General features: G+C 38.0%; 2 protein-coding genes across 4 annotated transcripts; one reads left to right on the forward strand and one right to left on the reverse strand.

The window, feature by feature from the left end:
* The first annotated feature begins 60,909 nt into the window (after positions 1–60,909).
* On the forward strand, positions 60,910–62,359 carry LOC140861185 (uncharacterized). Its single transcript, XM_073264194.1, has 4 exons — positions 60,910–61,033; positions 61,087–61,434; positions 61,711–61,946; positions 62,291–62,359. The coding sequence occupies exons 1-4, from the start codon at positions 60,910–60,912 to the stop codon at positions 62,357–62,359; spliced, it is 777 nt and encodes a 258-aa protein (XP_073120295.1).
* Positions 62,360–65,593: 3,234 nt separating this feature from the next.
* LOC140860315 (protein SUPPRESSOR OF QUENCHING 1, chloroplastic-like) lies at positions 65,594–109,850 on the reverse strand. 3 transcript variants are annotated; one of them, XM_073263272.1, is made up of 28 exons: positions 109,372–109,849; positions 108,536–108,636; positions 108,108–108,164; positions 107,936–108,030; positions 100,195–100,294; positions 99,519–99,577; positions 98,610–98,734; positions 98,183–98,306; positions 96,893–96,980; positions 96,707–96,782; positions 96,444–96,504; positions 96,189–96,264; positions 95,671–95,781; positions 92,167–92,262; positions 80,433–80,555; positions 78,904–79,101; positions 78,186–78,290; positions 78,011–78,075; positions 77,084–77,177; positions 74,725–74,882; positions 73,893–73,942; positions 73,675–73,796; positions 73,484–73,588; positions 67,868–67,960; positions 67,175–67,211; positions 66,368–66,615; positions 65,995–66,144; positions 65,594–65,832 (listed from the first exon to the last, which is right to left on the reverse strand). In XM_073263272.1, exons 1-28 carry the CDS (start codon positions 109,730–109,732, stop codon positions 65,668–65,670), a joined length of 3,243 nt encoding a protein of 1,080 aa, XP_073119373.1. In that variant the 5' UTR covers positions 109,733–109,849; the 3' UTR covers positions 65,594–65,667. The 3 variants fall into 3 exon arrangements, with proteins under 3 accessions (XP_073119373.1, XP_073119372.1, XP_073119374.1); XM_073263271.1 differs by having other exon boundaries at positions 96,444–96,513; XM_073263273.1 differs by lacking the exon at positions 65,594–65,832 and having other exon boundaries at positions 66,117–66,244; positions 96,444–96,513; positions 109,372–109,850.
* Positions 109,851–144,179: the final 34,329 nt, after the last annotated feature.

A 144,179-nucleotide genomic window follows, 5' to 3' on the forward strand; every position in this document is an offset into this window, starting at 1 on the left:
GGGAGGCCAAGATTTCTCTTAACCCCACACATACACGTCTACATTTGGTAAGGTAGGCCAAGACGTCTCTCAACCCCACACATACACATCCTTTGGTAAGGTAGGTTAGAACGTCTCCCAACCCCACACATACATGTCATTTCTATAGTCACAATCATCTCACTTCGTTCATAAAAATATTTTCTTTCATACTTTCTTTCTTGCCTTGATATAAAAACTCAGCATGCATATGTAGATGTAATGTACTTGAAAATGTTTACTCAATGATCAAGCAAGAGACTCAAACATACAAGTATGAAACTTTAGGAGATGAGAATCAACACAAATTTGTGGAAATAGGGTGGGAGAGTGGCTGCCCCTAGGTGCTAAGACCCATTCTTAACTCTATTGCTCACAACCAAGGCATAACCCGAGCAATCGCACCCAAAATCCCATATCTCATTCTTACCTTAACCGAATTCGACCCCGCTTGAACCGACACTTTTCATACACTACAAAAAACCCCTAGGACTAGATTGTATCCTCATTTGACAGCTCAAGCAATGCATACACAACTCAACTTTGGACAGCCCCTTATTTCTTCCAAAAATTCTGCACCGACACCTCAACTTCAAAGACCCATAACTCATTGAATACTTAACCGAAACGATCCCATTTTATACCGACGGGACCAAAACATCATAACTATACCTAGGACCAGCCCTAACCACGCCCAGACCTCGTTCAGTTCCTCCCCTGCCCAGAAAACAGAACTGCCCTGCCCATGGAGATCACACCTTACAACCCTTCTACTTGGAGGAAACCATCCCAAGCCCTTTTCCCTTGCCTTTAACTTCTTCCAAACCAGCAAACACACCCATAGACATGTCTTATGACTTTCCACAAACACTTAGGCAGCCCTCAACCACAATCTAATTTCGAAAATCACATGATCATGCACATCAAGACCAATGCAAATCATTAAAATGCTTCAAACTCACTTCAATTCCAGCCCTTACACATGCAAACTTTCGAATTCGAGGGCACATAACTTCTGGAAAAATCGAAATTACATCAAACATTCAAAATACCTCATGCCTCCAATCACAAATCACCATACAACAACTTAAAACCCAAGATAAAGCATAAATTCAAAAATCACACATACAAATCTGAATTTTAAGAGGTAAAATCGAGCCCTACATGTTGAAAAATCATAATCAATTTGAAATTTAAGAAAAAGCTAGGAGCAAGAACATAATAGCTAGCTTGAATGCCCAAGGAATGCTCATACTTGCCTTGCCTACCAAAAACCCAAGAAAAACGAAATGAGAGGGATGAAGGCTGGAAACACTTGACTAACTTCAAGAACAACCTCCCTAGGTGATCCTCCGGCGACGCCGGTGGCAGAAGGAGGCGGCGGCGGCGGCGGCGGCGGCTGGAGCTTGGAGAATGGGGCGGCCGATCAAAATAGAGAATGGGAGAGGAGAGAAGAATGGGGCGGCTCTTTGATTTGTTTGGAAGACTAGAGTTTTCCAAAAATGTTTTATTGTGTTTAAAATTGAAGTGTGTAGTGTGTACATGTGTGTGTAAGCATAGATGTAAGTAAGTAAATGTAGGTGTGAGTGTTGCTTTAAAAGTACAACTTTAAAGTACTACAACTTTGCCTACTAACTTACACTAATAAAATTCCTAAGTTTAAAAACCCCAAATTAAAAAATTAAATTGCGTTTTACTAATCCGGGTTTATGAAAATTCTAACTTTTGAAAAAGTTAAAGAATAAGCCCAATATTGCAATAATAAGAAAAATGATTTCTGATACCCAGAAACTTCTAATTTCCGAACTCTCATCTAATTTCCTCATACCCTACTAAACTTTTAAAATAACAAATCTTGAAATTTACCGCCGAAATCCGTCATCGCCAAGCACTGGAACCGGAAGTCACTGTCTCAAAAATTTCAATAATAATAACTTAAAATATTTGAGTACTTAAACTTTAAAGGAAACTTAAGAAATTAAAAAAATCCAAGCAATTAAAATCATAAATATTGAAAATGAATTTAGGCACTATCTTAGGAATTAAAATCAACACTTTAAATATTTTGATGTCACTGCAATAAATGGAATATTTAAAAAAAATAGCAGAGCGATTAAAATAATTTAAACAACTAGACAAACGTTTAAAATTAATTTAAATAAATACACAAGCAGTATAAAAACCTTTAAAATGATTTGGATAGATAAAATAATTTAACTAAATAAGCTAGGCATTTAAAATCATTTAAATGAATAAACTAAATAATTAATTAAAATCATTTAATAAGCAAGCTTATACCTTTAAAATATTTAAAATAAATAAGTTGCAACAAAATCATTTGAATAAATAAATGATATTCTATTAACACATAATTCAAATAAAAAATTTAAATCAATTAAACTTAAAAATAATAACCATAATATTTATTTAATTTAATATATGCGAATTAGTAGATTTGGATTTTAGGTACTACAAGAGGTGAGTGAGATATTATTTCATTTTCATAAGGGTCCAACAGGAGGTCATTTTGATGCAATCAGAACTGCATCTAAGGTTGATAAGTGCATTTTGTGTGAATTATTTTGTGTTATTTTTAGGTTATTTGGCATGAATTCATTTGATTTCATGTGTGTTTTTATATGTTTTATTTATAATTTATCTCATGCATTTGCATTTCACTCTCCGGGTTTATTTTTTAATTATTGTTTTCAATTATTGATTAGTTTTCTTTCAACCAAGGCCACGTGATTGGGCCGGACAAATCTATGTAGAAAATTTGGATGCTTGTTTGGGATTTTTTAGATTTGGTTTTATGTTATTGATTATTAGATTTATATCTGTCTTGTGAATGATCTGGCCAATTATTTGCTTGCATGTTAATTGATTCCAAGTCGAAATAGGAGAAATTGATTTTGATCACTATAATAATTAACACGAGGTAAAATTGACTAGAAATATTATTCGATTTCATCGTGCGGTTTTAGGTACAAACTGAATTCTCATAGTTCCTAATGCATTTGAGTTTGATTAAAATTATGAAAATTAATCCATCAATATTTGAATAGGTTTAATTGTTCTAGAAATAGACTTTTAAACAAGTTAGGAGAATTCACCGTAATTTAAGATTAAATCTGAGTCCTAAATTGGCTACATTTATATGATTTGTTCGGTATCTACTTGTGTCTTGATTGTCTTATTTTAATTAGATTTATTTATTATTGAGTTATAGTTTTTAGTTATTTTCATAATTATTTATAATTTTAAATTCTTATTTTATTCAGTTCATACTCTTTTTTATTATTTTGTCTAGATTAAGTAAAATAATCAAATCTTGAGAATTGACAACAGTCCATGTGAGATCGATAATTGAACTTTCTATCCATTTACTATTACTTGACCTAGCATACTTGCTAGTAGACACCAAAATAAGCGGTCAAAGGTCCTTCAATCTTGTTTTTATTGGCCCACTTTGTTTAAGAATGCTCATGAGAATGTGACAAAATGTGATGAGTGTCAGTGTACTGGTAATATTTCTAGGAGACATGAGAAGTAACTTAATAATATCTTGGTCTGTGAACTTTTTGATGTGTGGGGTATAGACTTCATGGGTCCGTTTCCGGTTTCTTTTGGGAACAAATATATTATGGTTGCTGTAGATTATGTGTTTAAATGGGTGGAGGCAATTGCTTGCAAAAGTAATGATTCTAGGGTTGTCATTCAATTTCTCAAGAAGAATATTTTTTCACGTTTTGGCACACCTAGAGCCATTATTAGTGATTGGGGTACTCATTTTTGTAACCGTCAGTTTGACGGTCTTTTGGTCAAGTATGGGGTCAGACATAAGATGGCAACACCTTATCACCCACAAACTAGTGGCCAAGTTGAGGTGTCAAACAAAGAAATTAAATGCATTCTGGAGAAGACCGTTGGTGCTTCAAGGAAAGATTGGTCCAGTAAACTCGATGATGCATTGTAGGCTTACCGCACTTCTTTTAAAACTCCAATTGGAATGCCTCCATTTCGATTAGTGTATGGCAAGTCGTGTCACTTTCCAGTTGAACTCAAACATAAGGCTTATTGGGCTACTAAATTTTAAAATTTTGATGTCAAAGCCACAGATGAAGAGCGGTTACTGTAGTTGAATGAACTTGATGAATTTTGACTCGATGCTTATGGAAATGCCAAGCTTTACAAGGAAAATACCAAACGTTGGCATGATCAAAACATTGTGAATCGAGAATTCGAGGTGGGACAACAGGTATTACTCTACAATTCTCGATTGAATTTGATACCAGGTAAATTGCGATCACGCTGGTTAGGACCTTATACCATCACTCAAGTATTCCCCTATGGAACCGTGGAAATCACTAGTGAAGCGACTGGGAAATTCCAATGTGAACGGACATAGTCTTAAATTTTATCGAGGTGGCGCGGTGGTCCATAAGCAGATCACCATGAATTTGCAGGATCCAAATTAAAAGGAAAGCAAAGTCGGGCTATGGACTATAAATTTAGCGCTAGCTAGGAGGCAATCCAATTTTATTTACTTTTGTTCTTTTATTTTATGTTATTTCATTTTTTATCTGTTCTTTTAGTTAATTCCAGCGATTTGTTATGGGTGCAGATAATTTACTAAAGTTGATACATCAATGATTGAGGAGTAGAGCGCGTGCATTGTTGAGCATCGTATCCATAAGAGAAGTCTCTTTAAAATTTTTCATCTTGTGTGCTTGATTGTTTTGTCTGAAAAAATTTTAGATGCATGTTAATTTGTAATACTAATGTTGAGTTCCAATTGTGAGGATTCTTGGGTGTTTTGGGCATTTATTTCATGCGTTTTTTGAAATAAAAATGTTGAAATGGACACGGACCATACACAGACCCCGTGCAGGGTCCGGATATTTAAAGGTTCAAAGTATGGTTAAAATTCACGCACCTCGGAAAAATGTCCGTACATGGGTCCGTGCACACTTTTCCTCGCAAATTTTGAGACAAAGAGCACTTGGAGGCATGCACGGACCTGTGCATGGGGTCCGTGCACATATTAAATTAGTTTTTTTAAAATACAAGGAGGAAGGCACGGGGGGTGCACAGGGTCCATGCACTATGATCTTGAGTTTAAAATCTTCAGTCGAGGGTCTTTCTTCCCTCAAATCCCTAATTTCCCAAATCTCTCGTCTCTCCTTCTCCACTCCTCCAGACCCTGTCCGCCCTCCTCCGACCATCACCTCTGTGTCTTTCACCCACAACACCTCCGTGCCGCCACCAACCACCTGTCAACCATCCGCGCCACCTCTGTTATGTCCGCACCGCCTCTGTTCGTCTTGCTGTCTGCCCCTTCTATTCGGCCGTCGTCTCTGTTCCCTTCCGCCGCTGCTAGTCCATGTTATTATTTCTTTTTGGGCTTCGTTTAGTTTAATCTTTGGTAAACGTGGCTTTCCCTCATGATGGTATCTAGTTGTTTTTAGGTTATATTAGCTTCGTGATTGTTTTTGTGTAGTAAGTTGGATGCATTATGTTGGGGATTTTGTTGAGTTTATTGTTTGGAGTTGATTAGTGGTGTAGTTGTGAAGGAGTCGATTATAGGTGATTTTGTTGTTGTGGTTGATTGGTTTGTGAGATTGGTTTATCTGTCTGGTTTGATTTGGTGGTGTTGAAGTTGCTATTGTTGTCTATTTTTTATATCTTGTGATGTCTCCAAGACGAATTGCTAGTAAGTGTACGAGGTCCAGGGTTTCCTCATCTCGTAATGTCCCACAAGTTGAGTTTGATGCATTTCGGTTTACTAGTTTGGAGAATAACCAGTGGTATGAAAAGATGAAGGGGAATAACATGATTGTTGATAAATCTATCCACCTCACAATTGATCCCAAGTGCCGATTCGGGGAGAGTTTGATAAGTTTGGATGGGGTCCGATTTTAGACATCCATGGGGATTATTATCCGGAGTTAGTCTGGCAATTTTTTGCCAATGTGGAGGAGAAGGATAAAACAGGAATGCAGGTGCTCCGTACTTTTGTGAAGGGTGTCCGCATTGAGTTGACGAGTGATTTCCTAGCCCAACTTCTGCATATTCCTAATGTTGGTCCTCCAGTGGTTTATAACCAATATGATGCTATTGGTTCTGATCCCGACTACAATTTTACCTTTGCCATGCACCGTCTCTCCTACTCCAGGGTCAAGACTGGTTCTCGTTATAGAATCCTTCCTACCTATCTCCCTCTAATGGATAGGCTCATTTGATACTTTATTAGAGGAAACATAATTCCACGGAAGGCAGAGAATAATGAGCTCCGCAATTTTGACATGTACTTGATTGACGAAATGGTGAAGGGCTTGGGACGCATTGAGGCCATACCACTGGCGAGCATCATATTCACACATGCGCACTGTTGCCTACTTTACTTGTGCCTCGAATGCGAAGCAGCATGCCCCTTTTGCCATTACGGTCTCGCGAATTTTGTCAGCTTCTGGAGTGGATTTCTCTGGCAAGACTTCCTTCTCCTCTTCCATCAGGCATATTCTCACTGCCCACGCCATGATAGGTATGCACTTTATTTTCCGACAGGGTGAGTGGTAAAAAATATCCTACCAGCCGTCACCTGAATTGGCATGAACGCGATCCTCTGGTCCCACTACCTACAGCTACAGAAGCAGCCCGGGAAGCTCGAGTGCAAGAAGAGTGTAAGGCCCGGGATTATTTAATCCGAGATTATTTAATTTTAAGCCGAGTATATTTAATTTGGGAATATTTAGAGTTTCGATTTAAATTCTAATATTCTTAAATTATTTAGGATTGAAATTGAATTAAAATAAGGGCCGAGGACTGAATTGCAATTTATGAAGTGTAGTACCCCGTAACCGAAATTGGTAATTAAGAGATTAATTATGTTAATTAAACCAATTTGGTATCTGAAGGATCGGAAGCTCCGAAGGTGAGATCGGAAGCTCCGATCGATATTACGTCATGCATGACGTGTGGCAGGATCGGAAACTCCGATCGGGATCGGAAGCTCCGATCGGGATCGGAAGCTCCGATCGCCCTATCCGAAGTCAACCAGTGAGATTTTGACATGTGGCAGATAAGGATGTTCGGAAGCTCCGATGGCAGGATCGGACGTTCCGATCAAGGATCGGAAGTTCCGATCGAGGATCGGAGGTTCCAATCGATGCCTATAAATATAAGGTCCGAGGCATTCATTTCTTGCCAATTCCGAATTATCTCCTTCGCCCTCGTGGTCCTATTTTAAGGCTTTGGGTACTCTTATTCTAGAGTTGGAGTAGGATATTTGTTTTAGTATAGTCAGACAGTGTCTGACATAGTAGCGGAGCAGTGCTCGTGTTGTAGAGCCGTGTTTGAGGCTGTGGATTCGCAGCAGGGGAGTGCCCTAGTTGCGGGATAGTCGCCATCAGTGGGCTGACGACGGACGCAGGTATAGCTATGGTCTCCTTAAATTATTTAGGAGTATGCAATAGCTTAGTTAAGGCTTTTAGCACTTATTGAATGATGCATGGGTATTTGCATTGTAGACTTGATGATAGGCTTGGAACCTAGAGTGGGACTACTAGGACTGCCTTAGAAACGTACGTAAGTACTGACTGAGATTGCCAACGGATATGCATGCTTATATGTTGCATTTATGTGTTTGCATGTTATTATTGTTATGCGGCATGTGCATATCATCTTGTGCCTGTACATCTGTATATCTTTCGAAATGAGCCAGTTAGGGTTGCTCAGCCCTGTTAGGACGTTTGATATCGAGTACCCTTAGGTACTGATACCTCAAGGACTCCGCGGTCCGCATCCGGGATTTGGGAATGAGTGGTCGCACACAGTGGTTAGCTACCCCGATGTGACGAGCTTATATCCCAGGTGCCAGTTTGAGCAGTTTGTATACAGTTATCCCAAATATGGATACCCTATCATTTGCATGCATCATATTAGTATGTTTATCCGTGCTTTCGTATTGAGCTTAGAGCTCACGTCCAGTATTTTCTGTGTATCTGGATACCCTATTCGATGGGGCAGGTGTAGGTGCAGGATTGAGCACCAGGAGCCTGGAGTAGCCAGTAACCTTGAAGACAGCAGGATTAGCTGTAGGTTTTATTTAAAGTAATTCGATTGGGTTGTATAAATCCAGTTTGATTAGCCGGTTGTATTCTGCAGGTCTACTTGTATTTAGTCTTCCGTAGCGATTTTATTTAATGCATGCTTAATTATGCTCTTAACTCTGATTAGGTAGTGGATCCGGGTCGGGTCGCTACATTTATGGTATTAGAGCACTGCATGCAAGGGACTTAGGAAATTGATAATAAGACTTCTTGATTATCCTTGTAGGATTGATTGAGGCTAGCGAAAGAAGATTTGGTTCTTCATTGCCAAGGTTTGCGGCAGAAGTTTTTACTATAAGGAATGCAACAGTGAACACCAGTAGTAGCATATCGATAGATAGACTGACTGCTGTGGACGGTTCATCATTCGATGCATTGGGATGTTGATCGAAGAACATATGGATTCCAGCCAGGGAAGACTGGAAGAGAAGATCAGTTATATCGCGTCAGATACCTCTGAGGGCTTTTTGGAACGAATGGTGTTTAGTAATCCATTTGGTTCCAGTCCTTGAAGATTCTCCACTCGTAGTTGGAGAGATTGTCAGATAGACCTTCACCAGAGAATGCCTCGAGTGCCTAAAACATGACAGGTTTCGAGAGTGAGGTCTTTAACCTCGTGCAGAACATGGTTTTACCGGTATGCTTGTATCGATGCTTTTGGTAGGCATACGGAAAACTTCATGTTCAAAAGCATGATTTAGATACAAGAAGAACGCTGATGGTAAATCGTGAGCAGAAGAAGTCGACTAACATGCATTGACGCAGAGCATAGCTGGTTAGCTATCACGTTCCATTTCTCCGGAGTTCTTCACTGGAGGACATGTAGAGAGACTTGGACGAAAGTATGCTTGTATCGATGCGTGTGTCGATTGGAAGCTTCATGCTCAAGGAGTGAAGACAAGTTCGACGATTTTAAATACTTTATTGATGTATTTGTAAACAGTATTTCAGTTGTAATGAATCATCAGAATTTGGTGGTATCAGTTCAAGTTATTGGATGTACATTTTGTTGTATTTTGAATACTGTACGTATTACATAGGATTGTAATAAAGGAAATTGTACATAACTTGAAGTAATGATACATGTTTTACTTATTCAAAGATTCGTGTTTGATTACAAGTAATTTTACTAAGTTTGGCTTGGAATTAGTTGACTAATCAACTAGGATAGCTCATGGATTTTGAGTAAGTCAACGGTAACGGATTGACATGGGGTTAGTCTAGGTGTCTTCCTAGGGCTGACCTAATTAGTCGTTTGACTGAGTTAGTGCCACTGATGAGGTAATTCATCTGGGAGCATGGAAATATCGATCTTGTTTGGAATTTTGAGTTTTTGTTCTAAGTTGTTTTCTTAGGACAGTAGTCTGATTGACCTTCATAGGTTGAGACTTCGTGATGATGGGATTTCATCGGGATACCAAGGCGAGTATATGCCGAGAGTTGTGGACTATGACCATGACTAGACATGATGGAGCGCGACCCTATGCTAGTGTTACTCTGGGAGTCTTTCGTACTTCGGAGAATGCCTGGAAGCCTTCGTGCTTCAGGATTTGGCGGTGGGAAGGCTACTTAGTCTAGAGTTTTGGTAATAGTCACGACGGGGCATGACATTGGATTGGATGCCTGGTTAGGTATCGGCGGTTTAGATATCGTCTGACTGTCGTCAGAGATATTGGTTTGAATTTTTGTCATAAGGACCAGTCTTGGAGGGATCTTCCTTGACGAGTACGTACTCTGAACAGATAGTTTTAGTCTATTGGATACTGCTAGACTACTGGATCTAGTCGGGGTTTGGATTCTCTTGTGATAGGGGCTATCCAGGAGTTTTTGGTTTGTGAAATTCCTGAAACATTTGACTCGGAGATGAGTAGTTTTCAGCATTAATGGTTTCCTTCAGTGATAGATTATATCCGATGCTAAGGATTGTACATGACTATTTGAGGTGTGAGGATAGCGTGATTTATGCCAGTGTACACTTGGTGGTGATTTCAGGTGGGACACCGCGGCAAGTAACCTCAGTCTCGATTTGTTGCAGTCTTAGAAAGAGATATAGTTATCAGGAGCAAGTTTAGCGATAGTTGGTAGTGAGTCAGTATCGATACGAGATTGGTACTGGTGACTACTAATAGCTATTGTCTGACCTTGTCAGAGATAGGTGAGTTGAATCAGCTGTGATTCTTTTGATTCCAAGTATTTGGGATATGCGGACATATGGCCGTGAGATCATGATTATTGATCGAGCCATGTGAGATTTCAAAGGACCAAGACCTGGCGGATGGTTGCCATATTTTGGTTGGTACTGACAAGTTGTGTGATAGTCACAACTTATCGACGAGGTCGATTGGTTGAGCAGATCAGTAATTAAGATATCATGAACCGAGAGATACTTGGGACGATACTATAAGCCGTCGTGCTTATGAGTTTGGATCCTTTAAGTAAATGTCTCGGAACAGTAAGAGAATTATTTGCATTCAGGATTCTCGGGTGGTTGAGATTTTCGGAGTGCAGTCATTTGGACTTTCAAGTTCGATAGATCACGGGAGGTGATTGCATGTTTTGACTTTGGTAAGTCATGGCTAGTTCGATAACTCGGGTAAAAGTTATCAGTGGTAAGAGAAGACATAATTGATCTGAACATTGCTTGGTATTAGCAATGGTTGACCCAGTTTTGGAAATAGAATTGTTCCATGCTATTGGATTATAGTTTTGGGAACTGTTAGCCGAATACTTGTTTAGGCATTTCCAGCAGTTTTCTCGGAGGATTTTCGTTAAATTGTGATTCGACGAGTGTTGCGGAATTCAATGAGCATTAGCAGGACGATATCAGTTGTTTGTTCGTGGGATGATACGACAGCTGAGACTGTGTTCAGAGTCTACTGACATTCTTGTCGATGATTTCCCAGTACGTTCTGATGTGCTATGCCATTGAGGTGTTGGGATCGACCGAGATCTATCGGGTAAATTCGTTGGTTTACCGCATGTGTCATAGATTGCGCGAAGGGTTGAGGTGAACTAGTTTTGTTCATCTTGGTAGCAAGTCAAGTGTGACTTGGGATTGTTATCTATGGTTGGATAACCAGTGTTCCGAATTCAATTGATATCTCGAGTGACGAGATAGTGGTGATCTTTAATCTAGACTACTAATGTTGTAGATGTTGCGGTCCCATCTATGTGTTCAGCAATATAGCGGTGATATTCTTTGAGAATATTAGTCAGCATCGAAGAAAATAAGTACGGAATGTAAGTCTGTCGATGCTAGGAACTTTCGGGATTGGTTGTTATCCGTGGCAGGACGTCAAGTGAGAATCGATTGGTTAACACTTGCGGTTACCTCTGGGATTCGATGTCAGTGTTAGACCAGTGGAGATACAGGTTGGTTGTATCTGGCTTTCTCGTTAGTACGAACTGATTCTAGCAAGAGGGATAGTCGGTATCAAGTGGTATACTTGACGAGGAACTATCACTACTAAGGTTCGCAGGAACAGTGGGTATTCGAAGAGCAGTCGAGAGCACTCTATTGATCGTAGGGCTCGGTTATACATCCAGAAGATCGTTCTACTTCATGGATGCCGGTGGGCATTGTCAGCGATCGAGACCCAGGTTTACTTCCATATTCTGGGGGAGTGTCCAGCGTGTTACGAACACTGCTTTCAGTTTAAATACTGAATATCATCTAGAGGAAGATGGTCAGATGGAGAGCGCTATCCATACCTTGGAGGACATGTTTTGGGCGTGTACTATGGATTTTTGGTTCAGTTTGACCAGATCAGTTGTCATTGATTAAGTTCGCGTACAACAATAGGTACCATCGTAGCATTGGGAGGACACCTGTTGAGGCGTTGTACGGGCGACTTGTCATACTCCATTCTTCTAGAAAGAAGTGGGGGAGACAGTATTTCTGAGAATGTCATTTTTTCGTAAGATTCTCAGATTTGGTATTAAAGGCAAGTTGTCTCCCAGGTTTATCGGTCCGTTTGAGATCTTGGAGAACATTGGCGATTTCGCTTATCGACTAGCTTTGCCACCGCATCTTTCCAGTATTCACGACGTGTTTCACGTATCACTGTTGCGACGGTATGTGGTGGATGAGTCTCATATTCGGCAGCGGTCTGAGGTTTAAGTGAGTAAGGATTTGACCTATGCTGAGAAACCTATTCATATCCTGGATTATAAGGATAAGGTTTTACGAAACAAAGTCATTCCTTTGGTTTTAGTTCAGTGGCAGCGCCGAGGCACTGAGGAAGCTACTTGGGAGCTTGAAGAAAGGATGCGTAAAGACCATCCTGAGTTGTTTTGATTTCAGTTTTGAGTTGTATTCGGTTGTAACGTTTGATTTGAATAAGGAATGTTTCTGTACCTTGTATTGCATTCGGTACTTAAGATCTATTTTCGAGGACGAAATATCTTAAGTGGGGGAGAATGTAGTACCCCGTAACCGAAATTGGTAATTAAGAGATTAATTATGTTAATTAAACCAATTTGGTATCTGAAGGATCGGAAGCTCCGATCGATATTACGTCATGCATGACATGTGGCAGGATCGAAAACTCCGATCGGGATCGAAAGCTCCGATTGGGATCGGAAGCTCCGATCGCCCTATCCGAAGTCAACCAGTGAGATTTTGACATGTGGCAGATAAGGATGTTTGGAAGCTCCGATGGTAGGATCGGACGTTCCGATCAAGGATCGGAAGTTCCGATCGAGGATCGGAGGTTCCGATCGATGCCTATAAATATAAGGTCCGAGGCATTCATTTCTTGCCAATTCCGAATTATCTCCTTCGCCCTCGTGGTCCTATTTTAAGGCTTTGGGTACTCTTATTCTAGAGTTGGAGTAGGATATTTGTTTTAGTATAGTCAGACAGTGTCTGACATAGTAGCGGAGCAGTGCTCGTGTTGTAGAGCCGTGTTTGAGGCTGTGGATTCGCAGCAGGGGAGTGCCCTAGTTGCGGGATAGTCGCCATCAGTGGGCTGACGACGGACGCAGGTATAGCTATGGTCTCCTTAAATTATTTAGGAGTATGCAATAGCTTATTTAAGGCTTTTAGCACTTATTGAATGATGCATGGGTATTTGCATTGTAGACTTGATGATAGGCTTGGAACCTAGAGTGGGACTACTAGGACTGCCTTAGAAACGTACGTAAGTACTGACTGAGATTGCCAACGGATATGCATGCTTATATGTTGCATTTATGTGTTTGCATGTTATTATTGTTATGCGGCATGTGCATATTATCTTGTGCCTGTACATCTGTATATCTTTCGAGATGAGCCAGTTAGGGTTGCTCAGCCCTGTTAGGACGTTTGATATCGAGTACCCTTAGGTACTGATACCTCGAGGACTCCGCGGTCCGCATCCGGGATTCGGGAATGAGTGGTCGCACACAGTGGTTAGCTACCCCGATGTGACGAGCTTATATCCCAGGCGCCAGTTTGAGCAGTTTGTATATAGTTATCCCAGATATGGATACCCTGTCATTTGCATGCATCATATTAGTATGTTTATCCGTGCTTTCGTATTGAGCTTAGAGCTCACGTCCAGTATTTTCTGTGTATCTGGATACCCTATTCGATGGGGCAGGTGTAGGTGCAGGATTGAGCACCAGGAGCCTGGAGTAGCCAGTAACCTTGAAGACAGCAGGATTAGCTGTAGGTTTTATTTAAAGTAATTCGATTGGGTTGTATAAATCCAGTTTGATTAGCCGGTTGTATTCTGCCGGTCTACTTGTATTTAGTCTTCCGCAGCGATTTTATTTAATGCATGCTTAATTATGCTCTTAACTCTGATTAGGTAGTGGATCCGGGTCGGGTCGCTACATGAAGTTTCTAGGGACTAAAGTGCAATATTATTTGAAGATATCCGATTTTACTATCTTTAGTCGGTTGAATACGTGTATCTTGGATATCGAATTCAGAAAGTTTGAACAGAGAGCCGAGGTTCTTCAATTTTATTTGATTTCATGATTTTCGATTTGCCGTAACTTTTGCTCCGGTTATCCGATTTTGATTCTGAAAAGTGTTCTGGAATTCTTACACCGAGGGCTTCGATTTGATGTAAGTGTTTATGTTTTTCAGCATGGTTTGAAGATTGAAATATTCCAGAGATCAGATTTTTATTGTGTGTTCATGTTCTTGAGCTTGTATGTGACTCGATATCGAAACCGGATTGAGGATTGATTGTTATATGAACTTATAATTATTCCAGAATGTACTCAACTTGTCAAGCATATGATTATGATGGTTTTTGGTTGGTTTATGAATGATATGAAGTGATTAGAAGTTGTATATGAAGTTAGAAATGTTTCGATGTTTTGTCGGTTACCGATTTTCAATCGCTACGCCGCCGGTTTAGGTTGTGAAGTTGTTTTGATAGCCTATGATTGAGCTGAGGATCTTGTGGTTGTATACTGATACTTCTTGATAATAATCGTTACATTTCAGATTAGTTTCAAGCTCGATCAACTCAGGAAGTCCGACTCTGAACCGAGGAAGTTTGCTGGAGGTTTGAAGTGATTGTATTGACGTTATATTGATGAGTTTGATCCGATTTTGGATTGATCATCTTGAATGAAGTTTGATATGATTGTTCTGATTGCTATATTTCAGATTGGAAGTGTTCAGAACCAAGATATACGAAGGTATAATGACGAAATCAAGAGTTAGGGAGTTTGAAACTCAAGATCGATTATTCTAGAGTTGTCCCGCCAAAACCACATACTTGTTTATGTTTTGATTTGATTTTGATGTTGTCGATACATCCCAGGTAGTGGATCTTTGATTTGAGTCGATATGATTATGATACGAGATGTTATTGAATTGGTTCTATGCCGAGGTCGGAGGTTGACCTTATTTTCGAATCCGGAATGATTTTGATAGATGGATATCCATGTCAAGATCGTTTACGAATCTTGATGACAATAACGTAATATGAATCAATTCTTAATCGATATATGTGTTATTTACTCTATTGTTGATTCGATTATGAATAGAGTCGATATGATTTATTTAACTCTTTATATATGTGGATTATACTGGGAATGATTTCTTACCGGAGTTTATCCGGCTGTTGCTTTGTTTTGTACACGCATGGCAACAGAGGGGGCAGGAGCTAGTCAACGACGACATTGATAGCTTGGGAACGAGAATTAGCAAGTGAGGACTCGAGTCTTAGGCGATGTATGATAGTTGAACAAGCGTCAAACTTGTAAAGGATTGATAACTTGAAGTACACTTTATGTAGTGTATGGTTTTAATGCCTTTGATACTATTAGTTTGATGTAATAAAGACATGGATTTATGCTTGATGTTTGGTACTACCATTATATGCATGTTCCTTAATATATTCAACCATGTTTTGTATTGATTGGAGGCGATTGGGATTGAGTATTCATGCTTTGACAGCAAAACAAAATTCTGCTATTTTTCTGGGCAGAGAGGCCGCTCGATCGGTAGGATTTGACCAATCGAGCGAGGCCTGTTTTTCTTGAACAGAAACTTTATTTTTCTTGCTCGCTCGATCGGTAAGATTTGACCGATCGAGCGAGGCCAAGATTTGCTCAGACTCGAGGGATGAGATCCCTTGCCCGCTCGATCGGTAGGATTTTACCGATCGAGCGAGGTGCAACATTTAAAAAAAAAAATTTATTTGGTTTGAGTATTCTTTTAACTAATTGATTAATTGTTTTTTAATCGTTAATTGCCCTAAGATGAGATTAGCAACCCGAGGTCCCCACAACAGGTGGTATCAGAGCGTTAAGTTTCTCGGACTGAGAATAGATGAGCGGGGTAGATCGAGTCTTTTATTCTGATTTATATATTCGTGAAGCATGTGTATTATCTGAATTGATTTACAGCTTTAAGAATTTCATGATGTGATTGGAAGCATGATAGACTGCAATTGAATCAGAACTCGATCTCTTGAGAAGGCATTGTGTGATTATCAGAGGAGGGACTGAAACAGAATTGTGTTATGATGTGATGATGAATTGTACACTAATCTGTTTGATTATCAGATATGCCTCCCCGACCAGCACCGATTACTAGACAGACTTTGGCAATGAATCAGCCAGAGCAGACTAATGCTGCAGAGATACCAGTGACAACACCTGAACATGGACAGAGTAGTACTTCTGCTGATGTGTTTGGAGATGCTAATCCGATGGAAAAACTTTTGAAACGATTCCAGTCATTCAAACCACCAACGTTGCAAGGAACTTAAAATTCTATTGATTGTGAGAATTGGCTTGAGGATATCGAGCAGTTATTTGAATCCCTCGACTATACAGATGATCGTCGTGTGAGACTGGTGATTCATCAACTACATGGCCTTGCAAAAATTTGGTTGATAGCGACGAAGAGAGTGTTTGAAAATCAAGGTACTGTTATTACCTGGTTAGTATTTCGAACTGCTTTCTATCAACGATTCTTTCCTGTTTCTTATCGAAAGGACAAAGGAGCAGAGTTGGCAAGTTTGCAACAGGAACAATTAAATATCAAAGAATATGTTGCAAAGTTAACTAGCTTGTTGAAGTTTGCTCCACATATTGCTGTTAGTGATGAAGCTCAAGCCGATCAACGCATCAATGGCTTGAATCTCGATGTGTTCACTCTTGTTAATTCGGGAAGACTAAATACCTTTGTCGATGCTCTGAATCGTGCAAAGGGGGCTGAAGCAGGAATACTGAGGCAACGAGGAGCACAGTTTGTACCACAGCCGATGAGACAACCGCAAGAACAGCCACAAATTCCACCACCACCTCGATTTGATGCTGGAGGTTGTAGTAGTGGTAAGAAAAATTTCTTTAAAGGCAAAAGCAAACAGTTTAAGCGTCCAGGTGGTAGCTCTTCGAGTTCAAGTGGAACTAAATAGTTCAGAGGTGGACAGAAATCCGATACTTCTGATGTTTACTGTTCCAAGTGTGGGGGACGTCATACCAATGAGCAATGCAAAAGAGTGTTTTGCAGTTCTCACATTTGCCAACAACCAGGTCATTTTGCGAGAGTATGCCCACAGCGAGGTTCTAGAGGTGCACAGGGTGCAAGTAGATCTCGAACAGTGACACAACTAGAGAGGCAAGCATCCTCAGTGCATTCATTCCAACCTCAGCCATCAGCACAGAGCCGTACTGGAGGAAATCAAGCTGGGAGCCAGCAACAGAGGCAACAAGCTCGAGTGTTTGCACTGACTGAAGAGCAAGCACAAGCTGCACCAGATGATGTGATTGCAGGTAACTGTTTCCTTTATGGTTATCCTGCCTATGTCTTATTTGATACTGGTGCATCACACACATTTATTTTTGAGTAATTTGTTGCATTACACGAGTTGCATGTTGAACCTTTAGCTACTGTAGTATCTATTTCATCTCCGTTGGGAAGAGGTATCATATCAGTGAAGTTTGTACGAAATAGTATATTACAGTCTGAGGGTCATGAGATTGAGGTTGATTGTGTTGTACTCGGTTTTTCTGATTTTGATTGTATTATCGATATGTTAACCAAGTACAGAGCTACAGTTGACTGTTTCCAGAAGATTGTAAGATTCAGACCTGATATGGCTGATGAATGGAAATTTTATGGTAAGGGATCACGAGCCAGAATTCCTTTGATATCTGTTCTTTCTATGACTGACTTATTACAGAAAGGGGCGGGGCAGAAGTATTTCTTATCTATGCAGTTGATGTACTGAAGACTAGCCCGAAATTGGCTGACTTGCCAGTGGTTAGTGAATTCGCTGATGTTTTCCCTGACGAGATACCGGGATTGCCTCCGTTTCGAGAGGTAGATTTGAGCATAGAATTGATGCCAGGTACACAACCGATATCAAAAGCACCTTATCGTATGACACCAATCGAATTGAACGAGTTTAAAGAACAGCTTGAAGATCTGCTATCCAAAGGTTATATCAGACCAAGTGTTTTGCGCTGGGGAGCTCCGGTTTTGTTTGTTAGAAAGAAAGATGGATCGATGAGGCTATGTATTGACTACCGGCAATTGAACAAAGCAACGGTAAAGAATCGTTATCCTTTACCTCGTATCGATGATTTATTTGATCAATTGCAGGGTTCGTCAGTATATTCGAAGATTGATTTACGATCTGGCTATCATCAATTGAGGGTAAGAGATGAAGATATCACTAAGACTGCATTTAGAACCAGGTATGGTCATTACAAATTTATAGTAATGCCTTTTGGTCTAACTAATGCACCAGCAGTATTTATTTGATGAATAGAGTATTTCAAAAGTATCTAGATGATTTCGTAATCATATTTATCGATGATATTTTGATATACTCTAAGAATTTGTGTGATCATGCTAATCACTTGAGAACAGTTTTGAAGACGTTGAGGGAAGAAAAACTGTATGCTAAGCTATCCAAATGTGAGTTTTGGTTGAAACAGGTGGTATTTCTAGGTCATATTATATCAGGAGATGGTATTTCAGTTGATCCAAGCAAAGTTGAAGTTGTTATTAGTTGGCAGAGACCGACATCTGTGCCGGAAATTCGAAGTTTTATGGGTTTGACAGGATATTATCGTCGATTTATCCGAGACTTCTCGTCTATTGCAAAGCCTATTACACAGCTTACACAAAAAAATGCACCGTTTGTGTGGTCTGAAGCATGTGAAACCAGTTTTCTTGAGCTGAAGAAGAGGTTGACTACAGCACCAGTTTTGATAATCCCTTCAGGTACTGGTGATTTTGTTGTTTATTGTGATGCTTCTCACCGAGGTTTGGGATGTATTTTGATGCAGAAAGGACATGTGGTTGCTTATGCCTCATGAAAACTGAAACCACATGAAGTCAGATATCCAATTCATGATCTTGAATTGGCAGCTATTGTTTTTGCATTGAAGATCTGGCGACATTATTTGTATGCTGAGAAATTCGAAATCTTTTCTGATCACAAAAGTCTGAAGTATCTGTTTTCACAATCTGAACTGACCATGAGACAACGAATATGGCTCGATTTACTGAAGGATTTCGACTGTGAAATCAAATATTATCCAGGGAAGTCAAATGCAGCAGCTGATGCCCTAAGTAGGAAGGTATGTGCCTTATCCTTATCTACTATATGTGTATCTAATTTGATTGAAGATTACTGTATTTCTGGATATATATTTGAGACAGATAGAAGACCGATGAGAATTTGTGCTATCAGTGTTAAGCCTGAGTTGTTGATTCGAATCAAAGAAGCACAGAAATCTGATTTGAGTGTACAGAAGTCGATTGAAATGATCAGATCAGGACATCAGTCTGAGTACAAGGTTAGTAATGATGATATTCTGTATGTGAATAATCGAGTTGTTGTTCCTGATCTTTCAGATTTGAGACAGAATATTTTGACAGAAGCCCATTGTAGTCGATTTAGTATTCATCCTTGTAACACCCGGTATTTTTAAATAAGTAAATCTGCATGCATAATTAGGGAATTTAATTATTTAAATTTGTGATTTATGGGTTAAATAATTATGTGAATTATTTGTGCATGATTTAATTTATTTTTTTTAAGCATTTAACCCATAATTAGTGATTTTACGATTTTTAGTATTTTAATTGTTTTGATCGCGTAGACGGGACCGTGGACGGACGAGATGAAAACTTTCTAGCCAATTTATTCCATGAGCATTTTTAGAGCCCAAAAATATTATTTTGAGTTTTATTACCTCAAAATTTTTAGTATTTAATTTTATATAATTTTAGGAGTCCATTTTTATCCAAGTTTAGCCATTTTAATGACTTTTAATTATTTTTAAAATTCCCTTAAATTGTAATTTCGGGATTTTTATATTTTTAATTTAAGTTATCAGATTTTAACTTTTATTTGGAGTTTTAAAATTTTATATTTTATATTTAAAACTCTTAATTATCCTAAAACCTATTTTAATTAAATTAAAAACCTAAACCTAATCTACCCAAACCCCACGTTATTTTCCCATCAGCCGCCTCCCTCCCTACTATTCATCATCTTCTTCCTCGAACCACAGCCAAGGAGGTTCCATAGCCGAATTTCTTCGAAGTTTCAAGGTTGCTCGTCGTCCCAGAATCGTCCCACGCGCCGTTAACTCTTCAAACTCTGGTGCAAGGCATGATTCTTTTTATTTTTACGTACTATATCATTGTTTATACGTGTGTGTGTGCGTGAGAATCATTTTTCTTCAAGAATTTTTCAGAAAAAAAATCGAGAAGGGTTGAAGGTATGCACTTGTTCACGTTTTGGACATTCATGTTCATGTTTTTGGTTAATGGTGCGTCTCGCTGCTGGCCAGGGGTCTTGAGGTCGTGTAGGGGTGGTCTGGACTCGAGTGGCTCGAGTGGCTCGAGCCAAACGAGCCCAGACTTGGAGTCAAGAGTGATCGGCCAAGAAGAGAGCGCAGCTAGGGTTTTGGGGAAGGGGGTTCGGCTGAGGGCCTGTGTGGTGCATGGGCCGGGGTCAAGGGTTAGGTTCGAACCGCCCAGACATGGGCTACGTCTAGGCGGCGGAGCTCCGGCCAGGGGTGGCCGGAGTAGGGCGGCAGCAGCCCTAGAAGGGCTGCTGCTCGCGGCGGCCGAGAGGAACGAGGGAGGGGGCGTCGGGTTTAGGGCTAGGGTTTGGTTCCGGGTCGGGTTTGTGGTCCGGGTCGGGTCAGTATAGTAGTGGGTCGGGTTTAGTTGGTCCGGGTCTGGGTTGGTGGGCCGGGCTCGAGTCTTTTTAATTTTAAAGTATTTTATGATTTAATGGGTTTTTGGGCCAATTAATTAGAAATAAAATGATTTGGGTTCCATTTAATTATTTGGGTTAAGTTTAATTATTATTGGGCTTAATTAAATTAATTAAGTGAGTCTACTAATTTTTATGGGCTTTAGGGCCCATGAAGGTTATTGGGCCAGTATTTGGGCTTTTGGGCCCATTGGGCCAGAATTAGTTTTTAATGGGCTTGAATTATTTCATTGGGCTTAGAATAATTTTATTGGGCTTAAGTATGTTAATGGGCCAGTCTCAGTGTTAATGGGCCAGATTTATGTAATTGTACTTGAGTGTTAGGGCCAGCAGTCCAGTACAATCCATGAGAAATTGCATGTGTCCTGATTATATATTTAATTATTTTTATGCATTGAAGTTATTTTAATATGTATATGTTAGTATGAAATTAAATTAAATATATATGAAGGACACACATTTTATTTAAGTACATGCATTCATGAAATAATTTTATGTATGATTAAATGTTTAAGGTTGAGCAATAAGAAAATATTTTATGTTGGAAGTTGAAGTAGTGTGACAATTTGAGATTTGAGGGGGATTCGTCCCCATATGTGAACTATTGAAGGGCAGTTTACTGCCAATTTAAGAGGTGGTTCGTCACCGCCACGTACGTTGGTTTTCACGCTGATCAGTATTTAATGTATGATTTAAGGTTACACTACGGATACAACCATGCGATGTTAGAAAATAATTTGCTCAACCATATTTATGTATTATGCTATTTAAGTTAATTTAAGTTATGATATGTTATGATATTTTTAAGCATGCTCATTCATGTATATGTTATGTATTAGTAGTAAATTGATTTAAATTATTTTAAACCCTTGTTATGTTAGCATGTTGGGCCTCTAGGCTCACTACACTGGTATGGTGCAGGTGAGTACGTAGAGGAGGATGTAGCTCCTACCGGCGGCGAGGACGTATGAGCAGACTGGCAGTGATCCCCGTGACCATGATAGATGTCTGAGTCGTGATGCATGTTTTGAATATTTTTAGTATGTTACATTTTTAAGTATTTTTCAGTGGTTGGGTTTTGGAATGTTATTTTTTAATATTTTTAGTGCATGCAGTTTTTAATTATTTTCTCATGACAGTATTTTAATTAAAGGTAGACTCAGATATTTATTTTATTAAAGAATGTATTTTTATTTAAGTTATTTATTTATTTATTTTTAAATCTTTTTATTCTGTGCATATATGTATGGGCATATATGTACATATTTTATTTAGTAAGTAATAAAAAAAAAAAAATTCCGCATATTTATTTATTAATTTTAGAGTTAGGGTCGTTTCAGTTGGTATCAGAGCACGGTCCTTGGAGGGGTCATTACTGCTATGCGAGCTCAAAAATCCACGCTACCGGTCTGTAAGTTTTAAGTGTTTATAGCATGATTTAAATTTTTTTTAGAATTTAAGTTAGCATTAATTTTAAACAACTTAGTTATGCATGACGATTTACGTAAAGAAATATGTGGTGATGCAGAATGCCTCCCAGACCGATGAACAGGCATGGGGGATCTCCACCTACACCTACACCTCCACCTCCACCTCCACCTCCACCTCCACCTCCGCAGAACCCACTAGCAGCATTGGAGCAGGCCAATGCGACCTTGATGGCGGGGATTACTGCTTTGCTAGAGCAGCAGGCTTCACGTCCGAGGATGTCCCATGAGGAGGACGTAGCAGAGCGGTTCCAGAAGAAGGGACCCAAGGAGTTTGCTGGTACCACCGATCCTTTGGTGGCTGAGGGGTGGATTCGCTCTTTGGAGTCCATCTTTGCGTACATGGGGATCACAGACGCCGACAAGGTGAACTGTGCGACGTATATGCTGAGAGGAGACGTAGCTCTATGGTGGGAGGGTGCTGCCAGGGGAGTTCACATTCCTACACTGACGTGGACAGAGTTTAGGCGTATCTTCTACGCCAAGTATTTCACTGAGGATGTGCGCAGCCGCATGATCTGGGAGTTCATGAGTCTCCGGCAAGGGGACAAGTCAGTGGTGGAGTATGTGCGACAATTCGAGAGGGGCTGTGACTTTGTGCCCTTGATTTCAGATAGTCCGCAGGAGAAGTTGAGGCAGTTTGTGGAGGGCCTGAAGGCAGATATCAGACATGACGTTCGCATGGCGGATGTCCCTACTTATGAGACTGCAGTCAGTAGAGCCTTGCGTTCCGAAGAGGGTCGGAGAGAGATCCAGAGGGAGCAGCAGGGGAAGAGGCAGTTTCAGGCTGGGTATCAGCAACCATCTTTGCAGCCTCCTGCGAAGAAGCAGTTTACAGGGCCGGCTAAGGGCCCGAATCCGCAGCAGAGGCCGCAGCAGCAGAGGCCACAGCAGCAGAGGGGCGGGGCCCCTAATGCCATAGGTTTTCCTACTTGCCCGAAGTGTCAGAAGATGCATTCGGGACCGTGTTTGTTGGGAGCAGGGGTTTGCTATCACTGTAGGGAGCCAGGGCATCAGATAGCTAACTACCCGAGGAAGAAGAACACTGCTGGTAGAGTGTTCGTCATGCAGGCCGAGGAGGTAGATCCAGACACCTCCTTGATCACCGGGAGAATTCTAGTTGGAGGCAACTCCACGTTTGCGTTGCTAGATTTAGGGGCTACGCATTCGTTTATCTCCCTGGAGTTTATCAGGTGGGTAGGCATCACACCTGCGATTATTGACAGTGGGTATGATGTTACTATGCCGTCAGGGCAGATTATTTCTACCTCGAAGGTTATTCGAGGACTGGAGTTGGAGCTGCAGGGACACTCCATTCGAGCAGATGTGGTGGTTTTGCCATTGAGCGGTTTCGATTTGATTTTGGGTATGGACTGGTTGACAGTCAATGGAGCTTCGATTGATTTTCGTCGGAGATCAGTGTCAGTGAGACCTACAGTAGGCGACCCGTTCACTTTTCATGCATCTCAGAGCAGTGGTATTCCTCAGGTGATATCTCTTATTCAGGCAAGGAAGTTGTTGAGACGGGGTTTCCAGGGGTTTCTAGCGAGTATCGTCACGACTTCAGAGCCATCTAGCAGATCATTATCAGAGATAGAGGTGGTTCATGACTTTCCGGATGTCTTTCCGAAGGATGTTGCAGGAATTCCACCAGTGAGAGATGTGGAGTTCAGCATCGACTTGGTGCCAGACACCGTGCCTATCTCTAAGGCACCGTACAGACTTGCTCCTACCGAGATGAAAGAGTTGAAGGAGCAGATTCAGGAGCTATTAGAGAAAGGCTTTGTTCGTCCTAGATTTTCTCCATGGGGAGCTCCGGTGTTATTTGTGAAGAAGAAGGATGGCAGTATGAGATTGTGCATCGATTACCGAGAGCTCAACAGGGTCACAGTGAAGAACAAGTATCCACTGCCGAGGATAGAGGATTTATTTGACCAGTTGCAGGGAGCTTCAGTGTTCTCCAAGATCGACCTGCAATCTGGTTATCATCAGTTGCGTGTTAGAGATGCAGATGTGTCCAAGACTGCTTTGAGGACACGATATGGGCATTACGAGTTCTTAGTGATGCCATTTGGGATGACCAATGCTCCAGCGGTTTTCATGGATCTCATGAACCGAGTCTTTCAGCCGTATCTAGATCAGTTCATCATAGTCTTCATTGATGATATCTTGATCTATTCTAGGAGCATAGACAGCATCTTCAGACAGCCTTGCAGACTTTGAGGGAGCATCGTTTGTATGCCAAGTTCAGCAAGTGCGAGTTTTGGCTCGAGCAGGTGGAATTTCTTGGCCATATTATTTCGAGAGATGGGATTGCAGTTGATCAATCGAAGGTTGAGGCAGTGTAGAATTGGGGTATTCCGAAGAATGCTTCGGAGATTCGCAGTTTCTTGGGTTTGGCTGGATATTATAGGAAGTTCATCAAGGGTTTTTTCTCTATTGCAGTACCCTTGACTTCCTTAACCAAGAAGAATGCAAAGTTTATCTGGAGTTCAGACTGTCAGAGGAGCTTTGATCAGCTGAAGAAAGCACTCACTACTGCACCGGTGTTAGCAGTGACAGTACCACACGAGGAGTTAGTGGTGTACACCGACGCGTCTAAGCTGGGTTTAGGCGTAGTACTTATGCAGTGTGGCAAGGTTATTGCGTATGCGTCGAGGCAGCTGAAGGTTCATGAGCAGAATTACCCGACGCATGACTTGGAGTTAGCAGCAGTGGTTTTCGTTTTGAAAATCTGGAGGCACTATCTGTATGGCGAGAAGTGCAAGATTTTCACAGACCACAAGAGTCTCAAGTACTTCTTCACACAGAAGGAGTTGAACATGAGACAGCGCCGATGGTTGGAGTTGGTGAAGGATTATGACTGTGACATTAGCTACCATCCGGGTAAAGCTAATGTAGTAGCAGATGCTTTGAGTCGGAAGTCGTCAGTGGTCTCATGTTTGACCGTACAGTTACCACTACAGAGCGAGATTCAGATATTTGACTTGGAGTGTTATCCGAGTGGTCATGCACTGAGCTTGTCAGTGTTGACGGTGCAGCCAGTTCTGCGAGATCGGATCAGGGATGGACAGTCTACTGATGAGGAGTTGCAGCGATGGAGACAGAGAGATGAGGCTAGGGGTAACCTCTTGTATACAGTGGTGGATGGTATCGTTCAGTACCGTGGTAGGATGTGGGTACCGAACGTCGTTCAGTTGAGAGCTGAGATTTTAGCAGAGGCTCACACATCTCCGTACTCCATTCACCCCGGAAGTACGAAGATGTACAAAGATTTGCAGCTATTGTATTGGTGGCCCGGGATGAAGAGTGACATCGGGAGGGTGGTGTCAGAGTGCTTGACTTGTCAGCAAGTCAAGGCAGAGCATCAGCGTCCAGCAGGACTTCTTAGACCTCTTCCTATTCCGGAATGGAAATGGGAGAATATTACGATGGACTTTGTGGTTGGCTTACCGAGGAGTGCCAGAGGTTGCACAGCGATTTGGGTGATTGTGGATAGACTCACCAAGTCAGCTCATTTCTTGCCGGTGAGGACTACCTACTCATTGACACAGTATGCAGAGCTTTACATCAAGGAGATTGTTAGACTGCACGGCATACCAGTGTCGATTGTGTCAGACAGAGATCCGAGATTCACATATGCGTTTTGGAAGAGTCTGCACACAGCATTAGGGACTAGGCTTTTATTCAGCACAGCATTCCATCCCCAGACAGATGGTCAGTCTGAGAGAGTGATCCAGGTTCTCGAGGATCTTCTGAGAGCTTGTGTCATTGATTTTCGGGGCTCGTGGGAGACTAGACTGCCATTAGTGGAGTTTACCTATAACAACAGTTTTCAGTCGTCTATAGGTATGGCTCCTTATGCAGCATTGTATGGGAGGAGATGCAGATCTCCTGTGCATTGGGATGAGGTTGGTGAGCGGATTTTACTGGATCCTGAGATTGTGCAGCAGACAGCTGACATTGTGACTCAGATTCGAGATCGGATGAGGACTGCTCAGAGTCGGCAGAAGAGTTATGCAGATGCCAGACGACGAGATTTGGAGTTCGCTGTAGGTGATCATGTATTCCTGAAGGTGTCACCTATGAAGGGAGTAGTGCGTTTTGGCCGGAGAGGCAAGCTTAATCCGAGGTATATAGGGCCATTCAAGATCTTGGAGAAAGTTGGCACGTTGGCCTACCGTTTAGCTCTACCACCAGGGCTAGCGGCAGTGCACAACGTTTTCCATGTATCCATGCTTCGGAGATATGTCTCTGACCCGTCGCATGTGTTGGATTTCGAGCCCTTGCAGTTGCCACCAGATCTAGTGTATGAGGAGAGGCCAGTGCGGATCTTGGCTAGGGAGGAGCGGAGGCTTAGGACGCGGGTCATACCGATGGTCAGAGTCCAGTGGCTGAATCACTCAGAGGAGGAAGCTACTTGGGAGACCGAGGCAGACATGAGGACTCGCTACCCGGATTTGTTCGGGTAAGTACTTTAATTTCGAGGACGAAATTCAAATTAAGGGGGGGAGAATTGTAACACCCGGTATTTTTAAATAAGTAAATCTGCATGCATAATTAGGGAATTTAATTATTTAAATTTGTGATTTATGGGTTAAATAACTATGTGAATTATTTGTGCATGATTTAATTTATTTTTTTTAAGCATTTAACCCATAATTAGTGATTTTACGATTTTTAGTATTTTAATTGTTTTGATCGCGTAGACGGGACCGTGGACGGACGAGATGACAACTTTTTAGCCAATTTATTCCATGAGCATTTTTAGAGCCCAAAAATATTATTTTGAGTTTTATTACCTCAAAATTTTTAGTATTTAATTTTATATAATTTTAGGAGTCCATTTTTATCCAAATTTAGCCATTTTAATGACTTTTAATTATTTTTAAAATTCCCTTAAATTGTAATTTCGGGATTTTTATATTTTTAATTTAAGTTATCAGATTTAACTTTTATTTGGAGTTTTAAAATTTTATATTTTATATTTAAAACTCTTAATTATCCTAAAACCTATTTTAATTAAATTAAAAACCTAAACCTAATCTACCCAAACCCCACGTTATTTTCCCATCAGCCGCCTCCCTCCCTACTATTCATCATCTTCTTCCTCGAACCACAGCCAAGGAGGTTCCATAGCCGAATTTCTTCGAAGTTTCAAGGTTGCTCGTCGTCCCGGAATCGTCCCACGCGCCGTTAACTCTTCAAACTCCGGTGCAAGGCATGATTATTTTTATTTTTACGTACTATATCAGTGTTTATACGTGTGTGTGTGCGTGAGCATCATTTTTCTTCAAGAATTTTTCAGAAAAAAAATCGAGAATGGTTGAAGGTATGCACTTGTTCACGTTTTGGACATTCATGTTCATGTTTTTAATTAATGGTGCGTCTCGCTGCTGGCCAGGGGTCTTGAGGTCGTGTAGGGGTGGTCTGGACTCGAGTGGCTCGAGCCAAACGAGCCCAGACTTGGAGTCAAGAGTGATCGGCCAAGAAGAGAGCGCAGCTAGGGTTTCGGGGAAGGGGGTTCGGCTGAGGGCCTGTGGGGTGCATGGGCCGGGGTCAGGGGTTAGGTTCGAACCGCCCAGACGTGGGCTACGTCTGGGCGGCGGGGCTCCGGCCAGGGGTGGCCGAAGTAGGGCGGCAGCAGCCCTAGAAGGGCTGCTGCTCGCGGCGGCCGAGAGGAACGAGGGAGGGGGCGTCGGGTTTAGGGCTAGGGTTTGGTTCCGGGTCGGGTTTGTGGTCCGGGTCGGGTCAGTAGAGTAGTGGGTCGGGTTTAGTTGGTCCGGGTCCGGGTTGGTGGGCCGGGCTCGAGTATTTTTAATTTTAAAGTATTTTATGATTTAATGGGTTTTTGGGCCAATTAATTAGAAATAAAATGATTTGGGTTCCATTTAATTATTTGGGTTAAGTTTAATTATTATTGGGCTTAATTAAATTAATTAAGTGAGTCTACTAATTTTTATGGGCTTTAGGGCCCATGAAGGTTATTGGGCCAGTCTTTGGGCTTTTGGGCCCATTGGGCCAGAATTAGTTGTTAATGAGCTTGAATTATTTCATTGGGCTTAGAATAATTTTATTGGGCTTAAGTATGTTAATGGGCCAGTCTCAGTGTTAATGTGCCAGATTTAAGTAATTGGGCTTGAGTGTTAGGGCCAGCAGTCCAGTACAATCCATGAGAAATTGCATGTGTCCTGATTATATATTTAATTATTTTTATGCATTGAAGTTATTTTAATATGTATATGTTAGTATGAAATTAAATTAAATATATATGAAGGACACACATTTTATTTAAGTACATGCATTCATGAAATAATTTTATGTATGATTAAATGTTTAAGGTTGAGCAATAAGAAAATATTTTATGTTGGAAGTTGAAGTAGTGTGACAATTTGAGATTTGAGGGGGATTCGTCCCCATATGTGAACTATTGAAGGGCAGTTTACTGCCAATTTAAGAGGTGATTCGTCACCGCCACGTACGTTGGTTTCCACGCTGATCAGTATTTAATGTATGATTTAAGGTTACACTACGGATACAACCATGCGATGTTAGAAAATAATTTGCTCAACAATATTTAAGTATTATGCTATTTAAGTTAATTTAAGTTATGATATGTTATGATATTTTTAAGCATGCTCATTCATGTATATGTTATGTATTAGTAGTAAATTGATTTAAATTATTTTAAACCCTTGTTATGTTAGCATGTTGGGCCTCTAGGCTCACTACACTGGTATGGTGCAGGTGAGTACGTAGAGGAGGATGTAGCTCCTACCGGCGGCGAGGACGTATGAGCAGACTGGCAGTGATCCCCGTGACCGTGATAGATGTCTGAGTCGTGATGCATGTTTTGAATATTTTTAGTATGTTACATTTTTAAGTATTTTTCAGTGGTTGAGTTTTGGAATGTTATTTTTAAATATTTTTAGTGCATGCAGTTTTTAATTATTTTCTCATGACAGTATTTTAATTAAAGATAGACTCAGATATTTATTTTATTAAAGAATGTATTTTTATTTAAGTTATTATTTATTTATTTATTTATTTTTAAATCTTTTTATTCTGTGCATATATGTATGGGCATATATGTACATATTTTATTTAGTAAGTAATAAAAAAAAAATTCCGCATATTTATTTATTAATTTTAGAGTTAGGGTCGTTTCAATCCTGGAGGCAGAAAAATGTACAACGATTTGAAGAATCAGTACTGGTGGAAACAAATGAAGTCTGATGTAAGGCCCGAAAATATTAAGTTCTTAATTATGGGATTTAAGATTTAAATTCCGAATAAAAGTGAAAAGATGAATTGAAGAATTTATGGAAATTAGAGATTTCAATTTCGGGTCAGAAATATTTAATTTGAGGATTTTCGGATTTTAAGATTTTAATATCCGGCATTCTTAAATTAAAAGATTAAAAAATATTTGAATTGATATTTATGGAATTTAAGATGTGAATTCCAAGATGATAAATATCAAAGATTGAATTTGAGGATGAAATCCGAGCAAGGAACCATTTGCAAATATTGAGTAGTTCAAGGACTAAAATGCGATAAGTTCCGAAATGATTTAATTTTAATCTGAGAATATTTAATTTGAGAATTTTTAGAGTTTAGAATTAAATTCTAATATTCTTAAATTATTTAGGATTGAAATTGAATTAAATCGCTTGTTCGGGGACTTAAATGCAAGTAGGCCAAAGTTGGAGGACCAAAGTGAAATTCTATTGCAAGTGGCCCTTTATACGTGTGTTTTGTATGAAAATGGATCAGATTATCAGCCCAAAAACAGAACCAAATGAGAGAGAAAAGGGAAGAGAATGGTTAAGCTATTTTTGACACTTCAAGCACCAATAACTTTCGATCCGCCCGGTAGAATTTCCGATTGAACATATATTTGTGATCACAGCTCCGAGTGCTACGTTTTGACATAAGTTTTATCAAGTTCTACCATGTTTGAATTTTATGATGTTGTTAGAATTAAGATTTGATTGTATAAACATGTTTTAACATATACGACGATAGCATATTTAAGACGGATCGTGAAAAGATCGTCGTTTGAACATGTTTTAGAATTTAGAAAGATTTTTCAGAAATCTGATTTTTAGGGGATGACATTCACGTGTTATGCTGCTGGAATTGATGTTGTTTTGTTGTTAAGATGATGATCATATTGATGTTTAAGCTTTTGGAAAGATCAAAATCGTACCGTTACACCGCCGGTTCAAGATTTTGACTTGTTATGCATTCTAAATGTCTAGAGCTCATATTCAAGTTGATTGTGGAGGAATTGAATATGAGATTATGTTTAGATTGAAGATATAATGATATTTGAATCGAAAGATTTATCGGACTCGAATAGTTGCGACGTTGGTTTGAATTCCGATTGTATTAGCAAGATTTGAACTATATAAGCTTTAAAGAAACATCGATTCAGATTAGATATTGATGTTTAACGATGTTATAAACCATTTTAGATTTGAATTGAAGATTAGCGAAGTCGAATCAACGAGTTCGAGTTCGAATGACTTGAAGTGTTGAAGTTGAAGCAAGACTACCTTCAAGTAGCACTGATTGAAATGAGCAGATTTTGATGACCGATTTGGCTAGCGTTAAGATTGATCAGCATTTGAAGCAGATTCAAGATGTTTGAATCGCAATGAAAGGTATGAGTTGACATTATTCTTGCCAGGTAGAACAACTCGAGAACGTGGTGGTTTTCGAGTTATCCTGAAATCACATACTTAGTTGTTTAAGTGCTCTTATGTGATTTACTTGCTTTTGTTGCTATGAATATTGACTTATGTGTTCAAGATGTTTATCAGTATTTATTTGATTAATGCATACAGATTATGTTGCATTCATCTTGAACCCTACCTTGAATAGCACAGAGGGCAGAATGGCCTAGAGTGCATATGACGTTTGGAGAACTGTAGTTGAGTGGCATGGAATGTAGATTTACTTCCAGAGTCAGATGACTCATGGCACGGAATATAGATTTATATCCAGAGCTAGATGACTCACTATAGTTGAACCAAAGTCAGGGGAATTGAGATATTTAACACCACCTCGATTGGGAGAGTCGGTGGTTAGTTAAAGATTTTATTCCCCGGGATCCCAAAAACTAAGCTTATTGGTATCATATTTGATAGCCTATTCCTTGGCACATGCATTGCATTTATGCATTAACCTAGAGTTTTCTATGGTTTAGATTATGCAGTTATAAATGCTAGCATGTTGTAATATGCTATTCTAGATATGAATGTGTGCTATTGCTGTAGATGAATCGTTATGCTTTAAGAATTTAAGAATAGATGATGATTCTATGATCTACATGTTATTACATGTTTTATGATTTTAGATTAGTATGGCATATAGATTCCATATGCTTTCATGATGTATATGCATGTCTTTCATACTGAAATTTATTCTCACCGGAGTTATCCGGTTGTTGTTTTGTTTGTATGTGTGCATTGCATCAGGTTGGGGCATGATCAAGTTAGAGTTGGCTTGGATAGCTTGAGAAGAGAGATAGCATGTGGTGATTTAGGTTTTAAGCAGATGACATGTATTTATGATTTGGTAAACATGTTAGAAAGCAAGAACCTTTGTATAGGTTGTTTTTGTCAAGTATTGATTTATACTTGAGTGTTCATGTATTCTAGATCACTTGGTATTAGTTTGAATGCATGTAAATTATTTAGAATTATGTTGAAAAGATTATATGCATGTTTGAGATTTTATACACCATGATTTGTAGTTGGAAATTGTTTTTAACAGCAAATGAACTCTGCAAAATTTTGAAGCAGAGTAGCCCGCTCGATCGGGTGAACTCCACCGATCGAGCGAGGCCTGTGATTGCAAAAACAGAGTATTGAGCTTTTGGGATCGCTCGATCGGGTGAGTTCCACCGATCGAGCAAGACCAAAAGTGTTGCAGACCCGAGAGCGTAGAATTTTAGCTCGCTCGATCGGCTGTGTTTGCCCGATCGAGCGAGGGGCCTTCTTTAAAAAAAAAAAATTTTGTTAGCTCTTGGTTTGATTATTCTTTTATTGTTCGATTAATTTTCTATTAATCGTTAATTACCCTAAGATGAGATTAGCAATCCGGGTCCCCATTACAGGTGGTATCAGAGCGTAAAGTCTTGGAGCATAAAGTCTTGGACTAAGATAAAAGTTAAGCGGGGTAGATTGAGTCGCATGCATTTATAGTATTGCATGAGTATGCTTTACTTGCTTTACATCATTGTATGCGATGATGAGTATTGATTACCACTGCTTGCTTTACTAATAAAATTACATGCTTATATGCTGATATGTATGTCTGAGTTAGTGAATTCATTAGAATAAGTGAATTCGTTTTAAGCATATAATATGTGAAAACGCATGAGAATTTGCAAGCATGTGTTCTATTCAGAAGCATGAGATTATATGTATGTTATACTGACATTATATGTTATAATCTCTGCCATATATATTGCTTCTGTTATTGAATAAGACAGATTATGCAGAGAGCATGAGAACTTTAGACAGAACAGAATCGCAGATAGAACAGAACAGTGTTAAGGTATGTTTTTGAGCCGATTACACTAAGGACTATGTTAGTTGAACAACTCCAAAGCTATTAATCATCAACTCAGAAAGATACAGAATATGCTATGTCTAGAAAGGGGTTGATTTGCAGAGCTGGATCAGTTGTTCAAGAGAAGAGTATTCAGATGAACATAGAACCAGCCTGATTTTATATCAACTCCAGGACTTAGCAAGAAGTTGGTGAAGTTGCCAGAAGAAGTACTGAAATTGTTTGGCAGGTAAGTAAACAGAATTGTTTCTTTCCGTATATGCTAAAGATGATAGAACAATAGAGACACATAAGTTGATTTCAAGCCAGTAAGAGAAGAACGAAATCATGAACCGGTAGTACGAGGCAGAGTTGAATTTGTATTCATGCCTCTGTAATTGTGGAAACACTATGATCATCACCTCCACTACAACTTTCATAGCAGTATAGCTATGAAGCAAGAGATAGTGGCAACAGCAGCAAAGATTGAAAGGCTCAAGTTGTATCAGATAAGAATATTACAGGTAAGTGAGTTAATTCTAGTTAACCGCTTATATATTGATTGCATAGTATACAGTCATAGATTAGTGATTTGTTATGCTATAATCCGTATCTGATGAGACTTTATTCAATATATTTGCTGAGATTTTTGCCTTTGAGTAGAAGAAATGCATTTGAATGATTAGACAGAGAAGATGAAATGCAGACTTGAGAAAATAAGATTGAATATGCATTATAGATATTAATGCAATAACTGAGTATCAGATAAAAATTGATTGATTCTGTGCAGTGATTACGTTAGATCAGCAATATCAATAAGTAGAGATCTATTTGATATGAGTTGCAGAAATAAATTTCTATTATGTCGGTACTGTTTATATCACGATGACCGTGGAAGAATGTCAGTAGAAGTCTAGTCGATATATTGAACTAGTACAGAATTAACCTAGAATTGACAGATATGTCAGTGGTTAGAATGTACAGAAATAGTTCAATGCCATATTTCGATCTTTCTACGACATGAATGAAGTTCTATATAGAGTGGTGTCTAGTACGAAAGTATTATGGCAACTCGTATAGAAGAGCATTATGTGAACTAAAGAACGTCAGAAACATCTAGCAGATTGAGTAGAAAAGAGTTATGTAGTACCGAAATGATGATTAATTCTATGACAATAAGTTACGTCGAAAAGATTATATTCGACTATTTTCAGCTAAGAATTAATAAATGAACTCATGTCTATAGAGAATAAGAAAAATCAGTTACAGTTGAGCTTTCTCTTCAATTTTGCTAAAGCTAGTACATCATAGAAATCATGATTCTTAAATCTCTTGCTATCGATTCTGAGGTTTTTGTATTCGACCTCGATCGAGTTTGATGGACTCTTATTTTTTTTACTAGAGTCTGATTTGATTCCTTCTTCTTGATTTTTATGATGCAAGTGATATGGTATCACTTAGCAGATTTTATCATTCAGAATATGTAATTTTGGATGATCTTGATTTGAGCAAGTTCCTTTGAGCTGAGATTTGAGAATTTTGATGATTTGATGTATTTATTCAGTGTATCTTGAAGTATTTGGCTTGTAACTGATAGAAATTCAGATTCAGAATACTAGCAAGATTTTTGGGTTTTAGCTAATTGCTGGATTTATTGGGTACAGATCTGTATGTGTTGAATGTTTATGCTTGGCAGATACTTAAACAATCAGAATTGTTGTGATCCAAGCTAAACTCGAATTAGTTTGGACAGATAAAAGCAACACATTGATTGAGAACGCTAGATTAAGATAAGAGATAAGACAACAGAGCAGAACAGATGAATGTTTGTGGTGATTAATTGTTTGATTATGCCAGATATTCTAGATATGGAATATCAGATTCTGAAAGAGGCATATGACAATAGATTTAATATCCATTCAGTTGTCTAAACATGTATGACTTACATGTAGTCATTACTTGGAAATCAGTATTGGAAGAAGAACTGAAAGCAGATACGACATAATTAACAGTACTAATACGAAAATTCCAGTAAAAGAAGCAGAAAAGAAGAACTCAAGTGATTTCTGTAACAGATTAGTTACATAAGATTTGAAATCAGATCAACTTTTTGAACGACTTTGGTTCGAATCTACTCGAATCGTCATGATTTTGCAATTTAGTGTGTAGTAGATTTCGACAGATTCATGAATATGTTGTATTAGATATGATACAAACATAAAAGATATTTGTCATGCATTTAGCAAGATGATCAGATTACAGGAATTTTTGAAATCTATTGTCGAGATAGAGACTTTAGATTTGTTTTTTAGATTGTGGCATTGATTGTCAGATGTTCTGAGTGTTTGGTTGTATGAGATTTCATTATACCATCCTCTGATTAGTGGATTATCAGATGTGATTATCCAGATTTCCGAGGATATTCTCAGAACGATAGTACTAGATTCGGTACTAATTGATTGATTATTTGCCACTTGATTACTATAATTCCTGCGACAGCTATTTGATAGATATAAAGACGGTATTTTGATGATTGATTGATCAGAAACACAGAATTGTCTTTATATTGAAATAAAATTTCAGAAATATCAGCTATCAGACCAGCTATGAGTCAGGAAATGATAGCGAATGTGAAGATGTCTTTGAACAGAATAAGAACAGAACAGCATAGACAGAATGAGCAAATGAGTAACAGATAGAAATGTGAAGCCTGAACAGAATGATCAGTTAAGAATTTCTTTTCCGAGCATCATTAGGTTCAGAAAGAGGTTTCAGAATTGATTCCTATGAGTATTTGATCTAGCTTATGGATTAATACTCGAATTGTCAGATAGATGAATTGTTATCCATTAGCATTGGCTGAAGAATATCAGCTAGAATATGTATGTGCATTCAATTCAGATACAACAGAAGTAGATAAGATGTTAAGCAAGACAGATTAACTGATGTAGAGTTAGATCACGAGAAAGAGCAACTTAGATATAAGTTGACTCAGTGATTATATGTGAATAAGCATTGATATGATTGCAGAAGCAATCAGAAAGAAGATTAAGATACGATAGAAGATAAGATATCAGAATAGATATCGAAAGCTCATAGAATTGACGTCAGTATTACTTCAGTCAGCTATACAGATTACGAGAATCAGCAGTAAGATCAAATGCGATTTCGAGGACGAAATCATTCCTTAGAGGGGAGGAATTGTAAGGCCCGAAAATATTAAATTCTTAATTACGGGATTTAAGATTTAAATTCCAAATAAAAGTGAAAATATGAATTGAAGAATTTATGGAAATTAGAGATTTCAATTTCAGGTCAGAAATATTTAATTTGAGAATTTTCGGATTTTAAGATTTTAATATCCGGCATTCTTAAATTAAAAGATTAAAAAATATTTGAATTGATATTTATGAAATTTAAGATGTGAATTCCAAGATGATAAATATCAAAGATTGAATTTGAGGATGAAATCCGAGCAAGGAACCATTTGCAAATATGAGTAGTTCAAGGACTAAAATGCGATAAGTTCCGAAATGATTTAATTTTAATCTGAGAATATTTAATTTGAGAATTTTTAGAGTTTAGAATTAAATTATAATATTCATAAATTATTTAGGATTGAAATTGAATTAAATCGCTTGTTCGGGGACTTAAATGCAAGTAGGCCAAAGTTGGAGGACCAAAGTGCAATTCCATTGCAAGTGGCCCTTTATATGTGTGTTTTGTATGAAAAGGGATCAGATTATCAGCCCAAAAACAGAACCAAACGAGAGAGAAAATGGAAGAGAATGGTTAAGATATTTTTGACACTTCAAGCTCCAATAACTTTCGATCCGCCCGGTAAAATTTCCGATTGAACATATATTTGTGATCACAGCTCCGAGTGCTACGTTTTGACGTAAGTTTTATCAAGTTCTACCATGTTTGAATTTTATGATGTTGTTAGAATTAAGATTTGATTGTATAAACATGTTTTAACATATACGACGATAGCATATTTAAGACGGATCATGAAAAGATCGTCGTTTGAACATGTTTTAGAATTTAGAAAGATATTTCAGAAATCTGATTTTTAGGGGATGACATTCACGTGTTATGCTGTTGGAATTGATGATGTTTTGTTGTTAAGATGATGATCATATTGATGTTTAAGCTTTTGGAAAGATCGAAATCGTACCGTTACACCGCCGGTTCAAGATTTTGACTTGTTATGCATTCTAAATGTCTAGAGCTCATATTCAAGTTGATTGTGGAGGAATTGAATATGAGATTATGTTTAGAATGAATATATAATGATATTTGAATCGAAAGATTTATCGGACTCGAATAGTTGCGACGTTGGTTTGAATTTCGATTGTATTAGAAAGATTTGAACTATATAAGCTTTAAAGAAACATCGATTCAGATTGGATATTGATGTTTAGCTATGTTATAAACCATTTCAGATTTGAATTGAATATTAGCGAAGTCGAATCGACGAGTTTGAGTTCTAATGACTTGTAGTGTTAAAGTTGAAGCAAGACTACCTTCAAGTAGCACTGATTGAAATGAGCAGATTTTGATGACCGATTTGGCTAGCGTTAAGATTGATCAGCATTTGAAGCAGATTCAAGATGTTTGAATCGCGATGAAAGGTATGAGTTGACATTATTCTTGCCAGGTAGAACAACTCGAGAACGTGGTGGTTTTCGAGTTATCCTGAAATCACATACTTAGTTGTTTAAGTGCTCTTATGTGATTTACTTGCTTTTGTTGCTATGAATATTGACTTATGTGTTCAAGATGTTTATCAGTATTTATTTGATTAATGCATACATATTATGTTACATTCATCTTGAACCCTACCTTGAATAGCACAGAGGGCAGAATGACCTAGAGTGCATATGACATTTGGAGAACTGTAGTTGAGTGGCATTGAATGTAGATTTACTTCCAGAGTCAGATGACTCGTGGCACGGAATATAGATTTATATCCAGAGCTAGATGACTCACTATAGTTGCACCAAAGTCAGGGGAATTGAGATATTTAACACCACCTCGATTGGGAGAGTCGGTGGTTAGTTAAAGATTTTATTCCCCGGGATCCCAAGAACTAAGCTTATTGGTATCAGATTTGATAGCCTATTCCTTGGCACATGCATTGCATTTATGCATTAACCTAGATTTTTTTATGGTTTAGATTATGCAGTTATAAATGCTAGCATGTTGTAATACGCTATTCTAGATATGAATGTGTGCTATTGCTGTAGATGAATAGTTATGCTTTAAGAATTTAAGAATAGATGATGATTCTATGATATACATGTTATTACATGTTTTATGATTTTAGATTAGTATGGCATATAGATTCCATATGCTTTCATGATGTATATGCATGTCTTTCATACTGAAATTTATTCTCACCGGAGTTATCCGGCTATTGTTTTGTTTGTATGTGTGCATTGCATCAGGTTGGGGCATGATCAAGCTAGAGTTGGCTTGGATAGCTTGAGAAGAGAGATAGCATGTGGTGATTCGGGTTTTAAGCAGATGACATGTATTTATGATTTGGTAAACATGTTAGAAAGCAAGAACCTTTGTATAGGTTGTTTTTGTCAAGTATTGATTTATACTTGAGAGTTCATGTATTCTAGATCACTTGGTATTAGTTTGAATGCATGTAAATTATTTAGAATTATGTTGAAAAGATTATATGCATGTTTGAGATTTTATACACCATGATTTGTAGTTGGAAATTGTTTTTAACAGCAAATGAACTCTGCAAAATTCTGAAGCAGAGTAGCCCGCTCGATCGGGTGAACTCCACCGATCGAGCGAGGCCTGTGATTGCAAAAACAGAGTATTGAGCTTTTGGGCTCGCTCGATCGGGTGAGTTCCACCGATCGAGCGAGACCAAAAGTGTTGCAGACCCGAGAGCGTAGAATTTTAGCTCACTCGATCGGCTGTGTTTGCCCAATCGAGCGAGGGGCCTTCTTTAAAAAAAATTTTTTTTGTTAGCTCTTGGTTTGATTATTTTTTTATTGTTCGATTAATTGTCTATTAATCGTTAATTTCTCTAAGATGAGATTAGCAACCCGGGTCCCCATTACATCTGATGTGACTGAATTTGTATCAAAATGCTTGAACTGCCAACAGGTGAAGGCTGAGAGAAAGAAACCAGGTGGCTTATTACAGATTCTATCTATTCCTGAATAGAAATGTGATCACATTTCTATGGACTTTGTGACAAAATTGCCACGATCATCCCGAGGTTGCGACTCTATTTGGGTGATCATAGACAGATTGACGAAATCTGCGTTCTTTATTCCTTATCGAATGACTTATCGTCATGATCAAATGGCAGATATCTATATTCGAGAAGTGGTAAGACCACACGGTGTGCCAAAGTCGATTGTATCTGATCGAGATCCTAGATTTACTTTGCATTTTTGGCATAGCTTACAGGAAGCTCTAGGTACGCGTTTACATTTGAGTACTGCTTATCATCCTCAAACTGACGGACAATCTGAACGAACCATTCAAACTCTTGAGGATATTCTTAGAGCTGTGATACTTGATTTTGGTGTTACATGGCAAGATTCTATAACACTTGTGGAATTCTCTTATAACAGTTATCAGACGAGTATAAAGATGGCTCCATTTGAAGCGTTGTATGGGAAGAAGTATCGATCGCCGTTATATTGGGATGATGTGTCAGAGGTGCCTGAGTTAGGACCGGATATGATCAGACAGATGACTGAGAAGGTGAAGTTGATTCAGCAGAGAATGAGAACAGCGCAGCACAGACAGACTAGATATGCAAATGTGCGACGACGACCGTTATCTTTTGAACAGGGAGATAGATTATTCTTGAAGATTTCACCTTTCAGGGGTACTATACGATTTCATAAACGAGGAAAATTGTCTCCACGATTTATTGGGCAGTATGAGATTCTCGATAAGATAGGCAATCTTGCTTATCGACTCACTCTTCCTCCATCCTTGTCCGGTATTCATGATGTTTTTCATGTTTCGATGTTGAGGAAGTATCAGCCTGATGTATCGCATATTATCCATGTTGATGAAGCTGAACTCGATGACACTTTGAGTTATTTTGAACAACCGATTCAGATTCTGGATAGAAAAGAAAAGAAACTCCGAACGAAGACCATTCCATTGGTGAAGATTCAATGGAGTCGGCACGGAGTTGAAGAAGCGACATGGGAAGTTGAAGAAGACATGAGACAGAGATTTCCTTACTTATTTCACTGATGTGAGTTCTTATTCAGTTTTTTGTTATTCTTTATTCTTATGAGTATACAGACTGCATATCTATATTGTTTATGAATTCGAGGACGAACTCATATCTTAGTGGGGGAGAAATGTAAGGTCCGGGATTATTTAATTTAATCCGAGATTATTTAATTTTAATCCGAGTATATTTAATTTGGGAATATTTAGAGTTTCGATTTAAATTCTAATATTCTTAAATTATTTAGGATTGAAATTGAATTAAAATAAGGGTCGAGGACTGAATTGCAATTTATGAAGTTTCTAGGGACTAAAGTGCAATATTATTTGAAGATATCCGATTTTACTATCTTTAGTCGGTTGAATACGTGTATCTTGGATATTGAATTCAGAAAGTTTTAACAGAGAGCCGAGGTTCTTCAATTTTCTTTGATTTCATGATTTTCGATTTGCCGTAACTTTTGCTCCGGTTATCCGATTTTGATTCTGAAAAGTGTTCTGGAATCCTTACACCGAGGAATTCGATTTGATGTAAGTGTTTATGTTTTTCAGCATGGTTTGAAGATTGAAATATTCCAGAGATCAGATTTTTATTGTGTGTTCATGTTCTTGAGCTTGTATGTGACTCGATATCGAAACCGGATTGAGGATTGATTGTTATATGAACTTATAATTATTCCAGCATGTACTCAACTTGTCAAGCATATGATTATGATGGTTTTTGGTTGGTTTATGAATGATATGAAGTGATTAGAAGTTGTATATGAAGTTATAAATGTTTCGATGTTTTGTCGGTTACCGATTTTCAATCGCTACGCCACCGGTTTAGGTTGTGAAGTTGTTTTGATATCCTATGATTGATCTGAGGATCTTGTGGTTGTATACTGATACTTCTTGATCATAATCGTTACATTTCAGATTAGTTTCAAGCTCGATCAACTCAGGAAGTCCGACTTTGAACCAAGGAAGTTTGCTGGAGGTTTGAAGTGATTGTATTGATGTTATATTGATGAGTTTGATCCGATTTTGGATTGATCATCTTGAATGAAGTTTGATATTGAAAGAGTGGGTGCCCAGTGAGCCAACTTGTGGCTAAGGGCTTTGATGACTCTTTGTATAAACAATCTTTTGTTTAATATAATTTACACTTTTATTAATGGCAATGACTTTATCTTTCTTCATATTGTTATATTGTGATATACTATTGTTGTTTTGATAAAGACCTTGAATATACTATAGTGTATGTAAGATGTGGTAGAACATGGGGATGTCTATCATGAAACACATCTTATAGTCACTGTATATTCTAAACTGTTCCTAGTCGATTGAGTCGTCCGATAATAAGGATAAGGATCGCTCGAGTGTGAGACTAGCATTTGCGATGCAGAGTACCACGTTTCATTGGTAGGGAACATAGAGATGTTCGAAGCATGCAAATGGATATTCATATGATGAATGATCGAACTACCCTATCCGGACTTTCCAAGTGGTTATCACTTATCGAGTGGATATAGTCCGCGGTTTTGGTTGTACACCATTAGTCCTTACTACTTGAGACATCATTGAGACTCTATATGCTAGTACTGTGCTTTGACTCGTTTACCGACTCTATTGGGGTCATCAGGTGTCGGGATTGGGTACAGTTACAACACATGTAGGAGTCGATGCTTTGTTGTCAAGGATTCACCACATACTTGCGAGTGTGGATATCCTATGCGATCTGAGGAGATATTAGTGTGACGAATCTCTGGCCAGAGTACATGATGTGATTTAAGAAATGGTTTCTTAGTAGCACATGCGATGTCACTATTTGATCTTCAAGATGCATTTCATAGTTATCAAATCTCGAGCGACTCTCGATATACCAATGGTTGTTGATTCGATCGGGATATATGGATGAAGGGACCGTACTGTACGCTAACCAAAATCTACTGGTTCTTGTAGGCACTATCAGTGATACCTAGGGAATCATGGGGCGATGTTGCTAGGCGCTCATACCATGATTCGATGGGCAAGTCGGAAATTGTTGTTCCGAGTCACAAGGAGTTGTGAGCCCACGGCTAGCTGTATCCCTGAACCATTGAGGGTCACACAGTGTAATGGATTTTTAATCCCCGTTGAGATAGTTAAATTTAAAGAGTTAAATTTAATGAACGAAGAAGTTGGACTTCTTATTTAAGAGTAGAGGAGTGAGATTTCCTAAAATGACATAGTGATGGGCATTTTTGGAAATCACTGAATTCGGATTCAGAAAAATTTATCTTGACTTTAAAAGGTGCAGAAATGGTTTCTGTGCACATTGGTAAAATCGGTTTATCAATCGGAGTCACGATGAATTTTATATTAATTTCTGAACATGCGGGCTTTGCTTGTCGGGCCTGAACTTATGACTAATGGGCCCTAAGCTGTTAGTGGCCTACATTATAAATAAGTTATTGCAGTACAGAAATTACATATAACAAGGCACAAAATTTTCGAAAAACCCTAAGCTATTTTTCTTAAAGTGGCCGACCCCTCTCCCCTCTGCTCGAGAAATTCCAGCCTGTGATTTTGAATTACAGTCTGGTTTAACGGATCAAATTCGTTAATCTCTTCGTAGAAAACTTCTGATAGATTTTCTAGTGCAATCTATCAGAGGGATTAAATCTCTATTCGTGGACCTGATAGAAGAACTGTTCGTCCATCGGTTCCAGGGAGATACAACAAGAGCAGAGAAATCTGTTGGTGTCCAGAATCTCGATTCGAGATTAAAGGTAAAAATTATATAATCGTTATTTGAATTTTTACACACACGTAATTTAATCGTAAAGATGTGATACCCAATATGGAATCGTTCCATATAATAAAAATTTTAAACTTCCGCTGCACCGGGTATCAATCTTGTTTGATCTGAACGCCGCGCACTCCAACAGTGGTATCAGAGCCAGGTTGCTCAGATCAAGCGATTAAATAAATCGATTGTACAAAAATTTTTTAGGCCTCGGTTTTTTGAAACAAAACAAATATTTTAAAAATAAAAATATTTTTTCGGGCAAAAACCCGGGCAGCGATTGGATCGCTGCCCGGGAGGGGCAGCGATGGTCGCTGCCCGGGAGGCGCACGGCGCTGCGCAGGGCAACGCCGACCATGGGCAGCGATGTGATCGCTGCCCTAGGGGCAGCCGGGTTGCCCGGCCCGGGAACGTCCCGGGCGGCCCGCGGGAAAAATTATTTTTAATTTTTTTAATTAAATTTTAATATGTTAAAATTCTATTTTGGTCCGATCGAAAGTTGTTTTGATTGGTCCACGAGGCGTCGGATCGAATTGTTCGAGTCCGAAAATTTTAAAATTGATTTTTGGATAAATTTGAATTTTTGGAAAATTTTAATATTTTATCCTTTAATTGAATTTTGAAATTAATTATTTTTGGTACAATTGATGATAAGATATGATCTTATGGATATATTGAGTAAAATATGATTTTATGTATAAAATTGGATTTTATAGATAAAATATGATTTTATTTGATAAAAAGATAAAATATGATTTTGTATGTAAAATAAGATTTTATGTATGAAATATGATTTTATCCTTTTAAATTTAAATTGCCATTGCATGTTATCCAATAAATTAATTTTGAATTAAATGTTATTGGATAAGGATGATCGATTGCCATGACCAATTTTGTAGGTGTATGTTAGGAATTTACATTTGTTTTATTGTTGTTGGTTTTATTAATGGGCCTGGTTTATGGCCCAATATGAATGTCATATGTAATAAAAGTGGGCTTGGTTTATGGCCCGTTCCCACCCCTTAAAAATGTATCCCTACTTGTCATTGTTATTTATTGTAAATACATTAGATTTAGTGGGAGATCAAGATTTGAAGATGGAGGTGGGCCCAGCAGACAATAAAGACAGAAGAAATGTAAATTGGAAGCAAATGTAATAGGATTGCATTGCATACTGCATATTACCTAGGATTGGACTAAGACTCGTGATTGGCAACCACGGGTCGATTAGAAATGGAATCGATCATCCTATATAATATGTGATATTATGGTTGTATGCATGTTTTATACTAAATTGTGTGAATTCGACAAACAAAATTTTAAAAATGATGAGACAAATTTTTATAATTAAAAATCTCTCATTTTAAATATGATTTAAAATTGATATCAAGATAAATAAAGGAAATTTAAATTTGTTTAAATGTTCCTACCTTCCATCAACGATCAATGTATGAGATGCTACCCGCGGATACGGTCCGGCTCATATTATTGGGGGGGCCCGTTCGTCGGAAAGTTGTACATTGGATCGACACATGTTGTAAGTTGGGTGGAACTCCCATGGGATCGGCTCATATTATTGGGGGATCCACATGGCGACCGTCCATCACAACTTAATATTGATGGGTCATCTTGACATGTCACAATAATCGGCGTCATATTATTGGGCCCTTATTGGACATGAGGTAAAAACGTGGAGGTTGCTTTGGAAGCAATTGGGCTCTACCTTTTGAAAATTATGGTTGGCTGATATTATTCGGGACTATAAGTTTGTCAATTGGACTCCATGTTCTCACTAAGGAAAACAGTTTCCCGTTTTCACTAGAGGGTAGTGAAATCGTTAAAATAGTGGGAGTGAGATTCATAAAATAAATTTCGCCTATTTTATGTCTTAGTAAATTGCTTAAACAATCACTGATATTTGTCTGTTTCTTTTCAGTATTTCATACAATGAATTCGCGTAATCCACTTTTCTCGATCCTCGAACAAAATAAGTTGACTGGCGCAAACTATACGGAATGGTTCCGTAAGTTGAAGATTGTCTTGACTTCGGAGAAGATGCTCTACGTGTTAGAGAAATCTCCTCCGAAGGAAGCACCAGCTGACGTAAGTCCGGAGGAGTTAGCCAAACTTGATACATGGTGGGACCATGATATCAAGACCAAATGCTATATGCAAGCCTCGATGTCTGATGAACTCCAGAGGCGATTTGAGGACACCGTGAATGCTGCTGACATTCACGTTCAACTCAAGGAACTTTTTGGGGCTCAATCGAGGGCTGAAAGGTTCGCTACTGTAAAGGAGCTAATGACGTGTCGCATGCGTGAAGGGACTTCGGTCCGTGATCATGGGGTACGAGTGATTTGGCTCATACAGAAGTTGGTAACCCTTGATTTGGTGTTGGAGCATGAACTCAACGTGGACTTACTACTTCTGTCTCTTCCTTCTTCGTTTGACGGATTTGTGGTAAATTTCAATATGAACAAGATAGAGGCCTCCCTTGAAGAGATGGTCAATATGCTTGTGACATATGAATCCACATTAAAGAAGGATAAACCGGCTTTCTTGGTGGGCTCCTCTTCTTCTGCAAAGAAGGGGCCAAGTACGAAGGGTAAGAAACGTTCTGCCCCACCCAAGAAAGTCGAACCCGAGAAGAAGTACAAGACAAAGGCTTCAAACATGGAAAAATCCAAGGATGTTTGCCATTACTGCAAGAAGCCCGGTCATTGGAAGCGTAACTGCAAGGAATATCTAGAGCAGTTGCGAACTGCAAAGGGTATGTTCTATATTGAAATAAATGTTTCACTTAATACTACTTCTTGGGTATTGGATACCGGATGTGGATCTCACATTTGCAATGATTTGCAGGTGATGACAAGAAGTCGCAGGCTTAGGATGAGTGAGACCCAGCTGAGGCTCGGAAATGGTTCCAGAGTTGAAGCAAAAGCCGTGGGAGATGTTTATTTAATTTTGCAGAACGGTTTTAAGTTACTTTTAAGAGATGTTTTATTTGTTCCAGATTTAATTAAAAACATTATTTCTGTTTCTATGCTTGATAGAGATGGTTATTCTTGCAATTTTGTGAATGGGATTTGCAATATTTACAAGAATGAATGTTTAATTGGAAATGGACAACTTGAAAACGATCTATACAACTTAAAACTAAAAGACGTTCCAATAAATTATGTTGATAAACCGGCAACAACAAACAAAAGGAAAATCGATAGCCAAAACCCGGCAAACCTTTGGCACGCTAGGCTAGGTCATATTTCCTCAAGGAGGATGAACAAGCTAGTGGGAGAGGGCATGTTTGATATGTCTGATATTAACTCTCTACCTACTTGTGAATCCTGCCTAAAAGGAAAAATGACTAAATCTCCTTTTAAGGGGAAACCTGAGCGTAGTCAAAATCTGTTGGATTTGATCCATACAGATGTTTGTGGTCCATTTAGAGTTGGGACTCAATATGGCCACACCTACTTCATTACCTTTACTGATGATTATTCAAGGTATGGGTATTTATATTTAATGAAATATAAGTCTGAAGCATTTGAAAAGTTCAAAGAATTCAAGGCTGAAGTAGAAAACAAGCTAGGTAAAAGTATTAAAGCACTTCGATCGGATCGAGGTGGAGAATACTTGAGTACCGAGTTTTTGGACTATCTGAAAGAGAATGTGATTCTCTCTCAGTGGACTCCTCATATGACACCACAGCTGAATGGTGTATCGGAGCGTCGTAATCGAACTTTGTTGGACATGGTTCGATCCATGATGAGCTTCACTGAGCTTCCACCTTCATTTTGGGGCTATGCACTTGAAACGGCGGTATTGTTGTTGAACAACGTCCACACTAAAGCAGTGGACAAAACACCATACGAGTTATGGAATGGCAAAGCTCCTAAGTATTCGTACTTGAGGATTTGGGGATGTCCTGCTTACGTGAAGCGGACAGTGGGAGATAAGTTGGATAGTCGATCCAGCTTATGTTATTTTGTAGGGTATCCGAAGAATTCAATCGGATATTATTTCTATTATCCTGATGAAACAAAGGTGTTTGTTTCAAGGAATGCCACCTTCTTGGAGAAGGAGTTCTTATTGGATAAGAAAGGCGAGATGATGGAACTCGAAGAAATTCGAGAAGAACCCGAAATACAAAATAACGATCCTACACCTCAGGAACCATTGCTGGACACGCCTATACCTAGAAGATCCGAAAGGACTTCTAGACCTCCTATTCGATATGGTCTTCTTCTTGAAGGGGATCAAGGTGAACCCGATGTTGGATGTGATCCAAGAAACTTCAAGGAAGCAATTTCTGATGCGGATTCAAATTTATGGCTTGAAGCTATGCAGTCGGAAATAGATTCGATGCATACAAACCAAGTTTGGTCTTTAGTAGATCCTCCCGATGGAATTGTTCCAATAGGGTGTAAATGGATCTACAAGAGAAAGCTTGGGCCTGATGGTAAGGTATTGACCTACAAGGCGCGATTGGTGGCAAAAGGTTATACTCAAAGACAAGGAGTTGACTATGATGAAACCTTTTCACCAGTTGCAATGTTCAAGTCCATAAGAATCCTTATTGCCATAGCTGCATGGTATGACTATGAGATATGGCAAATGGATGTGAAGACTGCTTTTCTTAATGGAGACATTAAGGAAGAAATCTATATGAAGCAGCCTGAGGGGTTCACATCCATGGGAAGCGAGCATAAGGTATGCAAGCTTCAGAGATCAATTTATGGTCTAAAACAAGCATCAAGAAGTTGGAACCAAAAATTTGATGAAACAATAAAAGATTTTGGTTTCATCAAGAATCCGGAGGAACCATGCGTGTACAAGAAAGTAGTTAAGGATGCTGTGACATTCTTAGTACTTTATGTTGATGACATCCTACTCATTGGGAATGATGTAGGGATGTTGCAGTCAACAAAGATATGGTTATCAGGTAGATTTTGGATGAAGGATTTGGGTGAGGCATCCTATATTCTTGGGATACAGATCTATAAAGATAGATCTAAGAGAATGATAGGACTCACTCAATCAACCTACATCGACACGATATTGAAACGGTTTTCAATGGATGGGTCCAAGAGAGGACATCTACCCATGTGTCATGGAGTTTCTCTATCCAAGTCTATGTGTCCCAAGACAGATGAAGAGATAGAGAAAATGACACATGTACCATATGCGTCAGCCATAGGTAGTATCATGTATGGGATGATATCTACCAGACCGGATGTAGCATTTGCTCTGAGTGTCACGAGCAGATATCAAGCTAATCCCGGTCAAATGCATTGGAAAGCCGTGAAGGACATTCTTAAGTACTTACGAAGGACTAAGAATATTTTCATGGTATATGGAGGAAGAGAACTAAAATTGGAAGGCTATACCGACTCTAGCTTCCAAAGTGACGTGGATGACTCGAAGTCAACCTCTGAATTTGTGTTCATGCTCAATGGCGGTGCTGTCTCTTGGAAGAGTTCCAAGCAGGACACCACAGCGGATTCCACCACTGAGGCAGAATACATTGCAGCATCAGCTGCTGCTAAAGAGGCCGTTTGGATGAGGAATTTCGTCCAAGAGTTGGGCGTCATTCCTGAAGTTGTTGGTCCAGTTCCGGTGTACTGTGACAACACGGGTGCCGTTGCTCAGGCAAAGGAACCAAGGTCTCATCAAAGATCCAAACACGTACTGAGGAAATACCACATCATCCGGGAGATTGTGGAAAGAGGAGACATCACTGTCGAAAGAGTGGCCTCTGCAGACAATATCGCTGATCCACTTACTAAGCCCTTGCCAGGACCATTATTTGACAAACATCGCGAAGCAATGGGTCTACGTAGTATGACTAGTTGGCTATAGGGCAAGTGGGAGATTGAAAGAGTGGGTGCCCAGTGAGCCAACTTGTGGCTAAGGGCTTTGATGACTCTTTGTATAAACAATCTTTTGTTTAATATAATTTACACTTTTATTAATGGCAATGACTTTATCTTTCTTCATATTGTTATATTGTGATATACTATTGTTGTTTTGATAAAGACCTTGAATATACTATAGTGTATGTAAGATGTGGTAGAACATGGGGATGTCTATCATGAAACACATCTTATAGTCACTGTATATTCTAAACTGTTCCTAGTCGATTGAGCCGTCCGATAATAAGGATAAGGATCGCTCGAGTGTGAGACTAGCATTTGCGATGCAGAGTACCACGTTTCATTGGTAGGGAACATAGAGATGTTCGAAGCATGCAAATGGATATTCATATGATGAATGATCGAACTACCCTATCCGGACTTTCCAAGTGGTTATCACTTATCGAGTGGATATAGTCCGCGGTTTTGGTTGTACACCATTAGTCCTTACTACTTGAGACATCATTGAGACTCTATATGCTAGTACTGTGCTTTGACTCGTTTACCGACTCTATTGGGGTCATCAGGTGTCGGGATTGGGTACAGTTACAACACATGTAGGAGTCGATGCTTTGTTGTCAAGGATTCACCACATACTTGCGAGTGTGGATATCCTATGCGATCTGAGGAGATATTAGTGTGACGAATCTCTGGCCAGAGTACATGATGTGATTTAAGAAATGGTTTCTTAGTAGCACATGAGATGTCACTATTTGATCTTCAAGATGCATTGCCTAGTTATCGAATCTCGAGCGACTCTCGATATACCAATGGTTGTTGATTCGATCGGGATATATGGATGAAGGGACCGTACTGTACGCTAACCAAAATCTACTGGTTCTTGTAGGCACTATCAGTGATACCTAGGGAATCATGGGGCGATGTTGCTAGGCGCTCATACCATGATTCGATGGGCAAGTCGGAAATTGTTGTTCCGAGTCACAAGGAGTTGTGAGCCCACGGCTAGCTGTATCCCTGAACCATTGAGGGTCACACAGTGTAATGGATTTTTAATCCCCGTTGAGATAGTTAAATTTAAAGAGTTAAATTTAATGAACGAAGAAGTTGGACTTCTTATTTAAGAGTAGAGGAGTGAGATTTCCTAAAATGACATAGTGATGGGCATTTTTGGAAATCACTGAATTCGGATTCAGAAAAATTTATCTTGACTTTAAAAGGTGCAGAAATGGTTTCTGTGCACATTGGTAAAATCGGTTTATCAATCGGAGTCACGATGAATTTTATATTAATTTCTGAACATGCGGGCTTTGCTTGTCGGGCCTGAACTTATGACTAATGGGCCCTAAGCTGTTAGTGGCCTACATTATAAATAAGTTATTGCAGTACAGAAATTACATATAACAAGGCACAAAATTTTCGAAAACCCTAAGCTATTTTTCTTAAAGTGGACGACCCCTCTCCCCTCTGCTCGAGAAATTCCAGCCTGTGATTTTGAATTACAGTCTAGTTTAACGGATCAAATTCGTTAATCTCTTCGTAGAAAACTTCTGATAGATTTTCTAGTGCAATCTATCAGAGGGATTAAATCTCTATTCGTGGACCTGATAGAAGAACTGTTCGTCCATCGGTTCCAGGGAGATACAACAAGAGCAGAGAAATCTGTTGGTGTCCAGAATCTCGATTCGAGATTAAAGGTAAAAATTATATAATCGTTATTTGAATTTTTACACACACGTAATTTAATCGTAAAGATGTGATACCCAATATGGAATCGTTCCATATAATAAAAATTTTAAACTTCCGCTGCACCGGGTATCAATCTTGTTTGATCTGAACGCCGCGCACTCCAACAGATATGATTGTTCTGATTGTTATATTTTAGATTGGAAGTGTTCAGAACCAAGATATATGAAGTTATAATGACGACATCACGAGTTAGAGAGTTTGAAACTCAAGATCGATTATTCTTGAGTTGTCCCGCCAAAACCACATACTTGTTTATATTTTGATTTGATTTTGATGTTGTCGTTCCATCCCAGGTAGTGGATCTTTAATTTGAGTCGATATGATTATGATACGAGATGTTATTGAATTGGTTCTATGCCGAGGTCGGAGGTTGACCTTATTTTCGTATCCGGAATAATTTCGATAGATGGATATCCATGTCAAGATCGTTTACGAATCTTGATGGCAATGATGTAATATGAATCAATTCTTAATCGATATATGCGTTATTTACTCTATTGTTGAGTCGATTATGAATAGATTCGATATGATTTATTTAAAGCTTTATATATGTCGGTTATACTGGGAATGATTTCTCACCGGAGTTTATCCGGTTGTTGCTTTGTTTTGTATGTATGCATGGCAACAGAGGGGGTAGAAGCTAGTCAACGACGACATTGATAGCTTGGGAACGAGAATTAGCAAGTGAGGAATCGGGTCTTAGGTCATGTATGATAGTTGAACAAGCGTCAAACTTGTAAAGGATTGATAACTTGAAGTACACTTTATGTAGTGTATGGTTTTAATGCCTTTGATACTATTAGTTTGATGTAATAAAGACATGGATTTATGCTTGATGTTTGGTACTACCATTATATGCATGTTCCTTAATATATTCAATCATGTTTTGTATTGATTGGAGGCGATTGGGATTGAGTATTCATGCTTTGACAGCAAAACAAAATTCTGCTGTTTTTCTGGGCAGAGAGGCCGCTCGATCGGTAGGATTTAACCGATCGAGCGAGGCCTGTTTTTCTTGAACAAAAACTTTATTTTTCTTGCTCGCTCGATTGGTAAGATTTGACCGATTGAGCGAGGCCAAGATATGCTCAGACTCGAGTGATGAGATCCCTTACCCGCTCGATCGGTAGGATTTTACCGATCGAGCGAGGTGCAGCATTTAAAAAAAAATTTGGTTTTAGTATTATTTTAACTATTTGATTTATTGTTTATTAATCGTTAATTGCCCTAAGATGAGATTAGCAACCCGAGGTCCCCACAAAGAGGCTAGTCTTGATCAGCATGATGTTATTCCAGATGAGACCCATATGCCAACCCGAGCACCTAGGGGCACACGTCCGATATTTTCTGCTATTTTTGATTGTATGGATGCTTTGAGTAGTCAATTGGCTCGTGACCGCTAAAATCGGTGTGATTAAAATCAACTGGCAAGCATACCAGGTCAAGTTATAGATATTGAATAAAATCAGATGTCGAACCCACATGAACTATATAAATATGACTATCAGAATATAATTATTTCTACATAATCTAGACTAATCAATAAGAGTGATGAAAATTCAGATTTTAAACTAAAAAACTCAATAAAAATGCAGCAGAGATTTTGGATTAAATTTAATATGGGAAAAACTTGATCAAGGACACATGTAGGTACCAGACAAATTATATAACAAGTAGTCGATTCAATGCTCAGATTTAATCTTATATTACGGGAATTCTCCTAACTTTTTCCAAGGTCTATTTCTAGAACAATCAAACATATTCAAATATTGACGGATTAATCTTTCGTAATTCTAATCAAATTTGAATGCATGACGAACGGTAAAAATTCAGTTTACACCCAAATCGCACATTGAAATCGAATTCTATTTCTATTCGGTTTTACAATATGTTTATTATCGAAGTGATCGAAATCGATACCTACTCCGTCGACTTGGAATCAATTAATATGCAAGCAAATAATTGGCCAGATCATTCACAAGACAAATATAAATTCTACAATCAATAAAATAAAATCAAGTCTGAAAATCCCAAATAAACATTCAAGTTTTCTACATAAATTTTTCTGGCCCAATCACATGGCCTTGATCGAAAGAGAAAAACTACTCAAAGTTTAACATGATTCATAAACAAGAGTTTTTAATCCAAAACATCAACTGAAAATCAAAAATAACAGAAAAGAAGAAAGGTAGAATGGAAGATGATGATCAGCCGCATCTTGCCTTCAAAGGTGTTGTGTAACACTTATTCTGATGGATGAGTCGGTATTTAAATGCCCAAAGATCCTCAAAAGATAGTATCCTTCCCGAGCAAGAGTTTCCAATTTTAAAAAGTTTGTATGCTCGGCTCGCTCGAGCGAGCACAAGGTGCGCTCGAGCGAGCAACTCTCTGTTCCGTAGAATTCTTGGCTCGTCTTTCTCGCTTGAGCAAGCACAAAGTGCGCTCGAGCGAGAACATCTCTGTTTCGGTGATCTCTCTTCGCTCGCTCGAGAGAGCACCAAATGCGCTCGAGTGAGTGGACTTCTGGAAATTTTCCTCATATCTCGTACTCGCTTGAGCGAGCATAACCATCTGCTCGAGCGAGTATAAAGCTGTCCAAAAATCTTGGTTTTTCTGAATTTTCCTACAAAATGAACCAGGAAGAGTATTATGCAGACAAATGCATTAAACATGCTAAAACTAAATAAAACAACAACAACAACATATGAATGCATGAAAAACAATAACAAAAATATGCATATGAAACACAGTTATCAGCTCGCCTGGAGCATCATGCTAGGACACAGTCCTATTCAGCTGACGTTTACACTCTGCCTTTTGATCATTATGCCTTGGATGAGCTTGACGAGTCGGCCTCTACTTCAGATGAGGCGTAGTTTGGAGTTGTCTATGATAGTGTTGTTTTGGATATTTTAGGCGTTTTTGTTGGTGATTTTGAACTATATTTGTTTTGGGATTTATTTGTTGTGTTTGCATCTTTTGGCATATTTTGCGGCTAGTCTTGCATGTTCTAGTTATGTCTTGCGTTATAACTGTTGTTGAACTCTATCACCTTTATTCGCTGGATTTGTTTAATGGATATTATGGTTATGCTTTCAGTTTTTCTTATTCTCTGTTGAATTTATTTTGCAGCTTATGTGTGTGCTTGTGTGCTCATTTTTTCTACTTTACGCGTTTTGGTTGGTTTTGTTGTTATTTATGTTCAGGCTATCACCCGCTCCTTGTATTTTATTGTCGTCGACATTTTTCAGGGAAGTGTTTTTGCTCGTGCTCATTTTCTTCCTTATTTTTTGAGTTTTAACACTGAGGACAGTGTCGATTTTAAAAGTGTGGGCGGTGAGTCATTCATTACCCTATGTTTCAAATCACTTAGCAACACTTTTAAAAAATGGAGATGAGTATCTTTTGAGGCACTGCACTTGTGTTTTATATGACATACCAATTAGTTTGCTAGATTTTTGATCGCCTTAGAAACTGTTTCATGACTAGAATCGAATGAGATGAGTCGTAGTTGCAAGGTAGAGACTTTTATATGAACTAGTTCTGCATTGACTTTATGAGACATCATTCATGCACTTTTGTCATACTTGTGCAAATTAATTGTGAATGGTAATAGGTGGACTCATGAAAAAAAAAGAGAAAAATTGAAGTTTTTATCCCTAGAACTTGTCTGATTAGTCCTCGAAGCGAAAATTCGAACGATTGTGACTTAGGGATGATTTAGGCGATCTTTGGACCATTTGAGCCTTTCGAGCCTATCTGATGCATCACTATTGTCCATAGTAACCCCATTGAGCTTTATAAAATTGAATGGTGTGTGCCAATGGCGCACAATTAGACCCCATTTATCATTTCTTCTATTTTACATTGACTACCTGATTTTGTAGCCTATACACTACTTTTCCTACCAGAATTCTGAGAGAAACAAAGCCTTTAGCGCTTTTAAATTTACAAAAACTCATAATTGATTCACATAAATATATTTGAAGGAGTTGGTGAATTATTCTTGAATGATAGAAGGGATTGAATGGAAAAAAATTGTGTATGGCGTGGAAAAAACCTAAAACAGTTCAAAGGGTACTGAAAAAGAAAAACAATATATAAGGGAAAGGAGAAAAGGGGGTTGACATTGATGAATGAAAAGATTGTGATGAAATTCAATAATTGATGGAAATTAGAGCTATGTAATTGTGCTAAATGAAGAACTTGTTTGATTTCCCTCACTTTTGATTTCCTATAATTTATTGTAGTCGTGAGTCGTGGCCTAACGTTATAAGCTTAAAAGACCTATTAACCGAATCATAATCATTCAAAATTTAGTAGAGAGGGATATGAAAGACAAGTATATGAGGATTTGAAAAAAAATTTATGAATAAACATGAGAAATCCTTGAACCAAATAAGTTTTGAGGAGTATAAGTTCTGACACATACACTACACACGTCTCATTTTGTTGATCTTTTCTGGGTAGTGTTCGAGTTTTGAATTTCAACGAAAGCGAGGCTTGTGATTTTTGAAGTATGAGCTTTTGACTGTGTGTGAAGAGATTTGATAGATTGAAAGGTGTTGATTGTGCTACTTTGTGTTTTAAATCATTGATATTTTTCATCTATAATTTTTTTTATTTGTTCGAGGATGAACAAAAGCTAAGTGTGGAGGGTTTGATAAGTACGAATCCTATAGTCTTTTAGGCACTCTATTTTGTCGTATTCGTGCTTATCTGACATTTTTGTTCCTAGTTTTGAGCATAAATCATCATACTTTCTGTGTTTGTAGATTTGATTGAGATTTGAGAAGACATGAATATTGAATAAAAAGTCAAACATTGCTATGCCACGTTGGAGCTTGATTGAAAGTCGAGGAAAATCATAAGAAGCAAAGAAGGAAATTTTGAAATTTAATGCACAGACCCTATGCATTTTATTGATGAAGGTCCGTGCATTTCGACCAATAGAAATATTCACTCCAGTTTAATGCAAGGACCCCGTGAATATTTTAGAGGAAGGTCCGTGCATATGTTTCGTCAAAAAATTTGAGGCAGAGAGCACCCTGAGGTGGACCCGGACCTTTTTCCAGGGTCCGTGCACTCTTATTTTCAGAAATTGTAAAATTCACAGAGGTATGTACGGAGGTAGCACAGGGTTTGTGCATGTCGCGGATTTGAAAAAAATTATATGTCGCAGAATTTGGAAATTTCGGGACTCTTTTATTTTGGGAAAATATTGATTATTGATTTAGGACAAAAATAGGGCTTTTTAAAGAAGGAATATAAAATAAAACACCGGCCAACTTGAAGAGGGCATTTTACCAAATTTCGAAATGACGGCTAGGGCTTGAAGAGGAGAAGAATTAAAGAACACAAGCAAGACCCGCGCACCATCCCTGAGAATTTTATTATTCTTATTCTTATATTTTATTTGAGATGAATTCAAACATTAGAATTCTGTCTAATTTTGATATTATAGAGTAGTCGTCTTTTGACCGGGACCACGATAGGGACAGACTAATGATTTTTGTTCATGGGTTGGATTAATTGATGTTTTGATTAATTTTATGTTTATTGATTAATATTTATGCATATTTATTGCTTTTAATCTGGCCAATTAATCTCATGTTTGTTGTTCGATCTTGACTTGGAAAAAATAGATTGAAATTAACTTCAAAAATATCAATCAACACATGGTTAAACTGACTAGAAATAGTATTCGGTTTCAGTGTGCGATTTTAGGCGAAAGCTAAAATTCCATAGTTGGGAATGCGTTTTTGTTTAATTAAATTCAATTTGAAATAATTGGACTGTTAAATAAAAATAGGATTTTTAATTCTAGAAATAGATTAATAATCATGATAGGGAATTTCATCTTGAACATAGGTAATTCTTGCTTAATTAAATCCAATACGTAGCAATAATTGATGTCTGGTACCGTTGTGTGTTCCTGGTCATTTTTCTAAAATTTGAATTCTTCTTTTATTTACGATGCTTTTTAATTTAATTAAAATTTGCACTTGCTAGAATTTTCCAACCAAAATCTTTGGTCGATATACAAGAATTGGAAGTTAAGTACCGAGAAGAGGCGAAAGAAGCAATCACAAAGCAGCAATTGTCCAGAAATTATTGCCAAATTTAGATAGGTCCAAATCTGATCTTCACCATTAAAAATGAAGTATAAGATGTTATGAAGCTGCTGTCCAAATTTTAGCTCGATCCAAATGCTAGAACACCGGATATGATTTTTGGAAGAATTCTGCACAGGAAACGATGAAGCGGCAGCGCCCTTGCGCCGTTGTGCAGCGTAGCTATGCCCTGGAGAAGAGAAACATAGCGCCTCTGTTTTATGAACAAGCTCAACAACTCTACATTGAGGAACATGAAGAGAAGTAGCGCTTGAGAAGAAGAGCAGCAGCGCTTGAGGTTTGAAAAAGAAGCGCTTCTGCGCTAAATGGAAGAGTTGTCGCGCTGCTGCGGGTAGAAAACAGAAACGGGAGTCTTCAAAACTAAAATACTCGATTGATGGGCTCCGTTCATCAGACTTCGAGAAGGACTCTACCTTATATAGCACAATACACGCAGTAAATCACAGAGGAGGAAGAGATCAGCCGCACACATCATAGAGATAACACAACACAAATTGTGAGAGATTGAGAGAGACTTGAAGGGCTCGAAAAATCTGTAGAATTCTGAAGAACAGAAGGAACAAAGACGAACGCGTTATCTGGACACAAAAATGCGATATTTCGTATTTGTTATTCTTTACTTAAGCTTTTAAATTTTGAATTGATGTTTAGTTTGAAAAACATGATTTGTGTTTGTTTAGATTGCATCATGAACTAAACTTTTAACTCCAAAGGATGATGTAGCTTAGTGGAGACGACTTCCGCAATTATTTAATTTATTGGATTGAATTTCCTTAATTTAATTGTGTTTTCTAGAATTTATTGTCTTTCAATTACATGATCAATAATTGAATTTTCATATTTATTTGAAATCGATGGTCGGGAGAGGGAATTTTGAATAGGACCAATAGAAAATACACTGTTAATGTTTATATAGGTCGGGAGACATATAACTTTAACAGAGCTTGTGTAAGAACATATTTTATCACATACATTAATCTTAATTTTTTAGTAGGGATATTGGAATCAAAGTTTATTTGATACATTATATTTGTTGCTCGGGAGAAGGAAGTAGAAATACTTAAGTGTTCTTAGTTATTAGATGAAAAAAATTCATGAGCATATATTAATTAGAAGTATTCGTTGTCGAAACTAAGTGAAATCAAATCCTCTAGATATTTTCGCTCAGTGTTATTTATCTCAAGTGTGTGAGTTGTTTACTAGTTTTGCTGGTATATTTCTTTAAGTTCAAAAGGAAATTCTTATTTAATTTTCTAGATAAAATTTAGCCTATTTTAATTAAAAGTGCTAATATAATTTTCAAGCATACTCCTCGTGGGAACGATACTTTGTTCATCCTTTATTAAACCTTGACAATCGTGCGCTTGCGAGCAAGAAATTATGCAACAAGTTTTTGGAACTGTTGCCGGGAAATATTTTTATTGAAGTTATATTTGTCTTGTTACCAATTAGTCTATATTTTAATTTAGAGTTTTCTCTTTACTTTTTGTTAGTTACTGATTCGTTTTGGTTTCTTTGGTTTGTAGTGTATGCAAAGATATCAAAGTGTTGATTCTTTACTTTTTGATCTTGAGATCGAAAGAACTACTAGAGCTTTACGTAAAGCAAGAAGAGAAGAGTTGAAAGAGATGGCTGAAAACAATTCACCTCCCTTGGTGCCAATTAGAGACCACTTCAGGCCCGTAGTCCCGGCTCACTATTCTGGCATAGCTCGTGGAACCATCAATGCCAACAATTTCGAGTTGAAGCCTGCACTGATCAATATGGTTCAGCAAAACCAATTTAGTGGAAGTTCCACTGCTGATCCTCATCTGCATCTGAGGACATTCCTGTAGATCACAGACATGGTAAAAATTAATGGTGTTTCTGATGATATTATTAAACTTCATTTGTTTCCGTTTTCTCTCAGGGATCAGACACGATGTTGGCTTCAATCACTACCACTTGAGAGTATTACTACTTGGGAGGATATGGCAATGAAGTTTCTTGCCAAATATTTTCCTCCTGACAAGTCCACTCAATTGAAGATAGAAATTAGCACATTCAGGCAGCATTATGCTGAGCAATTATACGAGGCATGGGAGCATTACAAGGACTTGTTGAGATGGTGCCCAAACCACAACATTTCTGATTGGGAGCAAATTGAATTTTTTTTTATAATGGACTGAATGCGACTACAAAGATCTGTGGAACAGCTGGTGGTACAATATTTTCAAAAGATCCTACTCAGGCGTATGAGATACTAGAACAAATTACTATCACCAGCTTTTAGTGGCTGACTGAACGAGATGGCATCAAGTAATCAGCCGAAGTTTATGTTGTGGATCCTCTCACTTCTTTATCTGCTCAAGTCTCGGCATTGAATGCACATTTAGTGACCCGTATCCAAAATTAACGATTAATGCGTAATTAATTGTGTAATCATGTTTAGATTAAGTAAAATATGATTAAGGAAATTCCAAATGGATTAATGGAGTCAAGAAATGGATTCAGGACACTCGGAAATGGTGGGTAAGGTTCGAAGGGTTTGGACGCTCCGAACCTGAGTTCGGAGGATCCGAACATGGACGGAGCCAGGCTTCGGAGGCTCTGAAGGCTTCGGACGATCCGAAGATCGTTCGGACGATCCGAAGAGTAGCCCAGCCAGCTGTCTTGAAGTATTATGTCATCGGTGACGTCATAGGGGTGACTTCGGATGATCCAAAGAGGCAGTTCGGACCATCCGAACAGTGTTCGGGACAGGTGCATGGTTGCATGCGATTGGATTGACATGTGGCAGAGATCGAACGATCCGATGAGACGATCGGACGGCCCTAAGCAGTTCGGACGCTCCGAAGGCATGAACGGACAACCCGAACCCTCGCTTATATATAGAGAGTCAAGGAGCTCATTTGAGACTCGCACCAACTTCCTCTCCTTCTCCCACGTGGCTCTATTTTAGGGCTTTGGGTACTCTTATTTTAGAGTTGGAGTAGGGAAAATATTCTAGTATAATCAGACAGTGTCTGACATAGTAGCGGAGCAGTGCTCGCGTAGTGGAGCCGTGCTCGAGGCTGTGGAGCTGCAGCAGGGGTGCGCCCCTAGTTGCAGGATAGTCTCCATCAGAGGGCTGACGATGGACGCAGGTATAGCTATGGTCTCCTTAAAATATTTAGGAGTATTCAATAGCTTAGTTAAGGCCTTTAGAGCTTAATTAATGATGCATGAATATTTGCATTGTAGAGTTGATGATAGGTTGGGAACCTAGAGTGGGACTGCTAGGACTGCCTGTAGTAAGGTACGTAAGTATTGACTGAGATAGCCAGCATGATATATATTGTATGTGTTGCATGAGTATTTGCTACTTGTTTTACCATGTTTTACGGCTTTAGTACATGCATGTTTTTACGGTTGACTGCATCTGGTATGATGTGAGTCATTGACACTTTCTGTCAGTGAGGCGTTACTTCCTGCGGATTCGTGTTTGGGGACACTCAGCCCCTGGTTTTGCTATCACTAGGAGAAACCACGACGGTGGAGTAGACGCTATAGTTGATAGGTGAATATAGGAGCGGCACCACGGACTTGCTACCCGATATTGCCCTGTATATTCATGGCGCCTCTGAGTACTGTTTTACTCTCGTTTTAAATACACTTATGTGTTGCATATATTTTATATATCATTGCTTTAGTATTGAGCTTAGAGCTCACGTCCAGTCTTTTCTGTGTATCTGGACACCCCATTCGACGGGGCAGGTGTAGGTGCAGGATTGAGCACCAGGAGCTTGGAGTAGCCAGTGACCAGTGAAGACAGCAGGATTAGCTGCAGGTTTTGCCCTTTAGGCTCATTAATTCGATTGGGTTGTATAATCGAATTTGTTTAACCGATTGTATTCTGTTGGTCTGCTTTTATTTAAGTCTTCCGCAGCGATTTATTTTAATGCATGCTTAATTATGCTCTTAACTCTGATTAGGTAGTGGATCCGGGTTGGGTCGCTATAGCACAGATAGCGGCTATGAGCACTAGAAATTCTGAAGGTAAGTCTGTAACTATTGCAGAGCCACACACCCCTGAAGAGGCCCAATACATTAACATTAGAGGCTATGGAGGATATCGAGGTAACCCTTTTCCCAATTTTTATCATCCTGATTTGCGTAACCATAAAAATTTTTCTTATGAAAATAACAAGAATGTATTGAATCCTTCTCTAGGATTTAATACAAATAAGGGAGAAGAGAGGTCAGGACATATTTGGAGGACGTGGTTAGTATTTTTGTTGCGGAATCTGGCAAAAGAATGGCAAAGACGGAATCTCGTCTAGATAGCCTGGAGACGCATATGGTTAATATGGGTGCTTCAATGAAATCTTTGGAGACACAAATTGGGCAGCTGGCGAATGCACTGAAAGATCAAAACAGAGGTAAGTTCCTGAGTAATACTGAGGTGAATCCAATAGAAACTGCAAAGCCACAGAGTTGAGGAGTGGAAAAGAAGTTGGAGTCAGTAAAATTAAATCTGAAGTCGAGAAGGAGAAGAAAGTTGAAGAAGCTGAAGTTGGTGAGAGTAACCTCATGCAGTCGAAGGATGAATCTAAACAGAAACCTATTTTTAAGCCGAAGCTTCCTTATCCTCAGAGATTTAAGAAGAAAGCGTTGGATGAACAGTTTGTCAAATTTCTTGAGATCTTCAAGAAACTTCACATCAATATTCCATTCGCCGATACTTTATTGCAAATGCCTAATTATGGTAAATTTTTGAAGGAGGTGATGTCTAGGAAACGGAAGGTGGAAGAATTTGAGACAGTGAACCTGATTGAGGAATGTAGTGATATCCTTCAAAAGAAGCTGCCAAAGAAATTAAAATATCCAGGGAGTTTTACTATTTCTTACACTATTGTTTCTTCTAATTTTAATAAAGCACTTTGTGATTTAGGAGCTAACATTAATTTAATTCTTTTGTCTGTTTTCAAAAGTTTAGGACTAGGCGAGGTGAAGCCTATGACAATCGCATTGCAGTTAGCCAATAGATCGCTCACATATCTGCGTGGAATTATCGAGAACGTTCTGGTAAAAATTTACAAATTTATTTTTCCTGCAGATTTTGTGGTGCTAGATATGGAGAAGGATAAAAATATGTCATTGAAATTGAGGAGACCGTTCTTGGCTACTGCTGAAGCCAAGATCGATGTCAAAAAAGGAAAGTTGTCGATGGGTGTTGAAGGTGAGAAAGTGACGTTTACTGTGTTCAAGGAGGCTAGAAATTCTTCCAAGGAGAAATTGTTTATGATCAAGCAAGCAAAAAGGATGGAAAGATGTCTCAAAGTTGAGAGTAAAGTAACTTTGCCAAGGGATAATGAGCCGCCAGTGCTAAAGAAGAAGAAGAAGAAGAAGAAGAAGAAGAAGAAAAAGAAGAAGAAGAAGAAATCTAAGTTCAAAAGATTATTGAGTATGTTTTGAGGGTAAAAGAGAAGGGCAAAACCTCCAAAAAAGTGGCAACAGGCTAGAATTGGCTTATAGTCCGGCTATGGACTATAAACTAAGCACTTATTAGGAGGCAACCCAAGCTCTTTTTGTTTATTTGCTTTATTTTTATTTATTTATTTTATTTTAGTTGTCTTTCTTTCATTATATTATTTTTTTAAGAGATTAGACATCAATAATAATTTTGATTTGTGTAGGTGAAAAGTGCAAGTTTCAGCGCCACCCATGAAGAAGCAATGGATGATCAAGATGATGTCGAGTACTGACGCTCGGTGCCCAAGGTACATGTCCTTGTTTTTATTTACTATTGTACATTGAGGACATTGTATATATTAAGTTTGGGTGGATTGGTGTGAAAATTTGAAAATTTTTATGAGTTAATTTGAGTTGAAGGCATGATATGTAAATGTGTTGGCCTATGATGAAAATAATTTTTTTGTGCTAAAAAGTCACTGTTAGATGTATTTAATCTTGAGTTCTCACACATATGCACGAATGCCAAGATTTTCGATAATTGTAATAATTAGAGAACAATTATGTGGATTTGTGATGTCGATTAGAGGATTTGATTCTTAACTCTTAAGATTTTTGCTTGAAACTGAGGGAGATTTTTATGAACACAGAAGTGATTTAGACATTTTTGAATCAATTTGACCTTTTTAGTCACTATTCATTTGTTAGCCTTGATATGAAAATTCCAAAACCAAAAATGAAAAGCTAAAAAGTTCATAGTTCAAAGAAAAAAAGTGTAATGACGAAGAAAGTAAGGTTAAGGGGGCCTTGAAAAAAAAAATGAATTGAAATTCTAGTCCAAATACAAGGCAAAAATATGGAGAATGTATGGAGTAGAAGGAAGCCAAGATAAACATCTGGTAATGCAATGCAAGTAATATTTTTAGCTACTCAATACTGCCCAAATTGAAAATATCTGATTCCTTTTCTTGAATCCTGAGTCTTTGATTACCATTGATATATATCTGGATATTTATCTCCTGCTTAATATGCTTGAGCCTACAAATTAACCGAAAAAGTTCTTTTGATCTGTGTGACTAAAGGTTGAACTTGGTTTATAGTATTTTGAAACTTGGGGGCGGAGTTAATGAATCTATGAAGCTTACGGGTTACATGATTTTATCGAAAGTTAGGTGGGTAGATGATATTTACAAATCACACATACACAAGAACTCTTGAGAATATTAGCCGACATGTGGATTGAATTGTGGAATATAAAATCGGAGGCCGATTATATTACTCATTATTGTTTTGTTCGGAACGAACAAAAGTCTAAGACTGAGGAAATTTGATAAGTGTAATTTATGCACTTAATTTGCATATAATATGACTTGGATTTTGTGATGTATCGAGCGATTTTATGCGTATTTATTTGTTGTTTTGTGATATGCAAGGATTGGAAGTTAAGAGGCGAAAGAAGCAATCACGAAGCAACAATTGTCCAGAAATTAATGCCAACTTTAAAGAGATCCAACTATGATCTGCACCGTTCAAAATAAAGTATAAGATGTTATGAAGCTTCTATCCAACTTTCAGCTCGATCCAACGGCTAGAACTCTGAATATGATTTTTAGAAGACTTCTGCGCGTGAAACAATGAAGCGGCAGCGCCCCTGCACCCTGGAGAAGAGAAACACAGCGCCTCTGCGCTATGAACAAGCGCAGCAACGCTACATTGATGAACATGAAGAGCATCAGCGCTTGAGAAGAAGAGCAGCAGTGCTTGAGGTTCGAAAAAGAAACGTTTTTGCACTAAATGGAAGAGCTGTCGCGCTGCTGCGGGTAGAAAACAGAAACGGGAGTCTTCGAAACATAAAAAACTCGATTGATGGGCTTCGTTCGTCGGGATTCGAGAAGGACTCTACCCTATATAGCACAATACAAGCAGCAAATCACAGAGGAGGAGGAGATCAGCTGCACGCATCAGAGAGATAACTCAACACAAATTGTGAGAGATTGAGAGAGACTTGAAGGGCTCGAAAAATCTGCAAAATTTTGAAGAACAGAAGAAACAAAGGCGAAGAACGCATTACCTGGACACAGAGACGTGCTATTTCGGATTTGTTATTCTTTAATTAAGCTTTTAAATTCTGAATTGATGTTTAGCTTGAAAAACATGATTTGGGTTTGTTTAGATTGCATCATGAACTAAACTTTTAAGTCTAAAAGATGATGTAGCTTATTGGAGATGACTTCTACAACCTTTTAATTTATTGGATTGAATTCCCTTAATTTAATTATGTTTTCTAGAATTGATTGTCTTTCAATTACCTGATTAATAATTGAATTGTCATATTTATTTGAAATCGATGCTCGGGAGAGACGATTTTGAATAGGACCAATAAAAATTACATTGTTAATGTTTATATAGGTCGGGAGACGTATAACTTTAACAGAGCTTGTATAAGAACATCGTTTATCACATATCTTTAAGCTTCGATTTTTAATAGGGATATTGAAATCAAAGTTTATTTGATACATTATATTTCTTGCTCGGAAGAGGGAAATAAAAATACTTAAGTGTTCTTGGTTATTAGATAAAAGGAATTCATGAGCATAAATTAATTAGAAGTAGTCGTTTTCGAAACTAAGTGAAATCAAATCGTCTAGATATTTTCTTTCAGTGATATTTATCTCAAGTGTGTGAATTGTTTACTAGTTTTGCTGGTATATTTCTTTAAGTTCAAAAACAAATTCTTATTTAATTCTCTAGATAAAATTTATCCTATTTTAATTACACGAGCTAATATAATTTTCAAGCATACTCCTCATGGGAACGATACTTTATTCATCCTTTATTAAAACTTGACAATCGTGCGCTTAAGAGCAAGAAATTATGCAATAATTGTCCGCTAGTAATAATAAAAATCTGGAATTAATTTTATATTTGAAATCTAAAATTTCACATATAACAATTTAATTTATACAATTGTCTCGGGTAATAGCCAGTTTATTTATTTAAACTAGTAAATAAAGACACGCAATACACGTGCAATAGAAAACAACCCAATTTGGTTTCAAAAGTCAGGGCAAAAAAGCACTTTTTTTAGTGCTTTTCAGTTAACAAGGTGTTTGGTTGACCAAAAAAGTGCTTAAATAAACACTTTTTAAAGTCAAAATTAGAGCTTTTTTAAAAGCCAAAAAATGTAGCTTTTAAAAGCACTTATTTTAAAAAATCTCTACAAAATCCAAACGGGCTTGAAAGCAATAAAAAAAATGATATTTGCTCTAAATTTACCATAAATTGATCGGATTCTCGATGTGTTCGATGGGTTTGAGTTTTGTCATTTCTTTGCACGACAATTGTTTGTGTCCTTGAAGAAATTTTAGTGGAATTTTTTGTGTTGGATTGAGAGAGAGATTTATTTTAAAAAAAGATTTTAGATTCTCTCTACATTTGGGAGTTGGGAGGGAAATAAAGAATTTGAAGCAGGGTCAAAATCCAGCAAGAATTTGGAAGAGGGTGAGAATGATGGGGCACAAGGACAATGAGATATATGCCATTTATTAATGAATCACATATGTTGCTGGAATGAAATATAGACAGATGTACATTTATAGATTCATCGAGGAACCGGACTGGGCAAATCAAATGTAGGTGATTTAGGCTTTACAAGGTATGGTAGTGTTATCTCGGCCGAGGTAGCATCTCGAAGAGCCTCTTGAAAAGATACTTCAAACATCAGTGGTTGGTACAAACAGACTTCATCTTCCTTGCAGTAGTATACCTGCAAGCAAGCAAGAGGTCTAGATAAATATTTCTTGAATTCAATTGGAGTATCTTCACTCACTTTCATAGCAATTATAGAAACGTTGAAGGATTTCAAGACAAATAATCCGATCGAGCAAGCCAATAAAAAAATGCCAAAAAGAAAATATGTATAGCATACCTTGCAGTAAATTTTACTTTTGGAAGGCAAAGGGGAAGATCTTTTGAACTCTACAATGGCAAATCCTTCCCTGTTTATATTCCCATCCAAGGGGTTAACTGAGATTGCGTTTTCCGGTTCTGGTTCCACAGTAAATTTACTTTGTGCTTCCTAAACGAGGTTTGTGCAGTTAATGAACACGAGGGCAAAATGTGGAACCACGAGAATCATAAGATGTGCGTGCACAATGTTAGCAGAAAATAATTCCCATCTGTGACGCCATGGAAAGCATGTTGAATTTCATGCCATCATGGGCAGAAGAATCAACATGTAATGAGCAAAACAATATACAATACTGAAAAATCATAATTAGCAATCCAACACATGTTCGAACCTTTGACAAATGATACCCTTCTGGAACCATTATCTTCAGAAATAGTTTTCCCTCGGTAGCTGAACTGCCATCAATGGGGACTGTTTCTGTGTTCGCTTCAGATCTCCTTCTAAGACGCCTCAAAGATTTTGATTTTGGTGCCCGCGGTTGGACACCTTTTAACTCCAAAGTAAGAAGTACCGGTTCTTTTTCATTCAGGTCCACGTATCTGATTACGCTGTTATTTGTATCGGCTATGAATAATCTTCCTGAATATGCCCATGATCAATGCCAGTAACTGATTAGATTACACTTTTTTTCCAAAAGGTGCAAGAAAAGGCGTAAAATGGACATTTTTCTGAGAGTAAAGGCAGCAATGTAAAAAAGAACATCAAATGGATATTTTTCTGAGAGTAAAGGCAGCAATGTAAAAAAGAACATCTCTGTTACGGGATCATAAGATTCGATGCTTTTGGGTTTGTCATACAACAAATATACACGCTGAAGTTATTTAATGGGTGTAACAATTTCATATATAATATCAGGTTTTTTTTCTAACATTAAAAACTGGAGCTCTTAAATAATTCTTGTCAGAGAGCTTGTTATCTTGATATTCTTCCAAATTCAGAGCAGATCCAAAATAAAAACTACATACATTTGACTCAGAGTATTTAAATTCCATAAAAGTTTGTTGAAGTTTGTCCCTGTTGAATATAAACAACTACAAATGGTTTTAGATGAGACATGGCTCATCCATAAGCTTTTGATGGTATATTAATCAACAGTTCAGTAAATACATTAAGTTTGAAGAATGATGAAAGAATCTACCATTTCCGGCTTCGACAATTCCTGAAGGCTCGGAAAGCTGTAATTCAGTAAGAACTAATATTAGTACTTCGGAATTGTTGCAAAAAAAGCAATGGGAAAACATAGATCATTAAGGTGGATGTAATTTGTTATTATATGCCATCTGAACAATAGAAGCATGCATAATGTCATTGCCTCATCCTGTCAGTTATGCCATATCGGCTAGATTAAGTCCTTGGGAGTTGTATATATGAACTTGGACAAAGCTTTTGGGTTTGAGTTGGGCCCAAGTCCATAATCTTAACACACCCTCAGACTCTTAAGCTAGCTTTCGGGGTTGAGTTAGGCTCAAGTTCATAATTTTAACACACCCTTAAGCCGAATTCCACGCGAGCACGATTTTGCACAATGAGGTATCATATTTTCTACTATTCCGCTCTTCACTAACTTTTCTACTACTTTAAGCTTCAATAAAATATCATAACAGGACTCCTAGATAAAGTTTTTCACTCTTTTGTTCTACATAATAAATTCACATGAAAAAGGTTTTGCTTACCATCACGTGAACGACCACTGCAAATAACTATTATTGGTTATTGTCCATGCTAAGTATGATCATGAAGTAAATAGTTTTTATTCACATTCTATCTACTTATTGTCACGGAACTAGATGGAACCACCCTAAGAGAGAAACTTGAAAGGATGGTTTTCTACCTGAGCCGTCAAGGCTGATCCATCCTTGAACCCAGCCTTTCCTGTACCTGCTAACGTACTCACTCTTCTACTTGCTAAATCAAGCTTCTTAATCTGAACAAAAATTAATGGCAGATGATGAACGTAATCAGACACTATCTACAGTTATAACTGCAAAACCAAAAAATGTGAAGCAGAGGAAGAACAATTAGTTGCATGATGCCAAAACAGCCAATAGGAATACCATTTTGGCTGAGCATGTTTGTCATCCAAATACATTAATCAACCAATCTATATACCTATTATAAAAGTGTGAATATAAAGTGTGAACCAAGGACAAAGTTTTACATTCTGTATTGTCAACTTCATCCTTCTTTTATACACACTTGAGATATTTGGTAAGGATGTTTTTGTAAAATAAATTATTATTATGAGGTCAAAATTGTCAAATTACGTGTATGTTATATGCTAGATAAGGATTCAATTTCCAAGAAGATTGAAATTCCAAAATTCTTTAGTTTTTATTTGCTTGTAAACATATTTTTTCCACCAAAATCTTAATTTGAGAAGATTAAAATTCCAAAATTTATTGGTTTTATTTGCTTGTAGATAGTACTTTTCACGCTATACATGGATTTGATCGACCCGTCTAGCGAGAAACCTACCTTTCTAATAAATACTTTTGAAACAGTTTATATTTTATTGATTATAGAAATTGATATGGTTAAGATAACTGCCAAATAAAAAGTAGCTATTGTAATTAATTTACATTACATAAAATAATTATTTTGCGAAATTATATTAATACATTTGACTACTTGTCCGTTAAGATACAATGAAGAATCATGATATATAAATTGCATTTTACCTTCATTTGAATCTCAGATATTCAAAAATCGATAATATTGGGTTAATTAGGATCTGATTTGGGGCGAAGGAACTTAATTTGAAGAGTTTTTTGATGCATGAATTTAAATAATACCAACTGAGTTGATAGGAATTAATCTGAACATCACTAATTAAGTTTACACAGACGATCGTAATATATATATTTGATATGATGAATTTTAAATTCATAAATGACCCCATTCAAACAAACCTAGAGAACGTTTTAACTAAGAAACTTGAAGTTGTAAAACTGTAGGACTGAACACGTGCCGTTTTACCAAAAGTTATAGTAGGTCGTGATGGTGTAACTCACATTGAGAATATTGGTAAGGAAGTTTTTGGAAAATCAATTATTATGACGATGCCAAAATTGTCAAACTATGTATGTGCTAGATAAGGATTCAATTTCCAAGAAGATTGAAATTCCAGAATTCTTTGGTTTTTATTTGCTTGTAAAGGAATTGAACAAACTTTTTCCATGAAAATATTAATTCGAGAAGATTGAAATTCCAAAATTCATTGTTTTTATTTGCATGTAGACGAAGTGAAAATAATTTTTCCACAAAAAACTAAACTTATAGAAGATTGAAATACCAAAATTCTTTTGTCTTAGTTGATTGTAAATAAAGTTAAAAAAAAAATTCCATACAAAACTTAATTTGTGTGAGGACCAGATATTAATTTCTTTTATTTGACATTAATTAGGATTAACTATTTTAAAATGTCAAGTTAAAATAATGAAGTCAATAATTAAATCGTGTGCTACCAAGGTTGGTGCAATGAAGAAGGTTCAACAATTAATTACCTTTCACAAAAATGATACGAGCATTATCGGATATAGAAGAGAGATCGTTCTTATGAATACTTCCTGAGTATTTATATTTCTTTATAAAAAAAAGTCAACCAATATTTTTCAACGCCTTAGTTTATATTAAAATTTAATGATATATGATTGAAGAGGAATTTTCAGCTGCCCAACCATGTTTCTCCACTTGGTCCGCGATCACTAAAACCCGGTAGTGGGTTTTAGTGATGAAAAAAAAAAAAAAACCACTAAAACCCACTACCGGATTTTAGTGATCGCAGACCAAATGGGGAAACATGGTTGGGCAACTGAGCATTTCTCTATGATTGAATACATGTAGTTTTATTAATTGTAACTATTTTTCATTTTTGTTAAAGGCTAGAAACTATAATAATTACTTTATGAGATGATCTTACAATTAATGAAGGAGTATTTTTACAAGGAGATAAAATTGGGCAAATCAGGCATAGCTTTGTGTAACTTGAAAATACAAATCTTCGAAGGTAAATTTTTAAAAATATTATAAAGAAATCTTTACAAAAATTATTTCATTAACGTTCTTCACTACTGTCTACTTCTCCTTATGATTACTATAAATAAATATTTACAAAAATTATTCATTAACATTGCTCACTACTTCTCTTTATGGCTGATAGTAGGAAATGTCAAAATTATTTGGTTTATATTTACTTGTAAATGAAATGAACAGATGTTTTTCTAAAATAATCTTATTTGAATGTGATTTGTTTATTTTGTGGATTTATAATCTTTTGAATGAGTTTATATATGCAAAACGTTTATCAAGAAAAAAGGATATATATAGAAATTTAATGTCTTCAGTAATATAGCATGAAATATATACAGAAATTAATCTCTTTTCAATTCATTTCTTTAATGACTCTTATCGACAATGAAAGTGTGTTCCCACGTGCGTCACACGTGTCTTTTCCTAGTACGTATAAAAATGTGGATGAAGGGCAATATTTTTCAATTGTTAATTGATGACTTTTCTCCAAGTGTAGGGAAATGAACATATATGCAAACATAAAAACCTCATAGGGGCATAAATGGAAAAATTGGATTTAATTAGAAGTAACCTCTTTTATGACTCTTACCAACTCCCACTTTAATTGAGTCCATTTACTCCTATTAATTTTAATAATAATTTGGATTCAAATGATCAAATATTTTAACTATTAGTTGCAATATGTGTATTATTATATATATGAAGTTAAATCACGTATCCAAACAAAGGTCTCAAGAATTTCTAATTCATTTTCAATAGTAACTAGTTGTAATATATTTGTATAGAAAATAATATTTTTGTTTATGAAACATAAAATGAAATGACAGCTCTTTTGGCTTTTAAATATGGAAAAATAGTTGTTGTAGGAAGATTAAAGATCGTATAAGCATTCAAAAGAATTACAAAGAATTGAAGAGGTTTTAAAATTTATTAGTTAGGTTAAAAAAACTAAACCAATTATCAAATAATAATATTATAGTTATTATGAAATAGAAATATTGGTGGACTATTAATGTGTACTACAAACGTTTTCCATAATGACATGAGTATAATAATTAATGTTTAATTTTCTTACTAATTGTCATAGGTTAGGAAAAAAGAAATCATGCATAGAGTCATCTTATAAGATTACTTAAATAGATGATATACATGTTGTGGATTAATTTGTGAATGTGAAAGATGAACTATTGTCTATTAATAAGTTCAGCTTTCAATTTTGAAGTAAAATCAAATGTTGGACTTTCATGCTTATTACAACTAAAAATTTTACTTGTTATTTTTTAAATCCTCACTTAAATTCTAGGTTAATTAATTATATTTCAGTACTTAATGCATTTCATAATTAAAATTTTAAAACTGTCTAATTGGTTGATATGCTTTTCATTTTAGGATTGTAAAGGCGGACTTTAACGCTTATTGCTACTAAATACTAAGAGTTTTACATGGTATTTTTTTTCTTTCTTAATTTCTAAGTTAATCAATTATGTTTCAGTACTTAATATCATAATTAGATATATATATTTAATTCTTTAATTTGGTTGATAAATGTTTACTTTTTCATTGTGATTGTTAAATTTTTGTTTATTAATATATAAAAAGGAAAGAATAAGCAAGAACAAGTCTATAGAAAGTTTATGGGAAAATGAGAGAATATAATTTTAATAACAAAAAATTGGAAGGCGACGTTATTATCTTGCAAGAAGTGAAAATGTCACAATATTATATTACGAGATAGATGAATAATCAGTTATGATAAAGTTGATGGTTATAAATGAGTATAAATAGATAAATTGCATAATTAAATTACATTAGAATTTCAGTTCACAAAGTTTGATAACATATTTTTGTTATTATTTTGATTTGTTAGAATATCTACTTAATTATTTATGTCATATAAAACATAAGTTCGCTTGTGATGCACGTGCTAATGCTATTTCTTATGGAATATCTACTTAATTATTTATGGCATATAAAATATAAGTTCCCGTGCAAATGCATGTGCTAATGCTAGTTCTTATAAAAGGTACAACAAAACCTAATTCAAAGATAATACAAATTTAAAACATGACCCGAAAATAACAATAGCAACAAATCACTAAGTTATCTTACCCACCACTGTTCATTATAGGATACAAATGAAAATAAAATTGAAATGCATCTCAAAAGACGAAATTTCGTTTGTCGCAGGTGTAAAGTATTTAAAGTGGCAACCTTCATCTCCTTCAAATTTTTCCTCTACATTTGTGCCATTACCTCGAAACTGTACTGTCTAACTATTCCTATGTCAAGTCAAGAAGCTATAAATGGTGAGATGAATGTGTGCCTTAAAACAAAATAATTCATGGATCTTGGTGGATATACAATAAGGTTCCATTTGGATTGATGGATTTCAAATATATTCAAATGCATTTTTGTTGTTTGAAAAAATAAAACCATAAACTTCAAATTCCCTTCTTGCATGTTTGTATAGTATTTGATGTTAATTAGGATGAATTTCAAGTTTACTCAGTAATAGTATCATTTGAAATCCATTCTATTTTTAATTACTAATTACTAATAATATAAATAAGTAGGGTGCATATTTAATATTAGATCTATTTTTTCATTGTAAACAATAAACTATAATCGAAGTCTATGAATTTCAAATCATGCACCCTAAAGGACAAAAATGGTTGGGTGCAAATGAGTATTTACAGTCAAATACAAGGCAGATTACTCAATTGAAAGGAAAGAAACATGTTTGGTTGCCAAGAGATTCACTCAAAATTACATTTATTGACAATATTGAAACCTTTGAGGTTATTGATAAACTTGGGTCTGAGTCAAGTAAGACGCCAATTGAGTTGGGGAATTTAAAAAATGTTTGAAGGGAAATCAGCGGAAAATATTGAACTGAAAATAAAATGCATTGATCCTATGCAACTATATCGCGACAATAGATCAACTATCGGTATAACGCACAATCCAGTTTTTTATGATAGAATGAAGCATGTTGAAGCAGAACGGCAATTTATCAAAGAAAAGCTAGAGGAAGGGATTATCATTATTGAATATATTCCCACATCCAATCAACTAGCTGTCCTACTCACAAAGGAACTGTCAGCACAAACTCATGAATTTCTTATTTGCAAGCTTGGTCCTATCAATATCTATCACCAAGCTTGAGGGAGATTGTAGAATAAAATCAAGAATATTTTATGTCTGCATCAAATAGTTGATATCAATTTGTTGTATGATTTGATAGGATAATTTAATCTTTTAAACTTGGTATAATGATATTTTGTTTCAGACTGTGGAGTTAATGGCATCACTAGTACTGTATTTAAATCGTGCATTACACGCATAAATGAACATATTTGTATAAATTATTTTCTCCTCCATATTTTCATAATGATGTTAACTAGCAATTAGGAAGTACCTTATGATTGTAAGAATCTGCTAGATAAATTTGACCATTTCCACAAGAAACACCTAGCGGATGTTGAAGAAGTACTTGGGATCCTATCCCATCATGGTCCCCGAACTGCAAATGCACAACACCCATGTTGCGATCTATGTTGGATGTCCCAGTAGTTCAAAGGCGGCAAAAAATTTTTACGGGAGAAGTACCTTGAATAAATTGTCCGAGAACATTGGATCACCACCAGCTAGTAATCTTGATCCTCCGGTTCGCAGATCAAGTGCTCGAATGGAGCTACTCTCACTATCAGCAATGTATGCTTCCTTTAAATCTGTTCAAGTAAACATGAAAATATAACACATAAATAGGAAATAATGGCATCATACAAGATAAGGAAGAAATATTTTTCTTTTTTAATTTGGCATACCAGGTGCCAACGAGATACCAGAAGGTTGCGCAAATGAAGTGCTTCGAGAACTGTCTCAACATAAAATTGGAAGTTCCCAAAAGATAAAGAAATTAAAAATGGCTATAGAAAAAATATAGAATGATTTTGAAGAACCTCCTTAGAAGGCTAAAAACAAAACAACAGTGTACGATAATCCTTACCACTCCAAGGTTCTATATAAAGCCATAGTTTGACAAAATTTTGAAGAGTTGTGAATTTCAATCCTAATTCACATTATGAGTTGCAAATATATGGTAAGGTGAAAATAGCCCATCATCCAAGTACGTTTGCACACATCCATTCATAAGCCTGATTGATCATTGCTATTCAGAGGAATAAATTACATGCATATGACCATTACAATTACTTCAAATCAGGGAAGCCAAGTTACTTGCACATAGTTATGGCACAATTTGAAAATGTTTGAATAAAAATGCAAGTTGGATTGAAAAACAAAACATAAAGAAATAGAATCGCACAGTTGGTTTTGGAAAATTGCTACTTTTGCTATATTTCTTTTTCGCATAGAACTCGACCAAAACTGAGACATATAAACTGAATTAGCAATAATTTTAGTAGTATCAATTCTTTGTTTAACCATAAACACACAACTATGTTAATATTAAGTTACTTATAACTTCAACATTCAACAGGAACAAGAAACAACATAACAGAATTCATACATGATCTTATCCTACCCTGATGAAGTACGTAAACAAACAACAACGTGCAGCATGCACCTGTCTTTGTAGATACCATATGATTGGTCATAAGTGACTTGTAGACACAAGAAAATTGAAACACAGAATACCTGAAACCATTCAAATTTCTTTCATAGCCATCACCACTAAAAGCTGTGGTAGTTCTGTCCAATGTATTATGTTTCCAGATTTGATGTTGGCCAGCCATTGCTATGTAAACAATATCACTTACAGGATCAAAGCAGACATCCCAGGGAGAGTTGAGTAGCTGACATATCATGAGAGGATACTAAGATGCATCTCTTCTACCAATGTTAATCAATATGTGATAAACAACAGAAATTAGAAGTGATATTATCCATAGATTATATGGAAACCCTAAATAAGGAAAAAACCACACCGCAGTCGAGTAGATATTACATACAACTGCCACTTGCTTAATTTGTGAGCCTAACAGAACGAAACATGCATATGTATTATGGCACCACATGATCGGTTGGTCCTTCCCTGTTCCCTCCGCTGCCACCACAAACCTCAAGGAATTTCCATAATAATTTTTCCCCAAATTTGTCATGCCGAGAGCTCTTTCATCCAGACAGAAACAAAATGGGTACCATACGCTAACAGTTATTCAATTCACAAGGTGACTCAGGCCCCGTTTGGTATCAAAAGCCAAACCAGAAAAACACTTTTTTTTAAAAAAAGTGTTTTTTTAGTTTATAAGGTGTCTGGATGGTCATTTAAGTGCTTAAAAAAATACTTTTTTAAGTTAAATTTAGAGTTTTTTCAAAAGCAAAAAAAATAGCTTAAAAAAACACTTTTTTAAAAAAAACTGTATGAAATCCAAACGGCAATCGGTTTTACCAACTGCACGAGGGTTATGAAATTCAAATGCAGTTCCCTATCTACAATGATACAATGCAGGATGCTTTTTTGCCACATCGGGATAATCCCAAAGCCAAACAAGACACGTATCCAAATCAGCGGATTTTGGGCGACGTCGGGTTGGACAAAAAAAAAGTAGGCTACTTTGATTGTAAACGAGCCGACGAACAAAACTCATGTCTCTGCCATGAGCCCAATCATTTTTGGGCTAATAGCTCATTTAGGCCTTCAAATCCGCATTCTTTTAAATTTTGGGTAAAATCTTGTTTCGGTAATAAATCGGCCTAAAAAAATCGAAATTCGATTCCGATTTGATCTCCTTACTCCTTAGGCATGATAGTATCTATCAAGTTCGTTAATGACGTGCTTTCTGATTTTGAAAATGTTTCCAGGTTTTGATGATTTAAGTGCATTTTACAAATACGGAGATAGCTTTGGACTATAAGACAATTTACGAGCAAATAAATATCATTGTAAAGGCATGACCATTAAGAGGGAATGGGGTAGGAATGAAATGGAATAAGCATTCTCTCATTCCCTACACCCATGTTTGGTATGGCCTGGGAATGAGAATGACCATTACCATATAGTATATAATCACGGTAATAGCCATTCCATCCATATTTGATGGATATGGTCATTCTCACTCCTAATTTTTCTACATTCATAAAATCTCTCTCATTTAGCTTAATAAAATACCTAAAATAATAATCATGACAATGATAATATTATCAAACATATCCATTATAAATATAAAATGATGATAATTAAATAATTATGATAATATTAATAATTAAAATAAATACAATAATAACTTAATATTCACGTAATGATATAATAATTACTTAATAATAGAAAAAATGTATAATATAATAAAATAATTGTTAAGTAATTATTATCATTAGTACAGAATTGCACGCATTGCGTACTTATACATTGCGTTTTTTCATACACGCGTTGCGTGCTTGTACGGTTCTTTTTTGCGTTCATGTACATTCCGTTTTTTTATTAAATAATTTTAGAAAATAAAAAAATATTAAATCATTAAAAAAATTAAAAACAACGTTGGTGTGGCCTCACACTTAATATAATAGAAGAGATAATATTTAATTGAAAGAGAGTTATTTTAATAAATAAAAATTTAATAATAATAATTACTAAACTATATTAATAGTTATATTAGTTTTACTATAACGATAATTTTATAATGATTAATAAAGTATTAGTAGTAATAATTTTTATTATTTTAAATAATAATTATAATAAACGTTTTTGGGTAGCAATTATTTTGAATTTTAGTGACGAAACTATTTGATAATTAAAATAATTTCATTTCATTCCTGTTTTATTTTTCTGGTATCAATCATTTGAATGGAATAAATCTACCATTCCATTCTTATTCTTATTTCATTTCAAAGTTGATTTAATTCCAACTTTATTCCACTCCTGTATACCAATCACTTTCATTATTTTCGAGAATTTCTAGGCATTCTATGTGAATCAACAGGTTGATCCATTTTCAGTTTATGCTTCTGTTACATCATACAAGGTATACAGTTCATAAAAAGTCTAAAGAAATCTCACCTGAGTGATTCCTGATCCTCCCCCTTTGTAGTCAGAACCCTTTGTTCCATTTCCAGCAAGTGTTTGCACATTCTCACCGACAAAATCAACCACCCTACAGTTGTAAAAGTATAATATGTAAGAAAATGACAAACTTAGCATACCACAAATACCACCTTATATAAGTGATTCCAAGTACAATGGCATAACTGTGATGTATAATTAGCGCCCGATCATGTTAAAATTACGTGGACAGCTTGAGTTTATTTCCTAACGTTCCTGAAAAACAAATGGTTGATTTTGTAAAGAGTTTTAAAGGTATTGAGATTTGGTTGAGCAAAAAGGAAAGGCAAATTTACTCTTTCAACATAAGTGCACCTTTTGTGCTCATCTCTTATAGTCCGAGGAAGGAGAAATGCTGGATAAGGAAGAGAACAATGAATTGTGGACAGGAGTGAAGTTATTCCATTAATCAGTTCACTGGCATACTCCATATTTTTCTGAACTTGTTTGATTCAAACACCTTCTGCACCATATGTTTGGTTAAACATTGGACTGGTAAAATTTTTAAGAATAACCTTCGCCCAACTCCAACCCCACCCACCTTCGATAAGTCGGGATCATAGTGCTGGTCTTTGCAGAAATATACAGTTTAGTTATACTTTCTCACCAATTCACAATAAACAAGATGATGTGAACTCCTTGTTCAATCCCTCCCTCAAGATTTTGATGCAAATTAACACAAGTTAGATGAAAAAGAAATTTTAATTCTCACACCGAGCTCATAAAATGCAATGGAGACTCAATAAAATGGCAGAAATCAGGAAAACAAAATGACAAATCATTTCCTTGTGGCTTAAAATTTAAAATTCCTCTTGCAAAACTATTAAAAACAAGATGAACATCTAACGATAAGCACAGCAAATTAAATGTCAGGACCACTGTTACCTCAAAGCATGATTTTCAGTGTCAGCTACATAGAGGAGATTTTTTTTGGCATTATAAGCAAGACCCTATGCAAACAAATGCACATCAATAATTTCTTCTAGAATGCAGGGAAATCGAACTATCAACTGTTCCATACACTAAAATACACTCCGAAAAGAGGCAGAAAAACCATGACCTGTGGGCGGTTGAACATAGCATCATCAAAAGTACCATCACGAAGACCCTCTTCACCGGTGCATCCGATTTGCATTTTGAAATTCCCATCAAGATCGGTAACAACCTGAACTTATTACAAGACGATAATAGTTATAAACATTAAAAATGCATCTGACATTTACCGCAAAATAAAAAAACAAAAGGAAGGAGTAGGAGGAGCAACGGACAGAAAAAATGTTTAAAAAAGTGCAAGCTAAACATGCTAAAATTTGCATATAATCCAGCCCTCTCACATCCTGGAAAGGATCAACATTTTGAAAAGCTGTCAATCTTATCATAAGACTGACACACTCTGTCAGTAATACTGTAAAGATAAGTGTGAAAAATATAAAAAAATTATAAAATAATTCATTGAAGATTTACAAGGAAAAACTCCAAACTGGTCAAAAACATCACAGAGAAAAATTTGAGTATACAAATTGAAGATAACAAAATGTATCCAATGGATATTTCTATCGCTCTCTAAGAGTTTACAAAATAGTAACACATACACACACATATGTATGCAAATATGAAAGCCTAATCTTAACCAAGTCAAATAGGGATCATCATATTCAAACAAATGCCACTACATGGTATATCCTACTTTCGAACAGCAAGAATGATCTAATATGTGTGCGTGAAGTGCAGCTGGGTGGTTGTGCGTGTGTGTGGAGAGAGATAGAGAGAGAGCTAACAATGCGGTTGTGGTTGCTGTCAGAAATGAACAGTCGATTGTTGAGGATATCAACCTCCAGTTTACCCGGAAATTTTAATGGGGAAGTCAACAAGCGAGGATCATTGTTTTTCTCCAAATTCAAGGGGACAGGTGTGTTGTCCAAGATCTTCTTCGTACCATAATATGTTAGTGCTGCCTTGACCAAATCATCAAGATCCTAGGAAAAAAAACTACAAAGAAATTACATCATAATTTTTCATTTAAAGGTCACATTACAAAAGGTATCGAGTGTTTAAAGAGACTAGTTGATATGGAAGAAAGTAGAGGAATTCTTTTTCCGAAATTGCTCATTAAGAAACACAACAAGAAGACCACCAAACAAATAAAAATATATTTGTTTTTGAGTAGCATTTGTAGAGTGCCCTCACTTGAAAAGCGATAAATTTTCATTTGGACAGGAAGTAATGCTAAAAGAATAACCCAAGTTAAACCAATTAAATTAGCAGTAATTATTACAAGTCCATATAAATTTTAAAAAATGAGAACACAGAAAGGACAGAGACTTGTAGAACCTATAATCTTCGTGTCATGATTGGATTAGATGAATTAAATGAAATCAAGTAATCGTGTAGAGTTAAGTTCTCACTAATGAAATTTAAATAATGCTGAACAATATATAAAAACAAACACCACCTTACAACTGAAAAATTCTCTCAAGAGAAAAAAAAAGAATTTCTTCCAACAAAGATATAGAAAATAGACACTCCTAACTGCAAGTATGAAAAAACAAATAGAGGCTTCTTATTGTCTCCAACAGTTACCATGAGCACTCATCGTCAACACATAACATTTATGTCTCAACCAGTCACCGCAAAAGTTTGCTCTTGAAATGGGTCATGATCAATAAGTCATTATTCCACAAATGGTATTATGGCAAGAAGGAGCAAAAGGAAAAAGGAGGGGCATGATCGAAGGAGACATGACTAATGAGAACAGGAAAATCAAACTGCTGTAACGACATTGCAATACAGGTTACTAAGCCACTAAACAACCCGATTAGATTTTTCCCAGATTTGACCAGCCAACTTCTTACATTCAATTAATGACTTCTAATTAATTATTGGATACTTCACATATTGACTCGAAAAGATTTCAAATAGGTCAATGTATTTGTTTTCATAGTGGTGATGTTGATAGTTAAAACACTTTTTTGCTCTCTCCTCTGCTCAAGGTTTAGATGTTGTATCGAAATTAGAGTCTATAAGAGATATCTGTTGACAAAAATACCTAAATCTTGCAAGGAAACAAATCAAACTAAAAGCTCCACAAAATAATAAAATATTTTTTTTGCCATCCATACTTCTCTCTTGATCATCCTCTTCACAACACATGGATGTAGTGTTAGAGCATTAAAGGTAATTAAATTTTTTTAACTATGTATACTCATTCCTTGCTAACGAAGTAATATTGTGAAAATAATAGGCATTTTACCCGCAAGTATCAAAGGAACTGATGAAACAAAGTGGAAAATACTGGAACAATTAGTACCTTTCGGCGACCTTCACCTGTTATTTGTGCAATAAGCTTGCCATTAGGATCAACAAGAGCAAACGTAGGCCATGAATTCACACCTAGCTCCCGCCATAAATACATATCACCATCATTGACAACCTGGATAGTAGAAATTCAAAGTGATTTATTATCATGAATAGTTCAGTAGATTTTAGGGCTAACAGAGAAAATAGGAAACACAGACAAACAAATCTCACACATCAATGCATATATGTTGGGTATGCCACATTCGACCAAATTAAGAAGTTTAATAACATGACCGAAGAATATATAATGTGTGACAATTAAGGCATATATCAAACTTTCATGCTCAAAAACATTAGATAATGCCAGTGTGCTCCAATTTGAGTGAATAAATGTTTATCATGGAGATGCGAGAGACATGTTTCCTACTGCATATGTTTTTGGGGCTCATTAGTAGAGAAAGGTAGAAAAAACAAGGATATCAATGTTGACTTCATCTTACTATGCACTACCATAGATTGCAACATGCAAACACAAACAACCCATTGACTGTGGATGAACCCCAGCAATTTGGGAGGGAAAATATTGTTTCATAATAAGAAATCCAAGTTTTTTTTTGATAAGAAACTATAATATTATTGATAATATGAAGTTACTTGGAATACAAACAGTGGACCAGTGGTCCACAAAAGCAAACTAGTTTCCAAAGCAAACAAAGACAGTTATCATTCTAAATCAAAGCCAATTTCCAATCCCTATACAAGTCTAACATCGCCAAAGATTGAAAATTTGAACCCTTGTGGGCCCAAATGGATACTCTCAATTTGATCTTGTCCCAAAGTTCTTTCACCGCTTCCTTTTCAGCCATAATGACCAACACACGCAATGAACCACTATTAACCAAAAGACTCTCCCTCTCTCTCCAAGCCGCCCTCCAAAATCAGTAGCATACAAGTTTTTTGTTGATTTCGGGATTACCCAAGATAATCCCAATTCATTGAGAGCTAGGTTCCACAAGGAACCAGAAAAGGGGCAGTGAATAACCATATGATCCCGAGTCTCTCCCCCCTGTTTGCATAGCACACACCAGTTCGGGCTAAGGGAGATATTCGGGAGCCTCTTTTGAATCAAATCGCAGGTAGGTAATCTTCCCAACGCAGCTGTCCATGAGAAAACCTGAACCTTCGTCGGAATATGAGCTTTCCAGATTGGGTTAAAAAGAGAGAAACTAGGGAATCGCTCCTCTGGAAAGAAAGACTCGAAGAAAGACTTTACCGAAAATATACCTAAGTTGTCCCACACCCATTTCCTCACATCCTCCACGCCCTCTACTAAGTTTACCCCCCTTAAAACTTCCAGCAAGTTACTTAGCTGGCCAATTCATCATCCCTCAAATCGCGTCGAAAATGCAAGTTCCAAGAAAGAGAGTTAGAGGAATAAGATGAATCTCGACAAAGAAAAAAAGAAATATGTCTATTGTGCTCCCTAGATATCTGAAAAAGGTTAGGAAATAGATCCTTAAAACTAGAATTCCCCACCTAGCAATCTTCCCAAAATCTAAATCTGTCCCCCCCTAAAAACACTGCGCTCACAGAGTGACTGAAAGCCAGATACGTCCTCGATATGAATTTCCACGGACTTCTAAAAGTGTTGTGTCTAGCCAACCCCGCATCCCAACCGTTATCTTGAACTCCGTATTTGCTCGCTGTAAGTCTCTTCCAAAAAGTGTCCCCCTCCGTCGAAATCGCCACCACCATTTACCTAGCAAAGCCTTGTTCCGAAGGCACAGATTGCCTATTCCCAGGCCTCCTCTATCTTTTGGTCTACAAACTTTATCCCAGCCTACCAGATGACAATGGGTCTCCCCGTCCGATCCATCCCACAAAAAGTTCCTCATAATTTTCTCCATGTCCTCTGCAACACCGCGTGGGATCCTAAACAGCGACATATAATACAAGGGAATGGCACTCATGACCGCCGATATCAGCGTGAGTCTGCCTCCTCTTCATAGGAATGCTTTCTTCCAGCTAACTAGCCTTGTGTCTCACATCGGTTGGGTAAATATATTGGGAGTTTAATACATAGACAAACACAATCATCTCCCCTTGAGCTAGCTTTTGGGGTGAGTTAGGTCCAAGTCCAAATTTTAACATGGTATCAGATCCCAAGTTCAACCATTATGTGTTGGACTGCCCATAATTTGGCCACCCGTTAATGTCTCCACGCTCCAGTTCTTTTCATTCCTAGGTGTGAGAGGGGTGTGTTGGTATGTTAGTTGTGTCCCACATCGGTTAGATAAATATCTTGGGAGTTTAATATATAGACAAAGAAAATCCCCCCCTTGACCTAGCTTTTGGGTGAGTTAGGTTCAAGTACAAATTTTAACATGTACTTGTCTTCACCTAGATCACCGGTAAGCCGGAGTAAGTACAAATCATATCACTCTAAACCTTCTCTTTCATTTAGTACCTGCCAATCTCAGCATGTTTTGTTCAATCATAATGTACATGGTTTTCTGCTTAATTAACAACTAACTATCACAATAAACATCAATTGGATTGTTCCATTTATTAAACCATAATAACTCATAGATTCTGAATGCCAATCACCCATAGCTCATCTTCTATGCTAGCATGAAGATGATTTTATTTTACTATGCTAGTGTATATTGGTGGAGCGAAGTCTCTTTTGTCGGTTGCGGATCTCTTGTCCGCCTTTTGTAATTATTTCTCACATATATAATATATTATCGTTTCTTATCAAAGAAAAAAAAAACTATATTCCTCTATTAAGTGATCGCTTCAAACTTAATAAAATCTTGAGTGGTATTTTAGCGAAGAGACATGATTCTTCATAATTATGCATGAAAAGCAAAACTTCCAACATAAACGACATTTGGCTTGGTATGAGACAAATAAATAGGAATTGAAACTCATCAAAAAAATAATGGTATGTTTGGTATTGTTTCCAACGTTTACCAAAGTATTAAGAGCGTGCATTTTTTAAAGTGGCTTGAGGAATTAACAATAGATGGTTTTGTTAATGAAAAAATTATTGTATTAGTTTGAACTGTTTGAAATTTTATTTGATAATCAATTTTGCTTATACTATGCAAGAATTTAAAAATCCTTAATGTACATCGCATTGCGTTGTGTTGTGTTGAATATAATAACAAATTGGAATTTGGATAGTAAGGAAATTTGAATTATAATAATAATTATATTAAGAGAAGTGAGATTGAGTTTATGGAAAAGAAACGAAAGTGTTGAAGATTTAAATAGATTGGATAAGATATTCATTCAATGTTTAAATAATGATTAGATAAGATTTGATATTTAAATTTCTGTTATTTCCTTGTATATATTAGGGTAACTTGTACGCTTAATTATTCTCTTCCCTCATATAGATTCTACTTTACCACATGGTATCAGACTTTCAGGGTAAACCCTAGCCATGACCAAATACGTCTACGACTACATGGCTTCTTCCTCTGAATCTAATAAACAGCCACCAAGCATGCCTGATTTTTCACCAATTCACTCCATTACATGCCACAAACTCAATGGTCAGAATTATCTCCAATGGTCCCAGTCCGTCATGATGTTTATATGCGGCAAGGGCAAGGAAGATCTCTTATCTGGTTCATCCAAGCGTCCAGCTTCTAGGGATGGCAAATTCAAGGCTTGGAATGTTGACAACAACATGCTTATGTCGTGGCTAATTAATTCTATGGTCCCCGAAATTGCTGAGAATTTCTTACTATACCCCTCTACCAAGGAGATATGGGATGCAGTCCATGATACATATTCAGCCCGCGACAACTCATCTGAATTATTTGGTGTGGAAAGTTTGGTTCATGAAATACGACAGGGTGATGACAATGTTACGACATACTTCAATGCCCTCACCAAACTTTGGCAGCACCTGGATATATTTGAGACACATGAATGGAAGTGCACGATTGATGAACCACGATTCAGAAAAATAGTGGAAACCAAATGAGTGTTTAAGTTCCTTCAAGGCCTCCATCCATCACTTGATGAAGTTCGTGCCCGCATCTTGGCCATAAAACCATTGTCGGGGCTTCTCGTGGCTTTCTTCGAGGTCCGCCATGAGGAAAACCGGCGGAAGTTGATGTTGGGCTCCTCTCATTCTCCTTCAGTAGAAGGTTCTTCTCTTGCTTACATTCGGCCCTCATTCTCGACCATTTCCGACCATGCTGTTCGCAATTCGCCCATTTCTTCCCCTGTTCCTAATCAGAATATGCGGAATGGCAGGCCTTGGCGTGAGAAATGAAAGAAACCCAATCACACGTTGGACACTTGCTGGTGCATTCATGGAAAGCTAGTGGACTGGAAACCAGCAAGAAAAAGACGGGTCAATGCTGCTGCTTCAGATTCTGTCTCTGCTGCCACAACAACCTTTCATCAAGCACAGTTGGATGTTCTTCAGCGTCGTTCAGCCAGAATTCTGCCCAAATGTCCTCACTTATTAGTGCTGGTACAACAGTCCCTCAAGGTGACTTCTCTCTTACATTTTTCTCCAAACAGGATTTGAACTCTACGTGGATTGTTGACTCGGGCGCCTCTGATCACATGATGGGAAATTTTTCACTTTTTAGTTCATACAATCCTTGTAGGGATTCTCGGTCTGTGCGTATTTCTAATGGATCTAGTTCAAGGGTATTTGGTATTGGCTCTGTATATATCTCACATGATATTTGTTTACAAGTTGTGATCTTTGTTCCTGATCTAGCATGCAATTTGCTGTCTATTAGCAAAATTAATGCCGATATCCATTGCACTGCTAAATTCTCTGTGGATTCTTGTTTTTTCCGGGAACTGAATTTGTGGAAGACGATTGGCAGTGCTGAACTATGTGCTGTCCTAACTTTAAGAATGGGCCTAAGAATATTCCAAGCCTAGCTCTTCCTAATTCCTGTTCTGTTTTCCATTCCAATAAAGAAAATGATATTCTTTTATGACATTATAGATTAGGTCATCCGAACTTTCTGTACCTTGCCAAACTGTTTCCATTTATCTTTAATAATAAATTACCAAGTTTAATTCAGTGTGAAATTTGTCAAGTTTCCAAACACATACGTAGCACCTTTAAAACGCAACCATACAAACCATCAACACCTTTCTCACTTATTCACGGTGACATTTGGGGGCTATCAAAAATAAAAAAAATGTCACGGGTGCTCATTGGTTCCTTTTATTTGTAGATGATCATACTCGAGTGTCGTGGGTATTCCTCATGAAGGATAAGTCTGAAACCACTTCACTGTTCCAGCTTATTCATTCAATGATTCAGACACAGTTTTCAGCCAAAATGCAAGTTCTGCAGAGTGATCGAGCCCAAGATTATTTTAATTCAGTGTTAAGTACTTATCTGACCTCTCATGGCATTGTACACCAAAGTTCATTTGTCGACACCCCTCAACAAAATGGGGTATCTGAACGCAAAAATCGTCACCTCCTAGAGGTTACCCGCTCTCTTCTATTCTCGTACAAAGTCCCTAGCCCACTACATATCTCATTAATCGCATGCCCTCTCGTGTCCTCAACTACAAAACACCTATCGAGTGTCTCGTGGAATCCTTCCTCAATATACATCTGCTTAACTCTATTCCACTGAAAATCTTTGGGTGTTCCACCTTCGTTCATGTTCATTTCCATCATCGTGGTTAACTCGATCCAAGGGCCATCAAATGCATTTTCTTAGGGTATTTGCCTAACCAAAAGGGCTACAAATGCTACCCTCCAGTCACCCGCAAATTATATCACTCTCTACATGTCACGATTAGGGGTGGTTCGGTACGGTATACCGCGCATACCGTACCGAAATTTTCGATACGGATACACCGACATGTCGGTATGCTGAAATTTCGGTATGGCATAAATCCATACCGATACCGTACCGAATTCCGTTATGATACCGCACCGAAATTTTCGGTATATACGGTTTTTTTTTCAGTACGGTAAAGGCGGTATGACGGCATTTCGGTATTTTTCCCCAGCCCTAGTCACAATCTTCGAAAACGAACCTTTTTACCCCAATTTTTCCATTCAGGGGGAGAGTATCACCAACAAATCTCCAAATTGGGAACTCATGTAATTTGTAGACCCAATCTATGTTACTCCAGAAACAGATCATGTAACACAACCTAACTCCCAATCAACTCCTCCAAATGGATATTCACAGTGAAATATAAGGCTGATGGAAGCATTGAACGATACAAAGCACGACTAGTTGCAAAAGGATACACTCAGTCGTATGGAATTGATTACCAAGAGACGTTTGCTCCTGTTGCAAGGCTCAACAGAGTTAGGGTGCTCCTATCAATTGTTGTCAACCTTGACTGACCATTATTCCAACTAGATGTTAAAAATGCATTCCTCAATGGGGAGTTGGAGGAAGAGGTGTACATGGATATTCCCTCAGAATTTGTGACAGAAGCTGTGAGAAACAAAGTATGCAGGTTGAAGAATTCTTTGTATGGCCTTAAACAGTCACCTCGGGCTTGGTTTATCGGTTTACAAATGTGTTGACAAAAAAAGGATACCTACAGTGTTAGTAAGATCACACTCTATTTGTCAAACACATTGAGGGAATGATCATTGCTCTGATTGTCTATGTTGATGACATCGTCCTCACAGGAGATCATAAAGCATAAATGACCCGAGTAAAAGGTGCCCTCTCAAAGAAGTTTGAAATGAAAAATCTGGGACATCTTAAATATCTTTTGGGTATCATGGAATCTCAATTTCGCAAAGAAAGTATGTTCTAGACCTACTAAAGTCTAAAAGAGACAGAAATGATAGGGTGCAAACCAGTGGATACCCCAGTGGATCCAATACGTGAAAATAAGGATGAATGGAGATCGAACACTTGTTGACAAAGGAAGATACCAGCGATTGGTTGGTAAACTGATCTATTTATCACACACCCGGCCTGACATTGGATACATTGTGAGTGTAGTCAGTCAGCTCATGACTAAACCCACTGAAGAACACATGGAAGCTGTATATCGAGTGTTGTGATACCTGAAGGGAACATCTAGAAAAGGGTTGCTCTTTAGGAAGACTACATAAGGAAATATTAGAGTCTACAGTGATGCTGATTGGGCAGGTTGTCCTGTTGATAAACGCTCTACATCTGGATACTGCTCGTTTGTATGGGGTAATCTAGTGACATGGAGAAGCCAGAAACAACCAGTTGTCGCTCGAAGTAGTGCAGAAGCTGAATTCCGTGCCTTATCCAATGGAATTTGTGAAGGCTTTTGGCTTAAATGCTGCTCAATGAACTGAAATGGGAGACAAACATCCAATAGATTTGATGTGTGACAACCAAGCTGGATTAAAAATTGCCAAGAATCCAGTCCACCATGACCGAACCAAGCATGCGGAAATAGACAAACATTTCATAACCAAAAAGATTGAGAAAAAGGTAGTTGATTATGTTCCCTCTCACATGCAACTGGCCAATATCTTGACAAAGCCCTCCATCAACCAAACTTTGAAGAATTGAAGTCCAAGCTCAGCATGACAAACATCTACAACCAAGCTTGAGGGGGAGTGTTGAAGATTTAAATAGATTGGATAAGATATTCATTCAATGTTTAAATAAGGATTAGATAGGATTTGATATTTAAATTTTTGTTATTTCCTATATTAGGTATTTCCTATATTAGGGTGTAACTTGTACGCTTAATTCAGTCAATGAGAATTATTCTCTTCCCTCATTTAGATTCTAATTTACCACTGAAAGGGACATACTCTCCACTAAGTGTTTGAGAGAGCTTGTAGGAAGCACTAATTTTGTGAAAGAAAAGCTGAGAAGCGTTTCCTAGAAGCTATCCCAAACACTACCTAAATATCTTATTCCATTTTAATTTTTCATATTTCTAAGATCATTGTGGCATTTTATGTCAACATAACACCATAGTGCAGAGAACCAACATCAATGGAGTCTGGTTTGAGATGTAATATCCTATGTTGAGATTTCAAGTGCACAAGAAACACAACATCCTACCTAATTTCATACACTGGGATACATGTTTAGTAGCTATGGTGTGGGCAAGGAACATAACATCCTTTGTAATATTATAGACTGGGAGATATGTTATGTGAACATGGTTATGTTCCTAGTAAATATCATAGATCAAGAAATATTTCATGAACATGGTTGCATCGTAAGGGGCCTTGCATGCTCTTCCCACAATGATCCAATGCTGCAATGTGGCTACAATTTGATGACATTCCACGAAAGGCCACAATTGCTAATGCATAAAATATTTCCCAAGAAATTGGCAAACCACCATGTCGATCATGATATTTACATCTTGTTATATTTCTTCTGTGAGTTGTAGTTATTTTTGTGTTCTCGGCCACAGTTCGTTATTCATGTGGTCGGCAGGTGAGGTATAAGGCTTAGCACTACAGGATGAGGAACTTAGAGATTAAGAGAGTTTAGTCGCGAAGGACCGGTTGACATATGTCATATTTATATTTTATTAGGGTTGGAATGTACTCAAATGATTTTGTAATGAAACCTATCGTATAGTAAACAATAATGATGGATCGATGATCAATGTATTTTTGATTCATCAATCCTCCCAATAGAAGAGAGTATTTTTTCTTAACCGCTCTTTCAGTGGAGAAAACGATTTCTCTTAACCACATTTATCTTACCAGCCCTTTTTGTACAAAGAGTCATTCATTTTGACCACCCATTAGCTAAGAAAGCTTTCTGTTTGTATATTTGAATTCACATTTACCTGAAAGGGTACTCAGGCCTGTACGTGAGATGAGTCTTGTGAGTTGGTCGATTCTGGATCCATACTCTAAGGGGCTCCAAATTTTTTTAATATATACATAATAGGGAAAATTGTATATATCACTCCTCTGAAATCCCGGGTTCGCTGATAACGCCCTGTGAAATTTTTTAAGCTAAAAACTCCCTGTGTTTCCGGATCGGTAGCACGCGCACCCTTCCTGCTATGGTTTGTAGTTCACGCGCTATGAGATGCAAATATTGAAGTTTTTTTATATAAAAGGTCTAAAATACCCTTAAATGACTGATATATGTGAATGTATTGTATCTCGTCTCTTTCATCTCATCTATTCTTCTCTTGTGGCATATCTCACTTGGATGGAAGATGGAATCAAAGGTTGATGTAAGGTATGCTCAAACTCCATGGTGTTAGTGCAATGTTAGGGCTGATATTAGAGTTGCCCAAACTGAAAAACCATCCAAAGGACGACTGTATTATTGTTGCTCTTTTCAGAAATGTGGGTATTTCCGTTGGTATGTCCCGAAAAGTGTACGTGGTTTTGTTAGAGACTCCGGTGAGGTGAATTCTGAGATGGGAAGTGGGCAGCCATCGTCTTAGATGGGAAGTGGGCAGCCATCGGCTTCAATGCCATGTCCAAGGAAAACTTACCAGATGAAGTTACGAAATACAAATCTCGAAGATGAGCAATCAATTGACCATGGGAGATGTCCGATCGAAAGTTCAGCAACAGTGAAGATAAGTTCATAGGTTAGGGTTTGGCTGAGAGAAAGGGAAGAAAAATGAGAGATATCGGTGACAGAGTTATTAACAATGACAGAGATCGATTTTATTTATGTAGGGGTCATTTCGCCATTTTGATTATTTATTTGACTAAAAATTGAGTTGGGGTGTGTGTGCTACATATCCGAAAACACAGGAGATTTTTAGCTCAAAAAAATTTCACAGGGGGTTATCAGCAAACCCGGGATTTCACAGGGGTGATATATGCTATTTTTCCTACATAGTATTGCTCCAAATACATACTCAAAACAATATTCATTCTATTATATTAGCCCAACAAATTTCAAAGATGAAGTGACTTCACTTTTCATAACCATGTATTGACGTCTATATATACGATTAGAATTCTTTGTTCATCATTTCATTCAGTTAATCCCCCACTAAGCAGTGATTTAGGTAATCGAATATCAACACTATACTTTTCTTCTAATCATCAGAATTTGATACTGAGAATTCTTAAAGAAATTTTTGTTTGAGAACTTTCATTATGTATAAGTTTTGTTATAGATTATAAAAAATAAATTATAGTTTTTAAAAAATTTCTTTCTACTTTTTGTTTATATTATTAGATAAGACAATAACATATATTTAAAAAAATACAAAGTTTCCTGTAATTTTTAAGACTCAATTCATGAATGGTTGCTTTTGTTGTCAATTTATGAATGACCGCCAATTTTCAGTCTCTTCCGTAGCTCTTGACCATGCTGGAAAACTATCTTCAATCTTTTGTTGCATATAGCCAAACGATCAAGGTCTCGACGTTTTGATTTTTCATTCTCAAGAAGTTTCACATGGAGTTTCTAGCATTTTTTTTCTAGCATCTAGCCACTTGTAACAATAGACAGACGAAATATTCCTCGTTCAGTTTGATGATTTTGATTACCATTTGATCTTGTGCTCCCAATTGCGACAGTTCTTCTGTCCTCATCAAAGATAATAGCATTATTTTTGTTTGAGGTGATTACATCCTTTTTTTCTAAGCACTTGTACGCTGACTGGGTAGGATCGAATACTATAGTTGATGGTAATGGTGCAACTTCAATCTTTTAAATTTTATAGCAGTTCAAATGTCATGTTTAGATTACTCTTGTTGCCAGGGCAATTATTTTTTCCCAGCCTTTCCTTTACCAATATTTGCACTATCTTTCCATTCGTGGAAATCGAGTATGTAATCTTGGATCTGATACCAATTATAAGACCGAACACTTGTCGTTTCACTAAAACAACAGCTGATAATAACGATGCAACTCAAATATTTTAATTATACAACAAGCCAAGCGCCACATTTTGACAGCTCTTCTAGTAGGGGTAATTAGTGTTTTCCATAAACTATCAAAATTCAAACCAAGAATATTTTAGAAAATCCTTTTCTTTTCGATAACCTTTTGAAGAGAGTTGCATCATCACTACACATGATTTGGATGCAATGAAAATCGTTCACCTTGTCATGGGATTTGTAAAAGATGGGATTTATTTCGTCATTGATTATTGAGTTCCTTGTTTGATGGAAGTGACGGGCTTTAATTTTCATAAACCTGAGAGAGATCACAAACCGATATATCTTTGGTAGTGTTAAACAACATGACAATATCAATCATCTCTATACCATGGATCTACAGGTACATATCACCATAGAAGTCATGTTCAATTTAACTGACATTTATAATCCTTTCAAGTATTATTCTGAGTATATGATTGAGTTTGCCAACTTATCTTCAAAAACATGCTAGTCAATGGCAACTTCCATAAATTTTTCCAATGACCATTTAAGTTGCTTGAATATTCTATAATTCCCCAATTTTATATTTTCAATTGTAATGTCTCCTCCAACAAGGGTGCTGCCTCCAATGAGCCACTTGTTGCAAGGGTTGTATCCATGATTTCGAAATCTTAAGGACTGATCACAAAGGATATAAAAAAAATTTCCTATTTCAAAGATCCAAGAGCCCTCGAGGCCATGCAAAAAATTGAATAGAAAAAGTTGTTTCCTAGATTTAAAAAAAAAATCCTATATTTCTCAGCAAAAATCACAAGAAAATAGATGAAGCTTAATAAATTTGGTTGTTTCTGGGACACTTGACCAACTTTCATAAAGCATATACTGAGCGCACACCACAAAATGTATGGCTAAAATGATTCAAGGGACATCCAAATAGAAATACTTACTGGATGAGTGATTCCATAGCGCAAAACAGCATTTCGAATGGCCTCTAAGTCTTTCTCATTATCAAACTTTGCAGAATGCACTCCTACAACAACAAACTATAAATAACCACTAATCACACAACTGGAATGTACAAAATAACATGAAATTTATCAGTTAAACTGTGAATACATCAATCCCACCATATACAGCTGTAGCAAAGCACAGGGCATAATTTTTTGCACCAAGTTCAGGAAAGTTTAAAACATGCATTTCCTTGTTATATATGATTCTATTTCTAATCAAATCAACACATTGTTAGGACTAAATTTTATTGCTTTTTGTATTTAAACTGTGAATACATCAATCCTGACTTGTTTACTCCTTCCAAAATCATATATATGTATATCACTATCAGAAAATCGTATGAATATTTTTATAGAAACGATATTATATTTATTAAAACTATTGATTACAAAAGACGAACAAGTGGTCTGCCCAAAACAAAGCAAAAACCCGGATCATATTATGATATTAACAGCAAATAAGACTCCAGTCCCTAACTGAATCTGATCCCGAAAATATCTTAAACTCCTTATGCTTACCAATCCAGCTAGGGGCCTAAAACTTAATCTTGTCCCAACATTCTTCAAGCTATTCTTCTAGATTGTCAAAAATCCTCCTATTCCTCTCCAACCAAACTGACCAACAAATACAATGAACTACCACCATTCAAAAATTTCTACCCCTCCCACCAAGGTCACATCCAAGATCTGCTGCAAATAAATCTCTCGTTGATCTCGGAGCTACCCAAACCAGACCCAACTCCTGCAATGCTTTGAACCAAAGGTAGCTCGTAAAATGGCAATGAATAAAAATGTAATCTTGAGTCTCCACCTTTTGCCAACATAACACACCAATTTGGGCAAAGAGACCAGTGGGCCACCTCTTTGCATCATCTAGTTGGTAAGTTTTCCAACACTACAATCCACTTGAACACTTGAACCTTGGATGGGATCCGTGCTTTCCAAAAGACATGATAATAAAGAAGAAAAGAGGGAAAAATATTGTCCGAAAAAAAAGGCTCATGGAAAGATTTAAGTATTTAACTGAAAAAATCTTTTGAGGAATCCCAAACCCTAGTAATTCCCTCAAAACATTCACTTCCTCATCCCTCAAATCCCGACGGAAGTGAGGATCCAAACAAAGAAAGGAGGAACTGGAATAAGTGTCAAAATGAATAAAATAGGAAATAGGGTTATTATGAGGCGTAGAAATCTGAAATAAAGTTGGATAAAGATCCTGAAAAGATGAATCCCCAACCACCTGTCCCCCCCAAACCTAATCTTGTTACCCCTTTTTACCAGAGCCCTCACTGACTGGTGAAAAGCCGGATAACTCCTAGAAATAAACTCCCATGGATAAGGCTATAATGATTTTTTATATCAAATCAATTAACTAAAAAATGCATGATATATTTATTTATTTATCTATCCTAATCCCGACATCTTCAACATTATTCCTAGCCATAATCTAATCTCAAACACTAAATAGATGCCCTTGATACACCTAAGATGATCTAAATCCATACTTGAACCATATGTTCACCTTTTCTATCCTCTATTTTCAATCTTCCATTAGAGGTGAAAAACTGGGCTTAGAAAACTTTAGGCCAAAATTGAATCCCAAATTAGGGGTCACAATACTAGACAAAGGATATATGTATTTTATTTTGTCTTTGGATTTAATATTGTTAGACATCAAAGATAATAATAATTAATTTTTAACCATTTATTTTAGGAGATTCGAATCAGAAGTAGTGTTCTAAAAATCGGCCTAGGCGCTAGGCACCAGCCAACCACACTAAAAAAAAAGTGCTAATCAGCCAGCCTAGGCGCCACTAGCGCCTAGGCACCAGCCGACCGCAATAAAAAAGTGCTAATCAGCCAGCCTAGGCGCCATTGGAGCCTAGGCGCCCCTAGGCGCTGACTAATTGGTCCAGAAGGCCATAGGCGTCCAGGAAGGCTTTTAGTTCAGGCTTAAAAAAAAAACTCGAAGGTAGTTTTTTTAAACTTTTAAACCTATATATTTTTTGTGTTGGGCTTTAAACACACCCAGTTTTATAACGTCCAACAAGAAAACCTATTTGTTGGCTTGCCCTAACACCAGACTTCAACTTCATCTTTCAATTTTATTTTTTGTTGCCCTAACTTTCGAACCAGGAAGGAGAAATCGATTTGTATGGACATATGGGGGTGTGTGTATTAACTGCATAATAAAATAGATAATGTCATATTACTACTTCAATTTCTGCTTAATCCGTGGAAAACGCCTAGCAGCGCCTAGTCCCCGTTCAGACATTCTAGGCGCTACGCGCTGATCTACCGCCCGACTAGCGCCCAGCGAATTTTAGAACCTTGCTCAGAAGCTAACAATTAGTAGGAAGAAATAAAATTTGTAAATGTGTGATGTTTTTTTACTTTTTTTTTAAAAAAAAAAAAAAGAACTAGCAAGAGGCAAGTGAATACAAATTAGATATAATATATAATTTAGTTTAATTAATGCTAAAATATGATATTGATAGATAAATATATTATATTCACTCACATTCTTTAGGGATAAAATCAGTAATAACTAAAAATTTTAAATGATTAATTTGTTTTGTTTTGAGATGTGTTGTATTTCTCATAGTACGTGTTAAGATTTACCAATAAACGTGATCCCTGATCTTTTGGTTATCATTTCAAGATTAAAGACATCAAACAATTTCTAGTTGTTGTGTGGTACCTTTTGGTAAATTACTGTTTAATCTTTCAAGTGGTATTCTCCTAATGTGTTTAACATCTTTTAACTATTATCATCATTATTTTTGGACACATGGTACATTTTATGACATCTTCACCTATTATTTTTCAACACACAGTACATTTTATGGCATCGCATCTGCCAGAGGGGAAGTCTGAAAACTGCAACTTCCGGCTAGGTAAAAGCTGAGGACTATAGGAGAAAATAGCTAGTGCTAATATAAGTTATATACGAACCCAGGAAGGAATTGAGAACGTTGCCGACACTCCTAGAATCTAGGTCATTACGTATTAGGTAATTCAAGAGTTGTTTATCTTTCAAATGCCACGAAAATATGATTCACAGAAATTCTAGATTCAGATGGTGAAGTAAGGGAGGTAATAGTGTTGGTAATCTATACATCTGCCGTCTATTTCATTGTTCAATTAACATATAACAATGTATGTGATTTAAGTCATCTGTAACTTCAAGCATAATGGGAAAATCCTGTTTACACCACATAAAAGCCATGTCAAAATTTACTACACTTCATTATAAGATCTGCCGCATAGTATTTTACCATACATGAGATTAAATAAGAAAGAATACATCCAATATAAATTCACAGGGAGTGAATACTGTCAAGTGACCGAAATTCGCTTGGAGTCATTAGAAGAAAAGAGTATTTATTTAATATAGCCTAGCAGAATATAAGAAGCTATATGGTGAAGACAGAATCTTACTGGCATATCTTTATACTTTTTCTCAAGAAACTCTAGGTCCGGTAACACATGCATACAGTTTATACAACAGTAGGTCCAGAAATCCAGAAGAACCACTTTTCCTTTCAAATCCTGTGCAATCAGAGGATTAAATCAGAAACCACACCATATTCTTAATTTTGTGATGCCTCAAGCCTTCAACTGCTTAAGACAACGTATGACCTTTAAAATATAAAACCTCACTTGAAACTATAGGACATTAGGACAAAACCAAAAATTATTAGTCGAAGAAATCGAAAACAATCGTAGCCAGCCATTTAAGTTTCGTCAGATATAATCCATGTTACGAATTCGTAATATCTGTCCTGAAAAGAGACAAAAGTAAACACTTAACCAGGAGGGTTTTTTCAGCTCTAGCCTCTATGGTCAAAGGTCCACTGTCAAAAATATGTCAAAGAGGAGTTTTTTCCTCAAAAGAAAATTAAGCATGAATATCATATCAAACCAATTAAGAAGAATCATATTACACAAAAATTTACCCTGCCGAACTGAAGAGGAGCCGCGTTCAGCCAGTCAAGTTTGGATGGAAACTCAGGCACAGTTGTTGCAGTTCCTCTGACATGATGAAGTTAAAAACGTTGAAACAAATTATCAAAAGATCAATGAAGTTAAAACAAGTGGTCATGTATAGCGTGAAGATCAAGAAAGAAAGTTAAATACAGCACTGCAACAACTTAGAATCTCACAACTACTGAGTTGCTGTAGAACAAAAAGACAAGGAAATTTCTCTGCACCTTTTCTCCAAATCAGATATGTAATTGATAAACTGTTCGATTCTCTTGTCATCGGTTTCTCCTGCATTCGCTAGAAGGGAATAAGATTGAAATTTTCAAATCGACTAAATATTGTGCATAGAGAAAGTTATACATTTGAATAAAGAATATAGAGACAATCATTATTATAGAAGAAAAGAAAATGAGAAAGACGTGTACAGAACCAATCATAGGCTCAACCGGCCATACATTGGCAAGTAGATCTATTGACAATAATAAACCACCTTTTTGCCCAAATGAAGGGTTACTGGCCCCAAAAACCGAACTCCATATTGCTTTTGGAGATACATATTGCATGGCCTGCAAAGACATGGCAAGGCCAGTTAAACTCAAGGAGAAAAGGTTACGTTTGAAACGTCCCCTAATTTGCTGAATGCATAATTTGCTTTTTCATCAAACAGCATTTATACCCTCCAATTTATGACGGAGAAGTAAAGGTAAGAAACAGCAATCCCCAAACTTCCATATCTCAAGATGTTTCGTCGAGAACCCTGTAACCTGTCAGCAAATCATTTTTGCTATTTCAAGAGTGTTCGACTGAATGTCCTTGTACAGTAGTGACTTCATAAAGTGGATGATAAGTAAGTTTGGAGCTTAAATTTCTCAAAGCGAAATCAAGAAACATTCTGAAATACATTTAGGGCAGGAGCCAGGAGTTAGAATAGGTGCTCCAGCACTACGAAAACAAAAAAAACATCCCGACATTTGGTTATCGAATAGTTTTATCATTACTTCTAATAATTATTTATGGCTAGTAACAAGGATAACTAATACTAATCCAAAGCACGACTAAACAAAAGGCGAATCGAGGGACTGCGTGACCAGCAGAGACAAAGTTGTTCCAAAAGTGGCACTGAACCACTCTTGTAAATTTGCGTTGTACTGAACTAGAAAATTAATAACTGATCAACAAAGAGGACAAGACAATCACATCGCGTAGACATGACACAATAATCTATTTTCTGTTTTTACAACACCTGAGACGCAAGTCTGCTGCTATGATAACTGAAAACACCATTTATATCCTAATTACAGAGAACTTTTGGCACTAATTTGACAATGGTAGAACATTGACCGTGGAATGCATTTATGAATCAAATGCAAGGAAATTGGACAGCCCAATTCAAGTTGAATGAGAGACAGAATGTAAAGGCAAAGCAATGAATAAGGTCGCAGGACAAAAGTTGATTGTTATCCAAATTATGTCTCTTTTGCCAAAACGTTCAGAGGGGTATCACGCTATTGAAGTACATATAGATGCAAAAGCTTCATTAAAGCACGCCGTAAGAATTAAATACCCGAAACAACGTTAGCATTTTGTCGAAATGTCTCCTAAAATATTGACAAAAATCAAATTCACAATACAATCAGCAAAAATAGATCAAGAAAAAAAACAAAATAAGGCCTCATTATTGAAAAACTAAGCTACGTGATCATTTATAAAACCAAAGAAAGTAAACGAAAAACATTCTCGCCATATTTCGTATACCGTAGATCCCTATTTTCAGATGTTGGAAATAGGTTGTTCCATTAAATACAGTAGCATAGCACGCTTTCGATTACAAACATATTGAATAATTTGATGGAGAAATGTTTATTCTAATGTTGACATATAGCACCAATGACTATTCTATCAACAAATATACATAAAATCAAAATTATTGAACCAAATAATTCATCGAATTAGAAATCATCCTTACCCTTCAAAAGAGAGGACTGCATCTTCAACAGATTCATTTTCCTGAAATGATTTAATTTCGCTACCATATATGTTGATCAGACTTTGTGGTACACTATTAGACTGGGAAGGCTGCTTCTTTGGATCTGGAATATTTATATTAATTTACTTTAGAAATCTTCTATGTCAAGGACTAGCAAATAAGAATTGCTACTAATTACAGTAGCTAAGTGCTTCTAAAACACTTTGAGAATATATTAAAATTTACAGCAAGAAAGAAAATTTGTAGAAAACGGAAAGCTTAATTTATCACAAAGAAACCTTCATGTGTAAGACTCACAAGGAATAACCTTAGTTACTATTTCACATTTCATATGACAGGAGTCTGCACAACATACAGCACTACTTACACAAAAGACATTAATAAATTATCTTCCACAACTACATACTATGGCAACCAGAGCCACCATTGAGAATATCATCAAGTGAAATATCTCCTATATCCTTCCGAATAAGTGATGGACACTCTGTTTTTAAAGTATCTTCTGCCAAGGTAGTTGTCACAGCAATGCATCTGCAAGCAGAAAAAATTAGGTTAAAAAAAGGGTAGGGAAGAGAACCAAAATGGCATTTAAATTGTGGTGAAGTGAAGCAAGGCCAGGCATGGAATGCAAGATATTAAAACTACAAACAGGAATAACCAAGAAAATGCAACTTAAATAGAAAATTATAGTTGATAAAATATTGTAGATTGATTCCCTCTCTTTTCATGGAGAACAATAAATGAAATCATAGAATAATCATGAGAGTCGAACGATGACAAGAAGTAAGGAAAGGCATGGAATGCAAGATATTAAAACTACAAACAGGAATAACCAAGAAAATGCAACTTAAATAGAAAATTATAGTTGATAAAATATTGTAGATTGATTCCCTCTCTTTTCATGGAGAACAATAAATGAAATCATAGAATAATCATGAGAGTCGAACGATGACAAGAAGTAAGGAAATTATCCGAACAGAGCACAATTACTGGAGCAGTGACACGTTAAGGAGCCAACCAAAGAATCAGATCATAGCTTATTAGAGAGTGAAAATAACAAAGACAAACATGAACACGAAATTTTTTTCTTTATCAAAAACGATAATATTATATAACTAAAGGATGTGATAGTTACAAAAGGCAGACCAGAGGTCCACGCAAATAAACTAGAAGAAAAGCCACCAAGCAATTTAAACCAAGACTAATCTCCATTCCCTATACAAATCTGAAACCGTAAAAGATGAACACGAATTCCTCCACTGAGAAACTGGAACTTAATATAAATAACCAAAGTGAATGGAAAATGCTGAGTTACCTCATGCCAGCTGATTTGGCAGCTTGTACCCCTGCTAATGCATCTTCAATCACAATGCACTGCATGTAGATGGACAAATCAAAATATGTTGTTTATTCCTTTTCTACCAAATCCTGTAATACTAGATAACAACCTTCTGAGAAGTTCTTAAATCAACAAGTCAAAAGAGTTCAATTTTTTTTGGATACGGCAGCTGGAAGAAGATAAAAGCATGAAATAGAGCGTTCAAAAATCAACTAGGCCAAGTTGGACACAGAAGCCAGAATAAGATAAAAATGTGGATATAGAGAGCTCAAAAACTCAACTATCCCAGGTGATCCACATCCATGAAAATTACCTTCTTTTTTAGGACAAATTACTTAGGTTTGCAGCTTCATCAAGAAAATACTTAGTTTTATAAAGAAGAAGATGTTATTCACCAACTAGCAGCCATCTTCACCCAAGTTCAACTAACCATGAGGCAAAGAAACTATGCCCAAGTACACAGCATAAATGAGGCAAAGAAAATACTTAGTTTTATAAAGAAGAAGATGTTATTCACCAACTGGCTGCCATCTTTCACCCTAGTTCAACTAGCCATAAGGCAAAGAAACTATGCCCAAGTACACAGCATAAATGAGAAAAAAAAAAAAAAACCACTACAATGACAAGAAATAGTGAAATCTCAGCAGCTGACCTCACGTGGGGGCACATCCAAAATTTTTGATGCGGCTAAAAATATGTCAGGAGCAGGTTTCAAGTTTTCAAATGCATCCGCAGACACAATAGCATCAAACCTGGTCATAGAACAAAAGTTCCACGAAAACAAAACCATGAAAAAATAGTTCAAAAGGTATGAAGAAATAATTATTATTGCAGAACAAAGTAAACATGTAATGGTTTTTGTTGAAGATTTCAGAAATATTTAGGAGATGTTATAGATACTAATTTGTACACTTTTCTTTGTGTAAATTATCTAGAATAGGAAATTATCTAGGATCAATTAGCGATTTAATTACCTTTTATTATGATTATGTAACTTGTATAAAGGTTGTACAATTACAGTAGAAAAGTAATCAAGATTTACAAAATTATTCTTGTTTCATGGTATCAGAGACACCGATCTTGGGTGTTTCTGCGTTTTTTTTACAGCCTATCACAATATGGCCTCAGAATCATCATCCACCGGGTTAAATACGTGATTCCACCAACCCCAATATCCTCGAATCCTTCGTTTGGCAGTCATTCGCTGCAGTTCGAATGGAGGAAAGTAGACGACGTGTTATGTCGCATTCCCAGCGACAAGAGACCTCTTCCTTAGATGCCCAGGGTGTTGCTCTGATTGTGCACAAACAAGACGGAAATGGCATCAATCGCGACCGCTACTCAGCGCCGTATAAACCAGAAGTAGCCCCTGGGTATCAATCCATTGGTCGGGCGGTGTGCAATTTTTGCAAAAAGCCCAATCATATTCATGATACTTGCTGGCAAATTCACGGAAATCCCATTGATTGGAAGCCCAAGAAGCAACAAAGACAGCCCAAATCAGCCCATATTGCTGAGTACACCTCTAGCGTTGCTACTGGACCAGAATTCTTCAGTGAGGATTTGGACATGTTGCGTCAACTGTTGCAACAAACCAGAGCATCCATGGGATCTGCGACTCAAACCTCAAAAACGCCCAAAACAAGTATAATTCATCAGAATTTCCTCTCAAAATCCCAACATCAGACCATATGACTAGAACAATAGCCGTCTTTGACATATATAACAACTGCAAGAAAATTGTTTGGGTTGCTGATGGAAAAGTATCATCTGCTGTCGGGAAGGGTACGGTTTGTTTATCTAATATGACACTAAAATCAGTGTTATTTGTGCCTAATTTATCTCACAATCTCCTGTCAGTAAGCAAACTAACCGAGGATATGAACTGTGTTGAAGCATTTTTTTCCTTATCATTGTGAATTTCAGGACAATTCTTCGGGGAAGATGATTGGAGTTGCCGAGAAGAAAGATGGATTGTATTATCTGTTGGGAACAAAGTATTCTAGCTGTGCTAAGCCTCAAAATCAAAATCTTTCTATCGTAGTGTTTGGGACAATTCTTCCGGGAAGATGATTGGAGTTTCCGAGAAGAAAGATGACAGTATTATCTGTCGGGAACAAAGTATTCTAGCTGTGCTAAGTCTCAAAATCAAAATCTTTCTATGGTAGTCTTTTAGAGAACTTCTAGGAAGTACTTCTAGCTTTTCCTTTACAAAATTTTGAAATTTTGTGAAATTTTGTGAATGAGAAGCTGAGAAGTGCAAAAGATTAGAAGTGCATTCTAGAATCTCACTCAAACACTACCAATGTCAATTGTTTCTAACTCTAATGTAATGTAATGTTGTGGCGTCAATGTTTGGGACACCCTAGCTTTCAGTATATGAAAATCTTGTATCCTCGTCTTTTTTATCAATAAAGATCAACATTTCTTTCAGTGTGAACAATGTGTACTTGCAAAAATACCTCGTACAAATTATTACCCTACGCATGTGTATCAACCTTCAAAACCATTTCAGCTAGTCCATAGTGATATATGGGGACCTGCTAGAACTTCGAATCTTACTAAAACTCAATGGTTTGGAACCTTCATCAATGATAACACGAGGGTGTGTTGGGTATAACTAATGAAAGAAAAATCTGAAACCTTCTACCGGTTCAAACAATTTCATAAATTTGTCTTGAATGTATTTCAGTCCAATATTCATGTTTTCGCACAGATAATGGAATAGAATACCTATCAAGTCAGTTTAACCGGTGCTTGGGAGAAAATGGGATACACCAACAAACCTTTTGTGTCAATACACAAAAACAAAATCGGGTGGCGGAGAGAAAAAAATCGTCATTTGTTAAAAGTTGCTAGGTCTCTTATATTCACTAGCTTCATTCCTAATTCCTATTGGGGGAGGCAATTCTCACATCTACGTATCTGATAAAGCGTCTACCCTTTAAAACACCCAAATTCAAAACTCCTTTTGAGTGCTCTAGCTGCCTTTTTCCAAACCTTAATCTTTTCAGTTCCTTATGCCCAAAGATTTTTTATTGTACTTTTTGTTCACAACAAACAACCAAACAGGAGTAAACTTGATCCCAAGGCATTCAAGTGTGTTTTTGTAGGATACTCACCAACACCAACCCAGAAAGGATACAAGTGCTACTCAACTTCAATCAAAAAGTTCCTTGTCTCTTTGGATGTCACTTTCTTTGAAAATACTTTTTTTCTACTCTCCTACTCCTCTCCAGGGTGGAAATAATGAAGAGGCTAGTATTTGGGATCCTACTGTGTCATTACTCATATTAGAAGATGTGTCTCGTACTATAAATTCAGATCCTATACCTGTTTTTAGTTCTATCCAGATTCATGAACAGTGGTGAGGAGCACATGAGGAGGTAGTTTCAAGGAAACCTCTTTAGACCTACTATCGCAAACCAAAGACTTCTCAGCACAACCAATCATCGATCCTAGAATTTGAACCTGGTATGAGCAAAGATTTGGAACTTCAAATTGCACAAAGGAAATGGGTAAGATGCATCCTATTGCAAATTTCTAACTTGTAAAAAGGTTGTCTCCAGTTTTAAGGCCTTTGCAGCAAAAATTGAAAGTGAAAATTCCCAAAAATATTGATGATGCTTTGAAAGATAAAAAAATGAGAAAGTGTTGTACTAGAAGAAATGACAGCTCAGCATAAGAATGAAACTTGGGATATAGTGGATCTACCCAAGGATAAGAAAGTGGTTGGAAGTAAATGGGTATTTACAGTGAAGGATAGGGCTGATGGAGAAGTCGAAAGATACAAGGCTCGGTTGGTGGCACAAGGGTTTATGCAAACATGTGGAATAGACTACGAAGAAACATTTGCTCCAAAGGCAAAATTCAATTCAATACGTGTGTTGTTGTCTCTTGCTGCAAATTTGGATTGGGAATTGCACTAGCTAGATGTCAAGAAATGCGTTCTTGAATGGTCACTTTGATGAAGAGGTGTACATGAAGATTCCACCTGTTTTCCATTCAGAACATGAGCAAGGGAAAGTTTGTAAGCTGCGGAAATCATTGTATGGGTTGAAACAATCCCCACTAGCATTGTTTACTATATTTAGCTCCACTCTCATGCAACTAGGATATAATCAAGGAAAGGTCGATCATACTATTTTCATAAGAAGGAAAAAGTGGAAGGAAGGCAATCCTCATTGTGTATATGGATGACATCCTAATTACAGGTGATGACAGTGTTGAGATTATCAGCTCAAAGAAAAATTGAGGAAATTTGAAATAAAAGATTTAGGATCCTTAAAAGTATTTTCTTGGCACGGAGATAGCTAGAAGTAAAGATGGCATCTTCATTTCTCAAAAGAAATACACTCTTGATTTGCTGCAAAAAGCTGGAAAATTGGGCTACAAACTGTCTGGTAGGAACCCCGTTGGTAAAAAATTGGAAGAGCATGATTGAGAAGAATGAACCTTTTGCAGATTGGAAGATACCAACGCCTGGTTGGCAGACTAATATACTTATCTCTCACGTGACCTGATAACGCATCAGTCGTTAGTGTGGTAAGCCAGCACATGCATTCTCCAACTCAAAGCCATCTACAAGCAGTGAATCATATTTTGAGATATCTCAAAGGAACTCCTGGTCGAGGACTCGTGCTCGTAAAAAATATTAACCGAAGCATTGAGGCATATGTTGATGTTGATTGCCGACTAGGCTGGAAGTGATGACTGTAGGTTTTTGCGAAGCAAGAAACAAATTGTGGTAGCAAGAAGTAGCGCCGAGGCTGAATACTGAGCTATTGCACAAGGGATGTGTGAAGTTATTTGGTTACAACGGTTACTGCAAGACTTGAGAATTAGTATCAGTTCACCTATCAAATTGTATTGTGACAGTAAATCTGCTATTAGCATCGAGAACAATCCAATACAGCATGACCAAATGAAACATGTAAGGACAAACCAAAGTTTTATTAAGGATGATATGGAAGGAGTCAATGAGGTATTAAATTATCCTATATCAACTCTCATGATCAAGAAGCTAATATCCTTACCAAAAGTCCCACAAAGCCAAGTCATGAAAATCTTCGTAGCAAGCTTGGAATGAGAGATCTATTCTTAAGCTTGAGGGGTAATGTTGAAAATTTCAGAAATATTTAGGAGATATTGTAGATACTAATTTATACACTTTCCTTCGTGCAAATGTTCGAGAATGGGAAATTATCTTAGGATCAATTAGTGATTTAATTACCTTTTATTATGATTATGTAACTAGTATAAAGGCTGTACAATTTCAGTAGAAAAGTAAGCAAGATTTACGAAATTATTCTTGTTTCGGTTTTCATGACTTGTATAAAAATTTTTTAGTAGCAGTTTCATTACTTCAAAACATGAAAATATTCTATTTGATGTAACTAACTTACAGTTTTCCGCAAACATTTAGCATTGACAATTTTTTCTCACATATTCAATTTATTTAATTATATTCTAAGCGGAAATTCATTTTAAATAAATAATATTTTACACATGCATGAAGATTGTGGAAAGGCAACTAGTGTGCACCAAATGCTAGTATATTATAAAATGAGACTGAGTTATAGAAGCCAATATCTCATTGCAATCACCAAACAGATATTACAAAAATTATATGTTAAGCAACGGACTTGAATCTAACTCAACCGCAAACACTAGCTCAAAAGGGGAGGTTTGTCAAAGCTTATATATTAAATTCTCAGGCTATCTACCCAACTGATGTAGGACAAACTAACACACCAACACACCTCTCTCACGCTCAGGAATGAAACGACTGGAGCATGCAGACATTAACGGGTGGCGGCCCAACTATGAGACAAGTGACCCAATTATGGGACGTCCAACTCATAACGGTGGAACTTGGGCTCTGAACCTAAGCTCTGATACCATGTTAAGAAATTGATCAAGGGGGGAGGGTGGAGATATTAACGGGTGGCCCAACTATGAGACGGGTGACCCAATTATGGACAGTCCAACACATACGGCGGGCCTGAGCTCTGATACCATGTTTGGACCTAACTCAACCCCAAAAGCTAGCTCAAGAGGGAAAGTTTGCCCAAGCCTATATATTAAACTCACAGGCTATTTACCCAACCGATGTGGGACAAACTAACACACCAACTAAACCCTCTCATGCGCAAAAATGAAATGACTAGAATGTGGAGAAATTAATGGGTGGCTCAACTATGGGACGAGTGACCCAATTATGAGACGTCCAACACATAACGGGGAACATGGGCCAGGGTCGGAACCTGATCTCTGATACCATGTTAAGAAATGAGACTTGGACCTAACTCAACCCCAAAAGTTAGCTCAAGGGGGAGGTTTGTTTTTGTCTATATATTGAACTCTCAGGATATTTATTGAACTGATGTGGGACACAACTAACACATTAACACACCCCTTTCACGCTCAGGAATGAAATGACTAGAGCGTGAAGACATTAACGGGTGGCCCAACTATGGGCAGTCCAACACACAACGGAGGAACCTGGGCCAGGGTCAGAACCAGGCTCTGATACCATGATAAGAAATAAACTTGGATCTAACTCAACCCCAAAAGCTAGCTCAAGAGGAAAGGTTTTCCCAAACCTATATATTTAACTTTCGGGCTATTTGCCCAACCGATGTGAGACAAACAAACTCACCAACGTTATCCGTTATTTAGTTGAATTATCTTTCAAAACAAGTATTTTGTAAATAGAATTCTTTACAATAGGTAATAGGCTATGGACAAACTGTGCAAAATTCACTAACATGAAGAAATGGAAAGGGATTCAAATGGTGGGCTCAATTCAAAACCATCTATTCTTCAGGTTTTGTATGGTTTATACAGCTGAATTGAATTTATTCAAATATTGTCAACAGTTATCTACTAAATAACCTGTAATCTTAATGATTCTGAAATTACGGGTATTTCCTCACTTTGAGTTATCGTTTAGGACTATGCAATTTATATGCTGACGGGTATGAGAGAGGAGCATACTCTAATACACCTAGGAGAGAGAACTATACAACAGCGATAAAAAGAACAATCTGAAGCGTTGAACCATTTAAATTTACAATGTAGTTTCTTTTATTGGTGCTCTTTGACATTGTCGTGGTGGTGCATCCCAACCAAGATCTGACAATCTCATAATCTTAGCCATTGTTGTGAGCGCACGATTTATTTTATCTGGGTATTGTTTCTTTAAAACATAACAGTAGGCCATTTCCCTGGCCAATCTTCATACTGGATCACCAGGAGTTATTTGATCCTTACATTCTAGGTTCACAATTGCATTTGATGCCTTTAAATCCAAATCAAAAGTGACGCTTTCAAATTAAGTGTGTGAAGATATCTGACAGAAAGGAAATGATAGGTTTACCATAAAGGCTTTTGAAATGCCAGAGCTTTTGAAATGCCAAATATGTTCTTGGTCAACTAAAGGGATTACTTTTCCCCAGAATGAGATTAGTGGCTTGTTGAAGAGCTTTTAAACATAATATGCTTGAGATTCGTAACGCGAGATTCCACCACAACACAAAAGAATCCTAAGAATTACCGGTAGCACCTTTTCTACAAAATATATAGTCATATATCCAAAATTAGTTTTATTTTTCAAGAGGTAAACAATCTTGAAACTTTAGTTCCTGGACACATTCATCTAAAACATAGATATACAAATATATTCACAACATCTTGACTCCATTTGGACAAGTACTTTAAAAAAAAATTTAATGTTTTATAGATGAAAAAACTTCAAGTGCATGTTTGGATAAGATTTTTGTAAACCGTTTTTGAAAAATATTTTTAAAAAAGAGTTCTCCAAGTATAGTTTATAAGAATAATTGTGTGGTGTTTTTTGATATTTTTAGAAATGACGACAATGATGAAAATCATGACACTTACTTTTTAATTGTAAAAACGTTTTAATAGAATAGTTGTCCAATCGCATAATTGTTCTTAAAATAACATTTAAAACCTTTTACAAAAATTTTGTAAAAAGCAGTTTTGTAAAAACGTCTTATATAAGTATGTCCAAACGGAGCCCTTCTCTTGTTAGAGAGTCTTGTTTCGTAATCATAGATCAAAAATATTGTTCCAAGTGTAAATTATGATGAACTCATGAAATGGTGACAAATCAAATAGTGGATGACTTATACTCATTACGTATTTTCTTGAAAAGAAAAGGGATAGGGTATACCAAGATAGACTTCATCAATTATCACAACACCACAAGGTATTCTGAGCAGTTACATTCTATGATACAGTTTCACAAAATATATGTGTGTGTATGCATATCAAATCATAACAAGTAATGAAACCCCAAAAATTAGATAAAGTTCTGAAAATTTGCGACTTTATTATAATGTTGCGATCGATATAAATGAACTTACATTGACAGCTGCAAACCAGCAGCTGCTAAATTGGCATCTACCTTTATACGATCAGCACTAGATGCCACAGCAACTTTAAGTCCTCGGTCTTTACACTAATGTTCATCACACGGTCACTTAAAAAAAATCCAAAGAGAAAGGAAACCAAAGTATTTGTTCATCATAATAATACCTGTATTACAAGTTCATAGGCGCCCGGAAAACCTATGCCAGAATTTGGCTTTGCATACTATAAAAAAGGAGAACAACAATGTAGGCTCTATTGGATTTCACAAAAGAAAACTAAGAAGGAATCAGATAAACTCTGGGAAAATTGCAATTTTGGTCATATTTACCTCTTTGCGATTTTTGTCCTCTACGTTATCAAACTTCATTCTTAGCAATGTATCTTTTAATTTCTGGAAATTTAAATATTTGTTCGTCGAGAGTGCTGATGTGGCACGACAACACCATGTTGGTGCTACATCAAAGTCACATCGATTAAAATTGAAAAAATAACAGAATGCGGTTGAATTTGACATCATTGAAGACCAAAATACCAAAAAGGTAAATATGCTGGACCAAAAATACAATTTTCCCAACAAGGTTATAGTTTGATACCTTATCGAGGTATATCTCAAAAAATCTTTTCTTTGCCATCTCAGGATTAAATCCATTCACACTCTTCACCGAAGCAACACCTCCTAAGAAGTTGGCTTCACCTGAGCGGTATGTGAGAAATCATGCAATCATATACGCAGAAATATACTAGAATGGGGGAGGAGAGAAATAGGGAATATGATAGTGGATAAAAAATAAAAGGAACAGGGAAAAGTAAAGGTATACCAATAACACCCAATTACCAATTCGGATTAATTTCATGGATGATTCAGATCAGGTAGAAACTGATACAGTTTGAAGTTTGAACTATGGCCTCAAATTGCAATCGGTTCCATGGGCATGGCAGTCAATAGATGTTCAAATCACACAATTTTCGAATTTTAGCTTGTAATAAGTATTTTAAAAATAATAGTTTTAGCCTGAAAATACAAATTAAATCATCACCAGCCCCAGCTACATAACTGGTCCTTCCTCCACCCCCAAACTCAATGCAGGAGACAAATGAATGGAAAAGAAAAGGAAGCTCAATCATTTAAGTTAACCAGAAACTCATACTTTCTTAAAAAACACCGACATTAATACCTACCAAACCTATCCTCCTCCTCCCTAACAAAAATTAGGAAACAAAAAATATCCTCTGCAATTCAAATCAGAGCATCTTCAAAGTTATAAACTACATGTTATTGTGTGTAAAGTGAGAGTGTTACAATGTATCAAGAACCATAACCAAAATTTAGAAAACGGGAAGCTGAATTATGTCAAGCTAAGGACAATGTTGAACAGAATTGCACACAAATGTATGAACTCGAATCTCTGGCATTGAAAGATAAATCTACCTGTGCCCATGAAAGGCACGAAATCTTGAACCGTGACTTGAACTCCCATTTCTGCGAAAACATCGACCGCAGCCAATCTGGATAGCTCTTCGCTGTTGCACAGCACTCCATCCATATCAAACAACACTGCCGAAACCTTCCCCCATTGGCTCCCCGTCTCCGGAACATTCTTCTCTTCCAGTGTGACGCACGCTTTCACCATTTTTCCGATTCTCCTCCTCCCTGAAAACCTCAAGGCGTTGGCTTTCCACGGCCATTGATTACTGAGAAAATTCGATTTGGAGCTCGGTAAAAACGATTTCCTGTAAAGGGTTTTCGAATCGCAAGAAGGAAAAGTAAATTGAACAGGTGTCAACGCCATTTTTGGCGAGATTGAGGTGGAAGGAGGCGGATGGTCTCGTTTGTGATTGAGCTGAGCTTCGGTTCGTTATGAGTGGCGGGGAAAAGCAGATGAGTGTGTTGGATTTTGTGAGACCATATTACCTTTGTCTTTGTTCTCTTCTTTTTTGCATTTCGATCTAGTGATCAGGGGTGTTCTCGGAAGATTGATTCGTAACATCCTTTTAAGTTTTTCTTCACCTTTTTTCTGGCATGGGATTATTTGAAATAAATAATCATCTTCATAAGATACTTTTTTTTTTTCCTCTCGAATCATTCATTTTAAGGTAGTGTTTGAGAGAGCTTCTCAAAAGCACTTCTCAGCTTTTCTGTTAACAAAAAATTAAAATCTTGTGAAATTTTGTTAACAAAAAGCCGAGAAGTGCTTCCTAAAAGCTCTTTCAAACACTACCTAAGTGTGTGATCGTGGTCAACTTTAAAAGATAGATATCTAATCTGACCTCTCTGGACTAGACCAATAATAAGTACTATTTTTTACTATCGTAACGTCTCAGATTTGATGTATAGCCCTAGATTCGACGACTATCTATATTGTATCACGACGAATCTTTTCAGCATGATTATTTTCTCACTCACACGTATTGTAAGAAACTTTCAGGGGTCACTCATCCTATAATTGCCCCAAGTCAAGTATGTTAAACTTTGGAGTTCTTGTGTGATGTGCTTCCGAAAAAAAGATTCACATTTTTCATAATAATACCTAACAAATCTTTTAAGTCATTTTCAACTGTGCAATCTCATACCTACAAAGCCTCATAATCCCTCTCATTTCAGTACGGGATCGGTTCATTCATGTTTCCCTTCGTCTAAAATTCTGTCAGGAGCCGCTCATTGTCCATGTAACCTCTTGACACCGATGATGATTCTCCACTCTCTTGTCAGCCCCGGTGTTGGAGATTTGAAGTTTCGATATTTGAGCTATCACAGGACTAAACTGAACTAACGTTCATTTTACTAGCTAAACTGATCGATTAAAAAATCGTATGGAAGTCACTAAATTGATCGCACAAGAAATCGGAAGTAAACTGCTCGCTCATTCAGTTTATGTGACACTTCAGTTTACCCTATAAAAATGCGCTCAGTTGATCTCCATCAGTTTACCTATCTGCCACATATTTGCTAAACAGAAGATCATCAAATCAACTCTCAGGGAATATTCAAAATATCATTTAGTTTACCTCAGCGGATAAAGTTTTCCGTACACTGACAATTCTGCTACATAACGCCGCGATTTTAGAATTTACTTTTTGAAGAGAATGTTGGCAACATCAGAAGCAAACATAACAACGGGAATAATACAGAGATTTCTAATGATATTCAAATATTATTACCGTTGGAATCCAGTCCTATAAATAGGCATCTCGATCATTTGAGAAAGCTCTCTCTGCAATAGAATGGTGTCGCATTATCTCCAAGTTTTCAAATCCTCACGAGCTAAACTGATCAAGAAACTCAAAGCACACTTTCATAAGTTCTTTATTTTGATCATTTAAGGATCAATTTTGTGCTCTTGAAATCGAGTTGTATCACACTTATATTTCACTCAGTCGACGACTGATTTTGTGTAACTAGGAGTTCTAAGATAGGCAATTGTGTATAATTCCTATTCTTGGAGTGGAGTTTTGCAAGTTGATTGTAAAATTCAAATTCTTCTAGTGCTATCCTTTCGAGGAAGAAGAAGGTTTGACGTAGGAGTCATTGAAATCTCCGAACATCCAAAAACATATCTCTGTGTCCTTTCATTGGTTTACTTTACTTTATTAGTTTTGCATACATTCCAAATAAGTGTTCATAATATGCATTTTGGCATATTTTCGCATATCTTATTTTTTTGTCAATTTACATAGACACCAAGATAAGCTAAGAATTCAGTCACTAATCTGATTGAATTCTAACTGACACTCACTAACGTTTAAAAACACTACCTCTCCCAAAAAGACTAAAGAATTTGTTAAAAGGATTTCCAAAGTCAAAAGAAAGTTGTTATTTCATCACAGTGATGATAGTGAGGGAAATGACAGCCAGATGGAGGAAGTGATTCCAAAACCAACGACAAAAAGGGCAAGAACTTTGAAATCTAAACCCATCACTTCTCCTACCAGACTGATCATTCGTATGGTTCCACAAGGACCAGTCACCACGACTTAACTAGCCCAAACACATCTGATGAAGTATTTCAAGAATAGCGTACCAAGTCCAAATATGATCCTAAAGGAAAAGAACCAATGATGGTTATACCTATTCAAGTGGTTGAAGCTCCACATCAGGCCAGCTCAGAAGAAGAAGATGATTGTATCAAAAGTATTTGAGCTCCTCTTCAAAAAGTATCTGCTCCTACTATTTTTCCAGCAGCCAGACCATTTGGAGGTGTCTCTTCATAGCAGATTGTTGAGTGCACTCAATCAAGTTTTGATCTATTGGCTGGAAAAGATAAAACAATTGTCGCCTCCTCATCTGATGCTGACAGACCATCAAATGTCATCCAACTTCAAATTAATCTAACTATGGATAAAGTTATGGAATATGTTGAGAACACAACTGATGCAACATTTGATGAATGGTACAAGTACCGAACGTCCATTTTGGCTAGGCAGTTGAGAAGGAAAGGAGAATTGAAAAACTACATATATTATGAAGAAATAGTCTTACGAACTGTAGTAACCCAGAGTTTATTTTAAGATAATAATATGTTAAACATAATTAAGGGTTACTAATTAAACAAATCAGAGGCTTAATCTGAATTAATAAAAAAATATTTTATCATCAAGAGCACAAGTCAAGATCAAGAACACATGACATGAGAATGAGCTAGGGTTTGATGGATTTGACCATGGGCTCGGGTCGGTCATGAGTGGCTCGGGTCGGACATGGTTGAGCATCAAGAGCTTGGCCATGTGTGTGTGGCTTTGGCTAGGGCTCGGGCATGGCACTATGGCTCGGGCATTGAGCTAGGGCTCGGGCGTGGAGGTGGATTTAGCTCGGGCGTGGAGCTTGGTTTGAGCTCGGATGTTTCCTTGGGTGCTCAAGAAAATGGTGGAGGGCTTGGACTTAAGATCTCGGCCAAAAGAATGTGTAGCTCGGGTCGGGTCTAGGAGTTCAAGAAAGTGTTGTGCAAGGCCAAGGTAGTGTTCGGTCATGGGAAGAGCACATTGTGTTCAGGTCGGGAATGAACACTTGTCAACCAAAATCAGAGCATGTACAAGCCTGAACCCTCAAGGACAGGCAGGCAGGTGTGTGGACGCTTGCATGAGTAACAGCTGGCGCCTAAGCATGAGCTGTCAAAAAAGGTAGTGACTCAGCTCAAGCATTTGATGCATGGCATGCATACAGGAGCTCGGACGTCTCGACATCAGCTTTAGAATCCCGAACACCCCAGATATTCGTCTATAAATAGGAGTTGGGGATTCAGTTATTTTTCACATCACTTCCATCTTACTTCTCAACTCTGTTCGGGAAGAAGTAGCTCGGGAGCTCGGGAAAGAGTAGCTCGGGAGTTCAGGAAGGAATAGCTCGGGAGCTCGGGGTCGGACCAAGAGACCAGGTCGGGTCGGGATTGAGACCAGTTGGGTCGGGAGTTGACCTAGGACAGCTAGGGGTTGTCTTCTTCTAGCTTAGTTCAGACTTCGGTGTTAGGTACATACACATTGACTGAGATTGCCAGCGAGTATACATGTTTATATGTTGTATTTATTTGGCATTATTATGTGGCATGATGTATGTTTTACCGCTTTCTATATTCATATATCATGTGCACATACACGTTGAGCCTATACCTTGTTATACCTGATTATAGAGCCGCTCAGCTCTATACTCGATAGTCTGTCATTGAGAGTACCGCGACGGCGGGGACATGTATGTCTGACTACTCTGGTGTACTAGACGAGTGTGGTTGCACCCAGAGGTTGATATATGCGGTGGCAGCACTCATGTGGCGCCGGTACTGAGCATGACTTTTCAGATGACCCTTTACCAGTCATCATGTTGCATGCATCATATACATATGTTTACTCATGTTTATGTACTGGGCGTTAGCGCTCACGTCCTAGTTGTTATCTTGGACACCCTATTCCATGGGGCAGGTCGCAGGATGGATGGAGCCGGTAGTTCGAGGAAGGACTAGAGAGCTGGAGCCTGTCAAGGGATTTTATACAGCAGGATTTGTTTACCTATATAATGTTTACTTTTAAAGTTCTTCGATATGGTTGTATCACTACAGTATCAAGCCTGAACTTGTTTTACTAAGCTGATATGTAAATTATGGATTATGTTTCCGCACATTTTTACTCTATTAAGAATTTTTTTGTATTAAGTTTAATGCATGCTATTAGTTGCCAGTTAGTAGGTGATTCCATGCAGGATCACTACACGAACTGTCAAAACTGTTGACATATCAGAAGCAATGGATCGACGGAAATATTTCTTTGACCTAATGAGGATCAAAAAGTTAACACAATCTCTTGGTGAACTTAAAAAGAACTATGATCCAACTACAAGGACTGCATATGAAGACAGGACTGTCTTCATTCAATTGGATACTTATCTGTCTTCACTTCAACAGAAAGTTAGATTTTGGGAAGAGGATAAAAAGCTTGTCATTCCTGAAGCTTACAATTTTTCGAGTCGCAAGTCCAAATCCAAGTCTAGGTCCAAGAAAATTAAATCCGTTCCACAACCCACTGAATCCTCAGAACACACCATTGATCAAGTTTTTGAAGAAGTTGAAAAAGAAGCTGATCAAAACATGGATAAATCAGCAGTGCACCAGGTAGTTGAAAGAGTTGATGCCCCGCTAGCCAATTTGTGGCTAAGGGCTTTGAGAGTCTCTTTTTGTAAACAATCTTTGTTTAATATAATATACGTTCTTTAAATGGCGTTCACTTTATCTTATTATTATATAATGATATACTATTGTTATTTTGATAAAGACATTGAATATACTAAAGTAAGATGAGATAGTGAATATAGAGAGATCACTGTCATGAAACACATCTTATGTTCACTGTATATTCTAAACAGTTCCTAGTCAATTGAGCCGTCCACAAATAAGGATAATGATCGCTCGAGATTGAGACTAGCATTTGCAATGCCGAGTACCACGTTTCATTGGTATGGAACATAGAGATGTTCGAAGCATGCAAATGGATATTCATATGATGAATGATCGAACTACCCTATTCGGACTTTCCAAGTGGTTATCACTTATCGAGTGGATATAGTCCGCGGTTTTGGTTGTACACCATTAGTCCTTATTACTTGAAACATCATTGAGACTCTATATGCTAGTACTGTGCTTTGACTCGTTTACCGACTCTATTAGGGTCATCAGGTGTCGGGATTGGGTACAGTTACGACACATATAGGAGTCGATGCTTTGTTGTCAAGGATTCACCGCACACTTGCGAGTGTGGATATCCTATGCAATCTAAGGAGATATTAGTGTGACGAATCTCTGGCCAGAGTACATGATGTGTTTTAGGTTACTTGGTTTCCTAGTAGCACATGCGATGTCACTATTTGATCTTCAAGATGCATTGCATAATTATCGAATCTCGAACGACTCTCGATGTACCAATGGTTGTTGATTCGATCGGGATATATGGATGAAGGGACCGTACTGTACGCTAACCAAAATCTACTGGTTCTTACAGGCACTATCAGTGATACCTAGGGAATCATGGGGCGATGTTGCTAGACGCTCTTACCATGATTCGATGGGCAAGTCGGAAATTGTTGTTCCGAGTCACAAGGAGTTGTGAGCCCACGGCTAGCTGTATCCCTGAACCATTGAGGGTCATACAAGTAATGGATTTCTAATCCCCGTTGAGATAATTAAATTTAAAGAGTTAAATTTAGTGGATAAAGAAGTAGGACTTCTTATTTAAAAGTAGAGGGAGTAAGATTTCCTAAAATGACATATTGATGGACATTTTTGGAAACCACTGAATTCGGATTCAGAAAATTTGTCTTGACTTTAAAAGATGCAGAAATGGTTTCTGTGCACATTGATGAAATTGGTTTATCAATCTGAGTCACGATGAATTTTATATTAATTTCTGAACATGCGGGCTTTGCTTGTCAGGCTTGAACTTATGACTAATGGGCCCGAAGCTGTTAGCAGCCCACATTATAAATAAGTTATTGCAGTACAGAAATTAAAAGAAGAAGGCATAAAAAATTTTGGAAACCCTAGGGTTCTCTCTCTAGGTGGCCGCCGCCCCTCTCCCTCTCTGTCATCGAAAATCCAGCCTGTAATTTTTGAAATTGCAGTCTGGTTTAACAGATCAAATCTGTTAATTTCTCTTCGTAGAAACTTCTGATAGACTTTCTAGTGCAGTCTATCAGAGGGATTAAATCTCCGTTCGTTGACCTGATTGAAGAAAAGTTCGTTCATCAGTTCCTGGGATATACAACAAGAGCAGATTAATCTGTTGGTGTCCATAATCTCGCTTCGAGAATTTAAGGTAAAATTTATATTGTTTAAATTTTATGTTATCAATTTTAATCGTAGGAATTTGATACCCATGATATGGAATTGTTCCATATAAAATTTTAAAACTTCCGCTGCAACGGGTATCATTTTTTTTTCGATCCGGAGAACGACCGTGTTCCAACAGTAGTCACTCACATTAAATCAGAAGTTCATCTTGAAGAACAAGTTGAGGAAAGAGAGGAACACACTAATGAGTCAACTCTAAATGCATCAAAGATCGACACAACTCACACTATGACAAAAGAAATTTTGGAGCATTCAGGTAACGACTAAATGGATCTTTAGTTTGACTCCACTATGAATGATAACGGTTTCTATGATGCTCAACTTGGAAAAGAAAATTTTGAGTAACACTATCTAGCTATAGTTGTCTATCAACACCAAATCGTCAAGCCAGAGAATATTGTCTGCATTCCTCCATTCTTGTTCACTCTACCTAAAGATCAATTTAGCTATAGCTCTACATCAGTTCAGTCTAAGGGATCAACTGACAGCACCAAAATTGACGAATCTATTCCAGTTGAATTTATGCCTCAGTTTGTGCCGCTTCCATCTATTCCACTAGAACAAGAAGAAGCTATCTCAGCATCAAGAAAGAGTAAGAAGAAAGTTGAAAATAAAGAAGTCGGGATTGAAGTTCACAACTCTAAAAATTTCTCAGTCGAGGACGCTGATGATGAAATTCTTTATTCAAAAGCCCAACAATCCAACTATTTTCACCTACACAGTCAACCCAAACCTCCAATTGAAGAACTTGAGACAGTGCAATCAACTGACGCAGAAATGGATCATGATCTAAATTATGTTCTGACTGACATGGAGGATACTTTATTATCTCTTTCAAATGATGTTCTTCAGATAAAAAATAATCAGCACAAAACTGGGGATCACATTACCCTCCTTCGAGACTCCATGACCAAAGAAGTGGGCAGGCTTCAACAAAAATTTGTCTTATTGAATCAATCTCTGAACAACTTCAGTACAATTAATTCATCTCTGTCTCAACTGCGACAATCTCATGTGTCGTTGGAAACCAAAGTGGATTTTCTATCCACAGAAATACAGCCCCTAAAGACATCTGTGGTCACTAACTTTCAAGGAATAGAAAGACAATTTGAATCACTGTCTGAACTTTCGCGACAAATTTTATACTATCAGGCGCTCCTGCAATCACTCCAATTGCCAGTAGGTCATCATAGCACTCATCGCCATAATCCAAGTCAAAGATAGATTATCGGCACCGACTATTTTATCTACACTTATTTGCTGATCTATCTTGTTGAGACACAAATATTTTGATCGTACTTTCTCAGTTTGTGTTTGTCAAAAAGGGAGATATTAGTTCAGTTTATCAAATTGAATTTAGTTTATTAGTTTACTATGATATCAGTCTATCTTTGCGTTTTTAAGAACAATTTAAACTTACGATAAAGGATGATAAATCTAAGTTTTGTCAAAAACCAAAAAAGGGAAAATTGTTGGAGATTTTAATTTTTGGTATTTGAGCTATCACAAGACTAAACTAAAATAACGCCTATTTTACTCGTTAAACTGATCGATCGAAAAACCGTATGGAAGTCATTAATCTGATCGCACAAGAACTCATAAGTAAAATACTCGCTCATTCATTTTATGTGACACTTCAGTTTACCCTATAAGAATGCGCTCAGTTGATCTCCATCAGTTTACCTATCTGCCACATATCTGCTAAACTGAAGATCATCAAATCAACTCTCAGGGAATATTCAAAAGATCATTTAGTTTACCTCAGCGGATAAAGTTTTTTGTACACTGACAAGTCTGCTACATAACGTCGCGATTTCAAAATTTACTTTTTGCAGAGAATGTTGGCAACATCATAAGCAAACAGAACAATGGGAATAATTCAGAGATTTCTGATGATATTCAAATTTTATTATCATGAATCCAAGCCTATAAATAGGAATCTCGATTAGTTGAGGAAGCTCTCTCGGCAATAGAACAGTATCGCATTATCTAAAAGTTTTCAAATCCTCACGAGCTAAACTGATCAAGAAACTCAAAGAACACTTTCATAAGTTCTTTATTTTGTTCATTAAAGGATCAATTTTGTGCTCTTGAAATTGAGTTGTATCACACTTATATTTCACTCAGTCGAGGACTGATTTTGTGTTGTAACTAGGAGTTCTAAGATAGGCAATTGTGTATAAGTCCTAGTTTTGGAGTGGGGTTTTGCAAGTTGATTATAAAATTCAAAGTCTTCTAGTTCTTGATGGAGGTGGGAAGAATGTAGTAACCCTACTTTCGGTTTTACAAGATTAAATTATAAAGCATGATTAAATGGTCATTATTTAAATTAACAAAGCGTTTAAACAGTTCAAAACCAAAGAAATAAACATCAGATTATCCGAAGAGATCGGACCATCCAAAGTGGGTTCAAAAGCACCGAACCAGATAATAAGTAGCTCGGAAGAACATGGTGAGATCGGATCGTCCGAACTGAGATCGGAACATCCAAACTGAGTTAGGCCATGCATAATAGTGAGGTGTCAAGAGGATGTGGACACATAGGAGTTCGGATCGTTTGAAGTCCAGATCGGATCGTCCGAGAGTAGCTGTCTAGTGAGGTGTTGAAGTGCTTTTGACACATGGGAATCATTCAAGATTGGAAGGTTTGGAACCAGAGATCGGAGCGTCCGATCTTGCTCTATAAATAGGGCCTGAGATTTCATATTTCAGTGTGTGTTTATGTGTGTGGGTTTCAAATTCAGTATATTTGTGAGTGTTTTAGCCATATTCTCGAGGGTTAGGCACTAGCACGAAGCTACTTTTCTTATATCAAAGTTGTGTTCAAGTTGTGGGCTCTCGACATCAGCGGACTAACGACAGATAAAGGTATATAATTGGATCCTTAGTGGTTTTTGGGATATTTATTAGTCTAGTTAAGACTTTTATATAAGTTATAGTGACATGGTATTCACTTGACTTGTAAGATTGGACCATAGATAGTTGTATTACTATTAGAACAATGAGATATGGTGTGTAAGACTAAGATAGACAGTTGAGTATGCATGTTCATGTGTTGCATTATTATATGTTTCATTATTACTTGTCATATGATGCATGTTTTACTGTTCATGATTATGTATGCGACATTTGTATACCATGTTGAGCATGTTATCCTTTTGAGAGAGCCAGTTGTATCTAGGGTCGCTCAGTCCTAGTCTTTCATTGAACAGTCGGGTATCGTGTGACACCCACTGGACCGAGAGGCAGCATGTGCAGTTTACCCAGGATGGTTTAATCCAAGATATGGTTCAATATGTGTGGCACCCACTTGATCTTCGGAGCAGCGTGCACACACTGGAAACGTCTACGTTATGAGCACGATGTTATAGAGTTTGATCCATGTTTACGAGATCATTCATGTTTCACGTTGCAAGTATTGCATGAATCTGTATACTCATATTTACGTATTGGGCGTTAACGCTCATGTCCCTACCTTTATCTCAAACACCTCATTCGACGGGTCAGGTTTGCAGGTTGACAAGAGGATAGATCGGTGTTCGGTCGGTGACCAGGGCCTGGGAGCAGAGGTTATTGGTGGCTTAGTTTAAGTTTATTCTATGTATTTATTTTATTCGATTGGGTTGTATATTGATATTTACTTGGTTTTCAGTTTTTGTTCCGGTTCTATACTTCCAGATTAGTATTTGATTAAGTTTTCGTAGTTTGCTCTGATTGTGTTTTTGTTTAAGTTAATTGCATATATAAGTTTCTGATTAGTATGTGATCCAGGTCGGGTCACTACAACTACAAAAGCATCATTTTTTGTTAATTACATTTTGAAGAATATTGTGTTTGTGAAAGAGTGGGTGCCCGGTGAGCCAACTTGTGGCTAAGGGCTTTTATGACTCTATGTATAAACAATCTTTTGTTTAATATAATTTACACTTTTATAATGGCGTTTACTTTATCTTTTATCATATTATTATGTTGTGACACACTATAAGATGTTTAGATGAAGACCTTGAATATACTATAGTGTATGTAAGATGTGGTGGCACATGGGGATGGCTATCATGAAACACATCTTATAGTCACTGTATATTCTAAACAGTTCCTAGTCGATTGAGCCGTCCGTTAATAAGGATAAGGATCGCTCGAGATTGAGACTAGCATTTGCGATGCCGAGTACCACGTTTCATTGGTATGGAACATAGAGATGTTCAAAGCATGCAAATGGATATTCATACGATGAATGATCGAACTACCCTATCCGGACTTTCCAAGTGGTTATCACTTATCGAGTGGATAAAGTCCGCGGTTTGGTTGTACACCATTAGTCCTTACTACTTGAAACATCATTGAGACTCTATATACTAGTACTGTACTTTGACTCGTTTACCGACTCTATTGGGGTCATCAGGTGTCGGGATTGGGTACAGTTACGACACATATAGGAGTCGATGCTTTGTTGTCAAGGATTCACCACATACTTGCTAGTGTGGATATCCTATGCAATCTGAGGAGATATTAGTGTGACGAATCTCTGGCCAGAGTACATGATGTGTTTTAAGAAATGGTTTCTTAGTAGCACATGCGATGTCACTATTTGATCTTCAAGATGCATTGCATAGTTATCGAATCTCGAACGACTCTCGATTTACCAATAGTTGTTGATTCGATCGGGATATATGGATGAAGGGACCGTACTGTACGCTAACCAAAATCTATTGGTTCTTGCAGGCACTATCAGTGATACCTAGGGAATCATGGGGCGATGTTGCTAGGAGCTCTTACCATGATTCGATGGGCAAGTCGGAAATTGTTGTTCCGAGTCACAAGGAGTTGTGAGCCCACGGCTAGCTGTATCCCTGAACCATTGAGGGTCACACAAGTAATGGATTTTTAATCCCCGTTGAGATAATTAAATTTAAAGAGTTAAATTTAGTGAATAAAGAAGTGGGATTTCTTATATCAGAGTAGAAGAGTAAGATTTCCTAAAATGACATAGGGATGGGCATTTTTGGAAATCACTGAATTCGGATTCAGAAAATTTATCTTGACTTTAAAAGATGCAGAAATGGTTTCTGTGCACATTGGTGAAATTGGTTTATCAATCTGAGTCACGATGAATTTTATATTAATTTTTGAATATGCAGGCTTTGCTTGTCAGGTTTGAACTTATGACTAATGGGCCCTAAGCTGTTAGCAGCCCACATTATAAATAAGTTATTGCAGTACAGAAATTACACAACAGAGGCTCATAATTTTCAAACACTAGGGTTTTCTCTCTAGTGGCCGTTGCCCCTCTCCTCTCTCTGTCAGAAAATCCAGGCTGTGAATTTCGAATTTGCAGTCTGGTTTAACGGATCAAATTCGTTAATTCTCTTCGTAAAAACTTCTGATAGATTTTCTAGTGCAATCTATCAGAGGGATTAAACTTCTGTTCGTGGACCTGATTGAAGAATTGTTCGTCCATCAGTTCCTGGGATATACAACAAGAGCAGAGTTATCTGTTGGTGTCCATAATCTCGTTTCGAGATTCAAGGTAAAAATTTAATTGTTATTTAATTTTTACACGCACAATTTAATCGTAAAGTTTTGATACCCATGATATGGAATCGTTCCATATAAAAATTTTAAAACTTCCGCTGCACCAGGTATCAATTCTGATTGATCTGAACACCATTTTCCAACAGTGGTATCAGAGACAGGTTGCTCAGATCAAGCGATTGTCGCGCCCCGCCCGAGCCCCTTTTGGGGCGCGGGCTGCCCGGGATCATCCAGGGCGGCCCGGGAAAATTAATTTTATTTTTAATTAAAATTTTAATATGTTAAAATTCTATTTTTGGTCCGATCGAAAATTGTTTTTGATTGGTCCACGAGGCGTCGGATCGAACTAAGTTGAGTATTCATCCTGGGAGCAACAAGATGTACAAGGATCTCCGTACTCGTTTCTGGTGGAAGGGAATGAAACGCAGTGTTTATCAGTTTGTTTCGAGATGTTTGGTGTGTCAACAGGTCAAGGCAGAGCACCGACGACCTGGAGGATTGCTTCACAGTCTGCCTATTCCTGAATGGAAGTGGGAGTTTATCACAATGGACTTTGTGACCCATTTGCCGGTATCCCCGAAGAACTGTGATGCTATCTGGGTTGTGGTGGACCGACTCACCAAGTTAGCGCATTTCATTGCCTATAGCCGAGAGTACTCTGTGGATCGCATGGCACGGATGTACATTCAGGAGATCGTCCGACTTCATGGAGTGCCTATGAGCATTGTCAGCGATCGGGACCCCAGGTTTACTTCTAGATTCTGGGGGAGTGTTCAGCGTGCGATGGGTACTACTCTCAGTTTGAGTACAGCCTATCATCCGGAGACTGATGGTCAGTCAGAGCGCACTATCCGTATGTTAGAGGATATGCTTAGAGCGTGCGTCATGGATTTTGGTTCAGCCTGGCAGGATCATTTGCCGTTGATCGAGTTCGCGTACAACAATAACTATCATACTAGTATTGGGATGGCACCTTTTGAGGAGTTGTATGGGCGACGTTGTCGTACTCCACTCTTCTGGGAAGAAGTGGGGGAGAGACAGGCTGAAGGACCGGAGTTTATCCAGCAGGCGATAGACATTGTTGATCAAATCAAGAAACGGATTAAGACTGCACAGGATCGTCAGGCCAGCTATGCTAATATCAAGCATAGGCCTTTGCAGTTCGAGGTCGGGGAGAAAGTGTTTCTGAGAGTGTCACCATTCCGCAAGATTCTTAGATTTGGCCTTAAGGGCAAGTTGTCTCCCAGATTTATCGGTCCGTTTGAGATCTTGGAGAGCATTGGCGATTTGGCTTATCGACTAGCTTTGCCACCGCATCTATCCAGTATTCACGACGTTTTCCACGTATCTCTGTTGCGACGGTATGTGGCGGATGAATCTCATATTCTACAGCGGTCTGAGGTTCAAGTAGACAAGGATTTGACTTATGTTGAGAAACCTCTTCGCATCCTAGATTATAAGGATAAAGTTTTACGGAACAAAGTCATTCCTTTGGTTTTAGTTCAATGACAGCGCCGAGGCACTGAGGAAGCTACTTGGGAGCTTGAGGACAGGATGCGTAAAGACCATCCTGAGTTGTTTTGATTTCATTCTTTGAGTTGTATTCAGTTGCAAACTCTATAAACGTTTGATTTGAATAAAGAATGTTTCTGATTTATGTATTTTGCATTCGGTACTTAAGATCTGATTTCGAGGACGAAATATCTTAAGTGGGGGAGAATGTAGTAGCCCGTAACCAAAATCAGTAATTAAGGGATTAATCATAATTACTTGGGTAGAGTTCGGAAGCTCCGAAGGTGAGATCGGAAGCTCCGATCAGGATCGGAAGTTCCGAACAGGATCGGAAGCTCCGATCAATATTACGTCAGGCATGACGTGTGGCAAGATCGGAAGCTCCGATCAGGACCGGAAGCTCCGATCACCCCTATCCGGAGTCAACAAGTGATATTTTGACACGTGGCAGATCAGGATCTTCGGAAGCTCCGATGGCAGGATCGGACGTTCCGATCGAGGTTCGGACGTTCCGATCGATGTCTATAAATAGAAGGCCGAAGCTTCACTTTTATTTGCCAATTCCGAGTTCTCCTTTCCATTCTAGTCCTTTTGGAGCTGTTCTAGTCTTCTTAGGCTTGTTCCGGAGGTCGGCGAGGCGTTCGGTAGTCGTAGCGGAGTTGTGCTCAAGTTCTGGAGGCATCGACATCAAAGGGCTAACGACGAACGAAGGTATAGCTTTTGCTTCCTATAAATATCTAGGAGTATGCAATAGCTTAGTTAAGGCTTTTAGAGCACTTTAATGATAGTAGTATCATTTGGCAGTGTAGAGCAGACTATAAGCGTGGACCTAGAGTTGGTAGAGCTTGCACTGTATTGAGGTACGAAAGTACTGTTCGAGATATCCTGACTGAGTATGCATGTATTATGTGACTGCATGATTTATATGCCATGATATTATGCTGCATTCATTTGCATCTTGCTGTATCTCTTTGAGATGTCTGTTAGTAGGGTTGTACCCTATCCTGTTAGTGGATGGACTTCCATCGATTTGGGTCCGGCGTATCCACGGTTATCTCGGTATGGGAGCCACCTCCTGAAGCGACGGCACAGCGTGCTACATACCAGGGCCCGGTCTGTCTCTGTTATCTGATCCTTGACCTCGAGTCTATAGGGAGTTCACTTTGCATGCATGTATACTCATACTCTCGCACTGAGCGTTTTATGTTCACGTCTCGTACTCTGTATTTTCTGGACACCCTATTCCATGGGGCAGGTTTGCGATTGGACGAGGAGGGTGGATCCAGGAGGGGCTAGTCAGTGGTTGGCCAGCTGGAGCTTCGCTTAGGTCTTATTACTGTTGTTTTGGGTTTATACAGCTATTCGATTTGGTTGTATATTATTGGATAAATTACAGATTCCTTTACTTGGGATTGTATTATGTTTTTGGTTTTCCTCAGTTTTATTCTGATATCTGTTTAATTAAGTTAATTGCATGCATAAGTTCTGTTTAGTAGGTGATCCGGGTAAGGGTCACTACATTTATGGTATCAGAGCATGCAAAAGAATTCTTGGGATTTAGTCTCATCTTGAGGTATTTTTGTAGATGTCAAATCGTGACGACCGGAGTTCTCATGGCAGTGTTGGTGGGCGTTGGGGTGATGCCGACCGGGAGCCTCGTCGAGAACGGCGTCATCGTCATCATGACGACGAGCGTTTCACTGTGCGTCGATTCTTAGCTATGGGTCCTAAGCCCTTAGTTGGAGGTGAGTCTCCGGAGGATGCGGAGAACTGGTTAGACCGCATGGAGACGACTTTTCAGACTTTCCAATGCACCGAGGAGCAAAAGGTGGAGACCCTTGGCTATCTTCTGGATGGGCGTGCGCGCAGGTGGTGGAGGTTTACTTCTGCACCTTTTGTTGTGGCGAGAGGAGTGGCCACCTGGGCCGAGTTCCGCACAGCTTTCCAAAAGTGGTATTTTCCTCCGGCACTCCGTCAGTCGAAGGCAGGCGAGCTACTGAGTCTGCGACAGGGAGCCATGTCTATCGATGAGTATCAGCAGAGGTTCTTTGATCTGCTATCCTATTGCCCCGAGATTGCTGATAGCTCAGAGATGAAGTATAATCTGTTCCTTCAGGGCCTTAACCCTGAGATCCACGACCGTGTGGCGGTTGGCGACGACATGTCCTACGAGGGTTTGGTGAGCCGTTGTCACCAGGAAGAGGACAGCATTCGGCGGAACAAGTCTTTCTCTCAGTCGAGACCTGCTAGTTCTTTGGGTCCCCGTGCCCAAACTTTCAAGAAGTCTGGATCTTCTTCTTCCTCTGGATCTGGAGGTGTTGTCCGTTACGGTAAGAAGGACAAGTGTGATCACTGTGGGAAGAACCATCCATCCGACAAGTGCCGTAGAGCTTCTGGAGCTTGTTTCCGTTGTGGAGAGACTGGTCATATCCGGAGGGATTGTCCACTATCTGGGGGAGGTGGTTCTGGATCTGGTTCAGGATCGGGTTCTCAGGCCACCGTACAGCAGAGGTCGCAGGGACAGTCTGCTGGGAGTTCTCATTTGAGGCCACGAGCTTCTGGCCAGGTGTTTGCCCTGAGACATGATCAGGCTGTGGAGGAGAATGAGAAAGTCATCGCAGGTACATTTCTGCTTTATGGTATACCTGCTCTTGTACTTATTGACACTGGTGCATCTCATTCCTTCATTTCTGCACGTTTTGTTAAGAGGCATAAGTTACCATGCATTGCACTAGACGTAGTGATGTCTATTTCTACTCCGACGGGCCAATCTGCTTTGGCTAAGCGTCTAGTGATGGGTTGCCCTTTAGAGTTCGAAGGGAACATTCTGTTTGCGAATCTCATGGTCCTGGCGATGGACGACTTTGATTGCATTCTGGGAATAGATATGTTGACTACCTACCGAGCTTCAGTGGACTGCTATCAGAGATTAGTACGCTTTCATCCGGAGGGGAGCGAGAGCTGGTTTTTCTATGGTGAGGGAGCGCGACCCCCAATGCCTTTGGTATCAGCTTTGAGAGCCTGTCGAGCTCTAGAGTCTGGCGGGGAAGGCTACCTTATCTATGCAGTTGATTTGTCCGCTGAGAGTATTGGGATAGAGAGCATTCCTGTTGTGGATGAATTTCCAGATGTATTTCCTGATGAGATTCCGGGTTTTCCTCCTGCTAGGGAAGTCGAGTTTGGCATAGAGTTGATGCCGGGTACTTCGCCTATTTCTAGAGCACCATATCGTCTGGCTCCGTCAGAGATGCGTGAATTGAAGAATCAGCTACAGGATCTTTTGGACAAGGGGTACATTCGTCCTAGTGTATCTCCTTGGGGAGCTCCTGTTCTCTTCGTGAAGAAAAAGGATGGGTCGATGCGGCTGTGCATTGACTATCGGCAGCTGAATCGATTCACTGTGAAGAACAAGTATCCATTGCCTCGTATTGATGAATTTTTTGACCAGCTGCAGGGCACGTCAGTTTACTCCAAGATTGACTTGAGATCTGGGTATCATCAATTGAGAGTCCGTGATCAGGACGTAGCCAAGACTGCATTCCGTACTCGCTATGGGCATTACGAGTTCCTAGTGATGCCATTTGGTTTGACTAATGCGCCGGCTATATTCATGGATTTGATGAACCGTGTCTTCAGGGAGTACTTGGACAAGTTTGTCGTGGTCTTCATTGACGACATCTTGGTTTATTCGCGTAATACGGAAGAGCATGTTTCTCACTTGCGGTTGGTACTGCAGACTCTTCGAGATGAGCATTTGTACGCCAAGCTGAGCAAGTATGAGTTCTGGATAGATAGAGTGGTCTTTCTTGGCCATATCATATCCAGGGAAGGGATTTCTGTTGATCCAAGCAAGATTGAAGCGGTACTTAATTGGTCGCGTCCGATGACAGTTGCTGAGATCCGTAGTTTTCTGGGTCTAGCAGGGTATTATCGTCGCTTCATTCTGAACTTCTCTGAGTTAGCTCGACCGTTGACGCAGCTTACCCGCAAGGGTGTGGATTTCGAGTGGTCCTCCGAGTGCGAGGAGAATTTCCGTGAGCTTCGACGGCGGTTGACTTCTGCGCCGATGTTGGCATTACCGTCAGGATCTGGAGGGTATGTAGTTTACACGGATGCTTCTCTTCAGGGGTTAGGGTGTGTCCTAACTCAGAATGGCATGTGATCGCATACGCTTCTAGATAGCTGAAGCTTCACGAGGACAACTACCCAGTACATGATTTGGAATTGGCAGCCATTGTGTTCGATTTGAAGATCTGGCGTCATTATCTGTATGGCAAGAAATTTGAGATCTTCACCGACCATAAAAGTCTCAAGTATTTGTTCACTCAGGCAGAGTTGAACATGAGGCAGAGACGTTGGATGGACTTGCTTAAGGACTATGATTGCGAGATTAAGTACCATCCGGGAGCTGCTAATCTCACCGCTGATGCTTTGAGTCGCAAGGTGCGACTATCCGCACTTCAGACTTGTTCGATGTCTAATACGATCAGTGACTGTTGTACTTCAGGTTATACCTTCAAGCATAAGAAAGGTATGCAGTGTATCCAGATGTTTGCGATATTATCTGAGCCAGCCTTGTATTCGCGGATCCGAGATGCACAGATGTCCGATTCGAAGACCCAGCTTTTAGCTCGTCTAGCTAACGAGGGTAGCTCGTCTGGATTTCATTATCAGTTAGATGGTTTTCTGTGTTTGTCTGGTAGGCTTGTGATTCCGCAGGATGAAGAGTTGCGAGAGGAGATTTTGTCTCAGGAGCATCGCACTAAGTTGAGTATTCATCCTGGGAGCAACAAGATGTACAAGGATCTCCGTACTCGTTTCTGGTGGAAGGGAATGAAACGCAGTGTTTATCAGTTTGTTTCGAGATGTTTGGTGTGTCAACAGGTCAAGGCAGAGCACCGACGACCTGGAGTATTTCTTCACAGTCTGCCTATTCCTGAATGGAAGTGGGAGTTTATCACAATGGACTTTGTGACCCATTTGCCGGTATCCCCGAAGAACTGTGATGCTATCTGGGTTGTGGTGGACCGACTCACCAAGTCAGCGCATTTCATTGCCTATATCCGAGAGTACTCTGTGGATCGCATGGCACGGATGTACATTCAGGAGATCGTCCGACTTCATGGAGTGCCTGTGAGCATTGTCAGCGATCGGGACCCCAGGTTTACTTCTAGATTCTGGGGGAGTGTTCAGCGTGCGATGGGTACTACTCTCAGTTTGAGTACAGCCTATCATCCGGAGACTGATGGTCAGTCAGAGCGCACTATCCGTATGTTAGAGGATATGCTTAGAGCGTGCGTCATGGATTTTGGTTCAGCCTGGCAGGATCATTTGTCGTTGATCGAGTTCGCGTACAACAATAGCTATCATACTAGTATTGGGATGGCACCTTTTGAGGAGTTGTATGGGCGACGTTGTCGTACTCCACTCTTCTGGGAAGAAGTGGGGGAGAGACAGGCTGAAGGACCGGAGTTTATCCAGCAGGCTATAGACATTGTTGATCAAATCAAGAAACGGATTAAGACTGCACAGGATCGTCAGGTCAGCTATGCTAATATCAAGCGTAGGCCTTTGCAGTTCTAGGCCAGGGAGAAAGTGTTTCTGAGAGTGTCACCTTTCCGCAAGATTCTCAGATTTGGCCTTAAGGGCAAGTTGTCTCCCAGATTTATCGGTCCGTTTGAGATCTTGGAGAGCATTGGCGATTTGGCTTATCGACTAGCTTTGCCACCGCATCTATCCAGTATTCACGACGTTTTCCACGTATCTTTGTTGCGATGGTATGTGGCGGATGAATCTCATATTCTGCAGCGGTCTGAGGTTCAGGTAGACAAGGATTTGACTTATGTTGAGAAACCTCTTCGCATCCTGGATTATAAGGATAAAGTTTTACGGAACAAAGTCATTCCTTTGGTTTTAGTTCAATGACAGCGCCGAGGCACTGAGGAAGCTACTTGGGAGCTTGAGGACAGGATGCGTAAAGACCATCCTGAGTTGTTTTGATTTCATTCTTTGAGTTGTATTCAGTTGCAAACTCTGTAAACGTTTGATTTGAATAAAGAATGTTTCTGATTTATGTATTTTGCATTCGGTACTTAAGATCTGATTTCGAGGACGAAATATCTTAAGTGGGGGAGAATGTAGTAGCCCGTAACCAAAATCAGTAATTAAGGGATTAATCATAATTACTTGGGTAGAGTTCGGAAGCTCCGAAGGTGAGATCGGAAGCTCAGATCAGGATCGGAAGCTCCGAACAGGATTGGAAGCTCCGATCAATATTACGTCAGGCATGACGTGTGGCAAGATCGGAAGCTCCGATCAGGACCGGAAGCTCCGATCACCCCTATCCGGAGTCAACAAGTGATATTTTGACACGTGGCAGATCAGGATCTTCGGAAGCTCCGATGGCAGGATCGGACGTTCCGATCGAGGTTCGGACGTTCCGATCAAGGATCGGAAGTTCCGATCGATGTCTATAAATAGAAGGCCGAAGCTTCATTTTCATTTGCCAATTCCGAGTTCTCCTTTCCATTCTAGTCCTTTTGGAGCTGTTCTAGTCTTCTTAGGCTTGGTCCGGAGGTCGGCGAGGCGTTCGGTAGTCGTAGCGGAGTTGTGCCCAAGTTCTGGAGGCATCGACATCAAAGGGCTAACGACGGACGAAGGTATAGTTTTTGCTTCCTATAAATATCTAGGAGTATGCAATAGCTTAGTTAAGGCTTTTAGAGCACTTTAATGATAGTAGTATCATTTGGCAGTGTAGAGCAGACTATAGGCATGGACCTAGAGTTGGTAGAGCTTGCACTGTATTGAGGTACGAAAGTACTGTTCGAGATATCCTGACTGAGTATGCATGTATTATGTGACTGCATGATTTATATGCCATGATATTATGCTGCATTCATTTGCATCTTGCTGTATCTCTTTCGAGATGTCTGTTAGTAGGGTTGTACCCTATCCTGTTAGTGGATGGACTTCCATCGATTTGGGTCCGGCGTATCCACGGTTATCTCGGTATGGGAGCCACCTCCTGAAGCGACGAAACAGCGTGCTACATACCAGGGCCCGGTCTGTCTCTGTTATCTGATCCTTGACCTCGAGTCTATAGGGAGTTCACTTTGCATGCATGTATACTCATACTCTCGCACTGAGCGTTTTATGCTCACGTCTCGTACTCTGTATTTTCTGGGCACCCTATTCCATGGGGCAGGTTTGCGATTGGACGAGGAGGGTGGATCCAGAAGGGGCTAGTTAGTGGTTGGCCAGCTGGAGCTTCGCTTAGGTCTTATTACTGTTGTTTTGGGTTTATACAGCTATTCGATTTGGTTGTATATTATTGGATAAATTACAGATTCCTTTACTTGGGATTGTATTATGTTTTTGGTTTTCCTCAGTTTTATTCTGATATCTGTTTAATTAAGTTAATTGCATGCATAAGTTCTATTTAGTAGGTGATCCGGGTAAGGGTCACTACAATGTTCCCACTAAAGAAAATGTTTCTCGCTTTCACTAGAGGGTAGTGAAATCGTTAAAATAGTGGGAGTGAGATTCATAAAATAAATTTCGCCTATTTTATGTCTTAGTAAATTAATTAAACAATCACTGATAATTGTCTGTTTTTTTTCAGTATTTCATTAAGATGAATTCGCGCAATCCACTATTCTCTATTCTCGAACAAAATAAACTGACTGGCGCAAACTATACGGAATGGTTCCGTAAGTTGAAGATTGTCTTGACCTCGGAGAAGATGCTCTACGTGTTAGAAAAATCTCCTCCGAAGGAAGCACCAGCTGATATAAGTCCGGAAGAGTTGGCCAAACTTGATAAATGGTGGGACCATGATATCAAGGCCAAATTCTATATGCAAGCTTCGATGTCTGATGAACTCCAGAGGTGATTTGAGGATACCGTGAATGCTGCTGACATTCACGTGCAACTCAAGAAACTTTTTGGGGCTCAATCGAGAGCTGAAAGGTTCGCTACTGTAAAATAGTTAATGACGTGTCGCATGCGTGAAGGGACTTCGGTCCGTGATCATGGGGTACGCGTGATTTGGCTCATTCAGAAGTTGGTAACGCTTGATTTGGTATTGGAGCATGAACTCAATGTGGACTTATTACTTCTCTCTCTTCCTTCATCGTTTGACAGTTTTGTGGTGAATTTCAATATGAACAAGATAGAGGCCTCCCTTGAAGAGATGGTCAATATGCTTGTAACTTATGAAGCCACTTTAAAGAAGGATAAACCGGTTCTTTTGGTGGGCTCCTCTTCTTCTGCTAAGAAGGGGCCAAGTACAAAGGGTAAGAAACGTTTTGCCCCATCCAAGAAAACCGGACCCGAGAAGAAGAACAAGACAAAGGCTTCAAACATGGAAAATTCCAAGGATGTTTGCCATCACTGCAAGAAACCCGGTCATTGGAAACGTAACTGCAAGGAATATCTAGAGCAGTTGCGAACTGGAAAGGGTATGTTTTATATTGAAATAAATGTTTCACTTAATACAACTTCTTGGGTATTGGATACCGGATGTGGATCTCACATTTTCAATGATTTGCAGGTGATGACAAGAAGTCGCAAGCTTAGAATGGGTGAGACCCAGCTGAGGCTCGGAAATGGTTCTAGAGTTGAAGCCAAAGCTGTGGGAGACGTTTATTTAATTTTGCAGAACGATTTTAAGTTACTTTTGAGAGATGTTTTATTTGTTCCAGACTTGATTAAAAACATTATTTCTGTTTCTATGCTTGATAGAGATGGTTTTTCTTGCAATTTTGTGAATGAGATTTGCAATATTTACAAGAATGAATGTTTGATTGGAAATGGACAACTTGAAAACGATCTATATAACTTAAAATTAAAAGACGTTCCAATAAATTATGTTGATAAACCTGTAACAACGAACAAAAGGAAAATCGATAGTCAAAACCCGGCAAACCTTTGGCATGCTAGGCTAGGTCATATTTCCTCAAGGAGGATGAACAAGCTAGTGGGAGAGGGCATGTTTGATATGTCTGATATTAACTCTCTACCTACTTGTGAATCCTGCCTGAAAGGAAAAATGACTAAATCTCCATTCAAGGGAAAACCTGAGCGTAGTCAAAATCTGTTGGATTTGATCCATACAGATGTTTGTGGTCCATTTAGAATTGGTACTCAATTTGGCCACACCTACTTCATTACCTTTACTGATGATTATTCAAGGTATGGGTATTTATATTTAATGAAATATAAGTCTGAAGCATTTGAAAAGTTCAAAAAATTCAAGGCTGAAGTAGAAAACAAACTAGGTAAAAGTATTAAAGCACTTCGATCGGATGGAGGTGGAGAATACTTGAGTACCGAGTTTTTGGACTATCTAAAAGAGAATGGGATTCTCTCTCAGTGGACTCCTCCTATGACACCACAGCTGAATGGTGTTTCGGAGCGTCGTAATAGAACCTTGTTGGACATGGTTCGATCCATGATGAGCTTCACTGAGCTCCCACCATCGTTTTGGGGCTACGCGCTTGAAACGGCGGTTTTGTTGTTGAACAACGTCCACACCAAAGCAGTGGATAAAACACCATACGAGTTATGGAATGGCAAAACTCCTAAGTATTCGTACTTGAGGATTTGGGGATGTCCAGCTTACGTGAAGCAGACAGTGGGAGATAGTTGGATAGTCGATCCACCTTATGTTATTTTGTAGGGTATCCGAAAAATTCAATCGGATATTATCTCTATCATCCTGCTGAAACAAAGGTGTTTGTTTCAAGGAATGCCACCTTCTTGGAGAAGGAGTTCTTATTGGATAAGAAAGGCAAGATGATGGAACTCGAAGAAATTCGAGAAGAACCCAAGATACAAAATAATGATCCTACACCTCAGGAACCATTGATTGACATGCCTATTACTAGAAGATCCGAGAGGATTTCTAGGCCTCCTATTAGATATGGTTTTCTTCTTGAAGGGGATCAAAGTAAACCCAACGTTGGATGTGATCCAAGAAACTTCAAGGAAGCAATTTCTGATACGGATTCAAATTTATGGCTTGAAGCTATGCAGTCGAAATAGATTCGATGCATACAAACCAAGTTTGGTCTTTAGTAGATCCTCTCGATGGAATTGTTCCAATAGGGTGCAAATGGATCTACAAGAGAAAGCTTGGGCCTGACGGAAAGGTATTGACCTACAAGGCACGATTGGTGGCAAAAGGTTATACTCAAAGACAAGGAGTTGACTATGATGAAACCTTTTCACCAGTCGCAATGTTCAAGTCCATAAGAATCCTTATTGCCATAGCAGCATGGTATGACTATGAGATATGGCAAATGGATGTAAAGACAGCATTTCTTAATGGAAACATTAAGGAAGAGATCTATTTGACGCAGCCTGAGGGATACACATCCATGGGAAGCGAGCATAAGGTATGCAAGCTTTAGAGATCAATATATGGTCTCAAACAAGCATCAAGAAGTTGGAACCAGAAATTTGATGAAACAATAAAGGATTTTGGTTTCATCAAGAACCCGGAGGAACCGTGCGTGTACAAGAAAGTAGTTAAGGATGCTGTGACATTCTTAGTACTTTATGTTGATGACATCTTACTCATTGGGAATGATGTAGGGATGTTGCAGTCAACAAATATATGGTTATCAGGTAGATTCTCGATGAAGGATTTAGGTGAGGCATCCTATATTCTAGGAATTCAGATCTATAGAGATAGATCTAAAAGAATGATAGGACTCACTCAATCAACTTACATCAAAACCATATTGAAAAGGTTTTCAATGGATGGGTCCAAGAGAGGACATCTACCTATGTGTCATGGAGTTTCTCTATCCAAGTCCATGTGTCCCAAGACTGATGAAGAGATAGAGAAAATGACACATGTATCATATGCGTCAGCCATAGGTAGTATCATGTATGGGATGATATCTACCAGACCGGATGTAGCATTTGCTCTGAGTGTCACGAGCAGATATCAAGCCAATCCCGGTCAAATGCATTGGAAAGCCGTGAAGGACATTCTTAAGTACTTACGAAGGACTAAGAATATGTTCATGGTATATGGAGGAAGAGAATTGAAATTGGAAGGCTATACCGACTCTAGCTTCCAAAGTGACGTGGATGACTCGAAGTCAACCTCTGGATTTGTGTTCATGCTCAATGGCGGTGCTGTCTCTTGGAAGAGTTCCAAGCAGGACACCACAGCAGATTCCACCACTGAGGCAGAATACATTGCGGCATCAGCTGCTGCTAAAGAGGCCGTTTGGATGAGGAATTTCGTCCAAGAGTTGGGCGTTATTCCTAAAGTTGTTGGTCCAGTCCCGGTGTACTGTGACAACACGGGTGCCGTTGCTCAGGCAAAGGAACCAAGGTCTCATCAAAGATCCAAACACGTACTGAGGAAATACCACATCATCCGGGAGATCGTGGAAAGAGGAGACATCACTGTCGAGAGAGTGGCCTCTGCAGACAATATCGCTGATCCACTTACTAAGCCCTTGCCAGGACCATTATTTGACAAACATCGCGAAGCAATGGGACTGCGTAGTATGACTAGTTGGCTTTAGGGCAAGTGGGAGATTGAAAGAGTGGGTGCCCGGTGAGCCAACTTGTGGCTAAGGGCTTTTATGACTCTATGTATAAACAATCTTTTGTTTAATATAATTTACACTTTTATAATGGCGTTTACTTTATCTTTTATCATATTATTATGTTGTGACATACTATAAGATGTTTAGATGAAGACCTTGAATATACTATAGTGTATGTAAGATGTGGTGGCACATGGGGATGGCTATCATGAAACACATCTTATAGTCACTGTATATTCTAAACAGTTCCTAGTCGATTGAGCCGTCCGTTAATAAGGATAAGGATCGCTCGAGATTGAGACTATCATTTGCGATGCCGAGTACCACGTTTCATTGGTATGGAACATAGAGATGTTCAAAGCATGCAAATGGATATTCATACGATGAATGATCGAACTACCCTATCCGGACTTTCCAAGTGGTTATCACTTATCGAGTGGATAAAGTCCGCGGTTTTGGTTGTACACCATTAGTCCTTACTACTTGAAACATCATTGAGACTCTATATACTAGTACTGTACTTTGACTCGTTTACCGACTCTATTGGGGTCATCAGGTGTCGGGATTGGGTACAATTACGACACATATAGGAGTCGATGCTTTGTTGTCAAGGATTCACCACATACTTGCTAGTGTGGATATCCTATGCAATCTGAGGAGATATTAGTGTGACGAATCTCTGGCCAGAGTACATGATGTGTTTTAAGAAATGGTTTCTTAGTAGCACATGCGATGTCACTATTTGATCTTCAAGATGCATTGCATAGTTATCGAATCTCGAACGACTCTCGATTTACCAATAGTTGTTGATTCGATCGGGATATATGGATGAAGGGACCGTACTGTACGCTAACCAAAATCTATTGGTTCTTGCAGGCACTATCAGTGATACCTAGGGAATCATGGGGCGATGTTGCTAGGCGCTCTTACCATGATTCGATGGGCAAGTCGGAAATTGTTGTTCCGAGTCACAAGGAGTTGTGAGCCCACGGCTAGCTGTATCCCTGAACCATTGAGGGTCACACAGAGTAATGGATTTTTAATCCCCGTTGAGATAATTAAATTTAAAGAGTTAAATTTAGTGAATAAAGAAGTGGGACTTCTTATATCAGAGTAGAAGAGTAAGATTTCCTAAAATGACATAGGGATGGACATTTTTGGAAATTACTGAATTTGGATTCAGAAAATTTATCTTGACTTTAAAAGATGCAGAAATGGTTTCTGTGCACATTGGTGAAATTGGTTTATCAATCTGAGTCACGATGAATTTTATATTAATTTCTGAATATGCAGGCTTTGCTTGTCAGGCTTGAACTTATGACTAATGGGCCCTAAGCTGTTAGCAGCCCACATTATAAATAAGTTATTGCAGTACAAAAATTACACAACAGAGGCTCATAATTTTCGAACACTAGGGTTTTCTCTCTAGTGGCCGCCGCCCCTCTCCTCTCTCTGTCAGAAAATCCAGGCTGTGAATTTCGAATTTGCAGTCTGGTTTAACGGATCAAATTCGTTAATTCTCTTCGTAGAAACTTCTGATAGATTTTCTAGTGCAATCTATCAGAAGGATTAAACTTCTGTTCGTGGACCTAATTGAAGAATTGTTCGTCCATCAGTTCCTGGGATATACAACAAGAGCAGAGTTATCTATTGGTGTCCATAATCTCGTTTCGAGATTCAAGGTAAAAATTTAATTGTTATTTAATTTTTACACGCACAATTTAATCGTAAAGTTTTGATACCCATGATATGGAATTGTTCCATATAAAATTTTTAAAACTTCCGCTGCACCGGGTATCAATTCTGATTGATCTGAACACCATTTTCCAACAGTTTGATCAATTAATTTTTGGTTATTTAACCATCTAAAGGCAAATAAAAACTGAATAAGCCAAAACAATTTGAAGTCAACCGAACTAAATGGATAAATACATTACTAAAACGGACTACCAAACTGAATTGAATGATCTCGACTGAGACTTTTGTGACTACCAAACTGTGTGAGAACCCAAAAATCAACTGAGGAAAACTGGAAGAAAACTTATCATTTGGAGCGAAGAAAACTAGATCACTTAGACTAAAGTCCATTTGGGAAAATTCAGTTAATTTAGAGAAATTCAGTTCAGTTGGGTTCATTTCGGCGGACCAATATGTAGACTGAAATTTCAAAAGACCAGCTGCTTCAAAGTTGTAACTGGCACATTAACTCGAGATTATGAAAAATAATGGCATTTACTGAGAACCTAACATGCAGATTTTTGCCTATAAATTTGCACTCATATTTCTGAGAGAATGTACACAAATTCTCTGCATTAGAACACATAAAATTTGAGTAAAAGAAAATCAGTTGAGCAAGGAGGAAATCAATTGAGTAGTCATTTCGAGCAATTTACTTGAGCAAGTGCAGAACATTTTTGTAATGGTCCGGGTGCGTCCCTTTACAGCTCAGGGGGCCCGCAACCATTTTGCTACTCATGGCCTTCTCCCCACCTGGCTAGGGGAGTTTTTGCCCTCCCCAGGGATCGAACCTTGTACTTCCAGGCTTAAGTACAAAGTCTTCTGATCCCTTATAAGGGCAAAAACTCCCCTAGCCAGTGGGGAGAAGGCCATGAGTAGCAAAATTATTGCGGGCCCCCTGAGCTGTAAAGGGACGCACCCGGACCATTATAAAAAGGGCGCCCTTTTTGTAATGGACTGGGCCTCTCTCTGTTGGCCCAGTCATATTCTAACTCATGGGCCTTCTCCCCACCTGGAAAGGGGAGTTTCATGCCCTCCCCAGGAATCGAACATGTACCACCAGGCTTAAGTACATATTCTTGCTGATTCTTGGTACCATTGAGCTAGTCGCTGATGAATGACTAACCTGGTTTGGCGATCATCTGTGTAATCAATGTAATCGAACAATTGATCAATGTCGTCCAACCAACTCTCACAGTCAACTTGATTTTCTGTACCCAACAACAACGGTGGATTAAACAACTGAAATCTCTTCAGCTTCGTGGTGTTGCTAAGAATTGGTGGATCACAACCAAGAGATCCATGGAGAACCGAGGTACATGTTCGATTCCTGGGGAGGGCATGAAACTCCCCTTTCCAGGTGGGGAGAAGGCCCATGAGTTAGAATATGGCTGGGCCAGCAGGAGAGGCCCAGTCCATTACAATTTTTAAGAACAACCAAAATCAGTTTAGCATCCTTCAGTAATTGGTCTTTTCTGTTTTAAAACATGATAGTATGTTTTAAATGATTCCATCATGTATATAATCTGTTCAAAACATGACTTTTGAAATATGTTTTTTTGATGCACTAATTTTGGGGATCGAATGTGCGTGTAGAGGGGGGGGGTGAATACACATTAATAAAAACCTTTAACTCTAATGCAATATGATTGAGCAAATTTTAGTTCACTCAACCGATTTTCTTTTAACTTTCTAGATATATAAGAGCTACTTAGAGTAGTTCGGAAACATCTTTTACTAAACTAGATGATAATGATAAAATAGTGTAATGCAATAGCGTAAATAAGCACAGATATGTTTATGGATGTTCAGAGCTCAATCTCCTACGTCACCCCTTCTTCTTCACGGGAAGCACTAGAAGACTTTGGTTATTACAAAGTCTTGCAATACACCCAATCCAAGTTAGGACTTATCAAATGCCCAAAATGGAACTCCTAGATTCACACTGATAAGATTCTAAGTTCTTATCAAACTTTCTTCAGTTGATGATGATAAACTATAAGCTTCTTGAAGGCTTAGAATCTCAAATCCTTGTAGCAGATAGTGTTCTTCAAACTACAGCTGGATTTGAGTAACCCTTGAAAAGATCTCTTTATAGATCGGATATGCTTTTGAGCGAAGGGTTGAGTGAGCAGTCGAGTATTTGAGAAGTGATTTCAATTGCTCAAGTATGCAAATATTTGTAAGCGCAACTCTATCTTTTCTTTTGAATTTAAGCTCTGATATTTATATCAGCTTGTCCAATGTCTTTTTCCTTTTGTCAACTGTAGGAAACGTCTTTGGTGTCATATATTAGTTCTTGATCTGTGATATGTGGTAATATCTTCTGAATATCTGTACTAAGAGCGCTCTAAATTGTCTATTCAATGTGTCGTCACATTAAATGCTATTTATGGCTTTCCTTACTTTATCAGACGGCTCCTTAAATGCTTCGTCCTTTGCACTTAAGTTGTCTTGTCAACTTTTTGAAAACTGGGAATTCGTGACTTCTTGAATACGGCTGATATCTTGTCAACTTATGAGTTCAGTAGATACCTTTCTTTGATAACCCAGGTCAGTTGAGCATATGTCGGTTGATTTTCTTAGCTCGGTTGATAGATAACGGTTGACGTGCTAAGATCAGCTGATACTGTTCATTCCAGTCGATATCTCTTGGTCAGCTGATATATTGGAGTCGGTAAACTTCTTTTGAACACCTGTTTTACATGTAAATGGTGGCCGAACTAAAACAACGAAGTATTGTTTTGTTATGACAAAACCTAGGCCCCGAAAATCATTATGAAGAAAGTTTACGAGATGAATTCATAGAGAAAATGAATTGCATTGATTCATAACATGTTACAAGCAATCATTTTATAAAGCGCATTAAAATTATATTACATCTACGTTGCTGAAATATGATAAATATACCTGATATCACTATTTCCTTTGCTGAGGTGCATCTTGCTTTTGGCGTTCAGTGTCAACTAATTTTCTGGATACTTCCCCCTTTTGGACATCACCACGGTTGAGATGAGAGATGATCTCTCCAAGTTGTGCACCAACGGTGGTTTGGAAAGAGTCAATACGATAGTCAATATGAGCATTCAAGTCAGCTTGAAGAACTGAAATTTGTGCAGAGGTGTGCTCATTTGTGCGATGAACAGTTTGTGACACTTGTTTGGCAACAGTATCCATGGCTCGAATATTGCGTTCCTTGTATTTTTTCAGTTTAGTAACGCATCTGCCAATATCAGAGGATAGACTGTTGAGATGAGACATAATTGCGGATCTAGAGCTTGCAATGCCAGCATCTTGTCCTTGGATGTGATTGCTAAGGCTCTGCCTTGTAGAGCGAAGTTCGTCTATGATGCATTCCAAAGCATAAGTCGAAGATTTTGGTTCAACAAATGAAGCTAAAGCAAGTTTGTCAAAGTCATCGCCTAAAGCATTGAGCGTGATTTCTTGATCATCGACAGTAGTCGTAACAGGGGAGGAGGCAGTGTGCTTAGCAAGTGGTGGCGTTACGGTTGTGTGAACCAATGAGGAGGATGCATCGATCCTAATCTCCTGATCAACTGGACTGACTCGACTAGTAGGCTGAGATTCTTCAGTAGTCGGGTTTGGAAAAGAATCAGCAGAGTGAATCTCATGAAGAGAAGATGTAGGCTGAGCTTCATCCAAGTCAGATAAGGATTTCAAAATGTCTGATACTGAAGTAAGTGGGATCTCAGGAAGAGAATCATCAGCAACTAATGTAATTGGTTGGATCAGTGGAGGTTCTGAAGCAGTAGGAGTGCATGATGTCATCGGTTCTTCAGAGGTGGAAACAAATGAAAAGTATGTCGAAGGACATTCTTCTTGTGCTGCAATGAAGTTTTGTTCCTCTGAGATGAAGATGAATTCAGGCGGTTCGGAGTTATCGTGAGAATCCAGAATTGGAATCATTGCCTGAACTTCTTCATGGTACAGTCGCGGGTACTCTTCGATTGGGTGAGGAATGGAGTGCTTGAGCCGATATTCCCGTAAGAAGGTGTCAGTAACATCTACAGACTGTTTGAGACGCAAGATGACTTCACTGTCATCCTTGGTTGTCTTGCTCATTGGTTGATAGTGTATTTCCCTTTGAGAGAGAATGTATCGGGCGAGGCTATCGCGGAGTTGGACATCAACCAACTTATATCTGCTGAGAGCAGTTTCAAGATGAGAAGTTGCTGTAAGGATGAACATTTTATCCTCTAACCTGGAGAGGTATGCAAGCTTGTTCTCATGCAGAATCTGAGAGTATGAAACGTTGAAACGATAGTTGATCCATTCATCAAATTCCTGAAGTATAAAACACACAGCTCTGAGAATGCCGGAGAAGATGAGTAGGACTTCCATTTTTCCTACAGATGGGGATTTTGGAGGTGGTATGAAGATGCCTTTGCCTTTTCCTTGGACGTCGGTCAAGGTTTTGTTGAGAGCTGAGAGCGATGGCTCAGTGAGAGTGATTCCTTTGAGTGGATGAACTTGAGCGCTGATAGTTGGATCTTGAGCCCTGAGGATTTGATTACTGATGATGGAGACTGTATCGACTGATGAAGAAGATATTGTTGTAATACCCAAAAAATACAAAAATCTATTATTGATTTATTAAAGGAATTTTAAATGATTTTTAAGTTATTGTATTTTATTATTTATAAAAAGTTTATTATCAACTAAATACTTTTGTGTGTTGTGTAAATGATTTAAGAGTTGATATTTCATGTGTTAAAATATACATCTATTTATTGTGTGTTAAATGGTTTTAATAGTTTTATGAACTTCATTTATGAAGTGTAAAGTTGTGATTTAAATTAATTTATGTTAGGTATATACCTAACATATTTTTATGTCTTGCTAAATAATTTAAATGTTTTCACAATTTGTAACGTCCCGATTTTATCTTAATTGAGCTTATTTGAATTAATCTAAGATTACATAGTTCAAGAGCCGACGTGATTTTGATCAGGGTCTATTTTGAAAATTTCGGATTTTTCAGGGACTAAAACGCAAATATGGAGTTTTATATATTATCTTGACTTGTTTGACCTCTCATTTCACTCCATCTCCTTCCTTGGCCGCCATCCTCCATTAGAGACGCCCCATAGCTTGTTTAAGCTTTCAGATTTCAGTCCGAGCTCGATCCGTCCGTCAGAATTTATTTCTGAAGGCAGTTTAGCGATCACGGCAGCGAGAGCTCCGTTATATCGTAAGTATTTCTCCGATCAGATACAATATATTTTTTGGATGTTGTTATAATCGATTGAGTCTCGAGTATGTTGTTCTTGACAGAGTTTTGATCGTTTATTCTCAGTCGGTTTTGAAATAGAGCATCGTTCGGATTTGTTATGATTTTTGGAAGCTTATTTTTTAAAATGAGATTTTAAGATTTGTTGGGTTTGAGCCTTTATTGTTGTCTTAGCATTGATATGAGTTGATATCGATATTGTACCGCTGTCTGCGTTTTCGGTTTGATCAGTTTATAGCCGTTATGCCGCCGGTTTGAGTTTTTGAGATTTTGAACCGTTTGAATCGTAGAACTTTGGCTATTAAGTTTTGATCGTTGTTGTTGATCTTCTTTGCCTCCATACAGATTGTTTGGAGTTTGTTGAGCCCTATGTTAGCAGCATTCAATCGTCGAAGAGTTGGACGAAGAGCGGTAAAGAGATTACCTTGAGCCTTTGTTGTTGTTAGATTGTATAGTTTTTTATTAAACCTTTTAATATATCTTATCCATAGTAGGAGCTATTGCATTGAAAGGTACAAGCAGTCATCGTTAGCGGGATAGCATACTCGGGACAGTTGGTTCTTGAGTTTTCCCTTAAATCACATACTTGCATCAATACTTGTTCTAGCATGTGGAACTTGTATTTTGTTGTTGATTGAGCTTTTATTATATGGCTTAATGCTTTATGTTTTCTTATGCATTCATATTGAACCAAACCTTTGATTTCGGCGGGCAGAATAGCCCTTTTTATGTTAGACGTTTTGGGGGCTTTAAGCGAGTGGCCTAGGCGTAGAGGTTCGCATAGTGTCAGCATACTCCTTATAGTCGCATCAAAGTCTAGAGGATGGAGATACGTGGCACCACCTCGATCGGGAGAGTCGGTGAGTTGTTTACGTGATCTCATCCTCGGGATCCCAAAAACAGAGCAACAATCCCTTGTTTATCAAAATTGATATCCCCATTTTAAAGACATACATATCATTCGTTTTGATTTGATTATGTTGTCTTGAAAACATGTTGATATGTTACTTGTATTACTTGTTATGTTGCTTTTACTGGGAATATCATTCTCACCGGAGTTATCCGGATGTTTTTTTGTTTTGTATGTGTATTTGGTAACAGGTGGGGCAGGATCAAATCAGAGGAGGTTTGGTTAGCTTCGGGATCAAGGGATAGAAGTGAGACTCGGTTTAGAAGTCGAATCAGCATGTCAATCTAGTTTATATATTTTGAAGCATGTTTAGAAGTCAAACTTGATCGAATGTTGTCGTTGCATGTAATTCAAACTTGTTATGTTTTGTATTTGGCTTGTAATCTAGAACCGATGCATGTTCTATTGGTTGGAATAATGTACAACTCTAGACCTACCTTATACTCCTTATGCAATTATGTAATGAGTTTGTAGCATTTTTGAATTGAAGAAATGGATTGTGTTAGCATGGTTTTTGTATCTGTCATGCCTTTTTCCTTTTCAGGTGCAGTAGGGCACGGACCCCGTGCCACGTCCGTGCAAGGGTCCGTGTCCCCTCGCAAGCTTGGAGTTGCCTTTGTTCAAGTGCACGGAGCCCGTGCCACCTCCGGGCGAGGGTCCGTGTAGCTGGAAATAAATTCAGGATTTTAGTGAAATGTTTAAGCACGGACCCAAATATGGAGGTGGTCCGGGGTCTGTGTGTGTGCTTCAGTTAAATGCACGGACCCGTGCATGGATATGTGCACGGGGTCCGGGCATGCTCTTTAAAAAAAAATTCTTCTTCTTCTATCGCTTTTAATCTTGGATCTTGTATGATTAATTACTGTTTAATCAGAGATTATGTGTTTAGAACCGGGGTCTCATATTAAGTGGTATCAGAGAGATAAGTTCTTGGACTTTTAGAAGTGAGCGGGGTAGTTCGAGTCCGCACGTATTGGCTCCTCGCATGTGGTTGAATTATCTTTTGTTTATTTAATTACATGCTAGCATGCCTTATTAATTGAGAATTATTTGAATTACATGATTATGTGATTTAAGTACTAAAGCATGATATATATTAGAATTGCGGATTTAATTATTCCTGATATGGAATGAGATTTTTGAACAGAGATTAAGGACACGAGATTGTTGAATTGAGATAATTGTGTCCTAATCATCTTGAATTGAGATATGTTTCCTCGATGAATTTTTTATCAGGAAACATTCAGTAGCAACCCCGATTGAACAGCTTTGTTCTGCGACTGAAAGAATGGATGTCACTCCGACTCCGATGGAAGCACTTTTGTTGAGGTTTGAGTCGTTCAACCCACCAAATCTGGAGAGTTATGAGAATGTTGTGGAGTGCGAGAATTGGATAGAAGA

The sequence above is a fragment of the Henckelia pumila genome, chromosome 4 (assembly GCF_033568475.1).
Source record: "Henckelia pumila isolate YLH828 chromosome 4, ASM3356847v2, whole genome shotgun sequence".
Classification (NCBI taxonomy): Eukaryota; Viridiplantae; Streptophyta; class Magnoliopsida; order Lamiales; family Gesneriaceae; genus Henckelia; species Henckelia pumila.

Excerpts from the sequence above, each read along its gene's own strand:
- LOC140860315 (XM_073263271.1), bottom strand. The coding sequence starts at position 109,732 with ATGGCGTTGACACCTGTTCAATTTACTTTTCCTTCTTGCGATTCGAAA. Across the intron at positions 108,165-108,535 it reads TTGAGATATACCTCGATAAG|TATGCAAAGCCAAATTCTGG; the intron begins GTATCAAACTAT and ends CCTTTTTTATAG. Across the intron at positions 66,616-67,174 it reads AATTGTCGAAGCCGGAAATG|GAAGATTATTCATAGCCGAT; the intron begins GTAGATTCTTTC and ends GGGCATATTCAG.
- LOC140861185 (XM_073264194.1), top strand. The coding sequence starts at position 60,910 with ATGGCAAAGACGGAATCTCGTCTAGATAGCCTGGAGACGCATATGGTT. Across the intron at positions 61,034-61,086 it reads ACTGAAAGATCAAAACAGAG|AGTTGAGGAGTGGAAAAGAA; the intron begins GTAAGTTCCTGA and ends GCAAAGCCACAG. Across the intron at positions 61,947-62,290 it reads GTCTCAAAGTTGAGAGTAAA|GTGAAAAGTGCAAGTTTCAG; the intron begins GTAACTTTGCCA and ends TGATTTGTGTAG.